Source organism: Panicum virgatum, chromosome 2K (assembly GCF_016808335.1).
Source record: "Panicum virgatum strain AP13 chromosome 2K, P.virgatum_v5, whole genome shotgun sequence".
NCBI classification, from domain to species: Eukaryota; Viridiplantae; Streptophyta; class Magnoliopsida; order Poales; family Poaceae; genus Panicum; species Panicum virgatum.
The window spans coordinates 39,541,789-39,684,210 of NC_053137.1; the positions used below are offsets into that span (position 1 = coordinate 39,541,789).

The window sequence follows — 142,422 nt, forward strand, 5'->3', positions numbered from 1 at the left end:
ATGGACAGAGGCATATGGTCCGTGATTTGGGACTGGCCAGATAAATCGAAGTGGCGGTTATTTGCTAACGGTGTTACACTGAACCAATCGGATGGATCTTTGGTCATGCCTGAGAATATGCAAGAAGTGGCCCACAATCTGGTCACAACAGTAGACGAGGCCAAACAAGGAACATTCCAGCCTCAAAGGGAGAATGATGAGCTGAAGGCGTTAAAGAATCCCAAACACCGTGGACGAGCCCACGGCATCGGCATGATCCCATAGAAAGTTGCTTGGACCAGAGATAGCTCATACAAGACTCATCGAAACAGCAAGGCAGAACATGATGAGAAAATCCGTGCCTTAGAAGAAGAGAGATGAACAAAAAAGTTGCATTGCTGGAATCTTAGACGGACGCAAGGGTCAATGAGCCAGTGCAGCCTTCTCTGAGCCAACAAAGGGCCATTGTTGGGTCGCAGCCGGATGTTGTGATAATCCTACACGACCAAATGGACGTATAGTACTATAGAAGCTCGGGTACGCGTAGCAATTCTGAAAGAATAAACAGTAATAAACAAATTAAATAAAACTGAATTTGAGAAAAATGGGAAAAACATTTTGGTACTGGTTGGTCTTTCCAACTGGTACCAAAGGGGTTGCTCGCTTGCGTCAGCGTGACAGCCTCTGAGATACCGGTTGATCTTTCCAACCAATACCTAAGGCGGCCTTGAGCACCAGATAAAATACCCGGTATCCTAGACCGACCCTCATGGTCTCGGTTTCGAGGTATCAGTTGAAAAACCGATACTTAAGGCCCATTTCAACCGGTGCCTATGGCCTTTTTTCTAGTAGTGCAAGATCATGATCGCCATGAAAAAGGGTGCAGAAATATGTTGCCTGAAATGTTTCAATACTGCTAAAAAAGCAAGGGTGGTGGTGATCGGAAATCAAGCAAACCAGAAAAAATCAAGCAAGCCTGAATATTGATTGAACTCCAGCATAATTGAGCAAATTAGGGGCACCTTAGAAAAGGTGTTCAATGGTTTCATCACTTGTACTCTGTTGCAGAATGCGCAGTGTAATCATCTAAGTGCATAGTTCGCCTTCTCAGCATGCCTCTAGTATTCAACATGTCTTTGTTCCGGTAGCCAAAAGAAGATTTTGTGTTTCAATTGACAGCAACTCTCTGTTACCCTTCATGAAAAAGTAATAAGCTTTCTTTGCTGAATAATGCATTACCCCAAATATTAGTCCAGGTGTCAATTTGATTAACATCAGGATCATGCATTGAACTTGTTCTGTAGAAACTGCATTTGTGTGGAAAGAGGAGGTGAAATAAGAGATGAATCCCCGCGAGTCGATATACTGCGTTGGACAGTGAGATATTAGCTGATTTTGCAAAGAACAATTCTGGATATGTTAACAATCCCATTCCATAAATCTTCCCATAAGGATACTACTTTTCCATCTCCGGGTGTAACAGCAGCAATGCATTTTACACAAGAAATCAAGAGAAAGGGATGCATTTACATTTTACACAAGGACTTTTGTTCTGAAGCGGCAAATTTTATACGTAAACTGGAAAGAGGATAGCGGATTGGGTTACATCTATGGTAACCAGCCTTGGTGCAGGCTGCACTTTTTCAAGCACAAAAGCAGAAGTCACTGGCTACTGGCTGGTATGCGAGAAAAGCTAAAGGTTTTGAGAGTTAAATTACAGACATACAAGATTTATTTTTAGTTTGATTTTTTTTCCTACGCTTCCTTATAGCAATACAGCAATGCTAATCATTCTTATTAGCAGAACGAGATCCTAAACTGAGGGACCGAAACTGGCGACCAGATGGGGGGTGAATGGGAGCCGATCAAAATTTCTTCCGAAATCGATCAGTCGGCCTATATCCCAAAATCACCGCAAGCACTTGAATCCTAGGATATGAGAGAGTAGCTATGGACTAGCTATCTCCTAGTGAAAAGCCCTAGGTAGCTGCGCGGAAGCAGAAGAGCCAACATGATGCAAATCGCAGAACTGAACTGCAGAGACCGGTCAGACCGGTCTCTTCCAGACAGCCCGAGACCAAAGCTTCAAAAGGCAAATCTTGAGCAAACGAAGTCCAAATCCAGCGAAACTTGGAGGAAAGCTTCGTAACTACCCCGTGAACAAATCCCCAAAAGATCTCACCCAAAAAATTCACGGATCGAGAGAAATCGAGGAAGGACTGAAGAGGATTGGGGTTTTCTCAAGAACACAAAATCGCCAATTCGTGAGAACTCATGATTCCAGGGGGTTTGACACTAGGCTATATGTTTAGCAATCGTTCCAAAGAGTTCATCAAACCATGAAATCAAGGGTTGTTCTCCTCCAAACAAGAAACACATCAAAAGTGGAGAATTGAACCCAAAACGCAAGAGAGAAGGGGAGGACGAGATGCTCAGCACACACAAGTGAATTGCAAACAAATTTCATCCATTAATCTCAGAGGAATTCACCTATACAAAGGCTAGAACCATCCGCCCGCCATCCACCCACTAGATTGAAGAGAATAGTTATAATCTAAACTCTCTTTGCGTTGGAGTCCTTGGCCCTAACCTAGAACAGGGGCAGGTGGAAGGAAAAACCCAGAGAAAACAAAAGACTCAAGAGACTCAACCAGCCACGGGCTGGTGGGGGTATTTATACCCGGCTGCTGTGGCCAGACCGGTCAGACCGGTCGGGGCAGCAGCACCCTTCTGTACAGCCTCGATCGACGGCGGAGCTTCTTTCTTCGACTCGAAGTCTTTGATGCGATGCCGCCACGTCGACGAAGATTCGATCCGCGGTTTTGGAGGGTCCTCGAAACCCGGGTAAGTGGCCGGTTTTGAGAAAACCGCCAAAACCTCACGCGCGGGAAGATTCCCGCCTCCACGCCATGGCCCTAGACGCCGTTCCCGCCTCGTCCTTCTGACGGCCCTAGATGCCGCCCGACGCCCGTCACCTCCTCACCCGTAGCGAGGCCCTAGACGCCGTCGACGCCCGTCGCCTCCGTCAGTCCCGAGACCAATGCCCGTGCCTCCACGACTTGGCGTCTTCTACCGCCGTCCGCCTCCTTGGTTTTGTGGCGCAAACCAAGAAACCCGCCTTCCGTCGCCGCTTGCGCCCTCGATCCAAGAGTGGACGCCACAGCTACCGCCCGGTCCGAGCTCCGGTCCCGGCTGCCCTTCACCGCCGTCCACCGCACGGTCCATCGGCCACAGCACCTCCACGGCAGCTCCCAGTCGACACTCGACGCCCGTGTACCTGCAATCCAAAGACCAAGCGCACGATCACACCGCACGGTTGACAATTCACTCATCACAAGCAGGATAGAGTACTCTCGTTCCTCAATCTCCCCCTTGATGAGTGCATTGTCAACACACCACCTGAAAGCAGAGAAGTGATAAAAAGAGAAGCAAGAAAGCGAAGAACTCAAGCAAGTGACAAAAAACTCAGAAAGGCACGAACAGTCACTTACTCAAGCACAGATCGATTCCCTAAGACAAGGGCAACGGCTCGACGCAATCGATCAAAAGCCAAAATATGACTCCTCAAAGACAGAGGTAACGCTCGACGCAGTCATGCAAGAAGCAGAGGGAAAACGAGGAAAACCAGGAGCCAAGAACAAAGCAGAAACTCCCCAAGAAAAGTTTTTCCCTCTCACAAGTGCAACTCTCCCAAAATGATGCACTATCAAAACCCTGTGCACAACAAGTTTTTCAAAAATCAAACAAGTCTCCCCCTTGTTCGATCACTTCTCCCAAAATTCTCCCCCTTGTTGGCACATGCACACATCAGTTTAGGAGAAATAAAAGCATCGCCCATGATCTAGCACTAACAAGTAGGAAATGGAAAGCAGTGCTAATCAAACTCATACAGGTGAGCCAAAGCAGCCAAAACAAGTTGCCAACATTCATTTTTCAATCAAATTTATCTCAAGCAAATCTTAATGCCAGGGGTTGAAAGCTTGTCATGCTTCACTTAGCAACGAGACCAAGGCTATGCCAAAAGACAATCAGAAGCTTAAAGTACACGTTTCAGTCATGCACAGCCTTGCCCGGGTTCTCACAAGTGCAAAGTGAGCCGTCCCGAAAGCTCGATCAGTGCGACAAGCAATCCCACCTGGATATTTTCAATCCATTTTCCAGAACAGTTCAAGCAATTTTATCAAATTTAAATCATTTCAAATATGAATTGCTGAACAAAAGGCTACACTAGCATGAATAAGATAGCAAAACGCATCAACACGCCCTAACATGCTAGTAGCCAAGACAGGGTGATCATGTTTTCAGATTTTCAAATCAAAATAGCTTAACTCAGATGATGTCATATACACAGTGGAGCAAGCTATACATGATCAAGTTTATCAACTCACACTAGCAGGCACTAGAAGATCATAGCAATGTATACAAGAATGCTAGTGCAAGTGAGACAATGCAAAATACAGACATGTACAATGCATATGCACAATGCAACTACCAAACTAAGAAAAGCAAATAAAATCTACAAAGCTAACCAAAGAAAAGTCAGCAATCAAAAGGGGTAACACACCCCAAGCTCCCCTCGCAAGCGAGCAAAGGTGTCCTGCTCTAGCGGTTTGGTGAGGATATCTGCGGTTTGCCTCTCTGAAGGGACATGGATCAGGTCTATGTGTCCTCTCTCATGATTGTCTCGCAGGAAATGGAATCGGATGTCTATGTGCTTGGTTCTGGAGTGTAGGACAGGGTTCTTTGCAATGCTAATGGCTGACATGTTGTCTACAAGGATGGGAACCCTACCGAAACTCAAGCCATAATCCTGCAAGGTTTGTTTCATCCAAAGTATCTGGGAGCAGCAGCTAGCAGCGGCAACATACTCAGCTTCTGTGGAAGAAAGCGCTACGCTAGCCTACTTGCGAGAGGACCAAGACACCAAAGATGTACCGAGAAATTGACAAGTGCCGGATGTCGACTTGCGATCCAACCGACACCCACCGAAATCAGCATCAGAAAAGCCCACCAAAACCAGAGAAGAATCCGTAGAGTACCAAAGACCAAATTCAGGGGTGAATTTCAAATACCTGAAGATGCGTTTCACCACCTGCCTGTGGGAGGTGCGCGGCGAAGCCTGATACCGCGCGCAGAGGCAGACGCCGAACTGGATGTCCGGTCGCGTCGCCGTCAGGTACAGGAGAGCCGATCATGCTCCTGTACTCCTTCTGATCCACCGCCTCGCCGTCCAAGTCCTCATCAAGCGTCGTCGATGTGCTGATCGGAGTCGGCTGAGGAGACAGGTCGCTCATGTCGAACTTCCGCAGCAAGTCTCTAGTGTACTTGGCTTGATGGACAAAAGTGCCCTGAGGAGTTTGCTTGATCTGCAGCCCGAGGAAGAACTGCAACTCACCCATCATACTCATCTCGAACTCCCTGGACATCTGCTCAGAAAACTTGGAGACAAGAGCGTGAGAAGAGCCACCAAAGATAATATCATCCACGTATATCTGAGCTAATAGAAAGTCATTGCCAGATTGCATGAGGAACAACGTTTTATCCACACATCCCATTTTAAAGCCCTGAGCCAGAAAAAAGGTTTTCAATCTATCATACCAAGCTCTAGGTGCATGTTTCAAACCGTAAAGAGCTTTCTGAAGTTTATAAACACGGTTTGGAAACTTGGGATTTTCGAAACCATGAGATTGCTTCACATAAACCTCTTCTTCGATAAAACCATTCAAGAAGGTAGATTTAACATCCATTTGGAAAATCTTAAAACCCTTGGATGCAGCAAATGCAAGAAAGATTCGAATAGCTTCCAAACGAGCAACATGGTCAAAAGCCTCCTCAAAAACAATACCCTCTTTTTGGCAAAACCCCTGGGCAACAAGACGAGCCATGTTCCGAACAACCAAACCATCCTCACCCTGCTTGTTTTTAAAAAACCCACTTCGTTCCGATGGGATTACAAGCAGGTGGAGGCTCGACTAAAACCCAAACTTGGTTTCTTTCAAAATTTTCAAGTTCCTCATGCATGGCATTGACCCAATTAGAATCAGAAATAGCGTGTCCAATATCTTTGGGCTCAAAAGAGGCAACAAACGCTGAATGAGCAAAGCCAGCAATACTTGTTACCTTGGACCTGGTGACTCGCTCGTTGAGATCACCTAGCATCTGTTGAGGTGGATGACGACGCTGAATGTGTCGTGGTGCTTCCCGTGTCGAAGTCGCCTCCTCCTCAACCAAAACTGGTGTCTCCTCAGGTGCATCTGGTGAAGCCTGAGTCACCTCCTCGAACAGCCCCCAGGAAGTAGACGTAGTCGGGTCGGGGCCGTCGTCATCGGCCGAGCTCGTGGCAGAGATAGCTGGGTCCACAGCACGCGTGGTAGCCTCAGCGTCGCCCTCTGCAGCTTCTTCTTCCTCATCTTCAAAGATGGAGGTGCCGAGCTCATCATCTCCTGCAACTTCAAAGACAGAAGAATTGCACGGTGCAGTCTCGTCGAAAGTGACCTCACAAGTCTCTCTGACGATGTTAGTATCAATAATCAGCACACGATACGCTCTAGAGTGAGAAGTATAATCGAGAAAAATGCCGTTAGACGAGCGAGACTCAAATTTATCAAGATTTCCATCTTTCAGCACAAAGCACCGGCAACCAAAAACTCTGAGATGGTCAACACGGGGCTGGCGTCCAAACCGCAACTCATAAGAAGTCATGTGCATGAAAGCACGCAAGAAAATGCGGTTGGACACGTAACAAGCGGTGTTAACCGCATCAGCCCAGTATTTGCGAGGAGTCCTATGCTCATCGAGCATCGTCCTCGCCATCTCAACCAGCGTCTGATTCTTCCGCTCTACAACTCCATTCTGCTGTGGAGTGTAGGGAGAAGAATACTGGTGTTCAAGCCCTTGATCACTGCAAAAGGCGTCAAAACGAGCGTTTTTGAATTCTGTGCCATTATCACTGCGGATCGCTCTCATGGCCTGGGGTAGCTCGTTTTTCAACCTCAAGATCAAGTCTCGAACAAATTCGAAAGCCTCATCCTTAGTTCTCATGAAAAAGACCCAAGAATAGCGAGAAAAGTCGTCCACAATCACAAGAACGTACCACTTCCCACCAACAGACATCACCTGAGAAGGACCGACAGTGTCCATGTGTAGCAACTCTCCAGGGTGAGAGGTCATCACCTGATTAACAGGCGGATGTGAAGTGGCAATCATCTTCCCGTGGCGACACAGATGGCAAACAAGGTCCTTTTCAAACTTTAATTTGGGCAATTCTCGGATCAGGCCAAGTGAGCTCAGTCTCGACAACAAGTCAAAGCTCAAATGTCCAAGTCTCCTATGCCACTTCCACAGATCAGAAGAGGGACCAGCCATCAAGCAATGAGAAGGGCCAAGAGGAGTTCCAGAGAAGTCAACCAAGAAAACTCGATCGCGAGGTGTAATCCGGCAAACCAAATCTCCCCTGGAATCCAAAACACGCGAGCAACCCTCCTTGAAGCGAACCTCAAACCCCTCATCAAGAAGTTGTGGAACAGAGAGCAAATTAAAGCCAAGATTCGAAACCAAAGCAACTTCTCTCAGGGTAAAGCGATCAGAAACTCGAACAGCGCCAAGTCCACGTACCTTTCCTCTTCCATTGTCCCCGAACACAATGTATTCCTTTGAGCGCATCGGGGTGAGGCTGGAGAACCATTTGTCATTTCCGGTCATGTGGCGCGAATAACCGGAATCCATGATCCACCTGTTCTCCAAGCCTCCGACCTGCACATCAGTAGTGAGACAAAGGGTGAGCAAATGTCTCAACACTGGGGTTAGCAAAGTGAGAAGCAAACCAGTGTTGAGCCATTTGCTCTACAGAAGGGTTAGAAAAACCAGTCAAAGTGTATCCCCCGTCCCGTCTACCGCGTGACTGACGAACACCACCGCGAGGAAAGCGTGGAGCCTCAAAACCTCGGTCCCGTGGTCCATAGCCGTACTAAAAATGACCAGGAGCACGGCCGGCAAAGCAACCACCCGCTGGAGCACGGTAACCACCACCGTCTCCCTGACCTCCACCTACACGGCGCGCCCTAGCATCTCGCCTATCACCATGCCGAGAAGGACCATGCACCCGAGCAGAGTACATGTCCGCGTTCCGTCTCTCCTGCTCTCTCCTCACAGCCCGCTTCCTCCTGAAGCAAAACTCCTCCAGGTGACCTTCCCTGTCACAGAACTCATAGTGGTACCTCACCTCACGCTTGGGAGGTGGAGGCCTAGCCTGCGGACGGGGAGGAGCAGCCCTCTTCTTCTGGGCAACCTGGGCTGTGGCAGCAGGGAGCGTGTCGAGGGGATTCCTCAATGCATTGGGCTTTGGAACCCAAACCTGCTTCTGCGGAGGTGCTTTCGGTGGTTCTTTAAGCACACCATCCGCGGGGTCAACAAGCGAATGCTGCGTGCTCGTGCTAGCAGTGTTTCTAGCAGCCTTGCCAATCTTACCATACAAACTGTCAAAGTCTAACTTCGTGTATGTGTAACCGACCCCAAACCCATCATCATGCTTGAACTGCTTAATCATCATGCCCAACTGCAGCTCACTGCTAGAAACCCAACTCAGAATCGCCCTAAGGTTGTTCTCATTCTCCAAGTTGGCTTTCTCTACCGCAAGATTATCCAAATCAGAGATCAAACCAGGGCAAATAGAGCAATCAATAGGTGGGCTAGACTCTACGACCTTAGTCTTTCCAAAAGACTTGATCAAAGCGTTCTTCTCCTCTAGCTCCGACCTAAGCGTGGGACAAAGCTTACAAGCGCCAAGCAAAGCAGGCCTAGATCTAAGCTCCTCTAGTTCACAAACAACAGTAGCAAACTTGGACTGCAAAGAAGCTAGATCAGACTTGAAGATAGGACACTCATCACATTCAAGTACATCACTAACAATGGGAGCGTCCTTGACAAGTTCAAGCTCATGCATGGCCTTGGCTAGCTCGTGAGACATGTCAGCAAGCGAAATCTTAACAACATCTAAGTTCGCGACGTTCTCATCATGCTTGGCACGGAGAGCAACAAGCACTCATGTGAGATATGCAGCCAGTGCACTCATCCTCACTAGATTTCTCCCTAGCACAAGCCAGCTCAGCCCTAAGCTTTCTACGCTCTCTAGCTGCTTTCTTAAGCAGCATCTTCTGGTTCTCGAGAGCGGTGTACAACTCCCTAACCTCTGTATTAAGCAGGTCGATCGTGGAGTTTACCTCTGAATCGCTCTCAGATTCAGGAGAAGAGCCGGAGTGCGTCGGTGTAGCATGTCCACCCGAAGACGCACGAGCACCATCGGCTTCGCCCGCCATGGTGCAGAAGCTCTTGCGCCGACCGGCCGCCAAGCAAAGGCCGATGAAGCCGGTGGCTTCCTTGTCCCACTTCTTCTTCTTCTTGTCGTCATCGTCGGAGGTCGGTGAAGAAGAGCGGTCGGTGTTGGAGCTCTTCTCGAGGTCGCTGAGCTGCGCCAGGAAGGCCTTCTCCCACTTCTTGGCCTTGTACTGGAAGCGCTTCTTGAGCGATTCCTTGTCGAAGCGTCCTCCCCAGTCATGACTGCGGTGCTTGTGGCGCCGACGCTCCTTGTTGGAGCCTCCCTCGTCTCGGTCGCGGTGGCGGTAGTAGTCGAAGGAGTTATTCTGGCCACCGCCGGACTTCTTGTGGCAATCGGCGATGAAGTGGTTCAGATCGCCGCAGTTGTAGCACCCGGGGTTCTTCTTCCTCTGCCTATTGTGGTAGATGCGCTGGAACTTGCTGATGAGGAGGCACAAGTCGTCGTCGCCAGGCGTCTCCAGCTGCTCATCTGAAACAAAAGGCAAAGAGGCAAAAGAAAAGCCAAGAGCAGAGTTAGCATTAGAGCTCGATCCACCTGGGCCAGTCACAAGAGCGACATTCTTGGAAGGAGGGGCACCATTGAGCTTGTCTCGTGTCTGGTTATCCACCTCCGTGGCCTTGAGCTTGCTGAAAAGCTCGTTTACGATTAGAATCTCATAGCCTGCAGACTCAATGATCGTGTTCACCTTGAGATCCCACACAGAGCAGTCAAGTGCATAGAGCAACTTGAAAGCCTTCTCGTGCTCTATGTACTCAAGGGCACCAGCAGATCTGTTCGCATTGACCGTGTTCACAATCGACTAAAAACGACTGAACATCAGGTCAATGCTCTCACCCGGCTCCTGTGTGAAGTTCTCGTACTCACGCCGGTGAGTCTCGAACAGTCTGGCCTTCACCTGAGGTGTACCCTCGTGGTAGTTCTCAAGGCACGTCCAAATTTTGTGGGCTTCCTGAAAACCCTGGACGCGTGAGAACTCCGCACGAGAAACACCAGCGAACAAGGCATTGACGGCCTTGGCATTAGCCTCGTGCTGGGTCACCTGGAGAGGTGTGGTCGGAACAGCAAGCACCTCGTAAAGCTGGTTCGTGGTAATCTCCCAGACATCGGCTCCCATGCTCTGCAGTAAGGCTCTCATGCGAACCTTCCAGTAGGCATAGTCCTCGCCGGAAAACACCGGGATCTTACCAAGACTCGCCATGGTCGCCGAGTGGTTTTTGAACCGGTTAAGGTACTGAAAACCTCAACCGAGCTTTGATACCAATTGAGGGACCGAAACCGGCGACCAGAGGGGGGGGTGAATGGGAGCCGATCAAAATTTCTTCCGAAATCGATCAGTCGGCCTATATCCCAAAATCACCCCAAGCACTTGAATCCTAGGATATGAGAGAGTAGCTATGGACTAGCTATCTCCTAGTGAAAAGCCCTAGGTAGCTGCGCGGAAGCAAAAGAGCCAACACGATGCAAATCGCAGAACTGAACTGCAGAGACCGGTCAGACCGGTTTCACAGACCGGTCAGACTGGTCGGGCAAGAGATTCAAAAAATCCAGACTGATCAGACCGGTTTCAGAGACCAGTCAGACCGGTCTCTTCCAGACAGCCCGAGACCAAAGCTTCAAAAGGCAAATCTTGAGCAAACGAAGTCCAAATCCAGCGAAACTTGGAGGAAAGCTTCGTAACTACCCCGTGAACAAATCCCCAAAAGATCTCACCCAAAAGATTCACGGATCGAGAGAAATCGAGGAAAGATCGAAGAGGATTGGTGTTTTCTCGAGAACACAAAATCGCCAATTCGTGAGAACTCATGATTCCAGGGGGTTTGGCACTAGGCTATATATTTAGGAATCGTTCCAAAGAGTTCATCAAACCACGAAATCAAGGGTTGTTCACCTCCAAACAAGAAACACACCAAAAGTGGAGAATTGAACCCAAAACGCAAGAGAGAAGGGGAGGACGAGATGCTCAGCACACACAAGTGAATTGCAAACAAATTTCATCCATTAATCTCAGAGAAATTCACCTATACAAAGGCAAGAGCCATCCGCCCGTCATCCACCCACTAGATTGAAGAGAACAGCTATAATCTAAACTCTCTTTGCGTTGGAGTCCTTGGCCCTAACCTAGAACAGGGGCAGGGGGAAGGAAAAACCCAGAGAAAACAAAAGACTCAAGAGACTCAACCAGCCACGGGCTGGTGGGGGGTATTTATACCCGGCTGCTGCGGCCAGACCAGTTAGACCGGTCCAGGAGACCGGTCAGACCGGTCGGGGCAGCAACACCCTGCTGTACAGCCTCGATCGACGGCGGAGCTTCTTTCTTCGACTCGAAGTCTTTGATGCGATGCCGCCACGTCGACGAAGATCCGGTCCGCGGTTTTGGAGGGTCCGCAAAACCCTGGTAAGTGGCCGGTTTTGAGAAAACCGCCAAAACCTCACGCGCGGGAAGATTCCCGCCTCCACGCCGTGGCCCTAGACGCCGTTCCCGCCTCGGCCTTCTGACAGCCCTAGATGCCGCCCGACGCCCGTCACCTCCTCGCCCGCAGCGAGGCCCTAGACGCCGTCGACGCCCGTCGCCTCCGTCAGTCCCGAGACCGACGCCCGTGCCTCCATGACTTGGCGTCTTCTACCGCCGTCCGCCTCCTTGGTTTTGTGGCGCAAACCAAGAAATCCGCCTTCCGTCGCCGCTTGCGCCCTCGATCCAGGAGTGGACGCCACAGCTGCCGCCCGATCCGAGCTCCGGTCCCGGCTGCCCTTCACCGCCGTCCACCGCACGGTCCATCGGCCATAGCACCTCCACGGCAGCTCCCCGTCGACACTCGACGCCCGTGTACCTGCAATCCAAAGACCAAGTGCACGATCACACCGCACGGTTGACAATTCACTCATCACAAACAGGATATAGTACTCTCATTCCTCATAAACAAATCTCTGATAGGTAGCACCACCATGTAGATCAAACCAACATATCTCATTTTCTCTGATGCTGTTTCGCAATGTTCAAGCTCCATCGCAGCTACGCGCGATGCGATGTGGGCGTGGTTGACTGCAAGGCAGAGGACTGCCTGTGGTGGTGGCCTGGCGTCATGCGAAAGAAGGCATGCCAGTTGATAATGAATTCCCAATGCAGCTCATTCCGAAGAGACATGCGGCGTCAGGCATGCTAGTTGAGATTGACAACAACTACAGCTAAATTGAGTGCTTGGAGGACTGGAATGGCGGCAACAGAATATATGAACGTAACGTGTATACGATAACAACCAAGAAGGCAAATAAAGGAGCGCACACGAGTGATCGCAAGATGTAGTAGCTAGCTAGTGCAGGCTGAAACCCACACAGGGCAAATAAGCATACAAAAGACGTGTGGTTTTTGTATTTTTCGAGTACCGAATTAAAGCGAGCTGGTAGGATCATTTAAATTAACACGAGGAGGGAGCGAGGGAAATACAACCATCAACATTAACACCGAAGACGTACCGCATCCTGCCATGTCCCCATGCATGCTGCACACTACTAAAAAATGGCCTTTAGCTTTAGTCCCTACATTTTGCGCCATGCAGGACTTAACTCAGAACCTCTTGCCTCCCACACAAATTCCTTACCATCTCCCTACGCATCACATGTGACTCTATACAAGGCGCATTCATTTTGTACTAACCTGTAAAGAACCCTTTGGTCCGGGTTGATGGCTCCACCCGGGACCAAAGGGTCTTTTGTCCCGGGTGGGTGGTGGTACCACCCGGGACTAAAAGTTTGGGTCTTTTTGTTCTGGTTGGAGCCACCAACTGGGACCGAAGGGTCTTTGATCCCGGTTGGTGGCTCCAACCGGAATAAAAGCCCCCTGCACTCTCCGCCTGCCCGGCTAGCCATTGGACCCGGGATAAAAGCCTCCATTGGTCCCGGGTCCAACGACAGCCGGGACAAATGTGAGAATCAAATGCCTGTTTTGTAGTAGTGGCAATTTCGCAATCTTATTGTCATTCATTCCATTGTTTTGAAACAAAAATGAAAAACAGCATATATGTCCTCATTGTGTAAACTGCTACAACGCAAGATTACACTGGGAGTTCAAATCAGAAGGAAAAACATAACGATAAACTGTGGTGATGAGCTGCTTGTTGTAACGCCTTGAATATTACTAATTTGTATCAAAAGTAATTAAATTGTTATGTAAAAAGTAGCGCACATGTTAAGGCCATCAAGGTAACATGCAAAATTTATGGATCAGCTCACACACATACCACTAAAATTTTTCTATTCAAGTTCTATTTAGCATCTCGCTATTTTATTCAGAAAAAGAACAATAAATTAAAACCTGTTGGAAGAATAATCGGATCCTGTCCAAGCACAGCCCTTCAGAGAAACAGTCTTTGGGTTTTACCAATAACCTCTTCCTGAACTGCTGCATGTTTCTCAAGAGGGCGACTGCCCCTCTGTTGTTTAGGCTTGCGTAGCGTGAGCTGTTCTTCATTCAAGGGCGCATCCCCTCGCCGAGAATGAGTACGGAACCATGGTGGCATACTGTCCGAGGCACTTACGCTATGGAATATGTTTTCCCAAGGCCGCTCAATCCGAAGCCAGTGACAGGCTCGATTGATCATCACCAAGCACGTCACGTTGACTGAATTTCAGTGTGATAATGGCAGGAAAGTAAATGATAAGTAGAGGAGATGATGAGGACAAAATGAGCATGCATATGCACGCAATAGCTGGAATATAACGTGGGGGAGTGAGACGCGTGTTTATATTGCACAGTACTACTACTCCTTCCGTTCCAAAATATAAGTCGTTTTGACTTTTCTAGATTCATATATTTTACTATAGATCTAGACATACGTTATAACTATATGTATAACAAATACTATAAATCTAAAAAAACCAAAACAACCTACATTTTGAAATAGAGGGAGTAATAGATATATCATTTTATTTTTATTGATTATATTATATTATTGGTTTGTGATGAAAGTGATATGACTTAGAAGTAGGTACACTAGTCGTCAGAGTTACAAATTTTTTCCTTAAAGCTTAGAGCATAACATGCACGTTTCACACATGACCGAAGTAGACGATATAGTTTATAGCAGTTTCAATAATGACAGGACACTCACGAGCTCTAGGCAGAGTTCAATATGAATTTGAATTCATAGCCTATTCTTCACCATATTAATAAACAAGAAATGCATTCAATAACATACAGTTCGTGAATAATGTTGCCGAGGAAGGCCTTCTAAATTTTTTATTTTCTTGTATCAAGTCACACCACGATCACCAATAATAACAAGTCTCTTGCATTGTACCTTGGTGATTTGAACTCATCATCAGAAGGTTAACTAAAATCAAACATCACTCCTTTTTTTTAGATTCTACTCATGGATCAGATGAAGATCTTGGAAACATATATCAAGACCGAATTAAAAGAGAACTGCATATACACTAGCTAGTAAGTTCTCGTAATTTTTGTTATTCTATTTTGAGATGAAAGTGAGATAGGTAACATAAACTACGAGAACTGCATATACACTAGCTAGTAAAAGTTTGGAAGAACTTTATTTTGAACTTTATTAAAACGGGACATATTATTGCAAGTTATTTGGTGGAATGTGTTTGCCTGATGCAACTCATTCCAAATCAGGGCAGCAAAATTTTGCTTAGTGGTGGAAAGAAAATAGGTAAAAGAAATAATGAGTGGAAGATCTGCACCGGATCGCAAGAGCTGGAGTGTGTGGAGTGAGCCGGTTAGTATTTATATAGCACAGAGGTGAAACATGGCATTCATTTTTTTGGCTTTTATTTTTTTTTATATTTTTTATTACACTTTGCTTAATTGTTTGGTTTGTTGGTTGGTTGGTTTCTTTATGGGGTTGTTTGTTTATTTTGGTGACATAAATAAAATCAACTACTTGCCTATCTTTTATGTTAAGACGCACCACGAGGACAAGATGCACCACCTGTGCAATTTCTGTTTATCCATACTGATAGTATAACATCCAAAATAAAATTTTATTGAGTTTGAAAAATTCTTTTTTTTAAAAAAACTATATGCTTTTGCTAAAAAAAAGAGAAAAGTTTTTCCATTTCTTCTCTCTTTTCCTTCTTGTTGGCCCAGCCTAGCTCTTCTTTCCTCTCTCTGCTAGGCCGGCCCAACCCTCTTCCTCCTCTCTCTCTCCTTTCTCCCTCTGGCAGCACACCTGGCCCAGCTCGCCACCCCGGCCCATTCTAGCCCCCCTCTCCTCTCCTCCACTTGCCGCTAGGCGAGGCCCACTGGACAAGGTCATCCCCTACCTCTGGCACCTCACCTCCCCGCTCCACTGCACACCGCCGACCGGCCGTTGCCCGCTCGCCTCCCTCTGCACTCGCCATCAAGGCTTAGTGGAGAGCCGCCGCACCCACTCACCTCCCCTTCCTAGTAACGGCCGCTACCACCATGCGCCTTGATGGCCACGAGCTCCGCCCTCTCCTCTCCCTACTGGCTTCTCTGCTCCCTCGTTGCCCTATAAATGGCGCACCCGAGCCCTTGATCGCTCTTTTCCCTGATCCCGCACCTCACACCCCCTCTGCTCTGCAGCACAGTGCCGCCGCCATTTCGAGCTCGACGCCACTGTCGTCGATCTCCCTCTCCGCCGGCTCTCCACGCCAAGACACCGCTGGAGCTTCGCGGCGCGATAGGGGTCGTCTCCAACCCTTTTCCCCCTTCTCCCATGTTCGCACGCACACGGGGTTGCCTGCCGGAGCAACCGCGCTGCCTCCCGCCATCGAGCACCCCTCTCCGGACATCTTCTCGCCTCCCCGACCCCTCCATCATCTTTCTTGTGTGATCTCCTCTCTCTCTTTCTCTCCCATCCAGAATCTACCATTTTTTCTCGAATGCATAGAATCTACCATTTTGCATGCTAACCCTTGAATCTAGCTTTTAATTACATTCCAGCCCTCAGTTTCTTCAAGTCTAGCCGCTGGAAGTTCTGTTTCTTCACTAATAAGCCCATGGAAACCTTATTTTAGTCGTATCTTCCTCGTTTTAACTCTGTTTTCAGTGATTCTTGCGCTCACACGATCCTTGTAATGTGTACAACATCTTTATCATCATATATTTCTCTGTTTGTGCTATTTGTTGTGTTTTTCTTATTTGTTGTATGTTTTTGCTTGCGTGATCGTGTAGATAATGCGTCGTTTGAGGGTAATCAAGAGCAACTATACGAGAAAGAGAATCAACAGTTTGGCAAGGAAGGAAAGTGGACTTATCCCTCTGCATAATCTATTTTGATCCCAATAATATCATGAAAATCCACTTTACTTTATTGTTGTATTGCATAAATTTGATGGGTCACCTAATAAGGATTTACCTAGTCTTTTACTCATGAAACCTTGAACACCGGGTTTAATCTTGTTGGGTAGACATGCTTAGTTGCTTTATATTGGGATTGTAATATAATGAACTTTTGAGAATGATAAACATGCTTTATTTATGTTGTTAAACTTGGATAATTACAAGATCATATGACTTTACTTAGAACATGGAAAACCACCCAGGAAAATAGTACAACCACAAGAACCATATGGCTCCGGTCTTGGCTAATTAATTAGAGACTCTAGTTTGAAGCCATCTTAACGAAAACGCAAGAGGGGCTGTGGTACATGGGGTATAACCCGGTCCTCTTGGGAAGTGGGCTTTGCTAAGACATTATGCCCATTAGGGAGGTTTAAGCTCTACTACTGCTCCGGAAACCTTAGCGGACTACTTCTTACAAGGGAATCTTTGTAAAGGACTTGTAGCGTTTCTATGCAATTACACCTCGAAAGTGTGGTATTGTGCCTGATCAGCACAACATGGTTGGGTTCAAAGTTCTTTTAAACTTTTACGCGACTTGTGATGAAAGTGTACAACCTCTACAGAGTGTAAAACTGATATATCAGCCGTGCTCACGGTCACGAGCGGCCTGGACCCTCACATGATAATTGAACTTGGAGAATAATTTAAACCGTGGTTTCTATATGATGATGTATCTTTATGCTTAAGTGGGTTGGTATAAACTTATATCTAGTTAATAGGTGCTTGCTAATAAAATATGACCAACTAAAAATACTAACTGCTATAAACCTCAACCTTTCCTTGTTGGCCTTACATCTTCCCCCACTTTTTGAGTACCAACTATAAGTGTACTCACCCTTGCCTAATTGCTGCTCAGAAGACAACATCGAAGTGGACAACTACGACGACTTTGAGGAGTTCTAGGCGTGCGTTCACCAGTCAACTGCCTGTGGAGGAAGCCGCTGCTGCAGTACTCGTTTAAGGTATCGGTGAAACGATTAAAGACCTTCGTGTCTATTTATGGGAGTGTCATAAAGTTATTTACTCTCTCTTGCTTACGTTTGGACACTATTTTGATATATTCACTTATAACGTCTATCATATGTGTGCAAACTTGATCCTGGCGCGCATATGAGATGCATTCGGTTTTGTTCTGAAAACCTGGTGTGACAGATAGCAAGCTTCCGTTTTTTTAAAAGAGTTAGAGAATTGCAGCCAGTCTCTGGGCTGGTGAGCAGGGTGAGTTGCCGAATTGATCCCAACTAGAGGTAATAAATGTCTAAAATTTAACTTATAAATTTAAGATCAGGACTCAATAAAGATTAGGCTCATATTTTATATAATTTTGAGCAACGATGATTAAGATTTGAGTTGGATTATAAAGGGAATAGTAGGGTCATAATCCGTAATGATCCCAAATCCCAACTACTCCCTCCGTTCCAAATTATAAGACATCACAAGAATCTTGGAGAGTCAAAGCAATCTAAAGTTTGACCAAGATTATAGGGAGAAATATAAAGATTTATGATATCAAATTGATGTACTATGAAAATAAAACTAATAAAGAATCTAATGGTATTTAGTTTATATAATAAATATTATTATTTTATTATATAAATTTGGTCAAACATATAAAACTTTGACTCTCCAATATTGTTGGAATGTCTTATAATTTGGAACGGAGGGAATAGTGGGCTAAAATTGTTGTCATCCAAGTGACCCGGGTCTGGCACATGTTTCCTCAACTTTTGCTCAGAAAAACAAAAACATGCTTCTTCTACGGATCTTGAAGCTTAGTGATTACTTCTATATATGTGGCTTTATTTTTTTCGTAGTTCCAAGTGGAAGCTGAAAAAAAAAACATGGCACTACTTAGTTGTACAATTCATCGTACAGCAACGACTTGCAAATATCAAGATTAATTCATACATTAGTAGTTTCAAGAGAAATATGCTGTTTCATTACTACCCTTTTCTGCGAGAGATGGAGGAGTATATATAACGTTACATGTTATTACGTTCTTGATAGTATATGCGGCCCAAACATATCTCTGTTCATGGGAAGTGATCAATTGACCTGCCATTCACCTAGAGATTAGTTTAGTGCTTTGGTGATAAAAGATCTGACGAGGCATAGATGCACACGCATACAATAAGTGAGCTAAAGATTGGTATACTCATCAACAGGGGGCACGTCTAGTTTTTACTTATCTGCTCATGGGAAGGGCTGCTCTCCCAGACCTTTGGGCCCTCTTGTATCCAAAATGGCATGCGCATTTCAAATCCAATTTACCATATCCAAAATGGCATTTTTATGTAAACATCAAAGCAGAGCTTGTTGCGTGCGCATGGCCAAGTAATTTACAGTAGCTTTATTTGACTACATCAACTAGATCTCAAGAGAGGGTTGTTGTCACTTTTGAGTATCTGCAGTGGTGTGGACCTGCTGTTACATACCTCTCAAAGTCTCCATGGCGACCCAAAAACCAGTGGGCCGAAACGACTACCATGCCCGCGCACCACACACGCGAGGCCGGACGGTTTATTATAACTGAATATCCAGAAGTTTAAATCCATGACAATGTCATATTTTACTACTTAGAATGTTTATTTGACTCCTCGTTAAAAGGTGAATTTTGAGCCTTTTTTTTAAGGAACATGAGGGGGCAAACGCCTACTGATTATATATATTATTAAGTTAAGTACACAAGCTAGTTCATTAACCCATTGGAGGAAAAGTGCATACAGCATATAAAAAATTCCCACACATGTATAAATAATTGTGCTGTCCTATCCACTATTAATAATACCATACTGACGTGCAACACCAGTCGTCCCAGCCAGCATTTCTGTCCACATTCTGTAAATACGAAATAATCGCTACCAATTGAGACTTGAACACAGAAAAAATCTCAATGATACTCTAAAATTGCCGTGCAAGTTACGTACAGCGGAACATATATAAAGCTAACATGCAAAATTCATGGAGTCAATTCAATTAAGATGTTTCTGTTGAGTTCGATTTGGTCCCTAGCTTTGGTAGAAGCAAAACAATCAAATATCTAGGGCACAATTGTTGAAGAGCTCATCCAATGGGGGCCCATCAGTGTAACATTATTCATTGTCAGAACAGTCTCCATAGCCAAGTAATCTAGAGCAGATCTGATAATGAATCTGATTTGTTATCGAGGATCAGCAAAAAAACACAGCAGCAGCAGCAGCAGCAGCAGCAGAATGCAATCTCAGATAGACCCTCAACTTTGCAATGTCGCCGCGACTAGAGCAATCCCATTCAAAGATTCCAGGTAGCTGGACGCACTGTGATGCCAGAGTCACTGCTTGTTTCAGCTTTGGTAGCGTCTGGGCAACTAAGCCTGATGCACTATGCTGATAACGATAAGACCTATTGTCTCGTGCAAACCTAAGCACGGTAACATAGCATCTGAGATGTACTACGCGACCATACTGAGCATAGGCTACTGTGCCGAACCACAGTTGGAATCATGGTAGCAGAATACATTTGCCTGACACCACTCATTCTAATAGTGGTGGATCGGAAGAAAAGTGGTAAAGGAGCATGGACCGGACTGTGAGATCAGAAGTCTGTGAAGTGAGGTTCTTTATATAGCTACTACTGGTAGGACTTATTTTATGCCAAAGTATTAAGACCGCACCTAACCAAGTTGGTAGTTTTCTTTGGAATAAATTCACAACAGAAAATCTTGCACATGGCCATAGTATTTTTGACATATTTTTAGCACGTTTTAAGACTGAAATTTTCGAACCATAAAACAGGACATCACGCACGTTATGATCTATGGGCGGATTTTTTTTTTTGTTTTAAATCTCTGGGAGAACATATAAACATGTTGCACATGAAAAGTAGTAATCCACAGCAACTGCTACTAAAGTATGGGGCGGTTAATGGTACATTCACTGTGCATCACACTAGCAGATCTGCATTACTCTAAGACCAGCCTAGACTAGTGGGCCAAAATCGCTGCAAGGCTGCACGTCTACTACAACCCATCGATGTCTCGATCGAGCCGCTCTATTTTTTTTCAGGGCAAGCCGCTCTAGTTCTGAATGATTAGAAAAAAAAATATTGAAACCGCCCTAGTCTAGTGCTTAACGAATAGCCAAACGTGATTATAAAACTGTCAATAATTATCTAACTTATGGCTATTACAATTATTTATCATGTGTTGTATCGACACGGTTGGGAAACACTTTGGCCCGTTGACCCTGCGATCCCGACTGATCAACTTCTAACCCAAAGAAATACTTTGTACTGTCGGCCATTTGATATGAATACCGACTGTTTCACTTTTAACAATAGTTAATATCTTAACCGTTGGCTATTTATATTATCCCTGACTATTCGCTGGCCATTGTACTTCACAGTTGGCAAAGGTTAGGTTTCTAGTAGGGCACTGCACATCAACTGTGATGATGGCGCTGGTCCTACACTTGAACATCCCGCTCCAAAATCTGCGTATGGCCCAGCTCCTCAGGGCAGCTCCAGTGCTTGTTCGACGAATCATGAAAGCCACCTCAATTGAACAAAGGCTTGATTCGCTGTCTTCGTCATCAACATCGAATCATGGGTCCTAGCAGCAAATAAAAAATGCTCTCTCCTCCTATCTTTTATCCTCACGCTCGGGTGGAAACTACACCGGTCATATGCATGACATACTATTTTATTCAGCTAGGTGGGGGTGGAGGAAGCTGAATTCGGTACGTCTGCAAACTTTGATTTTAGTTTTGACAACAACAGTTCGACAGCTACTATGTTGACAGTTTGATCGGAGTCGACCATCCTTCATTTTTGAAGCACGCAGGAGCTGGCCTCACGTGAAGCAAGATCATATACATATAGCATCTCTCTTACACTTTTATCCTCGCTTCATGTAAAAGGGTTAACCTGAAGGTGGTACTAAATAACCACACTGCAACTACTGGGCCATATGTACTAACTACTACTAAGGGATATTGGACTGGGATATTATATTCACCCTACCTTAAGGGCTGACACCCTCGGCAGCTCACCACATACGCAGCAGACTCCAAGAACCAACCTTTGGTACATGGCCGTGCTGAAAGTCTAGGCACACGCACATGCACACATGCAGTGAGAGTTCATGCTCCGATACCATCTATAACACCCCACTTCAAAATCCGCTTGTGGCCCAGCTCCTCAAGTGGAGTGAACTCGCGTACGTATAACACCTCCCACATTCGTCATCGCTTCATGTAAAAGATTAATCTGGAGGTGTTATATTTGGAACAAAAAGGATTATAAGCTGGCCCTCACCCCCTCAACTTCCAAGGTGGTACTAATCCACCACACTACAATCACTGGGCCACATTTGACAACTACTACTAAAGGATATTGGGCTGGGGTATTATAGCACTGAATGTCGATCTTGTCAGCAGTCCCTGTGCGACTGAGAAGAATCGAACGCACCATGTCTATAATCGAAACGTGTCCTGCTGCTCCGTGAAAACCTAAGCTCGGCATCACAAGATCAACATTGCTTAGATGGGTGATGATCGATGCGCATGAGATATAGTTCTTCTCGTGAGATTTCACACGTGCACTGAACACCAGCTCATTAAGAATGAGCAATATATGGTGGACTTTCAAAAATCACAAAGGAATTGAATCTGAGCCGCTGGATAAAGAGTGTCGTAGCACACCATTGTGCAGAGCGAAGGGAGTATAATGAGAGAATTTTCATCCCTATGACACCTAGCAGACACAGTTATCAAGTTTTCAGCGGTCTTTGATAACTGGGCAATAAAAACTGTGCAGATTGCCTAATGAGGTACAAGAGGACCAATCGTAGTCGTAGCTATAATAATGACTACAGTAGTAAATTGAAATTATAAACTGCATTATTGGAGTTCACTTACTTTCAAAGTGCATATATATTACAGGACACCGTTCTTCTAAAATTGGTACGGTTGAAGTTTTGAATCACCTCTTCTTAGAATATGGCTTTGCAGCTGATTGCAGGTCCGCACTACAGCTTAATAGCCAAGCACGCGAGGAACCTTTCCAATTGCTGGAGGAATTTAGATCATGCCTGAGGGTGCCTTTGTTCATGAAGATTTATAATCTTGATGAGGTGGAGTATTTGGATCACGAGAGATAATTTTTTTTCAAGTAAAAAATATCAACAGGTTGTATTGAAGTTTTCAAGTTTGAATTTGCAATTTTTATCCATCGGGCAAAGAAAAAAATGCACGGCCTTTGTTCTTAAATACTACTTCCATCCCAAAATATAACAACTTTTGATTTGGTCAAACTCAAATATTTTCATCTTTGAACAATAATTCTTCAAAAATAATTACTTTTAAATAAAAAATGTTACATGTTGTAATAGTTGGTTTCATTATTAATAAACTGATAACACTTTTAAATAAAAGATTTGACACGGAGAAAACCTAAAAATAACTATATTCTGGGACAGAGGTAGTATATGATATCATTGATTTTTTTTCTCAAATTTACCCAAAAATTTCTACTTACTGAATTGGCTGAGTAAAGTAAAATAAGTAAAAGTACTAATATTAGGAAAGAGCTAAATACATACTCCCTAATTGCTCATAAAATTGGTTCGCATGATTGGCATGGGAGTACACTTATATCTGTAATTTCTCATCTGAGAGCAGCAAGTTAGTAAATGGATGCAGATGGGTCCTAGATGGGGGTCACTGGGACAGGCATGGAGTGCATGCTCTTTGGGCCTGTATCTCGTGCTGCTTTTACGAGTAGTATGTAGTCTGAAAGTAGTGAATAATTCACAAATGAAAAATAGATCAAACAAAAGCAACCCAGACTGACGTATTCCGATCCTAAATACCTATAACTCGGGAAAAATGTCTCCCAGCATTTATTTGAATTAATTTTTCTTGGATAGTTTTCGTTTCCTGTCAATTGTCATCGCTTGCAACCAAAGCTACAATTAGTATTCCGCTGAAACCCACAAGCAACGATGACAGTCCAAAACGGGCTCCCGCGTTACTTTGCACGCAACAAACTCACAGATCAAAGCAATATGGCGAAAGTACAGCCAAACAAACCTCTCAATCTCTCATCATGTGGCCATCACCACACAGAGAAGGATAGAACAGAATGTGCCAGATTAAAAGAGCAAGATCAGACGAACACCAAGATCGATCGACACAAATTAAAAAGTTGATCCGAGGTGTGAAGGGGACGGAAGCGATGATGCTTGGCAAGAGCTCCATGGACCCCTGGTTCTAGTCCCCCCTGTGCGCTGGCGGCCATGGTCGGCTACCACCTGCTCCTCCTCCACCGGATCCTCCGGCGCCCGCACACCACCGTGATTGGCTACGAGAACCACAACAAGCTCGCCTGGGTCCAGCGCATGGCGCAGACGACGGAACCGGAGGAGGCCGCGCTGGCGCTGAGCGGCATCTCCGACGGCGTCTCGGCGTCGATCACACTGGCCTCGCTCCTCGGCGCGTGGGTGAGCAGCAGCGCGCCCGCGGCGGTCACGTCCGGCGGCGGCGGCGGCGAAGTACGCCTGGCTCCTGGCCTGCTTCCTCGCGTCCTTCACCTGCTTCGTGCAGCCCGCGGGGGTGCTATACGTGCACGCCAGCTTCCTGATCAGCGTGCTGGGCTCTGATGCACCGGCGAGCCACTTGCAGCACGCGGCGCTCTGGGGCGGCGGCTTCTGGGTCGCGGGGCTCCGGTCGCTCTACCTCGCCACGGCACTGCTCGTGTGGGTTGTCTTCGGGACGTGCTCACCATCGCCGTGCTTTACCTGCTGGACAGCCGCGCCAACGCGGCTACTATACGCATAGCGGCCTGTGCCCACGCGATGTCTGGGCCGTTCGCCAGTAAGGCGGTTCATACACGGAATGGTTTTTTTTTTTTTGCGACTATACACGGAATGGTTATTACCTAGGATTAATAACTTCTGTAATGAGGAACGGAAATGCTTCAATTCTGATGTCCGATGGAATAAAAAAATATCGGACGCTCGCATCCCCTTCCTTTTTCCTGACTGCACCGTCCGTTTAACTGCACCCCCGCATCCCAAGGCTCCAGGCGGCCGGTGTGCGGTGTGCCTCGTCGAGCCCGACCACCCTCTAGAGCTTAGCGTGGGTGCTGCCCATCACTTGCTGCCGCCGCCGTGAGCCGGTCGTTCCTGCCGCCCCCTGCTTCTTCCTCCTTCACCTCCCCTTCCTCGACCCACTCCGAGCCGGCAGGGCATGATGAGGTTGGCGCGGGGGGGGGGGGGGGGGGGGGGGCGGCGGCTTGCCGGCAAGGACATGACGGGCAGCTCTATGTGGCTGCTGGGTGGGATGCACGTGCCGCCGGAGGAGCTCTGAACGGCGGTCATGGCGGGGGCAGCTCTGGGAGGTTGAAGAGGAGCGAAGGCGGTGGCGAATCACCGGGTAATCATGTTGCAATAGGTACCTTATGATATTGCAATAGAAATTTTGGAACGTTACAAAAGTAGATCTTGTTGTTGCGATGCTGCACATGTTTCACACGAATGTTGTAAGTTTTCATCGAGAGTTACAATATTACGTGCAACATGAAACAGATGTTGCGATGGTTTTTTTCTCTCATCAATGATGGATGGATAATAAAAGTTTTCAACATGCTTTTCATGTTGCCAATGCTGATTTTTGATATTGCATATGTTGAGTTTTAATGTTGTCGAAACTATTTTTGAATGTTGCACGGACCGTCTGACGGGAGATATTTCCATCGGATGTTCGGTGCTAGCAACCCCAATGAGGAATAGCGTTCAGATGTGTCCCCACTACTGCTGATATGTGAACTGGATGGGCTGTGCAATGGGCCTTATATGGAAAGTGGGCCTTACATTATATTCTATTCGCATATATGGTTTTCTCGATCTTATTGAATCGATTGATATCATCGTTCTTTACTGTCTCACGTGAGTCTTGGGGCGGAGGCGCCATTGCTAAGGTTGGTAATTGTTCACCCCACATGCATTCAAATTGTTTTTTTTTCAATTCTGAATTTCTATTACATTTGGGTATTGACTGGAAGATAGCTGGATTGTCGAGGGGAGCGAGGTGGGAGGGTGAGTTGGGGGCGAGAGACGCATAGAAGGTTGCCTTAGATGCGTTCATAGATTGCTAGTGCGATGCTTCTTTTAGAGGAATTCGAATCGGGCAAGCAAAAGAGTTGCAGATGACTGGGATTTGGTGGGATTGTCGAGGACAGGGAGAAGGGGGGACACCGAAGATTGATGCGGTCACCAAAGATTAATCGGATTTTGTTTTGTACAGTTGTGTAAGGATCACCGGGGTGTCCGATCCTAGAGGGGGAGGGGGTGAATAGGGTCGCTAACCGCTTTCTATCCTAGGGCTCAATCTATTTGCATGAGATAAACCTAATACGTCCTACACATGCTAGTTATGACTAAGGTTTATCTATATTACTCTCTACTTACCCCTAAAAGACTTGCAATCTATAGCCAATCCTAATCAAACTAACTAGGAAAGTAAAGACACGCAAGATAAAGTAAATGCGGAAACGTAATATGGTAAGTAAAGAGGTAAGTGCAAGAGGGATGCAAACTCCCGAGTAGACACGGTCATGTAACGTGGTTCGGCACAAACGCCTACGTCCATGGGACACCGAGGCTCTTCCGATCACCGTCTTGCACTACGCCACCAAGGCGATGCCGGCAAGCAAAGGCAAGTGCCCACAAGACACCGAGTCTCGTGCACCGCCACCGTCTCTCTCGGTCACCCGGCCGAAATCCACTACGGAGCTTCTCCACCAAGGAGGAGGTCTCCTCTTCCCCCACACAAAGTGTCGTTTCCACTCCACACCAAGTCGGAGGGTCACACGACGGATCACAAGTTGCTTGCCGCAGCAAGACTTCTCTCAAGGGAGCTCTCGCAAGAACTAATCCCTATTACAAGCACTAAGCACTCTCACAAGTGTGCTTAAGCCTATATGATGTACAATGAAGCACTAAGGTGGTTGGAGATGATCTTTGGCTCTTGTATACTTCCTTGGTCACCAGCACTTTCAAATGAGCCGTGGGGTGGCATATATATAGCCCACACACCCCAAATTAGCCGTTGGAAAAAGGCTGACAAAAAGCGCCATCACCGGTTAAACCGATGCTCCCGTTTTTGTCATCACCGGTTTAACCGGTGAGTGCATTTTCCAACTAGCCGTTATACTTCAACGGCTACCTCAATCGACCGACGTAATCAACCGATGCAGCGTCGGTTTAACCGGTGAGTGTAGTTGCTGAAAAACTAACTCTCTGGATAACTGCACCGACGTTCACCAATATCTAGTGTCGGTTCATCCGGTGTACAGATTTTGCCTCAGCTGCTGAGTTCATTGCACCGACGTATTCAACTTTCCTGGCGTCGGTTCAACCGGTGTTACCAAAACTTCCATACGTGCTCCAAGTCAATGCACCGACATATGTAATTTTCTTAGCGTCGGTTGAACCGGTGATACTAAAATATCTTTGTCTTGATTGTTTTGACTTGGTTTCTTCACAGTCTCTTCAATCTTCGAATCCTTTGGACCGAAGAGGTTTCAGGGCGCTGCCCTGAGACCCGCGAGGGGCAGCTCCCCCTCGACCCTCGTCTGCTAATCGAGTAGCGGAACCCCAGTAGGGGCGGCCCTTCGGGTCTAGCTACGCATATCTTCTCTTTGTCATCACTTGAACCTAAAAGCCTGAGAATGGTCATCTTAACAATCATATTAGTCCAAGTGTTGTGTTGTCTATGTCAATCACCAAAACATTATATTGAAATATGACATGAGAGGCCATTTTCGCTACACGTTGTACTTGGCATTTTTTATGTAAGCTTATGTTGTCTGTAGTTCTATTTCGTTGCTGGACAAATAATTCGGAATCAGTTTGCAGTGGTTGTAAATCAATGGTTAAATCTGGGCGAATTAAAGAGGGATTGGTTCGTCCATTGATTTTGATGGTATATTTTATTTTCATGATGTTAGTTAAGAGAACAGATAGATCACTATTTGGTTGTGTGAGCAACCTTGATCCAACTGAACGTGAAATAGTAGTTGCTGCTTCAGAATGAAACTCACCTCGGTTGGTCGGACTTCGACAACGCAATGGTGTCTCATTTTGTTCGGGGATTCATAACAAAACACAAGAAGATGGACATATGAACCCGCGGAATGCAAGAGTCAAGCTGATTCCCACGGAAGATATTACCTATGTACAACATTGAAAACTATATGGTACAACTGTTGGCTCAGCTGGGTTATCATGTATTCTCTATGACTGTGATCGTCTTCAAACTTGGCAATGGCACCTTGGATGCATCCCTCCTAAACATTGATCTGGGCATGGACATAAGTGTGTCTCTCCTCGATGTCAAAGTCATTGCTGGTGACACTCACCTAGGTGGGTCGGACTTCGACAATGCATGATGTCTCATTTTGTTCGGGGATTCATAAGGAAACACAAGAAGATGGACATAAGAATCTGCGGAATGCAACAGTGAAGCTGATTCCCATGAAAGATATTACCTATGTACAACATCGAAAACTATATGGTACAACTATTGGCTCAGCTGGGTTATCATGTATTCTCTATGACTGTGCTCATCTTCGACCTTGGCGATGACACCTTGGATGCGTCCCTCCTAAACATTCATCCGGGCATGGACATAGGTGTGGCTCTCCTCGATGTCAAAGCCATTGCTGGTGACACTCACCTCGGCGGGTCAGACTTCAAAAATGCAATGGTGTCTCATTTTGTTCGGGGATTCATAAGGAAACACAAGAAGATGGACATAAGCGCAATGGTGTCTCATTTTGTTCGGGGATTCATAACGCAACACAAGAAGATGGGCATAAAAACCCACAAAATGCAAGAGTGAAGCTGATTCCTTCTTCCTCCTCCCCCTCCATCGTCGTCGTCACTGCTCACTCAATCTCCGGTCATTCTCTTCAGTAGTATGCCGCCCGACTCGCTGTTCCTGTCCACCTAGACTTCGAATTTGCAGAAGGTAGTTCTACCTTTCTCGGATGGATGGAAATGCAATAGTCGCACCAAGAAACAAACACGATCAGAAATACAGTCCAACCATAGTGGGGAAAGAAAAGAACTGTGAGAAGAAGTTCCTCACCATTGTGTCGTCCTATCGCCGCGGTGCAGATCCAACACCCACCGCACACGGCCCTCTTCCTCATTCACCTCGTTCATCATCATCATCATCATCTAATGAATCATTGAAATTTTAGGTCAACTAATCCACTCTCGTTCCCGCTGGTTTTCCCATTTTTTAACCCATTTTTCTGATTTTCCCCGTGAATGCGGTTTATGGTGGGTTTAGACGGTAAACGGTGTCGGTCGGGGCAGGATTTTCCCGTCCCAACCCCGCCCAAGTTCACGGCTGATCGTCCTTGGCAACTCCACTGAAATCATCAAATCATCTAGTAATGATTCACCAGATGACGAGGATGATGATGATTTGAGTTTGGAAATTGCTTAAGATCTGGTCTGCTATTTCTTCAGTTCGCCTCTTTATCCATGGAGAACACTCATCTCAATCTGAAAAAATGTACGATCACATCAGTTTTCTAATCCTTAACGAAAATGAGAAAACACACGTCAAGGGTTGAAAATGGGACGGGAAAATCTTGTCCCGACCGTAAACCACTATCACGGTAAAACCGAAAAAAATGAGAAAAAAGGGAAAATCGGTGAGAACTAGAGCAGAATCAGTTGGGGTGTTTTCCAATAAATGTCCATCTCAACGGGGAAAAAATGAGAAAGGAGCTGCTGTTGGCTTGGGGAAATGAATGAGGACGGCCAGTACACCGAGGACGGCCAGAAAAGAGGGGAGGACAATGACTAAGGAGTGTCATCTCGCCGTAGAACTGACAAGTAGACGAAGGTCCATGTGCGCCTCGGTCACCTGCGCATGCTGGCCCCCGAGCACGATGATGGTAATGAGGAAGACGGTGAAGGAGAGCGGCGGGGTGGAGCGGAGGCGGTGTGTGTAGGAGCGGAGGAGGAGCACCGCGAAGAGTGCTAGTGTGCATCTGATCACAACCACAGTGTACTGGTGTGCAATGTGCATCTGAATGTACTGGCTTGAAGTCTTGTTAAAAATAGAGCTATTATTATTAAATTAGTTGCATGTGTATCAAATTCGAGATCATAGCATCGAATTCGGTTCGAGAACACCGAATATGAGGGTAACACTGATCCAGCCCAATTCGCACATGCATATCGAATTCGAGATCGTAGCATCGAATTCGGTTTGAGAACACCGAATACGAGGGGAACACTGATCTAGCCGAATTCGCACATAACAACCGAATTCAATTTTATATACCTAATTCAATTATTATTAACTGAATGCAGTTAATGTATGAAAACCTCAAAATTTTCATGAACATTGAATTCTATTCGCGAAGACCAAATTCAAGTTAACAAATCCGAATTCCAGGAAATAGAGTGAACCAGCCAGCCAAGAGCACAAGACAAATATAAATAAGATTCCACTTGACCAGATCCAAGTCGAAGTCCAAGTTCAAGTTCAAGAATCCACAAATTGGATGTAACGCACCACCACACAGTTCAAGTTCGCCATTTACACCACAGGATCCACAAATTGCGAGATTGTTGCGAGATAACAAGCAGGCAGAAGTTCATAATATTTATATATACATAAAGGGAGCTACATACAAACTACAATATTCATAGTTTATGGCAGCCCCCTCATAACTTCCGCCACCATGAAGATGGCGTAGACGTATCTGGCGATGCTCGGCACGAGTGGCGCGTTCACCGGAGGCCTCCCAAGGCGGCCGAGGGTCTCATTCATCGAGTCGAACGAGTCCCTCAGGACGCCGATTGTCCAGGTGTCGCCTGGGCCGAAGGGGTGGGAATTGAAGACGTCCTCCACCGCTGCATGGGCCGGAGCAGGGGCCGGAGCAAAAGCCGGTGCAGGGGCTGGCGCAGGGGTCAGAGCCAGAGCAGGGGCCGGTGCAGGGGCCGGAGCAGGGGCGGCGCCGGAGGTGATGGAGGACAAAAGCGACGGTGACTAGGGGAGGAGGGAGAGGAAGACGGCGACGAGGACGATGAGTCCGCTGCTTGAACGAAGCGTCGGAGGTGGTGAGAGCGGCGGGAGGGAGAGCCACCCGACATCGCGGCGTGCGGCGGCGGCTGCGCGCGCGAGAGCAGTTTTGTGATCTGAGGCGCGAGAGCAACCGTGGCGAGTGGAGAAGCGGCAATATTTATAGGGCCGGTGGAATGCGAAAGGGCCGGCGGAATTCGAACGGGGGTGCGGTTGCGGAGAGGGCAACGGGCGGCGGTTGCGATTCCCGAGGGAAAAAGATAGGTGACAGGCGGTATTTGGAGCCCGTCACCTGTAACCATTTGAAGGTGACGTGGGCAACGGGCGGCGGATGCGATTCCCGAGAGAGAAAGATAGGTGACGGGCGGTATGTGGAGCCTGCCACCTGTAATCATTTTAAGGTGACATGAGCTCTTTATCATAAGTGATGGACCACTATGACGTCCGTCACCTGCAAACGTTGCCCATCACATGTAACCATTTCAAGGTGACGTGAGCTCTTTATCATAAGTGATGGACTACAACGATGTCCGTCACCTGTAAACGTTGCCCGTCACCTGTTGATCTTAACCTAGTATTTCCCCTCGATCAGCCGTAGCTCAGGCAGGCAGCCGCCGCTCGTTGCGGCGCAGAGGCGACGATTTTTGGCGGCGACGCATTTGGGCGATTTGGGGGTCGTGCAAGGTTAGTGCTCCAAATTATCCCCCCTTGATCTCCCCATTCCCTCCTCCTCGATCACCTCGACCTCGATGTTCAATTAACTGTTAAAAAATCTTGTGTTTTATGAGTAGATAGATCATAGAAGTTGGATGAGTCTTTCTAGCCATTGTTGTCCGTAGTACTTGAGGGGGGTTGAAGTCTTTCATACAGATTGCCAGGGCCGACATGGAAGCAAGGTCTGAAACAACAATGTATTGTTCATGCCTCGATTGCTGAAATGATAAGAAATACTCTAATTTTGAAGTGGTTTATGTGCATTTGATCGTTCGTGAATTTGTACCAAATTACACTTGTTGGAATAAGCACGGAGAGGAAGGGCCTAAGGAAAGGGGGGAATGGGTTGCCGATACCCAAGAAGCAGGATGCAGGGATGATGATCAAGATGGGCAAGGCAACTGTGATCAAGAAGGGTGCAGGGAAGACATCAATGAGGAGTGCATTCTAGAGTTCAGTGACGACCAGTTTGATGCCTTGGTCGACAATGTTGAGGAGATGATCCATGTGTCAGGGGAGAAGATGAGATGACTGAAGCTGAGCTGTGTAAATATAAGCAATTTGTTGAAGATTCCAAAAAACCTCTTTATCCCCATTGTGAGAAGTACTTGAGGGTAACCGGGGATCTGAAGCTTCTGCAACTAAAGGCTGCTCATGGTTGGACAGACAAGAGTTTCAAAGCATTGCTTCTTCTCCTGAAGGATTTGCTACCAGAGAGGAACTTGCTATTGGATACTGTGTATGAGGCCAAGCAGATTGTGTGTCCCGTGGGATTGAAAATTGAAAAAATTCATGCATGCTGGAATAATTGTGTCTTGTTTCGTGGAGAGAATAAAGATCTGGACAATTGCCCTAAATGTGGAATGTCGAGGTACAAGCGTCAAAAGGATGGTGGTTATGATGGAGAGGACATCATGGATGAGAGGAAGAAGAAGGGGACTCCTAGGAAAGTTGCATGGTACTTTCCTTAGGTTTCCAGACTGCAGCGGATGTTTGCAAACAAGGAGACAAAGTTGTTGCGTTGGCATGAGGAGGGCCGTAATAAAGACGGAATGCTACGTCACCCTGCAGATTGTGCTCAATGGCGACATTTTGATAACACCAATGGCTGGTTCGGTGATGATCCTAGGAATATCATGTTTGCTCTGAGCACAGATGGAATGAATCCATATGGAAACATGAGTACATCACATAGCATGTGGCCTGTTCTATTGTTAATCATGAATCTCCCCCCATGGCTTTGCAATAAACGCAAGTATATCATACTGTCAACATTGGTCTCTAGACTGAAACAACCCGGTGATAGAATTGATGTGTTTCTCCAGCCTCTCATCGAAGATTTTTAGCTCCTTTGGGATGGTGTGGAGGTTAGGGATGCTGTCGTCAATAAGCACTTCACTTTGTATGCTATGCTGATGACCACCATCAGTGACAATCCGGCTCATCGTAATTTGTCCGGGCAGAGCAAAAGGAAGGGTCAAGATTGCTCCCACTGCTTGTCAGAGACATGTTCCTTGAGGCTGAAGAACTCGAACAAATTTGCATATATGGGCCACAGACGATGGCTTCCGAAGAGTCACCCATGCCGAAGCATGGACAAACAGTTTGATGGTACAGGGGAGACAAGAGATCCTCCACCACATTTCTCAGGGAGTGATGCGTACAAGCAGGTTATGGATGTCAGAACAGTTCTCAGCAAACGGAAACATGGAGTTGATCATGAAGGTGATGATGATGGTCATGATGAAGGGATCTGGAATAAGAAATCCATGCTATGGGAGTTAGAGTATTGGCACATCTTAGCAGTCCGACATTCAATTGATAACATGCATTTAAAGAAAAACATTTGTGAGAGCCTTGTCGGCACAATCATGAACACAAAGGGTAAAGGAAAGGACCATGAGAATACCAGAGCTGATCTTGAAGAGATGGGCATTCGTCCTGAGCTTTATGTCGAAGAAGCGGAAAATGGAAAAGCCCTTCCTGTAGCCGCCACCACAATGTCCAGAAAGGAGAAGAAAGAATTATGTCAATTCTTACATAGTGTAAAATTTCTCTCAGGATATAGTTCCAACTTTGCCAGGCTAGTCAGCATGAAAGAACTGAAGTTGAATTTCGCCATGATGAAGTCTCATGACTGTCACGTGCTTATGACGTCAGTACTGCCTGTAGCAATCAGGAATGTGCTCTCTGTGAAGGTTCGTGAGACAGTCATGAGCCTCTGCTTCTTCTTCAAAACCATAGAGCAAAAGGTCATTGATGATAAGTTGCTGACAGCTCTAGACAGACGGTTACATGAGACACTTTGTCTAATAGAGGCCTTCTTCCCTCCGACATTTTTTGATACTATGGTCCACCTCACGGTTCACCTTGTATAGGAGATACACTACATTGGCCTCTCTTACCTCCAACAGATGTTTCCTTATGAGAGATACATGGGTATCCTGAAGTCATTCATAAATAATCAGAAATATCCGAAGGGAAACATCATCAGCCGATACAGGACCAAGGAGGCTGTTGAGTGGTCGATGACTTACTTGGATCCAGATAACCCAATTGGAGTGCCTCATTCAAGACACGAAGGGAGGTTGGATGGGGTTGGGACTCTGGGCAAGAAGTCTATGAATCCAGAACGGAAAATGTATGATCAAGCCCATTTTCTTATCCTAGAACACATGGAGCTGGTGGAGCCATATGTACTCAAGCACAAACAGTTTATCATGCAGCAAAATCCTGGGAGAGGTGAAGGTTGGGTTGCCAAAAAGCACATGAAAGAGTTCAACAATTGGTTCAAAGACCATGTGACAGCAAGCAATTACCGAATGGTGACATTAAGAAACCAACTGCATGCCCCATATTCACTGTGATGACATATCAGGCCTATGATATCAATGGATACACATTTTACACAGTACAGCAGGACAAGAAGAGCATATATCAGAACAGTGGGGTCCACATTGATGCTTATGATAACAATATGCAAAAGGCCCCATACTATGGTCAAATAGAGGAGATATGGGAGCTCAACTACCTGGAATTCAAGGTTGCCCTATTCAAATGTCAATGGGTTCAAGGGTCATAGGGAGTGACACGTGACAAGAATGGGTTTGTCAGCATTGATCTTCGCAATGTTGGGTACAAAATAGAACCCTTTGTTTTGGCAAAAGATGTGCTGCAAGTGTTTTATGTGCCTGATACAGTTAGGATGACGCGGCATATTGTCCTTTCTGGCAAGAGAAGGATCGTTGGAGTGCATAATGTGGTGGATGAGGAGGAGTTTAATCAATTTGATGAAATCCCTCCTTTTGCAACTTGTGAGCTCCCACGCCAAAATGCCAATGACAAGACCACGTACCTGCAGACCGACCACAACGAAAAAATCTGTGTGAGGTCAAATTCAGGCCGTGGGCGTGGGCGTGGACGTGAACGTGGATGTGGACGTAAAGAAACCTAGTGTAACATGGTTAAATTCTGAATTTTGATGTAATGTACATTACTTATTGTCTGAATTTTGATGTAATATGACTAAATTTACTTTCTAGAAGTGTAAGTGCAACTGTAATGTACAGCAGTCTGAATTTGCTTTCTGGAAGTGTAAGTGCAACTGCAAATTCTGAATTTTGATGTCCCAATTCTGCAAATTCTGAATTCTGATGTCCCAATTCTGAATTTTGATGTCCCAATTCTGCAAATTCTGGAAGTGTAGGTGGAAGTGTAAGTGCAACTGCAAATTCTGAATTCTTTTTGGAAGTTGAAGTGCAAACTGCAATGTACATCACTCTAAATTGCTTTCTGTAAGTTCAAGTACAAGAGCATTACCCGCCACCTATCAATCATAAGTGACGGGCGACATCTGTGTGGCCCGTCACCCATGCGTGAAAGGTGACGGGTCCGAAACATAGCCCATCACCTAAGACATAGTTGACGGGCCACACTGGAAACAATCTTCAGGTGCTGCAATGTAAAGCTAATAGAAAGGTGACGAGCTACATTCCATGCCCGTCACCTGGGTCATGTTCCAACTGGACTTAAAAGCCATCCCCCTTAGCCGTAGTTCTTTATGGCTCTCATTTCAAACCATAGGTCGCGCCCACCTCTTCACCTCCTCCGGTAGCGCCGCTCTCTTCGCCGCTGCACAGGCCCACCTCCTCGCCTCCTCTGGTCCTCGCGCCGCCCTCTTCGCCGTCGCGCCTCCTCGTCGCGGCCCCCGACGCCCGCCCGCCCTCGCCGAGGAGCCGACCGCAGGCAAGATCCAAAGCTGGGCACACCGTCGCCCAGGCAAAATCTAGAGCCCAGCCGCCGCCAGTAGGTAAGATCCAGAGCTGGGCACGCCGCCGCCAGTGGGCAAGATCTAGAGCCCAGCCGCCACCAGTGGGCAAGATCTAGAGCCGGTCACGCCGTCGCGCCCGTCGTCGTCTTCAGGCAATATTGTTCTTGCTGTCATATATTTGCTTCGATTTGCTGTCTATTTTTGCTGTCCGAAACATCAGTCTGAATTGCTTGGATTAGCTGTCTATTTTTTGCAATTAGAGGCAAATGATGATATGGGAATAGTGAATACTTATTGCCACCTTTGCCATACAAAATTGAGAGATTGAGAGATTCATACTTGCCATGAACAGGTCAGCCTCAAACGGCATGAAATAGATGCCATGTACACTCGCTGGTGTGTGAGATCTGTTTCTGTCCTTTGAGGCTGAGCTCTTCATGGATTTTGGAGAGTGAATCAGTCATTGCCACCTCTGCCAAATAAAATTGAGAGATTGAGTTGTTGCCATGAACAGGTCAACTTCGAAAGGCATGAAGCATATGGCATGTGCACTTATTGGAGTACTGTGGCATGTGCTTCTGCCTTTCGAGGCTGAGGTCTTCATGGATAGTTAGTTAATCCAAACATATCTCTCCCACTTCTAATGCCTTTCTATATTATATTTTTGATAGTTGACATGCCAGTGCTGCTGATCTTTTATGTCTAAGGTCATTTTTTATGTATTATTGGATCATTTTCATTTTATTGAATCTTTCTGCAAATGATGATGTGGTAGATTTGCTGCCTATTTAATTGGATCATCATGGTTTATTTTGCTGCCTATTTTTGCAGGATCGGTGGAAGCAGCCATGTCAGAAACTGGATCCTCCGATTCAAATGCACTTCTTCAACCCGAAGTGTCTGCACAAACAGGTACATGTAGCACCTCCCAGCGTAGGAAGCCAAGATCACAAACCAAGTGGCCTAGTGATATCATCAAAGTCGCAGGCTTCGATAGTGAGGGGTTCCCAACAAATGATGATGGAATGAAATGCTGGCGACTGATCTGTGGATTAACCGCACGGCAAAGGGTTGGAATCAATGTCCACTTTGAGGATTTGGCTGAGCCCACGCGGCAGGGCTTGTTCGATATCATGAAGCAATACTTGCAGTTTTCTGAGGGCACATCTGAGGCAGAGCTGAATCGTGTCAGAGGGGCGGCATGCAAGTCAATCGCCAAGCTCCACAGGAGCTTCAAGTCCAAACTAGTACGAAATTATGTCAATGAAGGTAAAGAGCCCTTCGAGCTGCACAAGCACTTGGATCGCCAAGACTGGGAGTTGTTCGTGGAGACTGCCACCTCGGAGCAGTTCAAAGAGAAGAGTGAGCTCTTCAAGAACCTTTGTGCTAGGATCACGGACAACCACCGCCTCGGTCTAGAGGGCTATGCTGGCAAAGAGAAGGGGAAGTGGAGCAAAGAGGACAAGGCAATGGAGGAGGCGGGGTCAAAGAACCCTTGGAAATAGTATCCTGGGCGATCAAAGCCATATTTAAGGGACATGGCTGGTCCAACACCATCCACAGGGGAAATCACCTGGAGTAGCGACGGTACCAAGAGGCTGGCCGACCGGGTGATCGAGCTGAAGGATCATGAGAGTGGTGTAAGAGAACATGACATCCTCTCCACTGCCATTGATACGCCAGAGCACACCGGTAGCGTGCGTGGAGTCTGCAGTTCAAGGGGTTGGAAGGAAGCCTTCGGCAAAGAACATGAAGGCTTGTGGAAGAAAAAGAAACGGTCATCTGCTGTGGATCCCGACCGCCTGAAACAGGAGATAAAGGATGACATATTTGCTACACTCAGGGCAGCATGGATTGATGTTAAAGTAGCATTCTTAGCTGCGGCCCGTGTCAAGAGCACTTGCGCCTCCAAGAAGGTGGAGCAGCGAGTACCAGAAGAAGAAGAAGCAGCAGCTGCCTTGCCTAACCCCCTCCCCCGGTTAGCGCAATGCGCCGAACCCAGTACCCCTCTCCCCCAGCATTGGTCCTATATTTGATGAGTTGGACACAATTAAAAGGCTCAATAATGTTCCAACCCCCTGCAGCATTATAACTGGAAGTTACTCAACTTTGTTGAGTGAGCTAGCACAGGGGGTTGTGCAACCCGGGGACAAGGAATGCCACATGGTGCCAGTGTAGGATGGGTATGTCATGGTCAAGATTGATTTTGTCCACGAAAATGCCAAGGATGATGCTCTGCCCATCCCGCTGCCAGAAGCCGAGATTTTTACTTTGGGGGATGCCCGTACCATGCGGATCCAATGGAAGAAAAGTGGTATTCTCATCCCCCCCCATTGGTCGGTTGTCAACTAGTGGTGCCCAAAAGCAGCCACTCACCCCAACACCTGATCCTGAATATGTGAAGAAGGATGCCGTGGCATGCGACGACCCTCCCCCCGCACCAAAGAAAAAGAGACCAGCCACCCCAAAGAAAAAGGGAAGGGGTAAGGCAGAACCCAAGGAACCAACACAGAAAGCAACGGAATCAAAGAGTAAGGCGGCACCCAAGGAACCAGCTGCAAAGAATGTATGGACTTCTGCTCACTCCGAGTTTGTGATGGGCAAGCCAATGTTGTCAGAGCTGGATCTGGCCACTGTAAGGGTGAATACCAAGGGACTCCACAAGCACTACATGACCCATGCCAACGATGATAATACGTCAATAGTGGGTCAATTCAAGGCTGGGGACTTGCACAGTGGGCCTGGATTTTCTCCATTTCTTGGTCTGATCTGTACGACGTCTTCAACCTCGATGCCTTGGACATCTCCCTCATCCGTTGCTTGACACTGTGAGTATATATAGCACAAAAGATTGTTCATTGTCATTCTTAATTACTTCGTAATGCTAAACCCTATGTCAACTTCCTGAAAACTAATGTATTTGTATGTATGCAATTGGCCAGAGAATCAAAGAACCATCAGCTTGGTGTTGCATTAATTGACCCCCAGCATTTCTCTGCCAGCGTGATCAATTCGGATCCGCAGCACGTATAGTCTGCCATCTCAATGGTCTTGAAGTCTTCACCAGGTTGTGTGCTTGCCACACACCACACAGGCTCCCACTATTTCCTAGTTGTCATCTGTCCGAAGTGGGAAATAGTGTGGTACATGGACTCCTTAAGACCACGCGGCGACGATGGCATCACAATGGAATAACGAGACTTCACCAGCATCAAGGCGGTTATTGATAGGTATATCTCTGAGTTACCACATTTGCAATCTTCTCGTTTGGAGCCTGTCACCTATTTAATTTGCAGCTAATGACATCCATAACGCCTAATGCAGTGCTTTCTCAACCTTTCGAGCTGAGCACTGTCTTCCAAAAACCAAGTTGATGCACCTGACCGATTTTGCGGTATATCTCTGACCTCCTGCATACTAAGTTTTCAAGATTTCACTAAATAATATATTTGTTCTAACAGTATATATCATCTTGAGCAGTGCATGCAGCAAGGACCTGGAAATGTATGCGGGTTCTATGTTGCATACAACATGATCCGCCTTGCTTCAAGTTTTAAAAACCTTAAAGGAGCAAAAGTAAGCCTTTGTCAAATATATCTCTGACCGCTTGCTGCATCAACATAGCTCGGTGAGGCGGGGCAGAGCGGGATTCGGCTCTGCTGCGCAGTTAGGGGAAGTGCGAAGCGCAGGGAAGGCTCACAGGCCAATTAAAGGGGAAGACCGTGATCCTCGACGCAGGCGAGCCCCGGTGATCTCGGCGGAACTCTGCGCGGGGAAAACGGATCGCGGCAACTGATTGCGCGTTCCCGGCTCTGACTCGATCCGGCTCGTGTGGGGGAAACTTCTAGAAGAGACAGGCGCTCGGAGGGCTGGGCAGTGGACCTCGGGCACGCGCGGAGCGGAGCGGTACCACAGGGCAGCGGGCAGCGGGCCTCGGCGCGAAACAGAGACGCGGCGTCACGGCGAGGATCTTGGGCGGAGGAAGAGGAAGGTTCTGGCCAGTGGGGCCAGGAGGTCAGCGGCGGGAGGCGACGCGCGGGGCGAGTCGCTGGGCTGGGCGAGTGGGGTGACGCGGCGCAGGCCGGGATGGGCCGGCTCGGGCTGCTGCGCGAGCGGGGGTGCGGGGCTGGGCGCGTGGGCGCTGGGCTGGGCCGAGCGAACTGGGCCGTGGGGAAAGTGGGCCGGGGGAGAGGGTTGGACTGGGCTGAGGTGGGTTTGGGTTTTGCTGGGTTTGGGTTTGGGCTGGGTTAAGGGTTTGGGTTTTCTTTTCCCTACGCTTCTCCTTTCTAAATCTAATTCAAACAAAGTTTGAATTCAAATTTGAATTTGAATTCAAACCACACTCAAATAAAATTATGCACCAGCATGAATGCAACAAAAATTTAAACCTATGATAAATTTTAATTAATTAGGAACAAAAATTAGATTAAATGCCAACTAAACACAGTAAACCTTAGAAAATTTAACTAAAGCCAATTAATTTATTAATAAAATGCTGAAATTTAAATTAGGGTGTTACAGACCCTACCCCCTTAAAGAAATCTCGTCCCCGAGATTTAGCTGGGCTGGCTAGCAAAGAGATCTGGATATGTCTTCTTCAACTCAACTTCTCGCTCCCATGTAGCCTCAGCTTCACTGTGATGACTCCACTGTACTCTGCACATCTTGATGCGCTTGTTCCGAGTGACCCTCTCTGATGTTTCCAGAATCTTCACCGGATGCTCAGTATATGTCAGATCCTCCTGGACATCGACTCCATCCAGGGGTGCCTGCTCCTCGGGTACTCGCAGACACCTCTTCAGCTGAGATATATGGAAAACATCATGAACTCCTGAGAGACTGAGAGGTAACTCCAGGCGATAAGCAACTTCGCCTTTCAGCTCTAGCACCTTGAATGGCCCCACATACCGAGGTGCTAACTTCCCTTTGACATTAAATCTGCGGATTCCTCTCATCGGAGACACCTTCAGGTACACATAATCACCGACACTGAAAGTCAGGTCTCTCCGTTTGCCATCAGCATAGCTCTTCTGTCTGCTCTGTGCAATCCTCAGATTTTCTCGCACAGCCTGAACCATCTGCTCTGCATCATCTATGATCTCAGGACCGAAGAGCTGCTTCTCACCAATCTGATCCCAATAGAGAGGAGTCCTGCACTTTCTGCCATACAATGCCTCGAAGGGTGACTTCTTTAGACTGGCCTGATAGCTGTTGTTATATGAGAACTCGGCAAATGACAGGCACTTATCCCAACTAGCACCATACTGAATAGCACAAGCTCTCAGCATGTCCTCCAACACTTGGTTGGTTCTCTCTGTCTGCCCATCTGTCTGAGGGTGATAAGCCGTACTGAAACGCAGCTTCGTATCCAACGAATCATGGAGCTGCTCCCAGAACCGAGAAGTGAACTGAGACCCTCTGTCAGATATAATCTTCTTGGGCACACCATGCAAGCAGACAATCCGAGAGATGTACAACTCTGCAAGTCTAGCACCGGAGTAAGTAGTGTTCACTGGAATGAAGTGAGCAACCTTCGTCAATCGATCCACTACTACCCAAATGGAGTTGTACCCTTTCTGAGTACGAGGCAATCCAACAATGAAGTCCATAGTGATTTCCTCCCATTTCCACTCTGGAATCTTCAAAGGCTGTAACAGACCCGCTGGCCTCTGATGCTCAGCCTTGACACGCTGACAGGTGTCACAAATAGCCACGTACTCTGCCATTGAACGCTTCATCCCGTACCACCAGAAACGTTCCTTCAGATCATAGTACATCTTCGTGCTGCTCGGATGAATAGAGTAAGCTGTATCATGGGCCTCACTCAGAATCAACTTCCGGAGATCATGCACATCTGGCACACAGATCCGGTTCTTGTACCACAGGGTACCCTGATCATCCTCTCTGAAATGAGGAGCCTTGCCCTTCTTAAGCAACTCACGAATCTCCTGCAGCTTCTCATCATCTTTCTGATGCTGCCTGATCTCTGCCTCTAGAGTCGGTACTGCCTCAAATGCTGCACTGGAGGTATGATGCAAGAAGCCCAGACTCAGCTGCTCGAACTCCTCGCATAACTCTGGAGGCATCTGGAAAGCCACGGCCATGTTGACATAACTTCTCCTGCTCAGAGCATCTGCTACAACATTGGCCTTGCCCGGATAATAGTGAATCTCCAGATCATAGTCCTTGACTAACTCTAGCCATCTTCTCTGCCGCATGTTCAGCTCATTCTGCGTGAAAATATACTTGAGGCTCTTGTGATCAGTGTAGATATCACACCGCTGCCCATACAAGTAATGCCTCCAAATCTTCAGAGCATGCACAACTGCGGCTAACTCAAGATCATGAGTAGGATAATTCAGCTCATGCCGACGTAACTGCCGTGAAGCATAAGCTATCACTCTGCCCTCCTGCATCAGAACACACCCAAGACCATCCTTCGAAGCATCACAATACACCGTGAACCTCTTCGTCTGGTCTGGCAGAGTCAGGACTGGCGCCGTAGTCAACTTCTTCTTCAGCTCATCAAAGGCCATCTGACGCTCATCAGTCCATACAAAAGCCACATTCTTCTCCAGCAAAGAAGTCAAAGGCTTCGCGATCTTGGAGAAATTCTCAATGAACCTCCGATAATATCCAGCTAAGCCCAAGAAAGATCTGACTTCCTTCACTGTCTGCGGTGTCTCCCACTCGAGCACATCCTTCACCTTGCTCGGATCAACAGCAATGCCTCCCTGAGAGATAACATGACCGAGGAATGGAACCTCGTCAATCCAGAACTCGCACTTGCTGAACTTGGCATACAGCTGATGCTCCCTCAATCTCTGCAATACGAGTCTCAGATGCTCCTCATGCTCTTCTTCTGTCTTGGAAAAGATCAGAATATCATCAATGAAAATCACCACAAAGACATCCAGATAATCCATGAAAACCATGTTCATCAGATGCATGAAGTAAGCCGGGGCATTAGTCAAGCCGAAGGACATGACTGTATACTCATATAGCCCGTACTTGCAGGTGAATGCCGTCTTCGGAATATCCCCAGGACGGATCCTCAGCTGAAAATAACCCGAACGAAGATCAATCTTCGAGAATATACGAGCACCTCGAAGCAGATCGAAGAGATCCTCAATACGGGGCAGTGGATGCTTGTTCTTGATAGTGACTGCATTCAGCTCACGATAATCCACACACATCCTCTTCGAGCCATCCTTCTTATCTACCAGCAATAATGGAAAAGCCCAAGGAGAGAAGCTGCGACGGATATAGCCCTTGGCTAGCAACTCATCAATAGTCTTCTTGACTTCTTCATGCTCTATAGGTGCCATACGGTAGGGCCGCTTTGCAATAGGAGCTGTGCCAGGCAAGAGATCAATACAAAACTCAATGGCGCGTTCAGGCGGCATACCTGGCAGATCATCCGGAAAGACATCCGGGAATTCAGACACCACGCGAATACCGTCCGTGGGTCTAGCCTCCATCTGATGAAGAAATCCAGAAGGCTCTACTGCACTGATAACAACCTCTTGGCCGCTGGAAGCTGATAGCAAGACTGTCCTCTGAGCACAATCTATCCGAACTCCCCATTTGGCCAGAGTCTCCATTCCCAGAATGACATCAATGCCCTTGGTGTCTAGCACCATCAGATCAGTACAGAACTCTACTCCCCTCAAAGAAACACTGACTCTCGGGCAGTAAGTGTGAGACCTCAACTGTCCTCCCGGTGAAGATACTAACAGGCACCTCTTTAATGTGCTAGTATGAATACCATGATGCTCGACAAAAGACTGAGTAATGAAGGAATGCGTAGCACCAGTATCAAAAAGCACTGTAGCTGGATATGAATTAACCATGAACGTACCAATAACCACGTTGGGAGCCTCGGCCGCTGACTCGGCCGTCACGTGGTTCACCCTGCCCTGTGCTGGCGCCCTGGGCTGAGCTGGGCGCCCCTGCTGTCCCGCCTACGCCTTCCGGGGGCAAGCGTTGGCGTAGTGCCCCAGCTGGCCGCAGTGAAAGCAGGTGCGAGGAGGTCCCTGAGCCTGCTGTCCGGTAGGAGCTGCCGGACGTGGAGCCTGTGGTGCCGGTGGAGCTGGTGGAGCACGAGCCGGAGGTGCTGGTAACCTCGGGCCCTGACCTGCCTGCTGCTGTCGAGGCGGGTACTGCTGCGGTGGCCTCTGCTGGTACTGCTGAGGAGGCCGGTACTGCTGCTGGTACGGCTGAGGCTGCTGGAGTCGTGGACGAGTGTTGCTGCCGGAAGCAACGGGGACAACCTTCCTCTTCTTGTCCTCCATCTCCAAGTGCTTACGCTCAGTGTTGAGCGCACTGTCAACCAGATGGTTGAAGTCGTCGAAGCGGAGGTTGAGCAGCGCGTACTGGAGGTAGTCCTCAAGACCCTCCATGAAGTGCTCCTGCTTCTTGCGGTCATCCGCAACCTCGGCAGGGGCGTAGCGTGCCAGCTGAAGAAAACGATCACGATACTCCGTGACCGACATAGTCCCCTGAATTGACAAAGACAGATAGATATCGGAAGATTAACTCAAGATTCATAAGGATAGAACAAGGGGCATTAGCTCAAAAGAAACCGCTGAATGATTATATTTAAGATTACCTGCTTCAGTGCAAGGAACTCCTTCTGCTTCATCTTCATAACGCCCGCGGGGACGTTGTGGCTGCGGAAGCGCTCCCTGAACTGGAGCCAGGTGAGAGCCTCGCGGTCGTGAACTGGGTGGGACTCCCACCAGTCCAAAGCTGCCCCTCGCAGCTGTCCTGCTGCGTACAAGACGCGCTCACGATCATCGCACTGGGCGATGTCCAGCTGACGCTCCACTGCACGGAGCCAGTCGTCAGCCTGAAGGGGGTCGGACGTGTGAGAGAACGTCGGCGGGTGACCCCTCAGGAACTCAGCACGCCTGTCGCGAGGCTGCGGCGGTGGAGGAGGCGGAGGCTGAGTGTGAGCGTGCTGAAGAGCCTGAACGGTGTTGTTCAGGGTAGCCATCATCTGCATCTGGAGCTGGAAGTACTGCTCCGGAGTCAAAGGCGGAGGCATCGGGATCCCGGTACCCTGGTTGTTCTGACCCTGCTGCTGGCCAGAACCGGAACCGGTGCTCCTGGTGTTCACCATCTGATTTGAACAAAAGATTTCACGAGTAAGGATATTGCAGGAATAAATTCAGATGGATATGATAACTCTTTGCGGAAAAAGACTCAGCCATGATAAAGTGGACAGGATAGAGTTGACTGTTTTACCCCCAACGATCTAACTCATTTTATTAATTAGTTAACTTTAACATCAGAGTGATTTTCTTTGAACAAATTTAAACTGCTAAGCTATGCAATCAGTCAAAAATCCAAATCAAACATGTAGCATAATAACAAGCAGACAATTTTCACGACTTAGCCGAGTTTAGCAAAAGACTCGACTAACACAACGCGTCGCAGAACGTGCTATCGTATTATTATAAAAAGGTCACCTAGCTATGCTCATGGTGGTCAGATGACTGATTCAGGCCAAAATCTACGAAACTATTCTTCAGAGAGAGAAATCAAGGCAAGAAGGGTAAAAAGTCAAAGAAGTCAAGGGGTATAATAGTAAAATAGTTTCAGCAGACAAGGATTGGTGAGAAGAAGTCCTAAAACTCGACCAGTTCTATCTAGGCTTCATCCTACAGTCGATATGGCTCTGATACCACTCTGTAACACCCGGTTTATAAAAGAACATAAATCGAGCAATCATATACGTGCCAGGATCAAGTCACACGTATATACAACAGAATGAACAGTATATCATAGCACATATCACGTAAAAAGACATAATAAAGCGAATACGAATGTTATTTATTACAATAATGACAAAATGTCTGATACAGCGGAAGCGAAGTACAAAATACGATAAAAGCTCTCCGAAGCTGAAGCAGGGCACCACAGGGACGTCGACTGGGAGACGAAGCACCTAGAAGTCCTCGTAGTCCTGGTAGCGCTGGACGAACTCCCTCGTGTCGGCAGGAACTGAGCAGCAGTAGCGTAGCCAAGAGGAAAAAAGTAGAGAAGAGGCAAGAGTGAGTACACAACTTGTACTCAACAAGTATAACACAAACTATGAGGCTCTAGGCTGGCTGACTCAACTGCATTAGCTTTTAAGTGTTGGCAAAATTTTATTAAAGCTATTTACTATGAGTTGATGAATTACCATTGACCCAGTTACATAGTAATTAATCAGAATTAATTATACTACTACTGAGAACCAAACCACGACCAAGCCACCAAGGTAACCCCGAGAAGCACCTCCCTCGTCGGAAGGAGATAACTTCACTAATCAAAAGGAGGATCTGGGCCGCTCATAACCGTGAGCACGGCTAGTATACCAGTTTTACACTCTGCAGAGATTGCACATCTTTACCCACAAGTCGTGAGCTACGCCAGCTGTTCATCACACTTCCTTAGGTGAGATGACTAGCGACTCACTACGAGGCCTTTAAAAAGAATCTCGTTGGTAAGGCGTAACCGCGAGAGTTAGGTCGGCGACGATGGGGCCCACCTCCGGGGGTACAAGCACAGGAGCGCAATCCAAGCACAGACCAAGCCGGAGGAGCAGGGACCATTGAAGCTTACTACTCTTGCCCCGCAGGTAAGTTACTCCAAACCAAAAAGATCTAATTATTACGCCAAGTCTATCCCATTCTAGCCTTGTGGTAGCGCTGTTGTCCCAGGTTGTCGCTCTATGAACCGGTCCTTATGGAGAGTGGCCAACCAAGCACTAAGCACCGTGCTGGCCCCCTAAACCATGTTTCTACAAAAGCCAATTTTAATGAGACGTGAGCCACTCAAGCCACACAGAGTGCCACTCTCAGAATTAAATTCAAGTAAACCATTAATCAAATTAATTAAAAAGGACCAGAGTGTGTTATAGCGCAGCAACCTAGCACAACTAACCAAAATGCAACCCAAAGGTAAATATAAAGGATATAAACTGGCTAGGAAAGTCCTTATAGGCATACAGTATTAAAATGCAGTATGAAATTGTAATTAAAAGTGATAGGTTGTTCATGTTATACTTGCCTTCCTCGTACTGCTCCTGCTGCTGCTCAAAGTGCTCCGAAGACGGCTGCTCCGGGTACTGGTACTGGGGCTCCTCAGGTAGCTCAGCGTCTACTCACGAACACATGGCCAAAACAATGCACGAAAATAAGCATACAAGCAAACATTAACAAAAAACTAAGAAACAGTACATCAATACATAAAAACAGCACACTAAACTACTCTAAAACTATTCTACGCATTACAACGATCGCGTGGACATAAAGAATGCTAAAAACGGAGCTAAAACGCATATTCTAGGCTAAAAACTAGGTTCAGGGGCTTATTTGTAAGAAAACTAAAGTTCCAGGGGGTTTTCTACAAAAACCGAGGACTAAAACGCAATTAACGACTAAATCTGAGGGCTAGCGTGCAAAAGGCCAGGTGCTAGACGGCGGGTTCAAAATCTAAAAAGATCAGGGGTCTAAGTGTTAAAAGGAAGGGCATACTTGAAAATATATTTCAACTGAGATGGACTGCGGGTTTATTTAGAATAAACCCAGGGTCTCTTTAGCAAAAGGGCGCGGGCGAACCGGTACGCACGATCCTGGGACGTCGGATCGCGATCGCGCGGCTCGGGTTGGACGGCAACTTGATCTAATCAGGGCCGTTGCCTGTGGATCCGGCGGTCCAGGGCAAAGGGGCGCGGGGGCGGCGGCGGGACGCGCCGGCGACGTGCTCCTGCGGTGGCGGGCGGCCGGAGGTGGCCAATCTCGGCCTCCCCGGGGGAGATTTGAGCAGGGCTGGGGTCTAGAAGCCTCTAGGCGACACGCGCGATCCTCCCAAGGGGTTAGCGGTGTTCGGGGGGGTCCGGAACGACGGGTGCTAAGGCGGCGGCGGGCCTGCTCGGCGGAGCTCGCCGGCGAGGTGAGTTTCGGGCGGTTCTGGTGCGGAATCCCGGCCGCAAAAGACTCGGGGAGCGCCTGCGAAGCGAAGGCAAGCCAGTGCGGGCCTTGCGCGGGGCTGCGGAGCGCTGCAGCGAGTCCGCCACGGCGAACTGCGGCGCCAGCGGCGGCGGAGCGGCGACGTTCGCCGTTCCAGCCTCCGCGGTGGTCTACTAGCCCTAGGACCTAGCGCAACAGGGAGAGGAAACAGGGCTAGTGCTCACCGTGCAAGGTTCAGGCGGAGATGTGGCGCAGAGGGGGTCGGCGACGAGGCCCGAGCGGCGGCGCTCGGACGGAGTCGGAGACGGATCGAGGCAAGGGGCCTCCGGACTTCTGGGCAGCGCGGGTCGGTGTGGGGTGTGCCTGCGAGGTTGTAAGGTGAGTCAGGGCGGGCCAAAAGTCACCGGCGGCGACTAATTCCGGTGAAACGCTCACCTGTGGCGGCGGAGCTCGGTGAGGCGGGGCAGAGCGGGATTCGGCTCTGCTGCGCAGTTAGGGGAAGTGCGAAGCGCAGGGAAGGCTCACGGGCCAATTAAAGGGGAAGACCGTGATCCTCGACGCAGGCGAGCCCCGGTGATCTCGGCGGAACTCTGCGCGGGGAAAACGGATCGCGGCAACTGATTGCGCGTTCCCGGCTCTGACTCGATCCGGCTCGTGTGGGGGAAACTTCTAGAAGAGACAGGCGCTCGGAGGGCTGGGCAGTGGACCTCGGGCGCGCGCGGAGCGGAGCGGTACCACAGGGCAGCGGGCAGCGGGCCTCGGCACGAAACAGAGACGCGGCGTCACGGCGAGGATCTTGGGCGGAGGAAGAGGAAGGTTCTGGCCAGTGGGGCCAGGAGGTCAGCGGCGGGAGGCGACGCGCGGGGCGAGTCGCTGGGCTGGGCGAGTGGGGTGACGCGGCGCAGGCCGGGATGGGCCGGCTCGGGCTGCTGCGCGAGCGGGGGTGCGGGGCTGGGCGCGTGGGCGCTGGGCTGGGCCGAGCGAACTGGGCCGCGGGGAAAGTGGGCCGGGGGAGAGGGTTGGACTGGGCTGAGGTGGGTTTGGGGTTTGCTGGGTTTGGGTTTGGGCTGGGTTAAGGGTTTGGGTTTTCTTTTCCCTACGCTTCTCCTTTCTAAATCTAATTCAAACAAAGTTTGAATTCAAATTTGAATTTGAATTCAAACCACACTCAAATAAAATTATGCACCAGCATGAATGCAACAAAAATTTAAACCTATGATAAATTTTAATTAATTAGGAACAAAAATTAGATTAAATGCCAACTAAACACAGTAAACCTTAGAAAATTTAACTAAAGCCAATTAATTTATTAATAAAATGCTGAAATTTAAATTAGGGTGTTACACATCAACATATATATATTTGTCGTACAAGCACTCATCATTTGACTGTCACTTTTTGCTAGGACGTGCGGGGTCATCTGGACAAGCAATTGGACAACAAGCAGCTCTTGGCTATTAGAGAAAAGCTTGCCTCCTTCTTGCTTGTAGATGTCATAATCGATAAAGGTGACTTCCACTGTCGCAGTTGAACTGATAATTGTATATGTGTATTGTTAATTCTTTCATGGACATACTCTCGATTCATGTGATTATTGTATATGTGTACTATTAATTTGTAGTGCAGAGATACAATATATAGTTTGTCATGTACAGTTGGTGGTTGTTTCTTATGTAAGCTTTGTGAGATATCAATTGAGTTCTATTCTATGTGTTTGTTGGATCAACAAGAAGGGTGCCAAATCCTAGCTGTGCTCTAGGATGCAGCCAGGCAGCAAATATGAGCTTGCAGGGGTCAGGTTCTAAGGTGACAGGCAACAACCAAACCCGTCCCTTCTGTATACTCACCAGGTGACGGCGCAGTAAAGCACAACCCGTCACTTATCTAGAATCGTAGGTGACGGGTGTCGTGAGCTAACCGTCACATGTGTTGGACAAAGGTGAAGGTCGTAGACCCCATACGAGGGGCCTGGTCACCGAGAAAGGTGACGGTGCTAAACTGAAGCCCGTCATCTTCTAAATACAGATAAGTGACGGGTTTTGTTATAGGCCCGTCACCTGGAGTAGACAAAGGTGATGGTCGAAGACCTCACACGGGGGGCCTGGTCACCAAGAAAGGTGACGGTTGTCTACTGATATCTGTCACCTTTCTATCACATAGGTGACGAGCAAATGCCCGTCACCCTACTGTTCTAAACAGTGACGATGTAGGAGTGACGGGCGCGATGCCCGTCACCATAGGGTGATGACGCCCGTCACTATAGGCCTTTTCCTATATAGTGTCATGATATAATAACTCAACCACGAGTCTTCTGTGGTACCTGAAGAACATGTCCTATATATTTAAGGTAAAACTAAGTAAAACACTAGCAAAAACATAAGTAAAAGACAAGACTTGCCAGCACTGACCTCATAAATCCCATACATGTCATTCGTCCCATAATGTATCATATGTAGCATCGAACGAAATCCACAATCATAGGTGTTGTTCTGCTCTTGGACTGGCACGGCTGCAGCAACCCATTTACAAACACCAGAGATGCCAAACTTTTCAGTCGAGCATTTATGCATATTTGCAATCACTTTAACCTCTGCAGGGTTCATTTTATCCCCAGGCAGTGAATCCAGACAATTAAAACAACATTTTTCAAGATCCGCCACAACAAGAGAGAAGTGACTTGCATGGTATACATGGGCAAATATCTGCAAAAAACAATAAGAAAATGATCATGCCATCCAATGAACCTATTAAAATAACAAAATAGAAAAAAAAACAACCTGCTTGACATGCTTTAATGTTTTTAGGTGAAGATTCTAATGTTTAGTAGTATTTCCATCAACCAAATCCCCAACACATTCTTGTTTTAGATAAACTCGGTCATGACGTTGCATGTTCCATGTGGAACATAGTGCATGAATTATGACCGACACCATCTCACCCCCGGGCATGAAGGCATTAACAAAATCAGCTTCAGTTATTCTGTGATCGTTGATGTCCACGACATCGCGATAGTCACATGAACCAATCTTGGACAGCACATGCTTCTCGTACAGTTTATCCAATTGATCTTGTTTAAACCCTTCAGTGAATTCCTTCAGTTCAGTCAAGCATTCTGCCGCTCTTGACTTAATACGAGCATTTGGAGCAAGTCGCTCAACATCAACAAGTAAACCTTGCACTTTATGAGCTAATGGGAGGCCAATCACCACAAGCGCAGGCACACCTCCAGAAGTGTAGTCCACAGATGATGTCGCTACAGAATGTAGGGACTCCATGTCCCTTGAGGACTCAATATAATACCTTGAACTTTCATCGTAGCAAGTATTCTCAATCTCTTTTAGGTGAAACTTGTCATATGCAACCTTGCAACCTCTGCAGTTCCAAGCTTCAGCAATCATCATCATCAAAAAATCAATATCATATTGATTTATTCTAGGGCATTTTTTCTGCCCTCCTTATCATCCTTATCTCAGGAAGCTTCATCTTCATGTTGTCAACAACATATGTCTGCCAATCAGAATATACAGTTCAAACATAGCTCTAATATAAATTAAAAAAAAGCACAATGAAGAAAAGTAGAGTTGGATGCTTACCAGGAGCATTATGGTACATCTAGGGACAACCCTTGACTTTTTTTCTGGTGGATGCATCGCAAGAGTCTTCAATGTTTTGTGGTAAGCACTGACAGACGACCTAAAATGTTCATAAACTGCAGTGCACCAGTCAAAGTCCTAAATGATGGTCATGTCTTTAGTATACATGACTGCATTTGTATTGATATTTTTGGTAGTGCTAGGCATCAGAATTGTGATAATTAGTAGAAGAAAAAAACATTTGACACTTTCTCCTTATTGACTCTTTTCTCTTTTTTTTTGTCCATTAACCACATTATTTTCTGAACTGTCACTGGAACACCAGGTTCCAAACCAAGTTCAGTGCGCAATACAGCATATTCCTTAGTATGCTTATGAGGATTGCATTCCAGCGGGCGCTTGTCGCCATGCGGTAGATTTAGTAGCTAAAATATGATTTCAGTTGTGATGTACAAAATCGCATCTTTCCATACGTGTATTGCAATTCTCTCCTCTTCGAGAACTACTTTTTTGACAAATGACCCAGTAGCTTGTCGTTGAGAAATCATTCCAGTCCTTAGTTCCAAAAAAGGCTCCAAAATCGAGCCTCCTCACCTCCGCACGATCTTCATCATCAAGTAATTCCACTGCAGACATCATCGCCTCTTCAGGTTTACAACCAAATTCAAGATCAAGATTATCAAATTCCTCATCCTCATCCTCATCCTCATCCTCATCCTCATCTGATGGCCCCACATGAAAATTGGAGTGTTGACTCTTCATCCAGGGGAGTTCTTTGTCTCTAGTTCCCTATAAGAAAAACAACGGTGAATTAATGGCAAGATTTAAGTACATAGTTAATGCTTATAAATTGTAAGAGCTAAGCCTGCTAAAGCAAAGATGCCTAAAAAGGATAGAAGTTTATATATTAGTAAAATAAACCATTGTGTCCATGATTTATCCTGTCATATCTAGTGCCCCAGCAATGAACTCATATAGTTAAATATGAATGATTCTCAGAGAGGTATGTAAGCTACTATGTTATGAAATGTGTGTTCTATTCCTGAAGCTAACCAAGAAGCCACGAAACTGTTTGCCTGAAACAATATCCTAGAAGCATCCACGACCAATAGAACTGGTCAGCATCTGGCACAATTGTAGCTACATCAGTGTCTGGTACCATGAAAATCACTAGCCAAAAACAATTTTTTGGACGATTCTTTGAATTGGGACACTGAATGGTAGTACCTAGGTAAATATAGAGAATGTTCAGCACCATTTATTGCCGAATGAAGCATACCTCATGAAATGAGAAAGAAACATGTGATGCCTGCGACCCCCCCCCCATTTGGATTTGGAGTTCTTCCTGTGGGGTCCTTGGTTGTCATTTGTCTAGTAAAAACATGCAACAAGATTAGTGTTCCTACTGCATATTATTGATCAGTTTTCTAGTGCATTATGATTTTCTTAACCTGTTTAAATATATGTATGATGGTAGGAATAGAAGGTGTAAGGAAAAAATCATGACATGCCAAACATGACCCATGCACCATATTTGTTTAGCTTGATGTGTTGTTCTACATCAACACATGGGGAGTGGACACTCCTATATTTAAAAGAACATTCCATTCTATAAAGTTTTCATTCCAGTACTGTGTGTTCAGGCACATCAATTTCAAGAATCTATATACATAAGTATCTATATACATATACATTTGTCTTTATTGTGCTACTAACTATCATAGTAAAATCTATGTCCATGTGTCCTTATCTGGAGTCAAACACAATGGTTAATCTTTTTGCCCTTACTGAGATTGCAATACTTTTAAGTGCCTTTTGCAGCAATTGGAACATCAATCTCAAACAATAAAGTGCGGTAGTTAATGTTTTCTTTGATGGACATTGAGAGCATACCTCATTAGATGATTCAGCATTGCGTGACCAGGGCTCATCATCTTGATGTGCCATCCTATTTTAAAATCAAAATCAAGTGTTCCATCAAATTTAAATTAAAACCCAAACTTGGACGGGAAGTGGGTATGCAGAAAAAAAAAGGAGCGAACCTCGGGCTCTACCGCCATCGATTCGAGCTCTGCAGCCGCCCTAATCACCGAGTTAAAATCGCTCTATACCGCAAGTCTAATTACCTCGAGCTGAGACGTACATATGCATACTCTAGCGTTCGCGGGTTACCATAGCCACTATTAGCTCTAGTAAGGCCTTTTATATCACGCTAACATGATAGTACTGTTCAAATCGCGTGACTAGCACTAGTTGATCCGATTAAAAGAAAAGCTCATTGGCCTAACCATGAGTCAATGCAGGTCTGAAAGTTCACAAGCACACCCCTGGTGACACAATATGTGAATCAATGGCCACTAACGAAAACCAATTCCATTATTGCCTAATAGCAATACCGTCAGGAACCATGATAAGACATATTCAGAGCCTTGCAAGAAAATGGAGCAAACCTCCACATTCCATGCAAGATCACTGAGGATCCACCAAACTACTTATTGCACTTCGCAAACAAATCTGATCTAGAAGCAGTAGAGGCAAAAATGGCAATAAGAACACCTTCGTACACATTAGCATTGACAAAATGGACTCCCTTTTACAAATACCACAGCACCCCTAGGCGAAATCAAATCCATGTGGAAATCGATGGAATACCGCCCGAAATTTGCAGTTTTGCGATGCTGAAGCCACTACTTTCTTCATTCTGTGAGGTCATTGGCTGCAAATACAACGAAAGGATACAGAGAACCCAGGTGACAGTATATGCCTCATCAACACACGCTATACCAACTACAGGCATAATTGCACTCCCGATAACAAACCCAGGAACCGACATCCTAGATATAAAGCAAGTATCAATAAAATCAACACTGATTCCAAACAAGTTAATTGGATGATGAGAAGACAATAGAGGAACACACCAGACAGGGGTACCCTCCAAGCGTGGTACACACTGGTATGTTGTTAATTCCCTTCATAGTCATCATATTATCATTAAAAAATGTAACAACAATCATTCGCCAACTCAGAACTGACTTTTACGTACATCATGACAAGCTGTTGAGAATGGAGTTGACATTGAAATGCTGCTTGATCACTACATGTAGCAAAATCGCAGTAAGAAAGCATCAATCTGACTTTAAAAACATGAAATTGCATGAGCACTCAACATTAACGCTGCACTCTACTCCATGTAAAACCAATTTTCTCAGATGAGGATGAATGGAACGGTATTGAACAAGAAGACAAGAACAAAACCTTAAGCGGCACGGATGACATGGATTACGACTGTAAGTACAGACCCCCTGGCCCCCATCCCCTCTTTGTAATATTTCATTCAAATGGTATCAAAACGTAGGCTTGTTAACTTATTAGCAATCTGCATCATACTAATTGTCAGGTTACTACTGGACTGTGGACACAAACTCATCATCAGACAGCAAAGAACTATGGGACAGGGAACCATATTGCTGGAAACGCGGAAGGGATTAATATGCCAAAAAGGAGGACAGTAGGACCATATCCATGTTTGCTACTATTATATTCGAGTGAATGATTCATTCGATCATGAAGTCTCAAACTATGATGTGATCAACTATGTAGTCGCATATAGTTTGCTATAGTACTGTGTTCGAACTATATTATTTGTGCTCGTGTTTGAATTATGTTGTCTTAGTTTGTCTATGAAATATGGTGTTTGCGAACTTCATCAGTAGCTTTGCTATTCAGCATAAATAAGGTGTATCATAAAATATCATGTCCCCTATTGTAGTGTGCAGTAATATAAAAGAAGTTAACTCACATGTATGGGGTACGACAGTTGAAGTGCATAAAAAACAACAGGACATATGAATGTAAAGCGGAAATTTATCCAGACACAAAATTTAGATTATGAATCTTTTTTGGTCCAATGATTTGCAACCTACAAACATATCAAAATGGATTGGGTCTCATCGTTTATGTAATACATCTATATGCACAAAAACATATAACCCACCGCTTGAAGATACTCCCACCGTATCCTAATTACATGACGTTTAGGACATGAGTTAGCATACCAAGGAGTGATTAATTAGGGGTAATTTTTCCATGTTTGCCCATATTAAATTTGGTGTCGGGTGCACCCTAAGCATAAAACACACGTTGCTTGATTGGTCACGGAAGCTGGTCCCGAGGCGCGAGGTCGCCGGTTCGAGTACTGGTGGCCTCAATTTATTTTGTTTATCATCATGTTTTTGCATGGGCGTGCATGCGTGTTGCTTTCGTTTGGACGGGACGTGATGGCACGCGCTAGGTGGGAGTCCAAGTTTCGCTCGTTTTTGTTGGTTTTGCTCGCTGGCTGCCGCGCGTGTTTCGCTCGTTTTCGTTGGTTTTGTGCACATTTTTTGCCACTGCGCGTTGGCTGTCGCTCAAACAAATTTTTCGGTGCGTTTTTATCCCGGTGCTCTGCCTTCTTTCCTTGACTATTTAACCATGCAGCTCTCGTCCAGCCATAGCCCTCATCCAGAATCAGAACCGTGTGAACCAAGCACACTTGCTAGAATGGCTGGGCTCGACCAGAATGCTCCACTAAAGGAAGAAGCCTATGCTCCTGGTAATGACTAATGACTTCAACTCTCATTTGTCTGTTTTTTTGTGTCAACTCTCATATTCCATGCTTCCTTTGGACAAAATTTGATCTGGAACTTACCTCTAGATGAGTTTGGCGCGGTTGATTTCGACTTTGTTCAAAACATGACTAGTATGTAATAGTATCTCAGTTTGTATTTGTTCCAACTCTCATGTTCCATGATTTCTAATGAAACCGTACCACTTGCCAGCTCCTTCATATCCAGCACTCGTGCAAATCAAATGGAAGACAACTCCCGACATTCTAGCTTGGAACTCAACCAGCCGGATGACAACGGCAATATAGGCTTGGACCTGAACCAGCCTATTATGGTGGATGATAACGACAATGGTGGGTATATTTCGATCTCATCCACAACATATTATTTAGCTTTGTTGGCTTCCTAATTTTACACACATCTTGTACTCCCTCTGTATCCTAATTACATGACGTTTAGGACATGAGTACGATTACCAAGGGGTGATTTTGCACACATCTTGTACTCCCTCCATATCCTAGAACTTGTTGTTGCTATGAACACTAAGCATTATTTTTTTAACAGAACCTGTTGAACAGCCCCATCGAAGGAAAGAGATGACACAACACCTCCGCAAACAAGTGTACCAGTCTTTGTTGGCTAGAAGCAACAATGGTAAACTAGGCAAGAAGGACATTTGATTTTGATTTTAAAATAGGATGGCACATCAAGATGATGAGCCCTGGTCACGCAATGCTGAATCATCTAATGAGGTATGCTCTCAATGTCCATCAAAGAAAACATTAACTACCGCACTTTATTGTTTGAGATTGATGTTCCAATTGCTGCAAAAGGCACTTAAAAGTATTGCAATCTCAGTAAGGGCAAAAAGATTAACCATTGTGTTTGACTCCAGATAAGGGCACATGGACATAGATTTTACTATGATAGTTAGTAGCACAATAAAGACAAATGTATATGTATATAGATTCTTATGTATATAGATTCTTGAAATTGATGTGCCTGAACACAGTACTGGAATGAGAACTTTATAGAATGGAATGTTCTTTTAAATATAGGAGTGTCCACTCCCCATGTGTTGATGTAGAACAACACATCAAGCTAAACAAATATGGTGCAAGGGTCATGTTAGGCATGTCATGAGTTTTTCCTTACGCCTTCTATTCCTACCATCATACATATATTTAAACAGGTTAAGAAAATCATAATGTACTAGAAAACTGATCAATAATATGCAGTAGGAACACTAATCTTGTTGCATGTTTTTACTAGACAAATGACAACCAAGGACCCCACAGGAAGAACTCCAAATCCCAAGGGGGTCGCAGGCATCACAGGTTTCTTTCTCATTTCATGAGGTATGCTTCATTCGGCAATAAATGATGCTAAACATTCTCTATATTTACCTAGGCACTACCATTCAGTGTCCCAATTCAAAGAATCGTCCGAAAATTGTTTTTGGCTAGTGATTTTCATGGTACCAAACACTGATGTAGCTACAATTGTGCCAGATGCTGACCAGTTCTTATTGGTCGTGGATGCTTCTAGGATATTGTTTCAGGCAAACAGTTTCGTGATTCTTGGTTAGCTTTAGGAATAGAACACACATTTCATAATATACTAGCTTACATAGCTCTCTGAGAATCATTCATATTTAACTATATGAGTTCATTGCTGGGGCACTAGATATGACAGGATAAATCATGGCACACAATGGTTGCTTTTACTAATATATAAACTTCTATCCTTTTTAGGCATCTTTGCTTAAGCAGGCTTAGCTCTTACAATTTATAAGCATTAACTATGTACTTAATTCTTGCCATTAATTCATCGTTGTTTTTTTATAGGGAACTAGAGACAAAGGACTCCCCCGGATGAAGAGTCAACAATCCAATTTTCTTGTGGGGCCATCAGATGAGGATGAGGATGAGGGATTTGATAATCTTAATCTTGAATTTGTTTGTAAACCTGAAGAGGTGATGATGTCTGCAGTGGAATTACTTGATGATGAAGATCGTGAGGAGGTGAGGAGGCTTGGTTTTGGAGCCTTTTTGGAACTAAGGATGGGAATGATTTCTCAACGACCAGCTACTGATTTGTTTGTCAGAAAAGTAGTTCTCGAAGAGGAGAGAATTGCAATACACGTACGGAAAGATGCGATTTTGTACATCACAGCTGAAATCATATTTTAGCTACTGAATCTACCGTGTGGCGACAAGCGCCCGCTGGAATGCAATCCTCATAAGCATACTAAGGAATATGTTGTATTGCGCACTGAACTTGGTTTGGAACCTAGTGTTCCAGTGACAGTTCAGAAAATAATGTGGTTAATGGACAAAAAAATGAGAAAAGAGTCAATAAGGAGAAAGAGTCAAATGTTTTTTTATTCTACTAATTACCTCAATTCTGATGCCTAGCACTGCCAAAAATATCAATACAAATGCAGTCATGTATACTAAAGACATGACCATCATTGAGGACTTTGGCTGGTGCACTGCAGTTTATGAACATTTTAGGTCGTCTGTCAGTGCTTACCACAAAACATTGAAGACTCTTGCGATGCATCCACCAGAAAAAAAAAAGTCAAGGGTTGTCCCAGGATGTACCATAATGCTCCTGGTAAGCATCCAACTCTACTTTTCACTACCAAATAAAATGGCTAATGCGACCGGATTTTATTGCGACACCCTGAATTTTGTTGCGATATATAGGTTTAGCGCAACGACAGTTGTATTTTGTTGCCTTAGAGTGACTTGTTGCCACCAAAATTTTAGCGTTGCAATTAAAATTGTAATCGTTGCAACAAGGTGAGGTATTTACGACCAAATAATAAATGTTGCATTTAGGGTGAGGATATAGCAACGTTGCTTGGATTCGTTGCTATTTGTGATGATGTCACAATCAAAATGAATCGTTGCTATTAGTATTCCCTATTGTTGCGATAGAATTCCTGTTATGGCAACGCTAATCTTTATTGTTGCAAAAGGGAGCATAGATATTGCGACACAAACCAGGTTGTTGGGAATGGAAGGTTACATGCAGAGGCGCTGCAATATGGTAATTGTATTGCAACGATTTAATGGTCGTTGCAGCTGAGCTAAGAGATATGGCAACGAACCTAAGGGTCGTTGCAACAAGGATTAGATATTGCAACAAAATTAAGAATCGTTGCACCATGGCTAGGATACAGCAACGACCAAAGGAATTGGCCCACACAAACCTAAGGCTACCACTACTATAAACATGATATGAAAACGAATAAAGTACGAATGGTCAACCCGTGCAACTAGCAATATTTACGAAGAATAATAGTTCCATCATTTAAACATATCAATTTGATCTACCCCTAATTTTCTATGTTTGAAAATATTTGATTCAATTTGAAAAAAAAATCTGATTTCAAAAGTCTGTGTTGTCATTCCTACTTGCCCCAAATAACAAAAATTGTTGCTAACAAAATTCTCTCGGTCGGCAAGTTAATATGTACCAAGCTTGTGTATATCATTCCCTGATGTTACGAAAGGCAATAAGAAAATCCGCTCACTAAGTTTTCATAGTTCATATATCATCATATGTAAGGAAAACTCCCCTAGTGCAACTGCGTACAAGATCAGTATGTCCCATCTTATACTATCCAATCTTTATGTTCAGCTATGGAAAATGAAAAATGAACTCATTGACGCTGCATCAGTCTTTAAATTACAGGTTCTGTCAGACATCAAAAAGGAAAAATAACTCATTACAGTTACATTGAATTCAAGAGAAGATGGTTAGTGTGACCAAATTACTTGGACAGATAATTATAAGTATTGAAAGCAGGGAAATGTTCTTGCTGAAGAGTAGGAGTTCGTTGTTCAGCCAGGCCTTATGGGCGCCGTTCTCTCATCAAGGAATAAGCTAGCTTTCAATTCAGGTCTCGAAGCCTCCTTCCATTTTACTCCCTCTTTCATAATGCTATTTTCTGGGTACATGACATTACGACACCTTTGCATAGCACCCTATCCACAAAAATGAAATCAGATGAATTTTATTGTTGATTTAGTTCAAATGAGAACAGCTAAAACGGTAGGCAGAGTACACACTCTGTAAGCTTTAACTGAGAGTCATGAGTCAACATTAAAAACTGAATAGTAAACCCATCAATTTACTAAACTCTCTTTTGCACCCACATCTGAAAAACAAAGACCTCATCCATGCTAGTAACTTATTTGCAAGTACTAAACTGATCGAAAAGAACTCAGCTGTTAATATGGCTTTCTAAAGTTCACCGGTTGATGAACTAAACAAATCAGTAAAGTGGCTTATCGATTTAATAGTGCAAGTGCATACTGAAAAGAGGAGCTAAACAATAGCCTCGGGATCACATAGTCACCTTAAAAAATCAACAACCAAAGCACCGGAAGCACATTATTGTCACAGTACACACAATAGTTAACCAGATACAGACCTACAAAGCTCCAAGATCAAAGAAAATTCCTTGGGATCACAGAATCATCTTAAACAAATCAACACTCAAGCAAAACAATCATATCATAGTCCACGGTTCACACACCAATTTAATAGATTTAGACCTACAAGCAGCAAGGTCACAGAATCGAAAATTCCTTCTCTCCTTCAAGCCTCGTTGCACAGCAGCGCAGATGCAATCCCCTTCCTTTATCTCCTTCCCTTGAAGCCCTTATTGAACAGCAGCAGCAGTGACCGAGCCCCCTTTCCTTCTCACGAAATGCAGCTCCTTCCCCTCCTCCCGAACACAAGCTCCTCCTCCTCCTCCTCCTCCTCCTCCTCCAAGATCTTAGCGGCGGAAGACAGAAGACGCTCTAGAGTTTTTGGGTCGTGGTGGTAGGGTTTGGGACGTCCTTGCCATGGCTTGCTGGATTGGATTCATGGCTGGTGTTTGGGAGCCGGAGAAGGGCTGGTGCAGAGGGGCAAGGATTGGGGCGGGTGGACGATTTTGAGCCGTCAGGGTTGGGGACGGGTGGATTTGGATGCCGCTGTGGGAGGAATCTGCGGGATGAAGGGGCTGCCATGGGAGGATTGGACGAGGACTCGGCGGGAGCTGGAAGGGGCGATGAAATTTGGCACAGGAAGTCGGCGGGGATTGGATTTCGCGCAGAGAGTAGGCGGCGGGAACCGTGAGGGTTTGGCGAAGCGGTAGAGCCGTAGAGGGAAGAAGCGCGAAGTGGCTGTGGTAGAACTTTTTTAACCAATTGGCTGAACGACGTCACCACGGATTACGAGCGATCCGCGTGCAACGAGTTGGGCCAATCCTATCGCGCCACGTGGGTTAGCCGAAGAACACGAATGATTCATTTTCTCTTTTTAATCTGGAATCAAAACTTGTAATTGGTATTTCTTCCTCAAAAACTTCGAATTTGATTATTCTTTTTCCTAAACTTTTATAAAATCACATTTTTCCATTCAAGGACTTTTTTGTATTTAAAGTGCTATTCTTTGGATCTTTTTTGTATAGCTTATTTTTTTTACAGTTAGATGGATAATAGAAAATTATTTGTCAGCATAACAATTGCTAATGTAACTTTATATTTTCGATTACTAGAGTAAATATAAGGTTGTGTCCAAATTTGAGATTCAAACGCGTTAAGAAATCTTACAAGGTATGTAAACTTCAATATATGACTAGAGTTATATGAAACTAGTTGAGTGATTAATCAATTTGTGAACAACATATGAGCATACTTTATCAAATCTGTTTGAAACTTTAATCATAAGTTTATGGACCTAAAATTCATTATCCTATCAAATTATAGAATTTTTTTATCAAAATTTGATATTATTATAATTATTATACGATAATTTTGAGATAGAAGGTTGAATTATCCCTACTAAAATAATTAAATTCTTCGTTATCTCTGGATAGGAGCCATAACAAAACATAAGATACAAAATATGAATTATATTTAATTATTGAATCCTATTTGAGGTACACATAGTTCAATTTGCAATTACTTTCTCTAAACATGCAAAAATTCGTTTAAACTATCGAAAATAGTAAGTCAGTTAAGAAAAATCACATCCATATAAAACAAATTATTTTAAGTTTATTATGTATTAAAATATATTTTACACATACAAGATAAATATTTTTATAATTTACTTCACAAGGTTTCCTTAAATAAAAAATACTAAATGTGGAAAATGAAAAAATAAGGTGCAAAAAGGACTTGAACACACAACCTCAAACACTAGGTTCCACTACCTTACCACCACACCATGAAGTCTATTGTGATTAAATATAAAATTCAAATTATTTTATAATAGATTCCTACATTAAATGACTTACGTACCCCTTGCCGTGTGGCAAATGAACAATTAGTTGAGTGGCGTTTCCACGGATTGATGCGCCACTCAATATTTTTTTGTCAAGTTCAAGCGTTTTGTTATAGGTATTCTATAGTGGCGGTTAGCGTGCCAGGACAATGCCGTGTGGCAAATGAACAATTAGTTGAGTGGCGTTTCCACGGATTGATGCGCCACTCAATATTTTTTGTCAAGTTCAAGTGTTTTGTTATAGGTATTCTATAGTGGCGGTTAGCGTGCCAGGACAAAAAAGGGAAAAAAGTGCTAATTCGAGGATTTGAACCCAGGTCTCAGCATTTAGACTTGCATGCCTTACCACTGCACTACAACTTCAAGGATATAGCAATAGTTGCAACTGGTGTTGTGATATCCTCTAAGGATATAGCAACGACACGTCCTAGTGGCATTGTGATATCCTCTAAGGATATAGCGACGACTTGAAATGGCATTGTGATAACCTCTAAGGATATAGCAACGACACTTCCTGGCGATGAGATATCCGCTAAGAGTATAGCGACGACCTCATCCGGCGTTGTGATATCCTCTAATGATATAGCAACGGTGACAAATCATTGCAACATCTTACAAGGATATTGCAACATCATATGACTTATTGCCGCACCTGGATATCATTGCAATATATGTTATAGCAACTGAAATCTTCCATTGCAATAGTGCTTGATTGCATCTAAACTACGTGGTTGTAAAAACAACTATAGCAACCCTTGCTCTGCTAAGCGCAACGACCATGGTTGTTGCATCAACAACATATTGCCATGCAAAACGTCATTGCAATATGCGTACATTATCCCAACCAAACACAATCTGATGCGATAGACTATTGCAACTCACTTATATGCAACGCCCAGATTCTTTTCCCAACGACTCCTAAATTGTTGCATTTCCTGCATATTGCAACGAAAATGGGCTTATTGCAACGATTTTGGGGCGTTGCCTAAAGTACATTTTCTAGTAGTGTTTCTTCATTGTGTTGTTTTTTAATTTATATTAGAGCTATGTCTGAACTGTATATTCTAATTGGCAGACATATGTTGTTGACAACATGAAGATGAAGCTGCCTGAGATAAGGATGATAAGGAGGGCAGCAAAAAATGAACTAGAATAAATCAATATGATATTGATTTTTTGATGATGATGATTGCTGGAGCTAGGAACCGTAGAGGTTGCAAGGTTGCATATGACAAGTTTCACCTGAAAGAGGTTGAGAATACTTGCTACGATGAAACTTCAAGGTATTATATTGAGTCCTCAAGGGACATGGAGTCCCTACATTCTGTAGCGACATCATCTGTGGACTACACTTCTGGAGGTGTACCTGCGCTTGCGGTGATTGGCCTCCCATTAGCTCATAAAGTGCAAGGGCTACTTGTTGATGTTGAGCGACTTACTCCAAATGCTCGTATTAAGTCAAGAGCGGCAGAATGCTTGACTGAACTGAAGGAATTCACTGAAGGGTTTAAACAAGATCAAGTGGATAAACTGTACGAGAAGCATGTGTTGTCCAAGATTAGTTCATGTGACTATCACGATGTCTCGTGGACATCAACGATCACAGAATAACTGAAGCTGATTTTGTTAATGCCTTCATGCCCAGGGGCGAGATGGTGTTGGTCATAATTCATGCACTATGTTCCACATGGAACATGCAACATCATGACCGAGTTTATCTAAAACAAGAATGTGTTAGGGATTTGGTTGATGGAAATACTACTAAACATTAGGACCTTCAGCTAAAAACATTAAAGCATGTAAAGCAGGTTGTTTTTTTCTGTTTTGTTATTTTAATAGGTTCATTGGATGGCATGATCATTTTCTTGTTCTTTTTTGTAGATATTTGCCCCTGTATACCATGCAAGTTACTTCTCTCTTGTTGTGGTGGATCTTGAAAAATGTTGTTTTAGTTGTCTGGACTCACTGCCTGGGGATAAAAAGAGCCCTGCAGAGGTTAAAGTGATTGCAAATATGCATAAATACTCGACTGAAAAGTTTGGCATCTCTGGTGTTTGTAAACGGATTGCTGCAACCATAGCAGATATCAAATGGGTTAAGTTTTAGTTCTTGTTTATTCAAAGATCTCGAATAGAAATGTTGTAAGCATATCTAGTCGCTTCTTTACCCATACGTTTAATTGACTTCTGCACTGCAGGAATGATGGTTTTGCGTCCTGCTTGTATGCTTTCTTATTTGATGGAATCAATTTTCGCAATCATGTCTTCACATCTATGAATTCAATTTTGCCGCAGCAGTGTCCACATGTACGTTTTTGTAAACTATATTATTAATCTTTCTCATTTTCGATTTGATTATGTTTATTTATCCATTTTTGCATACTATTGATGTGTAGGGCATGGCACAGGTCTCTGTAACTTATGATGCTAGGGCACTTGTGTTTTGTCTGCTTCTCGACAGGTCTCTGTCAGCCTAAGTGATCTACTAGGACTTGTCTTCGTTAGTACTACATGATGTCTTATGTGTTATAGCCTTTGCGGATATATACTTATGTATTCCGAGGTGTACTCTTTTTTTTCCTCCTTTGTTGTATTTGAAATGTTTTTCTGTGACTACATGACATACTATTCTATTATTTTTACAGACCAGCCCTATGATATATAAAGTGTCCCTCTTCTTGTCATTTACCAAATTTCGTAATTATATTAAAATATGTTCCTAGCAGATTATCATGGGAAAAAATATGTGTTGTATCTTTTATGGTTGTTACATATTTTTCCGTGGCAACTGTTTCTTTCTATGTCACTTGCACTTGAGTTCATATGGGGGTTCCTTTTCACTCCCCTCGTGTTTGCGTTGCTGAGGCAATAGAATAATTTTACATACTAACGCCATCTGCATCTTTGGAACCCTTCAGAATTTCGCTAAATAATTTTCCTATCAAGGATGCCTGCGTACAAGTTCCCTATCTCCTTGTTTGCACGTGTGTTTCATTACATGGATCCTAAGTAGAGACAATGGTACCACTATTTTTAATAATTTCCTATATCATAATATATAATATAGTAACAGAGGGTCACAAGCAATTCCGAACATTATGTGGCATATCAGCACATTGGCCTTCCACATCAATAATGTCCTTTTTGAGATGTCAGTTCTAGTTCATAGCAACATGGTTACGCATTACAAGTGTGGTTAGTTTTAGTGCATCCTCAAAGCCTTTGTAATTGGTGCTTCTTCATCTAATGGATCTACAATGGCCCGCTTCTTTGCAATGGATTTTTTTGCCGACATATTTAGTGCATGCAGCAAGGAAGGAATTCATGGATGTATTAGGTGGTCTGCCACCAGCACAAGCTCGGATTGGCAGCTCAGATGGTATGATGCTGTTATTGTCATGGCCTCTGCTTTCCACATCACCACTGACCTTGGAATTACTTCTATTGTCTTTTCTGATTCACCTTGGCCTAGAGCTCTCATGGCTGCTGAGAAAACTTCATTGCCCAGGGAGGATTTGATGTTTGTCAACTATAAAACCCTTTGCAACAGTAGTTTCTTTCTCATTTTATCTGTGTCTGCAAACAACGAACCTGACTTGCTTCTACAATCATTTCTAGAGAACTCCTTTGAAGCAACCTTTGTCCATCTGTTCATTATATTGCCAGGTGGAATCTCAGTCTGGTCTAGTGAAACGAGTACCTGTTTTCAACTTGATCATATCAGATATGGAACTCTCCAAAAATGTTACACATACATCATGTTTTAGGTGTATTTTAAAAATAGTTAATATGTCTTTTTTTAAACATTACCTTAAGAGCGTGCCGGCACAGCATCCCCATATGCTCAAATAGCCCACAGCTGCAATGAATTATGCTGCCAACATCGTAGTAAACTATGTATTGCTGACTATCCTCTTTATTAATGTCTATTGAGTGCTCTACAACGAATCTATTCTCATTGCTTCGATTTATTATAGCAAAATCCATTGATTTGTAGAGTAGGTAACAAAATCTCTCATACAAAGCCCGGGTGTAGATCATCTGTGCATGTCTTTCAATAGGTACACCCAACCGTAGCTTATTTGTTATCGGTTACAAACATACATGCTCGTTCAGTTTGAGATAAAAAAATGTTAACCAATGTTGCGATAGTGATGAAGACTTTCTGCATACCTGCTTTGTTATGTGAATTTGCTTGTCTTTGTCGTCTATTCTTGTTGACTGTAGTTCATTGAACTTGGCAGCAAACTGGTGCATTGGGGCTTCACGCTGTATCATTTGTTTTAGCATGTGGTTGGCGCTCTCGCTTCTTTGCGTGCTTGTCATTCCTGCGCAAAATACATCCACGGAATATGGCTTTGCCCACATCCGTCTATAATAGAAGAGTCTCTTCATGTACTCATTGTCTTGTAATTTGTATTTCTCCGTTAGGCTTGACCACTTTCATTCAAATTCATCCTTGCAGGTCTCATCCGTGATTAGCTTGTTGAATTCTTTCTTGAAGCCACTGTATTTCGAGTATACATTGCCTAGCTTTTGCTTTGCCTTTTTAAGGACATGTCATCTACACCAACAGTGACGTGTGTGCTTCAGAGTCGTGCGTATGGCTTTTGCCATGGCTGAAGATTGGTCTGTGATAACACAAAGAACATGACCAAATCTTAAATTAGAGAATGGATAACAAAGTATTTATGTTTTTCAACTACTCTAGCATGAGAATATATTGACATCTCAGTATCTTCTTCATTTTACAACACAAAGAAACAGTTTACAGATTATGTACCTGTTAATATTGTTCTCGGAGCTTTCCCGCCCATAATAGCTACAAATGTGCTAAAGGCCCACTCGAAATTCGATGCACATTCTGTAGTTAACAGAACTCCTCCAAATATCACTGATTGGAAATGATTATTAACTTCTATAAACAATCCAAAAGGTAGTTTATAAAGGTTTGTTCAGTATGTGGTGTCGAAAGTTATTGCATCTCCGAAATGTTCATAGTCCTGTTTATTTTCCCTGTGCACCATATCATAGACTCTAACCTGCCTTCTGAGTCCACTCTGAATTTGACTGACATATCTGGGTCTGCATCATTCATCTCCTGCAGAAGATCAAGTGTTTTGCCCAAATCATTTATCATATTTTCCTGTGACAACTTGGTACATACATCTGTTTCTTTCCTTAATGGTGCTGCTTGGGCACTATCTGCAACTCCAAGAATTGAACATACTCGTCCAATGCTGACATTGTTATTTCTCAGTTTCCTTATGAAGTCCTTTGTTATGGCATCTATTTGGTTGTGAGAATTCCACTGCTTATTTTCAGCATAATTGTCTGACAGATCGTGGTTATGGTCCTTAACAAATCTGCTAATGTACCAGCCATGATCTTGAGTTCGTAACAACCTTATCATTGTTGGGCATCCTCTGCGGCAAGTTTTTGTGGTTGCTGAAGTGTTTTGCCCCTGCATTTTACAACATAATTGTTATTTATTCCATAATCCATAGATGGTTTGTGGTATTTACCATGGCATTTCTTTTTTACCACCTGACATGAGCACACCAGGTCTTGTCTCATCCTGTAGTTGTTAGAATTTGTCCTGCTTCTTCCGTACCGAATGCCGAATCCGATCTCCCATGAGTATAGGTTGTAGTAATCCTTAGCCTCCTCACAGCTGTTAAAGGTTGTTCCTACAGCAGGTTCGAAAACTAGTTTGTTTGTGCTCGATTCTGCTGCTCGCAAAGCTTTGCTTACAGCACTTTCTTCCCAGGGTGCGATTCTTGCATGTGGTCCGCTAATGGCGTGGCTCCTACATACGTTACATTTATCAATGAGCTCATTTCTTTCCATTTTTCAATTATTAAGATATAAACGCGAAATTTCCTTACCTTTTCATGGAGGAACTTGATGTCACTAGGACGGGGTGTTCTGCAAATTGGTGCTCGCGTGAGCACGGATGAAGATCCCTGCTACATGTAATGCGATATTTCTTCCGATTCTCCCGCGGATCCTCCGTCCCGCATGATTTCAATATGCACTTTCTCGACCTGCCTCGATTAAATCTCATATAACTCGACGCAGTTTTCGCATATGTATATGTAGATTGATGGGATCTTCTCACCTTTTTTATTCGTCGATAGATTCTGCCGATTATCCAACAGCTTCCGCTTCTATCTTCTCCAGCCCGATTTTGCGATCAAGCCGTCGGATCCTGATTCCACAGTTCTTCCCCTTTTTCAATAGAGGTTCCTTGATGTTCTTTCTGCCTCTCCAAGCCATCGCACATTCTAGAACAAAGAAGTCGAGTCTACCACCGCGTTCCCATTGGGACGGAACTGTATGTCGGACTTTTTAAGCATCCGCTCAGGATTTCTTTTGGATTACCACCTCCCATTTCGATAACCAGTCATCGATGTCACACGAATCACAAGAATATTTGGGGCTGGACAGCTAACTCCGTGCTGCCGCACCACCACCAGTTCACTCCGGGAAACAAAGGGGTCGCCCCTGACGACCACGAGACCGATCATCATCGCAAGTTCATGAGCTGAGAAGATTGTCGCAGCAGAAAATGTGTGAAGTTCAATAAGATCGCTTTACTGAAAGAGTTGATTAATTACCATTTGTTTAATACTAGCCATATATGTTGTGCGTTGCTAGGGTCGATATTATTTGAATGTATTGTAGTGGTACAATGGCAGATAGATATGATTAAGTAAAAATGTGATCCGAACAATTGCCACCGCCTACTCCTGCACTGTTCTGTCTCACCTTGTTGCTCTGTGCACAACTATGTCATAGCTCCTTTGTAAGACCACCCAATATTATTTATAAGTTTTTTGTTAATATTTGATAAGGATCGGAGTACCATATAAACCTTAGTTTGGTATGGCATGAGCCGGATCTGACCATATATGAGATGTACACACAGCCGTGGTATGCCCTATGTCTTTAATGTCTTGACGACACAAAGTATATCTTATTTTATCGAAAAGTAGACTAATTTATTTGCATCACAGCTATGAAGTAAATTATTTTATAAGCTTAATTTGTTTTGCTCATAATTTATGCTTATTTTAACTCATGTAACTTAGCATTAATAATGCATATAATTCTAAATCTATCCCAATTTCTTATGCACTCTGTCTCTACCTGATCGACGGGCCGCTACCGGTCTGCTGCACAGCGCAGAGACACCTCCCCTCTCTTTCTCCGCTCTTTCTTCTGCTGAAGAAACAAAGCGGCAGCAGCTCCTTCTCCTCCCTGTTGTCATCGAACAGGTGCGTTGGTGATCTGGATTTGAGTACCAGCGCACGCACATCGGCCTACGTACACAAGAATCATGCACGGCAGGCACGGTTCAAGCATCTGGATTTGGATCCGGTCTGTTCTTTTTGCATCACGCGCCTGTTCGGGATTCGGTCAGTGTCATGCCCAACGGCGTCTTGAGCTTGGAGGATTCCCGACGGACACGTACGCCTTGTCCTGATGATATCCGGCTAGGAGCACAAGCTTCGGATCGCAACGGCATCAATGTCCGCACGAACAAGGAGATGGAGCGCGGTACGAGGTCAGGGGCGGAGCTAGGCATTCTTATTGTTGTCAGTTGACACCGATGTGCAAAGAGGCGATACCGGTGGCTCCGGTGGCTAGCTCCACCCTTGTACGAGGTGGAGTCGGGGGCATATAGGAAGAGGAGCGCGTTCAGACCCACATGTAGACGCTAGTTCCAGAGATCAGCTGGAATTGCCATTCTTGTTGCTACTGCATACTGCGTCACTTTTTTTTTTTTGAACGGAAACGGTGTAACCCTTTTTGAACGGAAACCTGAAGGTGGTTTGCATTATTACATACACAAATCAGTACAAGTACTGTAGCGGGTACACAAACTTGCACATGCCTGATACTGCCAGAGAGTTTAGGACGGGTGAAAAGCTGTAATTTGTGGCAACTGGCAAGTGAGCAGCGCTATAATACGCCATCAAGGCGTGCATGCACATTCAGGTTTTGTGCATAAACATGTCAGGACAGAGTTACCAGAAATCTTAAATAAGGCGTTGAAACATGAAGAGGTTTGTTTAGTTGTAATGATCTCATCATCAAATTGTCATGTAATCCCTGCAACTTTATGAAGTGCTGCAGAGAAATACAACTTACATCACAGAAAGATGTGCAGGCTCGCTCTGAAGATCCATCCAGTAGAATTAACAAAAAAAAAAACCTTCAGCTCCATGAATCCACAGAGTTGGGCTTGCTCCTCGAAGGTAACAACTAGATCACGTGCATGATATGAATCGGTGTTTTCGCGTCATACTCTCCTTGCAACCAGATAACAACACCTGACTGATAATGCAAAGTGTACCTCAGCTGATGGGAGTACCTTTACGTATTGGGTAAAGTCCATTTTTGAACATCGAACTATTGACTGCGTCCGGATTTGACAATGCAACTAATAAACCAAACATCCGCAGCCACCCAGGCCAGCTCTCAACACCATTCATAATTGGTCATCGGACGGTTTTGTTGAATGGTTTTGTGATGTGGATGCCACGTGATGATGGGCCCACTATCAGCCCTCCTCTCTCTTTCTTCTATCCTCTCCTCTCTCTCTCTCTTTCTTGCTCCTGCTGCTCCGCCGGGCAAGATTGAGCTCCACTGTGGGCCAACACTGCTGGGCCAGTGAGTTGCAGCTCCACCGCAAGGCAGCGCCACTGGTCGGCCCACCACCGCACCGGCTCCGGGCCAAATTCACCACTTTTTTGTTGCTCTCCCCACTCCTGCACTCCTCCAAGCACCTCACCCCAAGCTCCTCCTCGAGCTCCGTCTCCCACGCCCGGCCCGCACACGCCTCGCGCCTCGCCCCGCAGCGGAGTCACTCTGGCGAGATCCAGCTCCCCTTCAAAGCGCCCCGCGCGGGGCACGCCTAGGCCACCGCCACACCGGTTCTGGGTCCCTCATCTTCACCTCCAGCGCCAGCACATGCTCCAGCTCCACCACATCCCCACTCACCACCAACACACTCCCAGTGGCAACAACCGCTCCTCCGCCACCTCACCAAGCCGCTGTTGTCCTCCTGCTCTGTCACCACACCCGCCGCCCCGCCGTGGGCTACCCTTAGGCCGTACGACCGCCTCCGTGGGCCATCACCGGTTGACCTAGTGAGCTCGCACTCCGACACGGGATAGCGCCGCCAACTGGGAGAGCTGGAGCTCCGCTGCGGGCTCGCACCACTCGAGCTCCGCCGCGGGCCAGTGCTACCGGCTGAGCGAGCTGGAGAGGCGCGCGGGGGAAGGTGGCGGCAGGCGCAAGCTGAGAGGAGTGGGATCGGAGAGAAGAGAGAGTGACCGAAGAGGGGAAAGAGAGAGGAGAAAGGAGGGCTGACATGTGGACACCACAACCATACGGCATCCACGTCACCAAAACATCCAAGAAAACTGTTGAATGGTCATACGAACAGTTTTGAGAGTTAAGTGATTGCAGATGTCTTGTTTTAGAGTTGCAATGTCAAATCCAAACTCAATCAATAGTTCGATGGCCAAAAATAAACTTTACTCAATGAAAAACGATATAGTCATAAATATACGTGCACCACGCCACGCGTCCGTCCGAAGACATCAGACACCTAGCATTACCGATTCGATACGTAAAGGTCCATTTGTTTCCATGCAACACCCCGTTTTTTCTAAGGAAAGCCCTAGTATATTTTTTTTGGGAAATTGTTGTGCAGAAAGTGGTTTTGTGTGGAGCACACCGTGAAGGCTGATTTTGTCTCCAATATATTGTGACTTTGCAATTTTGTCTCCAACACACCAAGCTGAGTATCATTTTTAACTGAGCGAAGGTGTAAAAGACCATTTTACCAGGGCCACCTGTCATTTTCTTTTCTTCTCCCGCTGCTCCCTGCCTTCCGCCGCCACCTCCCCTCCCTCTTCCCCTCCGACCCGTCCCGCCGCCGCTCTTCTCCTCCAATCATGCAGCGACCGGCACGCAAGGAAGCCAGCACAGGGGAGCAGCAGTGGTCAGCTCACGCGATCCACGACCAGCACAGGGGAGCGGTGGCTGCCGCCACGAGGAAGCCAGCGTGGAGGAACAGCGGCGGTCGGCGCACTGGGGCCAGCGTGGTGGAACAGCGGCGGTCGGCGCACTGGGGACCGGCAGCCGCCACGAGGGCCCAGGTGCTGGGTAGCAGTAGCAGCTGCGAGGGAGCCAGCGTGCCTGGTATTTGGTTCGTTCCAGGACTGCCGTGCTTGGCTCGCCTGTTTATGCGTGAGACGACTAGAGCATGAAATTTGAACAGAGCATGTGTATAAACCAATTTAACCTTCTCGGCTCAACATTACCATTACTCAATCATGTGTCTTTCAGAACTACAAAAATGCAATGAGCAGCACTGTGGCGAACATTTCCAATAAGTTAAAGGGCGTCTCATTTCAAACTCCTCGACCTCTTGTTTTTCGATCTCGACTTTGGTTTCTTCTCACCACCAGCTCTCCCTGTTGCTTTCCGCTTCCGCTTCAACGCTGTCTCATCTTCGTCCCCAACCATCAGATGCTCATAGTCGTCCAGGCTTGCAAACGGAGATCGGCCACTCTTTACACCATTTTTCCGTTTGTCCAGTGCCATCTTTTTCTTTGCATGGGAGCTACTACCATTACCAGCATCAACCATCTCCTCATCGCTAGAGTTGCCATCTGAATCACCCTCAGCCTCAAGGGCTTCAGCATCCATACCTGTAAAACTATCAATGTCGTCATCATCATTTTCTGATCCATCCATAGAAGCGCTATCTGAAATGTCATCCAACTCAACATCACTGTCATCTCTAAGTAAATCCTTTTCCTCATCAAATGCATTGGAGTCAAGGTCATCATAGTCATATTCTCCATCCTCAGCATCATCAGCATTATCAGCTAAGAGCTCCCCAGTATCTTCATCAAGAACTGAACCCTTCTTTGCCTTAGGCTTAATAGGGCCAGACTTGTTCATATAGAAACGGTGGAAAACAATATCTTCAGGAGGTACTTCATTCTCTGCCAAATCCAGAAGCTCTTCTCCGATGAGACGATGATTCATGTCAAGCTGCAGGAAAAGACAGCTCAGCAATGGATCAAAAAAAGTGTATTTGGCAGTGTTCGGCATTTATACAAAAAGGCAGTGATCAGATACATGCCCAGCACCCAATTAAGAAACAAATTGTACCAAATGCATTATTATGTCGTACTGAGGACACATGACTGCTCTTTCTTTTGGAGAATATCAGGAGGGGAAGGGATACTTCCTTGACATTTTGCAAATGAAATGATCCCTGATGAAACTTTGGCCGCTATTTTCTACTAGAATGTATTTAGAAATCCAATACACACGCATGAAAATATGAAATTATTTATTAAGACAAGTCTACAGATTATAGACATATTTTCAACATTTGAAACTTAATATTTTAAGCCAAAGTTTCATAAGTTTGAGTATATCTTTTCCAAAGTGTCTAATGAGTGTGTTCTTTGATGCTTGGCTGGGGCCTCCAAGCTCAAAGAGCTCCTTGATAGGTCGCTGGCCCCAGCCAATTAGGCTCTGATGGGCTCTGGTCATGTTTTTGCCACTACTGTAATAGTCTGTAAAGTGGTGTGAGTTGTAGAGTGCAGGGGTGGTCTAATCCCTGTACTCTTTCCTTTTTTCCCCTATCTTAAATGAAATGATGAGCAGTTCTCCTGCTCTGTTCGAGAAAAAAGTGCTACTGGAGGGAATAATAGACAGGTCATCTACAAATTCGGACCCAACACAGACAATATTCAGAGTAAACAAAGTGAATCCAAGTAACAAAGGCCAACCTTTTTAGCTGGGGCAATTTGTGATCCACCATGCCATCTTCCTTCAGCGATGCGGTTACCTTTTGGTTTCTTTTCCATGAATTTGTCAAGGAAGGCAGGAAGTGATAGGTCTGTGAGTGGATCACCACTATAAACAATATTATTGCCAGATAGCAATGTTCTGGCCATAGTAGAAACTGAAGGGTGCACATGTGAAGCCAATACTGTTAGCTCCCACCAACTGACACGATCTGCATTGCTGACAAAGCAAAAGGTACATATGATCAACTAACTCTTTGCAGTTATAAAGAACATCAAGAAAAACAACAGCATACACTAACAAACAGACCAAATTCAAAGAATAGAAAACATCCATCCAATAACGGAAACCAATATTACCCATATATTTTCAGGGGCATATGTGCGAGTAACAAATAAACATATTTCAAGCCTAGCAAAGAACTAATATGAACCATACAAAATAAATGAGATTTAGACAATACCAGTAAGAAGGCTCTCTGTGTCGTGGATCATATAATGCATGTAGTCTCGACGCCTCAACTGATGCATTGTTTTCACCATTTTCATCCCTTTCTATCAATTCCATCTGTTTTACACTATCAGAACCATCAGCAGCATCAATGTTGCATTTCTCATGAGAAGCTGATTTGTCAGTATGTTTATCTAGCGCTGCCGAGGCAACAGAAGAGTCCTCAGGACTCTCTACAATATCTTCAAAGTGCTCATCACCATCATCAACAGATTCGTTCTGGAGCACAATCGCCCTGAAGATTTAAACTAAAATTATATCATCATGAAAGATAATGACATGTTTTGAATAACAACTAATGACATACCATAATGGCGACTTTGCCTTAAGGACCTCTGACAGAATGAACAGACATCCACAAGCATATTGAGGAGGCCGTTGAAGAGCCACCTGCCCAGAGAAATTGCATCAGTAATAATTGTATAATCATAAATAGCATAGGCAAAATTTGTTGGTAGTCTACTGTTCCAATGACACCTAGATATCTTTTGCTGGGCGCTACCAGAATAACTGTTGGTTTCTCAATTGTATGTAACACCAGTGATGGAGGAGGGCACTGCTTCGACTGACAACTGAGTCCAACAGTTTGGGAATGGGACCCAGGTGGAGAGAATCGAGTCTATAAATTGCAAAGAGAAGAACGAGCAAGGCATGAAAATGATCTGAAACTACTATTCCTGTTCATCTTCATCATCTGCCAAATTCATCACATCATGGCACCTCGCGCCAGCAGCCACAGGAGTTGTATGATTGTATCCTGTCCGGTTTGGCTCGCATATTGGCAAATGATTCTGGTCTGTGGCCTTGGAGAAGGTAATTCTTTAAAGCACCTGCCACCTGTTATCCTACCTTTTGGATTGGATTTGATGTGGAGAGCATTAGGTAGCAACCTTATCATCCTCAATCGCAGAGCACCACCATACCAGATTGTGGTTCTAGTTGTAGAGGTGAACTAAGGTTCTGAGAATTGACTACTAGAATAGGCTGGTTTGTTTCTGTTACAGATTTTGTGCGCAGAATGCCAAATCAGAAGCTAAAACAAACACCGAGCAGTGGACGAAAGGGCTATATAAATAGCAGAAATACAAAAACAATCCATTTCAAAGTATAAAATGTATCATTTGTAAAAAAAAATGCCATAAGACCATGAAGCAAGCAGAGCACAAATTGGGTTCTTGCAGGAGTGTCCATGTGTATATTCAGGGCTATAGCGCAGGGAAGTGGAACAAGTAGAGATGCAAGTGGGTACCCATTGGTGTTTTGGGGTTTCTCATTTTAGTTCATTTTCTCTCCCAAAATAATTACGTAGCATGGCATTCTAGTTCATTTTATCAAGTTTTGGGTCGACCCAATGACCCAAAAAGAGTGGGACTTGCATCCCTAGGAACAAGAATAGAACTTCCCCCATCCACATCACCTATATATGAATTCCCCATAAATTTGCAGGTTAAAATTCCACATTGCCCTCAGTAATTGGTGATGATGAAGATGTTGATCAGAGAATCAAAGCAACGTGGATGCGATGGCACTAAGCATGTCACATCCTTTGTGACAACAAAAAAAGGTGCCACAAAAGCTAAGAGGTGAGTTCTATAGACTATAGTAAAGCGATTATATCTGGTATTGAGCATACTAGTATGGCGCAAAATGTAATCGTACTAAATGGTGGCACATCTAGTAGTTACATATAATGCAATGGATATGTTGTAGTGAATGTGCATACAAGCCAGGATTCAATTCAATATGATGGTATAAATTATCAAACGTGGCGCTGACAAGATAGGGTTGCGATGGCACCAAACAAATAAAAGGCTATCCAATACTGATTGCGGTGCTTTGGGCATTCAGCGGGGGAGGCACCAATGTAGAGAAACTTTAGGGCATGATCATGATGACAAGGTAACAATACAAGGAGAGACAGGGTCCACCATTCCAAGGTCAGAGAAAGCAATAGCGCGAGACTTGAAGGAACGAGTATCCAAATTTAGCTTTGGACAGGAGCATGTGGAAATTAAAATTTACATGCTTGAACTATGACCTAGAAAATCAATCACCTTTTACCTTTATTATCATTAGTTTTATTTTAGTTACATTACACCACTACATCTATACCTATGTTCTTTATTATTGCTCTTTGTGTGTTTCATCTCTGCCCTACCTCAACTTGCTTGGGGCCAAAAGACTCTGTTGTGTTGTTGTAGGATGCAGAAAATTACCAGCATGCAACTGCTAATCGGGAAAGACAGCCATTGTGCCATCTAAATAGGAATGCCACCGCAGAACAGCCCATGTTTGCAAATGAAAGTTCTAGTTTTGCAATCATATAATCAAGCAATACTAGAAATAACATTCAATGCCTCCTTACTTCCTTAGTATACTAAGGATTAGTTGTTTCACTCATTATCAGTCCATGTTATCTAGTCGTCCGACTAATCGCGATTAGTCGCGATTAGTCGGGCTTATCGGTCCGGTGACCCCGATAAGGGACACCGAGTAGGTCTGGGCGACTAGTTTTCTAGTCGCCCGACTAGTCGTCGACTAGTCGCGATTAGTCGCACGATCAGGTTGGAAAACGATCAGACTTGAGATTATTTTGTGGGCTGTTTGAGTTGTGGGCCTCGGCCGGTGATGGGCTGGCAAGGTGGCCCATTAGGTTTTTGGTATATAGAGGCTGAGAGACAGGAATATGGACTATGGGACAGAAATACAGAGTTCTGGACAGTTCACAAATCATCTCTCACAAATAAGTGAAAAATCGACCATTATTGTTGCCTTCATACTTGCTTTTTATTAAGTAATATGTAGTACATATATCATATCGGTCCTGGGACACATAGGACGACTAGGCAGACGACTAGGACCGACTAAGCTCGACTAATCGGCCTGATCGACGACTAATCACGACTAGTTGTCTGATCGGTCCCATGGCGACTAGGTTCGACTAGACGATTTGAAAACATGGTTATCAGTAATTACAGATGCATCATGAAGATTAGCTATCACTTTAGAAAACAACAGACCTGCAGGAGCCGCTTCGAAAATGCAGATACTCTCTTCAACATTACATCATTCTTCATTGCTTTCACCAACAGCCCAAGAAATAACTCTGGCTGAAATATGTAAGGCATAATGGATCAGATAAACTATTGAGACACTTGACAATGTATATGGATGCAGAGTTCAAAGCTACTTTCTCCTTAGTTATACTAAGACAGGTAAAGGGCACCTTTGGATAATCAAACATAATTGTGAACCAGCCAATTTAACTTCGTAATAAAGAGCCAGCTTGGTTGGGTTCTAATGTTTCCAGCCAAAATCAAGGCATGCCTAGAAACTTTGGCTGTAAATTAGTTCATTTCTAAGAAATTGAAGCATCAATGTTTGTAGCCAAAACCATGGCAAGTAACTAGAAACTTCTCAAAGCTCACAAGGGAAAAAAGTATCGGTTGCCATATTTTGGCACTAAACCAAGTGAATACCTAAATTCCTTTCCCTAGAATTTGGGATGCCTTGATTTTGGCAAGCTGTGATTTTGGCTTGCCATGGTTTTGGCTGGGCAAAAATTCGAATCCAACCAAGCAGGCTCAAAATAAATCAAGAATACTTCAGAATGCAGATAAGAAAGGAAAATAAAATGAGCAGGGAAGTAAAACCTTTGAAGAAGAAACAGCAGAAGGACTTAAGAGCTTTGCATACAGTGCACGATAGAAACGATCACTTGCTATCTGATTTTTTGTAGATATTTGGAATAAAAGCATCAACGCCTGAACTCCAACATTGAAATTCTCAGCATGAACCTATATGAAACCAAAATGATTAGGTCAGGAAAGCTTTATGTGTCATAAATATACAAACTGAGTCCGGTACTTCATATCATTATCTAGAGAGCTCACCAATCTGAAAAGAATAGGTGTCTGAACTTCCACTATATCATCAACTTCCGAGCTCGCAACATATGGTAATGCCCTATTTACACCCTGCATATTATGTAAAGATTAGTAAAGGAATGCAGGCATAAATCAAACACCAGTTTAAGCAAAAATAAGCCAAGTGTATGAGCAAAGTTTTAACTCATGAGATATAATAAGACACAAATTAAGTGGTCAGTAGAGCGTAATACATACAGTCAAAAGTGCAGAGAGGATTCTGGAGTCCATCTCCAAATCTGATCCTGCTGTTGAACTCTCTTCATTGTTTCCATGGGATTTGGAGTCCTTACCCTTGTTATTTCCTCCCTCTATTTTTCCATTTTCTACATTTTTCTTGCTGTATTTTCTGCTTGTATCTCCTTTAGTATCATTAGAGCTCATGAGTACCTAACATAATTGTGCAATGGAACAATAAAAACTGAGTTTTGTATCCTTTATGCCAAACATTGGCATTTGTACGAGTAACAAGATATCAAAATGAGAAAAAACTAAAAGCAGAAAAAGAAAGGAAAGACTGTGGATTCCAGAAAAAAAAAAATCTTGACAAAAAAAATAGCACATGTTTTTCGCATACTTCAGTAGTTAGCAAAATAGTACATGAAAAAGAGATGTGACCAAAAAGCAAGAAAAAAAGGATGACAAGATCAAACACAAAAAGCAAATTACATACGGGGAAAAGCATCTCCACATGTACTTGCGGCCACGTGACTTATCTCAACCATTCATTCATCTCACAAGATATCCATCCAACTGTTGAATTCCTCATCTACCCATGATTCCCTCACCTACCCATGATTCATCTCACCGTTGATTTCAAGATGAATGATCCGGATAGATCATGTGGTCACAAGCATATGTGAAAAATCCATGTTCAATTAGATACGCCAACCAGGAAGAACAGCTATAATAACTACTGAATCACATCAAAATGTTGGTTGGAAATGTGCCTAGCGCCGAAATAAAGCACAACCACAGGCTTAAAGATTAGTCTATCAGTATATCACTACCCCCACCACACCAGAGTGACACTTTTTACTAGCACATTCCCCTCTCCAAAAGATGGTGGCCTGTCATCTATCCGCAAAGCTGATGTGCCACAGCATCACCCCGCATGTGCACTGGGTTCAGGGCCTCATTCTCCGGTTATCCAGGATTGTACATTAAGGTCAACCCACCATATTTTCAATTCATACAGTAAGTATAAAAACAATTAGATAAAACTGAAATGCATCCAAACCTTGAACAGTGCAATGTAGACATCTACCAGCCGCTTTGCAATTTTAGGCCCATCTCCCTTGTGTGTAAGAAGAATCTGGCTCAGAAAATTGACCTGTACAAAATACAACCAATTAAAAGGCTATGTAAACCATATTTTTAATAATTACATAGTACTTTTGGTAGACAATTCAGCAAAATCCTATGACATTTTGAAACAATACTGAAAATGCTATTTACAATTACATACAGCCTGGTACTTGGCCCTAAGCCCAACATGCGGTCTGAAGAGAAAAGAATCCACCTCATCTATCACAACCATCTGCAAGTAACAGTTTAATGAGGCCAAAAAGAACATGAATTTTGTGTGACTAGCTTTGTGTGCAACATTTTGCATAATTAACTATCTTGACTAAAAGCATCAATCCTTGCCAATAATAGAATCCCCACAGCATTTACCTTCATATTAGGATGAGCAGCCAGTAGACATGTTAACAGATATGCAGCACTCGATGCTGCTCTTCTTTCAGGATCTCCAAGCTGCAGTAGATAAATTGCATGAGAAGCAAGAATGTGTTGCTCATAGTAAGACTCAATATTGCTCATATATCATCTAATGCATTTTGCTTTCCAATCTAAATCATGTCTGTTCTACATATATTGAATTAATATGAGACCGAAAACTACACAACCCACCTTGTTAACAAGAACTGTAAGTAACCGACGTTCCTGCTCTGATTTACTTTTCAAAAGGATGAAAACCGTCTGCAATAAAGAAAATAGGAATAGTCCAAACCACATTCATATCATTACATAAACTATGAAGGGGGAAAATGAAAAGATTAGAGTGCTTGTGTCATGATGCATGCTACCGTAACTCTGCAGAACACAAGATTGATGTGGCACTGGGTCCACGCATTATCATGTTTGCTCCTTAGGTAGATTAGTAAGTTTGAGATGGCAAGGGATTGCCATTGCTATCTTCTGGGTATGGTTTGTTCATATTAGATTATATCTCCTAGATGCTTAAGAGTCAAGTAAACCTCTCTATATAAAGAGAGATGATGCATCAGGAGTCAAGTAAACCTCTCTAAATAACAAGTGTCCCCATTATTGCTCCTAATGTTGTTCGGGCAGACTGTTGCCCCCAGCTAACCATCCCATGGTGTGATACTTGTAGCGAAAATCAACATGAGTCCCAAAAAATTCCACTCAACTCCAGATGGTCCCCAAAAGATGCTGATAGAATATGCAATTAAAATTTATATAACGAAGAAGTCTATTGGATGTTATATTTACCAGAAACTATTGAAAATGCAAATACAATTTCTGTTGGAAATGGCTATCTCCACCAATAGTATACATAATACATGTTCAATGAAAAATGGAGTTCGAAGTTTTGTAGGCTTGCAATAGTTCTGATAGGTGTACAAATGGAGCCTAGTGTGCACGTGCCAGTTTAAAGATTAGGATGTTAGCTTGTTCTATCTCTAAATTGAGTTCTTAGAGAGACATTAAGGCTCATTTTGATTAATTGAGAAGGAATAAAAGAATTCCCTTTCTCTCTTATATCTGTCACCCGCACCAACACACCCCCATGGTCCTACAACTTCCAATAGCAGGCTATCCCCATTATTTACCACATACATATCTTGACAACATCATGTCCATCCATGTCAAGAAAAATAAGATGAAGTCTGAGAACAGAAGAAAATTTCACTACAAGATTGAATGCGATGCAAGATTTGTCTTACAAACCAAATCTAACTACCTTAAATTCATAAAATGGAAGGTAAGACACTGTCCATTGCACTTTTCAATTCCTGTTATGGAACTTCTGAAAATGTGTTTCTGTTTTCCCATAACTATTATCTTGTGGTCAACACTTCCAAGTTTGCCAACTGATTACAGGAAACAATTGTACATGCCCCGCAAGTTGCCCAATCAACTTGTTATTCAGTAAGCTGAATAAATTTACCCTAAGACAATGTACAGTGTTAAAGTCAGTTTTCACAAAGTTACACAAGTTTAACTGACCTTCATTGCTTTGTCCTTGAGATTTGGCAGCATATCTTTAACCGCATCCTCCAGTGACATAACAAACTTTTCATATCTGCAATAGTATCAATCTGAGATTATAGTTGAAACATAGCACGATCGTGATAATCATAAAAAAAAGATTATTTTATCTTGATTAATTCAAGTTCATGCACATGAATGTTAATATAACATACAATATTTGGTTTCTCCAAGGTCACAGACTCACAGCATTTTTTAACCAATCAATTTAAATATTTGGTTGTGCAAGAAACACTAATAAGTATTATGTAATGATGACACAATCACTCTAATCTTTTCATTTTCCCCTCACACACACAACCATATTTTTCCTACAAATATTTTACAAGCAGAATGAATTGATAAACTACGGATTTCTTTCTGTTATATGTATATGTATGCAGTTGTTATTTCTTTGCATATGTAGACCACATACACTCTTTGTACATTGGACACTTACGTCTAGAGTGACAACACAGCATGCACATGAAATGTAGGATAGCTCTAAGGTTAGTTCAGCGAGAAATACCTCTGTTTCAAACAGTCCTCCCAATGCCAGAAGAGCAGAAGTGAGTAGCCATCTTTTGTTTCAGGTAAAATATCTAGCGGGCGCTGGATAAGACTTTTCAACTTACGATCAGGCAATAACCTATCAAGCAAAAGAACAAATAACTAAGAAGACACCAAAATTAAAAAAAAACTAAAAGAGTAAGTAAGAAAACTTGACGTTTAAGAGCAAACAGTGAGAAATTGTCAATTATAACACAGCTATTGACAATAGCTCGGTCCACTTATTCACATGCGGCCTAGTTTATGTAGATTATCTTTATGCATAGCAGTCTGAAAACATAGGGAAAATAGTACAGAGCAACTACAAATTCACAACTTTTTCCTTTCTTATATATGTAGGCTAATCTTGTAACCTATCAGTAACTTCTTCCCCACTTTCCTGTATATAATTCAATCCAATTGAAATAAAGTGGACAAAAAAATTAGAAGTGCCAGATTAATGCACATTACAAAGTAAATAAAAGTTAGTATTTATGCATGTTACAAAGTAAATAAAAGTTAGTGTAGTTTTCAGCATATGCTTACATTAACACTTCCCTTTGAATTTACTATACTAACAACACTAGAAGCTTTATTGAAATGTACCAAATTAAGGGATAAATGAATCCAGCAAACAAAGAGGCTTACTAAAGTACTAAACAACAAAGCCTTTACATCCAAATAAAGCTGTCCTATTGCAAAAACCTTTCTGGGAACAGGCACTACCGCTCCAATTTCGCACCATTCTCACAAAATTACTCGCACACATTTAGCTTGGTACATGGACCAAGATTAACAGGCATCATAGGGCGGGCCAATCATATAATTAAAGGTGAAAACTCAATCTGGTTCCAGCCTGACATATCCAAAATCTAAATAACTACAACGGCAGTAGATTGCTGCAGGCTAGAATTTCAGTCCTTCATTTTTCTACTATGCAAGCTCTGAGCATAACATGCGTGTAATAATAAAATTGAACAGAAATCAGAGAAAGGAAAACTCCTGCCAAATGAGGGGAGGAGAAATGGATGGTGCAAGATACCCTAGTCTAACTAAAATTTCAGGGACAAACAAATTACTTTTAACTTTTTATTTCAGGGACAAACAAATTACTACGCTGCAGTCGAAAGATATATAAATTACAATTTTTGCATTCCAAATGCTGTTAGGGTTTTTTGGAAGATATGCAGGAATGCAGAACTTCAATGAAATGGTACAGTAAAATAACCATGAATAAGAATGGTAATTAACCTTAATTCATTGTTTGCATCAACAGGCCCGTTTCCCATAAATCTAAGATACTCACAAGGATTAATTCAATTTGGTGATAATCTCCACAAAACTTCAACAAGAAAAAGAAGCTATAAAAGAATACTACGAACACCATGAGGGATTGGTTTAAAATACTATAAGGAACAAATAAAATTATGAGTAACAGCAAAAATGCAATAAAATTTCAGGAGACACCAGAAGATGCTAACCTCACAAGGAATAACTCTTTCAATGCATCGAAGCCTGTGAACGCATACCTCTTACCAACTTTCGATGTTACCATACCTATTGTGATATTTTTCCCAAAATAAAAAGATGAGAAAGTGGAGAAAATAAGATTTTCAAAACTATCATGGTCCGAATACCTAGGTAGACTCAAGAAAACAATTACTATGATTGGTTCCAAACAGGAATCTTGCTTATCCAAAACATTTCAGCAAATCTAGTTCATTTTTTTTCTAGTCTGGAAGGCTACCTACAATTAGTTCAGCATGCATTGCAGTGGTTCTGGAAAACTAGCAATTGACACTGATTATCGTCAACAGTATGGTCACCTGTATTCCTGTTACTGCCTAATCACCTTGAACTATAGCATTTCAGTAGAGCGACTCACCAAGGAGGGAATCAAGCGCCCTCATGTTTGCAATTGGATTGTCCTCGACGAGACATGTAAACGCAGACACCTTGTCAGCTGATGTGCCAGATTTTGCTGATATCTCCAGGAGCTTCAGGTCACCATGCCCCCGCCTCACTGTGTCATACTCTCTCGCATACTGAGCCATTAGCTTCTCCGCCAGCTCCCGTTTCCGCTCCACCATCCCCTGCATCTCCTGAAGCCCTACAGCTGGCGGTACCTGCTTACGGCCGCCCAGGACCCTCGCCTCTAGCTCGCCAGCATCAGCGTACCACTGTCCTGAGAGTGCCGCCGCCTTCATCAGCGGGTAATTCGTGGTGGCAGCACCAGGTTTGGTGGCAGTAAGGGGACCATGTAGCTCGAGAGGGTGAGGCTTCTTGGCAGGCTTAGGGTTTTGATGGGGGTTTGCTGTGTTTTCAGGGGTTTGCTGGGGTTGTTCCGAAGGTGGTTTTGGAGGTTTTTTCATGGGGCCGGACTTGCGGAAGTCGGAGTCATCGAAGCCGCCGGAGGAGCCGCCGGCACCGGGCAGGAAGCCAAGGGTGGAGGCGAATGTGGCGACGTCAGACTTGATCGCGTCTAGGTCCTCCCCGCCACCTCCTCCCGCCGAGGGCTTCTTTGATTTCTTGGTGCGCTTCGATTTGGGGTTCGGCTCAGCCATGGGTAGATGCGGCGGGTGCGCGGGTGCAGGGGCTAGAGCGGCGGGAGCGCAGCTGCGGGAGCTACAGCAAGGGTTCCTCTGTCGCGAAATCACCGTTTGGTGGGGATTTTTCTCGCCCCAGCACCGGCAAGAGGGGAGAGCAGGCCTACGGCGCAGGCGGCAGCGAGAGGGAGCTCAGGCCGGTGGCGCGGAACCGGCGGAGGCGGCCGGGATCTCGGCGCGGCACCAGCAAGCAGGCAGCACAGCACCGGCGAGAGGGAGCTCGGGCCTACAGGCTAGGCGCGGCACCGGCAGCAAGGAGGTGAGAACGGGCGGGCGGCGGCGGGACGGCGGTGGCGCGCGCATACAGAGAAGGGTGCTAATGGGCTGGATGGGCTAGGGTTAGATGATAAAGTAACCTTGTGGGCTGGCTTTCAATGCTGACATTAGAATCTGATCATGGGCCGGGTCGGATCGGCTCAAAGAAAAATCATGTATGCTTTCCTTCTTCCGTCCAAATCCCCACTCGACCAAACCCGACCACCGGGGGCTCCTATACATCTCGTGGAAGATGATTAAGCAAATCATCTATAAAATCCACTAAAATCCATTTAACGAAAAAATATTGAACCAAATATTTCTAAAATGTTGAACCAACATTTAGAAAATATTGAACCGGCATTTTGAAAATCTTGAATCAATACTTTGGAAATGTTGAATCAACATTTTCTCCTCGTCTTCTCCGGCACCGGCGGCCGACGACGGGCGGCGGCGGCACAGCAGCAGGGCAACGCAGGCAGCGGCACGGAGAGCAGCAGGGCGCGCGGGTGGCGGTGGAGCATCTGGGCACAGGCGGTGGCGGCGGCACGGGGCGGGGCGAGCAGCACTTGGCCACCGGCGGCGGCCCGTGGGTGACGGCGACGGCGGCGCACAGGGGCCGAGAGGACGCGTGCGGGTGGCGGTGGTGCGGGTGGGCACGGGCGGCGGCGGTGGTGTGGGGTGGGGCAAGCAGCGCCGGGCCGGCGGCGAGGGCCTCGGGTGACGGCGGCGGCGGCGCACAGGGGCAGGAGAAGGGCGTGCGGGTGCTTGGTTAGGGTTGAGGGAAGAGATGGATGGATGTGATTGGTTGCACGAATCTCAAACACTGGAAGATGGGTAAGAAAAAAACTTTCGGAAAATATATAGGATCCACGCCCGACCACCAGGCTGCATTCTTCAGCCCGAGCCCACGTGGTTGCGATGCGTCAGGTCGAGTTAAACCTGAAATTTTGTATATAATAATTTTTGGGTCGAGTTGTTTTTTTTTTCAAGTAAAAAAATCGTCTATGCCCAGCTCAATTTTTGTTGTGGGTCCAAAGTTTCAAACCGAACCCGGTCCATATATTGATCAGGTAGGGTCGGGTTAGGTTTTTTCAGACAGGCCGGATTGGGTTCGTTGGATCAAGCAGGGATGAGGAAGGAGACGAGTTGGGCTGGCCCAGCCTCACCGCCTTAACAGATAGAAGAGGGGCAATACGGTCCAATACGCAAATACGTCACCCGCCAGTGGGCTTGGGTCCGTAGCAAACATAGATCAGGGCATGGATGCGAAGTATCCAGAATTGTAATGGCAAGTTTCCAATAAGATGAATAGTAATAGCATTCTTTAAAGATTGGAAAATTGGGATGGCAGAAATCCCTTACGCTAATAACAATTTGCTTTTTTTCCTCTTACCACACAAGCAACTTAGCACAAAAGCAGGAAAACAACTTTCACTTCGCTTATCTCATAAGTGGTTCGAGCTTCGCATTCCTAATAAGCCAAAGGGATCCCTAAGTGAAAATAATCGGGATTGTCAACACCTAGCTTATGTCTTATGATCTTATCAAAACAAAATTTCTCCATAAAAGAACTTATCAGAAAAGCTTGCCTCTCAAATAAGTGAGTTTTCAGAAAAACAAAACTAAAGCGGGCTTGTTTCCTGTTTGCTCAATCTCTTTTTTTTTTCCTTTACTTTGTAGTTACTTTATGGTTGTTATCGTTCCATATCGGATGCTGCCGATTGTCAAGTCCCAATTTTGCCCGTCAATTTATCTAGAAATAAAGAAAAATAAAGTAGAGCTTCTCTTACATACGTACTAGTTTATGATAATATTTTCCCATATGTCCTCAGAATTTTATAGATATGGAGGGAATTGAACATATTTAAGGAGAAAACACGCTCAAGGTGGCAAGAAGTACAACTCTAACCAATCACTTGTGCCACCTCAACATCATATGGATCAAAGGGCCCATAGAATCACTAAAACCGACATAAAACTGCATAGGATACCGACCATGGATAAGGACCACCTGCCAGCCAACCTTACGAAAGGTGGTTGTCCTGGTTCAGAGCTCCTGGTGATTTTCTATTACTAATGATGGTTGTGCATGTCTCCACCTGTTTTACCCTCCAGAACCGATATGTACAAGACTATAAATAAGAGGGAGAGGTCTGCATTTAGAACACACACCAGTAAGCTCATTCTCTTATTCTCTTTTCTCTATTGCAATTAGTCCTTAAGCTTGTAGAGTTTAGGCTGAAGTAGATCTTCTTTGGGTTCTCAAGTTCACTAGGAGTCGGGTATATGGTTGTGGTACTTTTCTCTCTTTGTAATACTTTAATATTTTCAATAGATTTATCTTCTTTATCTTTGCTTATGCGTGGTTCATATACTGCTCTATAAGATGTATGTCTCTTAGTTTATATTTGTACCGTATACCTTCCATGATTAGACAAATAAATATAGTACCACGGCATCGGTCCGGAATTATATATGTTTGTTGTAGTAAAATGTCTATGATTCAGAGGCTCCATGTGGGTTACTAGAGTATCACTTATCAAGGCCTAAGTTGATTAAGTGTTGCAACGTGGGTCTACCCCATGGTTTATAGAGGTATGCAGCAGGTGGTGGTGATAGTTACATCCGTCCTCCGTAATTCACCGCACTCATAAAGTATTGTAATTTGTAAGGATCACCGGGGTGTCCGACCTAGAGGGGGAGGGGTGAATAGGGTTGCTAATTCGCTTTCTAACCTAGGGCTCAAATTACTTGCATAAGATAAACCTAACACGTCCTACACATGCTAGTTATGACTAAAATTTATCTATACTACTCTCTACTTACCCCAAAAGACTTGCAACCTATAGCCAATCCTAATCAAACTAACTAGGAAAGTGAAGGCACGTAAGATAGAGTAAATGCGGAAACGTAATACGTTAAGTAAAGAGGTAAGGGCAAGAGGGATGCAAACTCCCGAGTAGACACGGTCATGTAACGTGGTTCGGCTCAAACGCCTACGTCCACGGGACACCGAGGCTCTTCCGATCACCGTCTTGCACTAGGCCACCAAGGCGCACCGGCAAGCAAAGTCAAGTGCCCACAAGACACCGAGTCTCGTGCACCGCCACCGTCTCTCTCGGTCACCCGGCCGAAATCCACTACGGAGCTTCTCCACCAAGGAGGGGGTCTCCTCTTCCCCCATACAAAGTGTCGGCATCGCTCCACACCAAGTCGGAGGGTCGTCGACGGGAATGCTTTGCTTGCCTCAGCAAGACTTCTCTTAAGCTAGCTCTCTCAAGAACTAAGCCTATACAAGTGCTCTTTCAAAGCTTCTCACAAGCTAGATATGACACTAAGCTTTGCTAGGATGGTTGGAGATGATGATTTGCTTGGGCAACACTTCCTTCGACCTTTTTGGCGTCCAACAATATGCAGCAACCGGCCTTGGGGGTATATATAGCCCACACACCCCAAAAGAGCCGTTGGGAAAGGCTGACAGAATTCCTGAACGCCGGTTGATCCGACGCTCCAGTTTTGTCATCACCGGTTCAACCGGTGAATGCTTTTTTCCAGCTACTAGCCGTTACTGCTCCAACAGCTACTTGATCAATTGTACCGACGCTCTTGAAATCATCGTCGGTTTAACCGGTGAGTGCAAGCTCAGAAACCCTCGAAAAATGGAGTCTCTGGACAACTGCACCGACGCTCAATTTGAGCATCGCCGGTCTAACCGGTGCTGAACCCTAGCCTTAGCTTCTGGATTCGTTGCACCGATGATACATCTTTTCCCATCGTCGGTTCATCCGGTGCACTCTGTTGACTTGGTCTCTACTGAGCCCATTCCACCGGTGAGTGTAATTTGCCTCACGTCGGTTTAACCGGTGAGTGCAAATTACCTCTGTCTTGGTCCTTTCGACCTGATTTCTTCGGGGTTTTGTATCTTTTCATCTCTTGGACCTATAAGCCTGATAATGATCATCTTAACACATATATTAGTCCAAGTGTTGTGTGTCATCAATTGCCAAAACATTATATTAAAATATGGCATGAGAGGCCATTTTTGCTACATAATTGGCTGGTGGCTCGTCCGCTAATTACATTCTGGTCTCTCGGTAGTGCATGATAGCCTAGAGCGGTAGCCCTTTGTGCCGATGTCAAGGTAGTTGAGCATGAGGACGAGTAGCCATGGTTGAAGATGCCATGTGTAGAGTAGCCGTTGTTGATGTAGCTGTCGAGATTGCCAAAAAAGAGGGAGCCGTTCATGAAGCCGTGGGCGCACCATGGTGGGCGCCAAAGGTGGTGGCGCATAAGAGAAAGCGTCGTAGACAAAGATGATGACACGTCTAGGCAGCCGTTGAGGAGGAAGATCGATGCTGAGGATGAGGTCAAGGCCTCCATGCCGACAACGCCTCAAGGACGAAGGCACACACTAGTGTTGCCAATGCCTGACGTGCAAGGCAGAGGGCACAACTAGTCACACCATTGTTTGTGGTAACTACATATTCTAATTATATGATTATATATATAGGTGTATATTGTGTATAATATAAACTATGCGCGTTTAGATTAGAAATCCATAAGTCCCTAGTTTAGGTCTCTTCTGCTTTCCTACCTACCTAATTCTTCTTGTTTGAGCTTGAATTATCTTGTATGTCGCACTACCTACACTTCACACTATACTTATCCCTATTTGTACACTGGATATCGAATTGAGATACAACCATAAACTTAGTGATTATTTAACTGCTGCCTTTCCTACGAAAAAATAAATATGATACCTAAATACTTATAGGTAAAATACTATGATGATATATCCCCGCGCTTGCGTATTTATCCATGACCGTAAGAATTATACCAACATCGGAGCAGGGTAATAGTGAGAGAGAGAGGAAGATGAGAAGGGAGAGATAAAGAAGAGTTTCATGAAATAACAGTCTCTTTTAATCTAAAATTTAGTACTACTAGGTTTATGACGTGTGTTGCAATGGGACCAACAAAACTTTGGAGATGCTTGGTCTCATTAAAGAATTCTCGCCAACCCTAAATGAAGACGATGGTTTGTGTCTATATATTTCCCATGCAATGTTTTTAATTGAATTCTTCATATTGACCAAGAATAACATAATCAAAATTCTCTTTTTCAATCTTTTTTGTCGAAAGGTGCTTCGTGAAACGACGTTGAACTCATTGTCTTTCATTGAATCTTAATTGGTTACATGTTATATGGTGTACATGCACACTTTTATTGCTATGCTCGCATGAATAAGATGAATTACAAGTTTTCCTAAGAGGGTTTCTCACCTCTACATCTTGCTACTCAATTCATTGATATACATTGCAATGCACATAGATTCCATGATACATCTAAGAGCTAGCCTTCTCTGCTCTAACATTTCATCTTCATTACCCGCAGAAAAGAATTAAGATTAAGAACTAGGAATGGATTAAACGGAGAACTTTCCCAAAGATAGAAGGGCCATAAGCTAATGTGACTTACTGTAAGGAATCGGGTGCTCTAGCCTAAGAGGGGGAGGGGGTGAATTAGGCACTCTAAAAACTTAGACCTATGTCTCCAACTAGATTGCACAAAACTTAAACTAAAACAAGCTATCTAGATGTGCAACTATGGTTGTTTTAGTGTGAAACCCCTATCCCAAAAGAGTTTAGCAACCTATAGCCTTTCCTATTCAAGAAACTACTCTATGAAAGTAAAGGCATACAAATTGTTAGTATGAAATGCGGAAGCTTAATGAGCGGGATAGGAGATAACAAACTCTTGACGCGGGTGTTTATCCCGTGGTTCGGTTAGCCACAAAGGCACACTTACATCCACGTTGTTGTAGCACTCACTAAGAGTATTGCTACTCGGCCACCAAGTCTCTTCCGTGAACACAATCACGGTCACCTTGGCCCCGGGTTCCACTAAGGAGCTTCTCCACAAAGGATGAGGGTCTCCACGTCCCCCGCACAAAGATGTCGTCGCCGCTCCACACCAAGTCGGAGGGTCGATGACGTTGCCGGCGAGCTTCACGCTCCAAGGTGCCGGCGCACCAAGCTCTTGTTTTGGTTCACTAGAGAACCACAGCACAAAGGCTCAAGGCCTTGCAATCACACTCACTAAGAGCTAACCTTTACGCAACACTCTCAAAGTGTGCTAAGGGCTAAGGATATGATCTTGATGCTTTTGTATGGCTTGGAGATGTTCTTGGGTGTGTGTGGGATGTCCAGCAACTCCAGCAATCTCCAAATGGCCGGGGTGAGGCGTATAAATAGGCCACCAAGTCTTGTAGCCGTTGCTCCAACGGTCAGCAGAAAATCTGCGTATCACCGGAAGAACCGATGCCTCTGGCAGGGGTAGCGTCGGTTCATCCGGCCACTCATCACTAAAATCACTTGAAATGACATAAATGGTGTCATGTTCCTTACACTTACCAACCTCAAAACTAAGTAATACTAATATGCTCTGGCTTTCGCAAATATGGGAGCGTCAACATGCATCCTAAGGGAGCTGAACTCAAGAGCGACGCATCCAAGTTAGTTATCACGTTGGACCCAAAGCTGTTGATCTCGCCACCAGATTTTTCCTGCCGCTTTGACGATCTTGGACTCCATAGCGGGCTTACAGGGCGCTTCCTGTGGAAGAAATATAGTTGTTTAGAATGGCAGGGCGCTTCCTGTGGAAGAAATATAGTTGATTGGAAAGGCAATAATGTGTTGAAAGTGCTTTCAATGTGTATCTCAGGACATTCACAGAGTTTATTTATATCATCGCCTGCATTCCAGTTGACAGGAGTACTTGAGAAGATTCATATTTTGGAACCTGACAACTTGCAAGTGACATTCTGATTGCTGGTCCCATCCACTTGTTGTTCTTATGTGATCCTGCTGCCACTTCCACATGATTAGAAATTGAAATAGAAATCCATTAATTTTCGGTGATGAAGTGAGGTAAGAGTGATTTGAAAAAAAAATCCAATGCAACAAATTCAGACTAATATATAAATCGCTTCTGATGATCCTAGATGCCTTACCGGTTAATAATTCTGGTAAAAAACAATGCATTTTCCATGTTCAAGAACGTAACCGAGAAGTTCAGTGAATGTAGCTCAAAAGGATAAGGAAACAAGTACAACTTTGAGCCTAACAATTACTTCTGCATAACCGTATCACGTGGCTTCAATAGATTAAGTGGATAAGAAGACTGAAATTACCGGTAAGTGGCAGGCTGATGTTGCACAAATGCCTAGTAGATGGGCCCGTGGTGTCTGAAATCTCAATCTCACGTCCATTCCCTTGCTTAGAGGTTGTCGATCAATCCCTAACATGTTAAGGAAGCTGTTTGGTTTGACCAGCGAGTTAAGCAGATTTCACGAGTGGAGAAAAAAAAGGCATAATGGTTTCAAGATGTCAAACCTCAACTCGAAATTTCTCGTATATGGGATGTCTAGTAGGAGCCTTGACGCAGTAAGATTGTTTTCAACCTCTGTTACCGCATCATTGTGAAACATGCTAGTGTTCTGTCAATTTTAATAAGGTGAGTGAGACCTACGTGGTGGTAGGTTGCATAAATACTCCATCGATGCTTCAGACTTCAAAAGGTCTACACCATGTTCTTCATATTCATCAGGAATTAAGGATTTGAGTCGCATGATTGCATAGATGTACATGAGAGCAATACTTCTGAAAGTAGATTAGATGCAGCACACTTTTTGAGTGTGAACTTTGTTGGTGTCTCCTATTTACTTTTGTAAACTTTTTGAGTGTGTTTGCAGACGGAGATACTGCAGTTTAATGTAATGAGTTGGTTGTAGCCTCTTGAAGGTCAAGGTCGGGACGCTTTTTTCCCATCATCTAAAAAAAGATGCAGCACACTTGATCATCAAGCGACCCATGTAAGTACCCCTCCTCTTACAGACCCATACGCCCTGTTCGGTTGGGCATAAGTGGCTGGGCTGGAGCCCGACTCTTGCCGCCCGCACAAGACTCCAGCAGTTTAAGATCAACCATTTATGCCCAGCCAAACGAGCTGATAATCAGTCCCACCAACACCACATAATATAGCTCAAAGGACAGAAGACCAATCAAATCAAAAATTTAGATGGACCAAACCAAAATTTAGATAGAAATCTTACATGCTTTAAAAATTTATAGGAAAAAAACCTTAAAGCTCATTGGGTCCAAATTAGAGATCTAAATTCAATATTTTAAAAGAAAGATTAGATTCAACATTTTCAAAAATATAGATTAATATTTTGAAAATAACAGATTCAACATTTTTTAGAAACACAAATCAACATTTGGAACAAAATACTAACATCATTATTTTTCACAACTTGTTTCAGTATTTTGAAAAATGGATTCAACATTTTCCAAAATGCAGATCAACAGTTTTTTTTTGAAATAGATTATTCCAACTTCTCTGGCAACGATGGTGATGCGCAGGGACGGGCGGAACAGTGCCGGCGGCGGCGCACCCGCGGGGCGCGGAGCAGTAGGCTGCGGCGAGGAGCAGCACGCGACGGCATACCGGTGCAGCAAGTGGAGCGGCGGCCGGCCGATACCAGAAAATGGAGGAGGCGGCGGCAACCGTTGAAGGAAGAAGGCGGACCACGAACTTGCACTCGTCTCAAACACCGGTAGCTACATAAAAAAAACTACCGGAAGCCAGATAGGTTTTCTGCATACAATGGGGCCTCTTGGCCGAATCAAATGCGACAGAAATATCTTCTAGCTGAGCCCACGTGGCCCAAAAGGCCCAAACGTCTACCGAAATCTCATTTCCGACACGAGCGGCGGATCCGCGCGGGTCGCGTCGACGGAGATGGGTGGCGCCGTCGTGGCCGTGCTCGCCGCCTCCGCCACACGCCACAGCCGTTCCCCGCTAGCCTCCTTGCTCTACAGGGTGGCGCGTGGGCTCCACGACGCTTCAGCGGCCGCAGCAGCAGCGGAGGAGGACAAGGCGGGGGCGGGGAGCCGCCGCCGGCGGCGGAGGAGGAGCAGCAGCAGCCTTCTTCTTGGACCGGATTTCCCCGACACCTGGGACCCTCCAACGCGTTCTGCAGCGCGAGCGCCGCCTCCGCGGGACGCCGGAGGTGAGCGGGAATTATTGTTTTGGTAAATCTCGGGGTTGAAGGCGGGGAATCGAGCGTTGAGACTTGAGAGTGCCACCTTTCCTATGAAAGAAGGGATTATTTAATTACTCTAGATGTTGCTGTAATTAAATGGGTATAAGTTGGTGGAGCTTAACGCTTGTGATTCATCAAGTTAGCTTGTGGCATGAGATCAGTTCCTGTTATTCATGCATAATCAATGCTCAGATCCTATAGTATCTCAGTGTAGAAAACTATCCTGTTGCTGACGGTTGTAGCGTCGATGGACGAAAATGCAACATGAAATAAAACGCGAGTTGGGGTTCTTTAGTAGCTCCTGTGCTAGATAGAATTAGAAGTTTGTAGGGTGTTGATTTAAGCACCAGTACAAGTGGAAGGTTCAGAGGGAAATGCAAGTTCTAATTGATGCAAACTGGAAATCGATTTAGTGAACTATTGTTGCTTGGTAGCTGCTCTCGGTAATATATGTTTGGTATACATCTGTATGGAAGTTTCAAGTCAACAACTTTGATTCTTGGCGATATCGTTGATATCATCTATTTTATTATTGTTCAGCATCTTATGCTGAAAATCTGGTGCATTGAACTATCATTTCTGTCTTTTGTAGCTGCTTATGGTTACACTGCAACCATTATCGATGGCAAGTCTATTGCAGAGGACATAAGGTTAAATATTGCTGAAGAAGTCCGTCAAATGAAAAACACAGTCGGACATGTGCCTGGTCTAGCTGTCGTATTGGTTGGTGATAGAAGAGATTCTGAATCTTATGTGCGATACAAAACAAAAGGTTGTGTGGAAGTTGGAATTAAATCATTGCTGGCAAAGTTGCCTGGAAACTGTACAGAAGATGAAGTGATGGATTCAGTGTCAAGATTTAATGAAGATCCTTCTGTTCATGGCATCCTAGTACAGCTACCTCTACCACAGGTACCATGTTGTACTGTTGACGCTTTCAAAAGGCATGATCATTGGTTTAGTTCATATATCAATATCACGTGAAAAAAAAATCCGTTTGCGCCCGATAGAGAAAACTATTAGTTTCCATTTTATGTATCTGTCTGATCAAGGTTCATCTTAATTTACAACAAGCATTGCTACATTATGCTTGAATTGAACATAACACATTGTTGGTGCTATGACACATTGTATTATTTGTGCTAATTTGTATCAATCAGCATATGGATGAGGAAAGGATTTTGAGCGCCATCAGCCTAGAGAAGGATGTTGATGGTTTCCATCCCTTGAATGTTGGAAATCTTGCTCTCAGAAGCCGAAAACCTCTGTTTTTGCCCTGTGCTGCAAAGGCGTGCATTGAGTTGTTGCTCCAATCTGGGATTGAACTCATGGGAAAACATGTAACTGTGATCGGAAGAAGCAAAGTTGTTGGATTGCCCACTTCCTTACTTATACAGGTTAAGTTTTCACAATTGATGCACATCTATTATTTTTACGCACTTTTTACCATACGAGAACAATATATTGACATTACTTTTTTCCAGAGGCATCATGCCACTGTCAGTGTTATCCATGCCTTCACAACAAATCCAGAGGCGATTACCCGAGAATCTGACATTGTGATATCAGCTGCTGGAGTGGCCAATCTTGTAAGTGGAACTTGGTTAAAGCAAGGTGCAGTTGTGATTGATGTGGGGACAAATCCAATCGAGGTAAAGACTGTAGTTTTCTACTGTACTTTCTATCAATAAGGTTGATATGTTTTTTTTTTCTGTGTTGTGCCTAATATTATTTGTCCATCATCACCAGTTTATTTTCTAGTTAATGATATCTGAATTAATGGTGTACATGATTCTCATGTTGAGTGCTTCTAAAGTCCAGTAAATGCTGTTATGATCTAATGTTTATATTTTTGTAAAAGGAACAGTGTGTAGTCCAGGGTTGAAGTTACTCCTTTAGCAAAACACGAATCGTCGTCATTCATTCATGGCATGTTAACCTGGTTGTCAACTGTAAACTTAAAATGTCTCCTTTTTTTGCATACAAAGTTTCTGTAAGCATCACTAGTTCACCAGCACTTAGCGAATTGGAGCCATGATTTTGAATCTTTTTTTCGTGTTATAGCATCTAGCCAACAGGAATTCTGATATCTTTTATTTTTTCAGGATCCTACCAGTGATTATGGTTATCGCCTAACTGGTGATGTCTGCTTTGAAGAAGCAGTGAAGGTGGCTTCTGCTATAACTCCAGTTCCTGGCGGAGTTGGACCAGTGACAATTGCGATGCTTCTTGGCAACACACTTGATTCAGCTAAACGGGTTTACTGCCTAAGTAACTGAACCCCCTGAACTGTACTTTTGCCACACTTACCCTTTGTAAATTAGTTGTCTTTTCTTTTCTTTGCTCTCTGTTTTAGTTGTATGAGGGCTGGGATGTACCATATTTTTCTCAATAAATATTGTATGCTTAGCAGTGTGCACTAAATAAATATATTTGTCTGGAGACAAAGCAATTAACAAAAGCAAGAAATTAACTTTATGACAAGGTTCCTCTTACTTTTGCTTCAGTCAGAAACAGGCATGACAACCATATTGGTTTTCATGCCTCATCTAGCATTATCAAACGATTAAGCACAATGCTTAGCCACCAAATAGATAACATATTTCAGTAGCAGATGATTTATCAAAGATTAATATGGGCACTCGCTTCCATTTCAACAGAGTCCGTGTAGTTTGAATTGTACATTTGCAACACAGTAAACATCATACTGCCAAAAAAAAACATCCTGATCAGCATCACTTATTCCCTTTTACATGAAACATTGGATAATTTGGGTGCACAGCTATTGTGATGACATGTTCCATGAAGAATTATCTCACTGCTTGATGCAGTTGCAGCAAGGCATTATCTTCAGACTAGTTCAATTTTCTGCTCTGCCACCCAAGATTGTTTCGGCTCCAGTTGTACTGTTTCAATCTACATGGCACAGTTGATCATATCATCAGCCAAATTCACACAATTATCAACGTTACTTCCCCATGATTTCAATCAGGAAACGCCAGCAAAAGTTGATTCTAGTCGTGCTCGTGCAATTGTTGTAGTACCTTTGCGTTTTCCACACAGACAAAATCTTTGTAACAGGCCTCCATCTGCTGGTGAGGATTCCACAACACTGCATCTGACCAACTGCATTTCAAGATAACAACTTTAACAATGTGGACTTTACAATGTCAAAACATAATCCTTCAATTCACAGATATCCACCTACCTTGAATTTGATATGGCAATTTTGTCACCCAATCCATTGTCCAGGATGAGCTGACTCGGTGCACCAAGGTAGATGCAGTCAACAAATCCTGGAAAAGTCACCCCCTCCCTGTATGGTATTGAGTGGCTCAAAAACTTATGTTCAGCAGCATACACCATACTTACTGCCTCAATGAGTGCATCCAGTGCAAATATCTAATAGGTGATGCAACAGCTGTGAACATCTCTTATACAAAAGTGAGAATAAATGCAAATATTGCTTTCTGCTCCCACAGATTTACATACAGTGATATAGATGCAAATACGAGAAGACAGGAAACCTAGTGTTTTGTGAATACTGGGGCATAGATGGGTAAATCCAATTAGGCAGCACAAGAAACCAGAGTCTAATATAATTTATTTTTTCACACATAAGAGGGTGAGTGTGGTGAAGTCCTCATAACTATTGACCAAAATTCAAACTGACCTCTCTTCTTTGCCCTCCAAAGGATTTTTCGGGTCAGGATCTTTATTGAGAGTCTTACAACCTTTCAGACCTTTCACAGAAACGCCAGCTATGGAAGCCTGTAAACCAAATGTGTGAACAGCAAATACATGGAATCATTGTTCTTAAGGCGGTATAGTATCCTGTGGCACCTTGAGTATGCCTTATCACTTTGGCGACAAAGGCATCACTAGATCCTAGTGGCACCTTAGGTATGACTTGTCTCCTAGGCATCGCCTACGATGCCTTAAGAAGAAGGCATGGTATTTCAGAAAAGGAAAATAAAAGTGGTTCCAAGAAAACTGCAACTTACACGGAAGTAAGTGTGGAGTGCTGAGTTGAATGAGAAAGGCTTGTCATCCATATTTGTTATTTTTAGAGTTGTTGACAAGCTTGTAGAGTGCAGGGAAACCTTCAAATATTTCAAAAGAAAAAACAAATACTCAAACCCATGTGCTGCAAAGGGCAAAGCTGCAACTTCTGCTGTGAAGAGTTATCAGTGTGGGCATAAAGCATCAAGCCACACATTACTGTAGCAGAGTTTAACCTTGTACAATGCTTGGAAGCTAAAATCCCACATAGAACGGCTATAAGAGTCATCTTTAAGTTCCAAAGTTACAGCCGGATCTCCTTCGGTGACTTCTGAATCTGCGATGGACCAATTCACATTCCGTGCAAACCCATGCTGTCAAAAGTAAAATTTGCCTAGGTAAATACAAAGAGTAAATTGGACACATGTATCACTATTGTGCAGCAGATTATAAAATGTGGTAAACATTATGCTACATAACTGCAACATTGTATTTGGTATAACAAAAACATGGATAGTGGCTACTATGATACTTTCTCCAACCTAGTAGAAGTGAAGAAATTCCTGCAAAAATTTTAAGGGAGTTAAATACACCAGCGGCCCTCGAACTTGTCCCTAAGTGCTACTTAGGTCCACGAACTCGCAAAATCGAAATCTGGCACCCTGAACTTTTTAATTTGTGTCACTTAGGTCCATAACCCTTCAAGGGGCATGAATATATGCAAAAAAGCCCTTGAGTTTTTTCATCTTCTATATCTACGTCCTCCTCGTCACTTTCACCTCTCTCCTCCCTGCTCCCTCCTCTGTGCCGGCACACCCCTCCTCGCGGTGGAGGTCATGGCATGGCGGAGCTCGTGGTGGCGGCGTGCCGCACCCTCCTTCCTCCCTCCTCCTCCACCTCCTCCTCCCTCCTCGCTCTGCCACACCGAGCTCGTCCCACCATCTCCCTCCTCGTGCGCGCTACTCCACACCCCGCACGCGGTCACGGCCGCGAGCCCCGCGGGGGCTTGGGCCCGCCTCGCCGACGCCTCGGCCTCGCTCCCGTTCGCGGCGCCCGCGGCGCGGCTCCGAGCATATCCGGGCGGCGGGGGAGGACCGGTGGCGAGCAGGGCCGGCGCCGCGGCACGCCGCCCTTGGCACGCCGCTGTTGCGGCCTCTGGATCCTCGCGCCGCCGCCGACCCGAGCCCGCCGCAGCCCCAAGATCCTCACGCTGCCGCGGACAAGAGCCCGTCGCCGTGCGCTGCAGCAGACTCGCCCCGCCGCAGCGACCCCGAGCTCCTCGCGCTGCTGCTGTCCGAAGCCACCGCGGTCCCGAGCTCCTCGCGCCGCCATGGCCTGGAGCTCCTCGCGTCGCCTCGGACTAGCACCCGGCCGCGCGACCCCGAGCTGCTCCCGCCGCCGCGGATCCGCGCCGCCGTCGACACACATCCGCCGCCGCGGCCCCGAGCTCCTCGCGCTGCTGCGGTCCGAAGCCGCCGCGGCCCCGAGCTCCTCGCGCCGCCACGGACTAGCACCCGGCCGCGCGATCCCGAGCTGCTCCCGTCGCCGCGGATCCGCGCTGTCGTGCGCCGCCGTCGACGCACATCCTCCGCCGCGGCCCCGAGCTCCTCGCGCTGCTGCGGTCCGGAGCCCCCGCGGCCTCAAGCTCCTCGCACCGCCATGGACCCGAGCCCGGCGTTGTGTGCCACCGTAGATCCATGCCCGCCGCCGTGGCCCCAAGCTCGCGCAGCCACGGACCCGCACCGCCGTCCCCTGCTCCTCCGCCGCCGCCACGAGCCCTGCACTTGCGGCTGCGAGCCCCTGCACCGCCGGATGTGGCCACGGCCACCGGAGCTCGCGAGGAGGGTCCGGCCACCTGCCGCTGCAGTAACTCGCCGCCGCTAGGGCCAAGCCGAGGCGGAGGAGATAGGGCGGGAAGCAGGGGCGCTAGCGTGGAGCCGCCGCGTGCTCCGCCCGCTCCTCCCTCCCGCGGCGGAGAGGGCCAGAGATGGGGCACAGCGTGGACGGCGTTGTCGCTCCCAGGCGCCGCCGCCGGCGAGGGAGCAGGGAGGGGGGGGTGCGGCGGCTCGCTGCCGGGGCAGGGAGGGCGGCGCCTCGAGCAGGGGCCGGGGTCTGGGAGGGAGAAGAAGGGAGGAGGGGAGTGAGGGGGTGAAGGTAGAAGATAGTAACTTTGGAGGGTTCTTTTTGCATATGTGCATGCCACGTGGCGCCATGTGAAGGGGTATGGACCAAAGTGGCACAACTTAATAAGTTCAGGGTGCTAGATTTTGATTTTGCGAGTTCGTGGACCTAAGTGGCACATCAGGACAAGTTCGAGGGCCGCTGGTGTATTTAACTCATTTTAAAGCTAACTTGGGGTCCATTGGTCGATTTGCCAAGACATGTTTAATATTTGAATGTGACATCAGCAAAAATTTACAATTAATCTTTTTGGGACCAAAGATCCATAGGGTAATGTTTTTTTTGTCATATTTACTTTCTTTGCCGGTCCACATGGTTACAACAGAAAAAATGGTTTCACAAACCTGCTGCATGGGACCTGGGCCAAACTGGGGGAAACAATGTGGAATTCCGCCACTGCTTTCAAAAAGGTATATAGTTAGCATGCCTACCGGATAAACACCTGATGTTCTACGGCGTATGGTTTCATTCCAACCTTATGGGTTTCTGCCCATTGAACACTGCATCTGGTCGAACAAAGAGCAAGTTCTTGCCATTAGGGACTTTGAAAGATGTAACGCATGCTCCAAACAGATAGATCTCAGCCTCGCTTCATGCATGAAATGTTTACAATTAGTCGGCACTATAGCGAAAAGGAACTGAGAGTGAATGATAATATACATTTTAGTCACATGGAAAAGAGAAATTCAGGAAAAGTTTCTAAATGCAAATGCACCAAAGTCAGGTTGGAGGCTGCCAAACGTAGGGAAATCCTACCACAGGAATGCATCTTGTAAACACTATTTACAAATCATAATATCTAGTTAAAACACTGAAGAAAAGCATGCATAGTTAGTCAACTCTGGCTATCTGTCATATTTCTCCCAATCTAATGTTGTGACTCGTGCTGCATATGCAATGATGCAACCCAATGCTCCACTCGAGTACTCGACTCACCTAAAATCTCTAAAGACTCATCTTCTAAACTAAAACTACAGTCCCCTGACTTCCCCTCAAGAATTACATACAGAATGCACACCGAGATTGATCAACTAATGTTATCCCCCCCCCCCCCCCCCCCCCCCCAAACCAAAAAAAAAAAAAAAAACCCCTCACGCCCGGGCGTTGAGGCGCCTTTCCGCCTCCCCCCCCTCCCCCCCCAAAAAAATGAAATAGAAAAGAAATTACCTTCCATGCGGGGATTTGAGGTCGATTTTCGGCAGTCCGCCATTGCCCTCCGACACCGCCACGCCGGGCGCGTAGACCTTCTGCCCCACGCTGGCCATGGCCACCACCCTAGAGCGCCTGAATTCAAGAATCGAAGCCGAAGCAGGCGACCAGAATCGTCAGTTCATACCGACGCATATGGATCGATTCAGACACGTGTAGCCGTCGTACCTGAACCGCCGAGGTGAATTGGAAGAGGAGGAGGAGACGAAGGAGAGTGAAGGGAGGGTGGAGGCGCAGGAAGCCGCCATTTGTCTGGCCCCAAAGCTGGAGATGCGATGCCTGTGCGTGCGCCCCTTCCTCGGAGCAGCTGAGACTCCGGTGGTGTTTTTGCCTAGTTTAAGAGTGGCAAGGGCAACAGGATCTTCTACGGAGAGCGCCGTGTGCGTCATTCGTGTTTAGTGCCTAATCAAAGCCTTTGTCGGACAACCAGCCATCAGTATTTTTTTTCACATCAAATCAGCACCAGCCACCAGCCACAGCCAGTTGAACTTTTCATACTTTAAATATCCACAATAAAAATTTTCAAGATCCAAAGTGGAAACAAAAATCCTTTACTACAAATTTTTTTTTCAATCACTTCACATGTAGCTAGGTGCTTACTGCTTAGAGGGAGGAAGAAGTGTTTATTCCTTTGTTTTATGTGTTTCTTAAGGTGGGAAGGCCCCATCTCGCAGGGCTCTATAGTTTACATCGTTGTATTAAATAACAAAATTTGGTTTAAATATCTATTCTTATTCCAAAACGAAACATAAATGACTCATGTAAATACTCAGTAAATTCTAACTCCACCACCTTCATGAATTCTTGGAAGCTAAGCTTTATAGCGCCGGACAGATAAATTTTCAAATGCCAAACTGGTCTACTCTATTGCCCATACATTTATCTGCCAATATCTCTTGAGTACACTTGCAAGAACAGTTTCCAACGCAAGCACAAAAAGGACTAAGGAGGCCACAGACCGTTGCCACACAAACCGATCCAAGCTGTTTCGTGAGAGACACTTTTTTTATTTTTGAAAGAACATCTGAGGCACTTTGTGGCCTCGAGGATGGTACAAAACGCAGCTTGTCCCTTGCAAGCAATTTTATTCTGGGATATGATATTCCAATGCCCTTTTGAGCCGCTGAAACGTTCTTTGCCATGGAAGGAGGACATCTCAATGCATATACCTTTTCTATTGATCCTTTTTCTCTTGCTCTCTTCCATGTTCAATGATTCTTTTTCCACGGCAGATTTGACATCAGCCAAAACGAAAATTGAAACTATAATGAGATTCAACTAGTCGAGAATCGAGATAGCACAAATTTGACACTAACTAGAGTAACATTTTTTTTGTCATAATTTAGTTTTTGACACAGAGTAATTATACAGTAAACGCTACTAAATTCTTCACGCTTGTTGCCATCATCATGATACGAAACCAGAAAAGTGATGCAATTTCAGCATCAGGAATCATCGTTTCAGACACTCGCAAAATCCGTTACAATTTACAATCCTCTTCATCAAACCATCGTTTGCACAGTTCAACTTGCTGCCTGTTCCGTGCTTGATTTCCCGCCATCCTCCTCCGCGCTCTTACCGCCAGCGCCACCGCCGTTGCTCGCCGTCGCCGCCGGCGGTGCATGTTCCGCTACGCACTGGAATCGGCAGGCGCCGGGCCTCGGCTTCCGCGCCGCCTCCGTCTCGCTCCCGTTCTCCATCATCAGCGCGCGCAGGCACCGCCTCCGCCTCGCCGTCGGCCTCGCCGCCTCGCCGCCTCCTGCCGCAGCGCTCGTCTCCCGCGGCGGTCTTCTCACGGGCTCCTTTGCCTTATCTTCCTCCTTCGGCGGCGGCGTCGGCGTCGCCGCCTCGGGCTCCTCCCGCGCGTTCCTGATGTCCACGTGCACGCCGGGGCTGCCGGCGCTGAGCGTGCTCCCCTCCATCGACGAGTTGTTCACGCTCTGCACGTTGCTGTTCACGTTCGCCGCCACCCTCGGCGGCTCCGGCTCCGCGGCTCTTGGCGGCGGCGGCGCGTTGCCGAGCATCATGCTCGCGCCGACGTTGTGGCCGGCGAGCGTCACGACGCGGTACCCCTGGCCGCTCTCCGGCCTCGGCGCCGGCGTCTCGCGCGCGGCGAGGCTCTTGAGGCCGTCCTCGATCTCCCGCCGGTACGGCGCGCGCGCGCCGTCAAAGAGGCGCGACCGCGGGAAGCCGGAGATGGTGATCTTGGTATCGGTGCGGCGGTTGCCGTCGGCTCTGCCAGAGCTCTGTTCTTGGCGGCCGGCGGCTCGCCGGAGAGCGTCAGCTCGAGGTCGGCCATGGACGGCCTGCCCCCTCGCAGCTGCGACGAGTCTGAGCTTTGGACCGGGATCGTGCCCGACTCATCGGATGACTCGGCTTGAAGAGGGATATCTTCCACCACGGCGTGTGGCACCGACCGCTGCGGCGGAGGCCCTGCCGGAGTTGGTGGCGGCGGCGTCGTAGGTGCTCGAGGTCGAGGCGACGATGGCATTGGCTGCGACGGCGTCCGTGATTGCTGCCGCCACGATCCCACGTTGCTTCTGTAGGGAAGCCAGAAGCGGAATGGCTGCGGCTGCGGCGGCAACGACGACGGTGGCCGTTGGCCAGACATGACTTCTTCGGCGTCTATGTGGATGGCCTTGATGCTTGATGGAAATGAAACGATCGGAGGTGTTTGCGTTGCATTGGACATGAAGCTATGTCTCCATTATCCTCTGGTTGCTGATTGCTTGCAACAAGGTGCTGCTTTGAGCATGTCAAGAAAGGTAAGGAATTGGGCCTTTCCTTGGCTTGCAGTTCTGGAGAAAGGATGAACTGGTTGACTGTTAACTGGCTTGGACAGGGCATCTGATTGGGCCAGGTTTCACAATTGGTATCTAGCCATTTTACCATCGGCATTTGTCCCCAAATTTCAATTTACACGTTCTACAATATAAAATAATAATGCTTTAATAGTCATGCTCATGCTGATGATGAAGGTATACCGTGAGGTTAAAGCAACTAGAGTTGTCCTTCAGGCAGTTGACAGTCCAGTGTTCAGAAAGATCACAATGGAGTAAAAGACGACCAGAACCAATGAAGAGGGGTCGATTTTGAACTCAGCAGAAGTAAAATTTATTCATATCAGACATATATACTGTTGAACAATCAGTAGTACGTGTTCACAAAGAGCCATCTTACGCATATCATCTACAACAAAAAACTGAACACTAGGATGTCGCCCTAAACTAAACCTGTTCAAAATTGAGCATTCATTCATAGCGTTTATCTTACTACATTTGACTCCGTTAATCTAAGGGAGTTTCCATGCCGTCCCCTTCTTCTTCTCTGACGCCACCTTTCCTTAATGTCACCACACTCACTTCCTGGAGGACTTTCACTTGCACTGCCTATTTCCTCAGCATCTTGTTTGCCATCTGCATTGGATGAGATGCCTCGCAACCGAGCAGTTTCTGCTATCAGGTCGTTCACCAGCATCTCAGTTGTCCTTGAAGTGATCCCTCTCAAATACCATGAGATGGGTGGCGGGGGTAAAAGGGCAGGCTCAATAAGCTGATCTAGGGTAATGGCAGATGCAACTCTGCCCCTGCCACCAGTACAGGATTCATATTCTTCCAGACTGCATGGATGAAGAGGAAGGCATACTTCCTTGTCAACAAATATGGGTTCTATCCTCCAGCAACCCTCAAACTTTCTCATAAAACCTGTTCGTCCTTGTTTAAACTTAACCTGCAAAAGGTATTGCATGAAGACACAAATCAGGCAACATATAACATGTGTTGACCAAAGGGACTGGCAGGTTTCAAGGTTTTACAGTATGATTTTTTCTGTTCTGGTCAACAAAAACATGAACTGACAAGATGCCAGACCACCAGAGGAATTTCCAGATTGCTGCCTGCTCCACTTCAACCACTTGCCTCGACCCTTCGTCAAGCAAGACTTTTCTTGATATTACTTCCTGAAAAAGCGAAAAAAAATATCCCTGTCATGATACCTGCCTCTAGGGTGAGATCCTGGTTCCTTTCCTCTTATAAGAAATTCCTTGGCTTACTATTATTACCAATGAGAATATATTTTGTACAGCCCCCAGTTTTATGCAAGAAATAGTATGCCTGGCCCTCATTTTTTTATGCGATACCCTCAGAATCATATTTTATGTGACACTATTAAAAGTTCCATTCCCTATTCAGTATTACAGAACAACCTAGCACATTGCAAGAGCGCTGAATATCACACTATCTCACTAATTCAAACCGACAAAAGAATTGTTTTGCCCTACCACTCAAGTGAGATACTGCTAAGTTAAAACTGGAAAGACCTCCAAGAAATATACAATGAATGAACATCATCTGAAAGTTTGGGGTTAATGCTTTATCAACAAAATACAGCACGGAACTATTACATTCCACACCATTAAAAAGCCATTGACGGATCAGTTCTCCTTTGTAAGCTCAGGGGCCCATATCGATAACAGAAATGACATCATGCATTCTTCTGTAGCCTGAACTATCCAACCGGACTCCGGCTATGTGGATTGCTTTCTTCATGGAAGTACCAAGATTTGGCTCCCAACATGGCAACATGCAAGTACCAAGAAAACAGAGCTAATGTATTTTCTAATCTACCCTAAACAGTCAGACGAACATTCCAGCTTAGTCAATCTTCAAAGAGGTATAACCACACATGTACGTACCTTAATATTTTTGAACACCCTCTTGTTCTCTGGGTCAATTATGATGTTGTATACTGCATCCGGTGGTAATCCTGCTTTGAATCTTAGATTGAGGTTGCAAAGGGAGCCTTCTGGTACAGTCACCTGTAAATAAATTTGATCACGTAATGTTAAATGCTTAAATTATATGAACAATCTAGTAAGCACTATCGCAAACATTTTTTTTCCATCACTGGGATTTCGTACAAAAGGCTAACTTTTCCAGAATAGAAGGCAACTCTAATGCATCTTCATTTTTCAATGATGACATGAGTCGAGAGCATGTAAACAAATAAACAATCACTCTTGATGCTGAGAGACAAGTGTCCAAGTGCATCAACAAATTATCGTGGATACCTTGATTTCTGGCGGCTCGTCAGTCCAACTAGGATTGTTCTTCCAAGCTTGGAGCTGCCTGCCCAAGCTAACCTCAGCAGCAGCAGCAGTGCACGACTCTTTCCCCATCTCTGATGACATTTCAGCATTCATACCGCGGCCAGCAGCATCCTTCTTCAGGAAAGGCCCAAAATGCACCTATTGCAACACTCAACCAATGAACCAATTCACATCTGCCCAACCAGTTCCGTACATCTCGTTATTCATAAGAAACAAACCTTGAGAGAGTTCTGAATCTTATCAGGAATCTGCCAGAAGCTGTTGAATCCCAGCGCAGGCTTATGCGGCAAGCCATCCGCTGGGCGGCTGACGGCCGGTTCTTGCCTGCCACCTTCTCCCATCAAGAAACCCGATGCCCTGGAGCAAGTCACCGGAACATGAATGAATTGAAAAAAAAAACTGAGGCGTCGCAAGCAAACGGACGCAGCGGCTCGAGTCGCAAGCAGTAAAGAAAAGGAGAGCGAGAAGTTTTATAAAATTGATGGCGGGGTAAAAGGGGGGGAAGATCTAACCTCGGGGAGATGGAAGAACCGGAGCTCGTGTCTCAGGTGGCGATTGACTCGGGGGCCTTGAGGCGATGACAGAAGGGAGCAGCAGGGAGTGACCAAGCGGAGATGGAGGCCGCGAGAAGCGACGGGGAAGGTTCCGTCGCCGTCTCGGCGAAGCTCGGCCAGTTTTCCACTGATGATGATGAAGCTGGTACCGTGTGTTTGGTTGTGGGACCAATGAATTGGTTTGGATCCAATCCGGATTTTGGGGACGGAGCCGATCCATTCATTGTTTGGTTGTACTTTTAATTTTGGGGACGAAGTGAACCCATTTTATGTTTGGTTGAAGGAATTGGGAATACGAGGGTCCCACTTGCTACTAATGGACTCCACCTGTCAACCTCTCACTTTTTTCTTTTTATTTTTATTTTTTTCTCTCCCTTATCTTCTTCCTCAGCCCGTGCGCCCGGCCCCCTCCGCCTTGCCCCGGCCTCCTCTGCCCGCCATGGAGTCCGCCCGCCTCGGCCTCCTCCGTCCGCCGTCGCCGAGGCCTGCCCCACCTCCTCCTCCTCCCGCCGCCGTGGCCCCGTGAGCTGCCCTGCTCGGGCCACCGTGGGCCGCCGCCGCCGCTCCCATCTCGCGGACCCCGCCGAGATCGGCCGCCATCCCGCAGGAGCCCCCGGCTGGATCTCTGCCTCTCGCAGCCGCCTTGATGGTCGGGGAGCCGACGGGGCGGCGGCGGAGGAGGACGGCTCGGAGCGGCGGCGCGGCGCTGGGCACAGCAGGGTCATGGAGATGGGGGGCGCCCGGGACGGCGTGGAGCAGCGCTCCGGCCGGGGACGACGCGGAGCGGTGGTGGCGGCGCCGGGCGGCGTCGGCCCTCGCGACGGGGAGGCGGCGGCGGCGGGGGTCGCGTGGAGGCGCCGGTTGGGGGGAGGCGAGCCGAGAATGGCGGGAGGGCCGGGGCGGGCGGGCGGACGGAGACTTCATGGGAAGAGCGCTCAGCGACGGGGTTGGCTCTGTCCGCCGGATTTCAACAGACGGAGGCGACCCGCATATAGACCGAATATTCCCATCTGGGTCCGCTCCAACCCGTGCTCCTCCCCATCCAAACATCCTAAAAATGGGTTCGACCCGTCCAGGTTGGATTTCTTCCACCAACCAAACACACGGGTAGAGTCTGATGGGCTTCGCTGATTCGTGTTGGGCCCCCACATAGAAGGCCGAGATTGGCTGCGGTATGTGACACAGCATTCAGAAAAGAGAAAATTTTCCCTCAAAAAAAAAAGAAAAGAGAATTTTTTTATAATGATGGGAAAAAAAGTACAATTCATCTAACAAAATCGTACGATGGTCAAAGTAGTATTTGGAAATACCTAGACTAAAATATCTGGTAGTATAAAAATATGGAACTGAATATTAAAAAGTGGGATCGAACACTAATTTAATCTAATTTTTGTAAATACCTACCATTGATGAACGACCCGAAAAAATTCAAGACAAAAAGTACCTATAAGTATCCAATTAGTACTTTACAATCATTGTAATAAAGCTCGAAAAGAAAATTACAACTACATAAGTACATATGAATGCTGATAGTACGTATATCAGTATATGTACTTTTGATGTACAAGTAGGAATCAAAGTTTATAAATTACAACAAAGAAAAGAAATCACTAGAATACATATAATTCTCTCCTGCTCAAAGGGCGCAATTCTTTCTTTTTCTTTTAATTGTTACTTTTGGTCACGGAGTCCGTCGAGGTACTCCGATTCCGATACCGAGAACAGCAGCGAGAGCCGAGAGCAGAGGCTCTCCGATGCCGGCGGGCAGGGTGGCAACTGGCAAGGCGCCCTCTCGGCAGGACCCATGCTTTTCCAGGCTACGCTGCTCCTCCACCGCAGGCAACTTAACTCTGTCAAAATCAACGGCTCTTTTCTCCCATCATGCGAGTACTGCATGAACTTCCATCCATGGCAAATATCTTCCAGTTGGTTTGCTACTTTGCTGTCTCACACAACCCCTGGGTTCGGCCCACTGCACTGCACGCTGAAGTGATATTCTCCACTGTGGTCGGTAATATGGTTGCCAATGCTTCGTTTGGCAGCGGCGGCTTCATGCGGACGTGACGGTATGTGTGATGACGATGCTTCATCATGTTCCGAAATCCGGCCATCTTCTGCCGGCACTTGAGGTTCCTTGCATTTCTTTTCAGGATGTAAACCTACTGAAAGTCCAAAGCTAACATGAGAAGCTAAAATTTAAAGGAGGGCCCAGTTTACTTTTAGTTTAATCATAACATCAGGGTTTCTATTAAAGTAAAACTCTGAAGCATACAATTATAAGTACTTCTGATGAAAAATTATCATTTTCATGTGACAAAACTTAGTTTCTTATGTTAGCTTAACAGCTTGACTACATGCATTATGGGACAACATCAGTTTTTTTTTAAATAAGGGGACAGCATCAATTTTGGACCATAGTAGTATAGTATAGGTTCTGCTATGCACAAACCTTAAACTTGATTCGTGCCCTATTCATGCCTATCTTCACGCGGTTGAATCTTCCTCTCTTTCATATGTGCCCATGGAACTTGTATAACTTTGACCAGTTACCATTCACAAATATCTATTTTCCCCCTAATTGTAAATATTTATATTTGTGGGAAAAGTAAATATATCTGCACACTTGTGATGCTATTATTTTCATAGCAGAGAAAACTGCTCTAAATCTTCTAAACCTTGAAACACGTCATATTCTTGGAAACTTCAAAACCACTTAAGTTGAGCACTAAATCAACATGCGAAGTTTCGAAAATTTTGAAGATAGTTATTAATTTGTCAGACTACACATGTAAGTTTGAAACTGCAAATTACATATTTCAAAAATATATTTAGAAAAACTTGCATTTCTAAGATAGTGAAGAGTATTTTGAACTGAAGGTGATCCCAATTTGCACATTAAGATGATTTCAAAATAAAAATCTAATCTTTCATTCAAATTTCAGATGATTAGATTTTCTGCACACCAAACCTGCTGTTTCATCATTGGACAATGGATGGTCGGCTATTGAGACATCTGATGAGGAGCCAGATACAAACACTGCACTTGAACTTGATGCAATGGAAGAAAAACGAGATGGAGAGGATGTGAATTGTTGTCCAGGGATTACTTGTACTATCTCTCCATTTGAGTTTGGCTACAAAAAGAATAAGAACATTGTAAACTCGTCTGCTATGATAATTTCAAGGAAATAAACTAAGGTGATACATTGAATTTACCTTGTTAATAAATTCAGGTTCTTCACTTTTCTGTTCATCCATATGATAAGCAAATGTCAATTTTTGCTTCATATTGTTTCGTGGATAATCAACTTCATCAACGTCTGATGCGCTTATTCCTTCTTTCTTGTCTCTGTTTGCAGGCTCCTCAGGAGTGATATCTGAAATAGCACTACTTGTTCCAACTTCCTCAACTTGCTGTGACCATTGATGGGATTGCCAACTTCCAATGCTTAGAGAACAGGACTGCACTACACAATTCTGGCACCCCAAAACCTCAATTTGGAGTTTTTTGTGGTTTGAAAGTGACTTGGGTAATGCTTTGAGTCCAACACATTGTGATAAATAAAGGTACTCCAGATTACTAAGTCTGTGAAAAGAACATGGCAAATATTCTACACTAGGACAGTGTGAGAGATTCAGAAACTGAAGAGAAGTAAGGTATTCAAAAGATTTTGGGAGTTTAAGATCAGAGCAGAATGAAAGGTTCAAGCCTTTCAAATATGCAAGCTGACCAAATGATTGGGGTAGTAGCTCAAGTTTAGAGCATTTTGACAGATTCAAGAACTGAAGTGAACAAATGTTGCCAAAAAAGTCAGGGAGCATTCGGAACTCAAAACCACTTAAGTTCAAATCCACAATGGAAGAAAAGCTAGAGAATGACTGCAATAGTTCTTCAGGCAATGTTGGAAGCTTAGAACACTCCGAAAGGTTCAAGAAACGAAGTTTCCTGAGATTTTCCAGAGATGCAGGAAACCTTCTAACTTCAGGGCAGCATGATAAATTTAAATATTGTAACTCATGCAGCAAATCTAGGTTATTCAATTGCTGAAGTTTCTGGCAACCTTGGAGATTCAAATACTTCAGCGTCTTTAAGTTACTAATGAAGGCTGGTAGCTCTGTTACTTCAGTTCCTGACAGATCCAATGTCTGCAGCTTATGAAAGCCACTAATTTGGGGAGGCAGATCTGTAATGGACAAAGTTGAAGCGTCGAGGTATCTCAGCTGTTTCAGCTGAAAAACGGGAGCAGGTAACTCCTTAACAGAACATCCACTGAGATCCAAAACACGCAAATATTTGTTCACTGAAAGAACTTCACTGACATGCTGCAATTCTGCACCACTTGTCTTGAAAATTAGAGACCTTGCCTTGGAAGGCCAAGCTTTGCTACCTATTGATTGCAAGCTAGAAGTGCACACTTGTGCATAACGGTAATCATAATTTCTATTGCAGCGTTCATTCTCAGCATCTAAGATCACAAGGATATCTTCACCAGCAACTGACCTAGCAAGATCGTGTGCCAAACTATCCATGCAGAGCATTTCATCAGAATTATTGGAAATTCCTGCATTAATCTGTAAATGAAAAGGAGGTTAATTAGCTAGCTTACTCAACCAAAACGCTAAATTGTCATGGTGCAATAACATTATGGTTGATGTTAGGGGAGAATAAAGAATTGGAGAATGAACTAACTCAAAAAGACAAAAATGCACAGTTTCTAATAATAGTTTATTTCAAATGTATTAATATCATGATAGTTTATTCAAATTATCAAAGTCAATGTTATAATGCGCATTTAATAAATTTGAGAAATGTTATTAAACAAAATCTTAAAACTAAATCAGATGGACATGATTTGGTCATCAACATAAGTCCTGAACGCAAATATTTTTTAGGTATTAGTTTGAAGCAAAGGAAAATGATACCTGGGTAAAGAACTTTATATATGTGATGTTGTTTGTCTATCTTATCTGTAAAAATATGAATGCTCATAGATATTTAGTGTATGTCCATCCCAACAGTGTTGGGTGAGGTCGGGTCGGCACAAGATTTGTTTTTTATTTTGGCAATTAGGCCCCTTCTCTGTTTGTGGGGTTTGAGTGTGTCGGGGAGTGTTTTTTAGTCTGTATGACTCCTCCTATCAATACAATGATACGCAGCTCTCCTGCGTGTTCGAGAAAAATAAACTTACTGTTTCCATATCCATTATCATTCATAACAAGACGTTAATATGTTAACCTTCTTCATGGAAATGTTTTACTAAAGCTTATTAAGATGGATGTTACCGTGTTTCTTGTAAATTATACAAGAGAAAACAAGAAATATAAGTATTAACCAAAGAACTTACCTGAGGCCTCTCTAGAACTTGAAGGAAATAAATATCTTTAAGTTCATCAATGTATTTCTCAGCAGTAACATCAAGCGGCAAGGTTCCATGTTTGGATTCAATCATGTCAAGTGCAATCCATTGCTGAATAAGTTTTTTCTTATCAATGACATATCCTTTAGGGAAGATTGAACAATATACAAAGCATAACCTTAGCTCATGGGGCATATTGTAGTATATTATCTTGAACGATGGAAATACTGGCAAAATTTTGTTTTCGGGGTAGTCTTCCTCTATCTTCCACATGTCGTCATCCTTTGCAGCTTTCCATATCTCACGCCTCTGTCTTTGAGCATTCACCACAGATCCAAGAAAGTTGGCTACCAATGGTATGCCTTTACATCTCCTCACAATTTCTTCTCCATATTCCCTGAAAAGTGGGTCACTATAACCTGTCATTGCCCTTTGACAGAATATACTTGAACAATCATCTTCTGACAAAACAGACAATTTGTGTGGTGGCACAGTGGACACCAGCTCAGCTACTTTACTGCTGTGAGTGGTCACTATGATCTTGCTTTCTGTCTTCCCTGTAAGCAACATCTGCTTCAGCTCATTCACTTCTTCATCTTTGCCCCACAAGCTATCCAACACTATTAAGCATCTATACCTATTAAGTATGTCTTGAACAGCATTCTTGATTGACTGCATCTGCATGCTTCCCTCAATCCTTTCTGTAGTTTGCAAAACTATATCTCTCCCAATTCTTTCAAGGTTGATATTGCCCATGGAAACATGAACCCATATCTTGAATCTGAATGTCTCTGTTCTTTTATCATTGAAAATATGTTGGGCAAGGTTTGTCTTCCCAAGACCCACTGGCCCAACTATGGAAATAATGGTAAGCTCTTTCACATTGATCTGCTTTAACATGCCCATAATACATTCCAATTCTTGATCCCTCCCAACAATTTTGATATCATTATTTCTGTATGATGTTGTCTGTCTCTCATCAAAATTTACCACTGAGTTAATATGTGAGATGAAATGATATTGGGTAGGTAAATGTTGTCTTGTTTGTAATAACTCCCTCTTGGATTTCATCTTATAAACCATGCTGACTTTTGAAAGCATCGGATTGGATAAAGAGCAGAGCAACGATCCCTGAAAACTCACCATCACATTACTCTGTAAGTTTGCAATCACTGTGCGGGAAGCAAAAGACAATGAAGAAGTATTGGTGCATTATTTAGAAACAGAGGCCCAAGGCCCAGGTGTATTAGAATTTAAAAAGGTAGGTCCTTTTATTATTTTTAGATTTAGATTGGTGATAAATGGATATTTAATACTACTATATTGCTGTAGTCCGCAGGTTATGAGTCAAATTCCCAGTTAGTCACATTGGAAATTCAACACAAACAAGCTACGCAAACATTGTTAGGCTATGCAATTGTTGCTATTCTGAAGCCAGGTCATAAACTTAGCAGTGATAGCTTGCCAAGGTTTAAACTACTACAGCAGGTCGATAAGTGAGGAGAAAAACAAAACAACCAACAAAATTCCTGTAGCCAAATGAGCATCAAACTGCTGTGATTGTAGTCCTTGACTAATGAAAATCTACAAAAGTGGGCTAAGAATTTGAGTTGTATGATTATAAATTGGTTTTTACCTAATACGAAAGGCCGGTTTTATAAATGCAGATTAACTGGAGCTATTATGAATCTACAACAAATATAACTGAGTTTCAGTCGGTATAATGTGAGGCATGCGTAGTTACTGGAGTAGCGTTTCTTAAATAGAAAGGACCAAATACAACTATATTCCAATCGCAATGTTGGAGCAGTATAACAAATAATACCGTATGTTGAAATCTAACTGCAGGACATTCTAAATAATAAGTCAAACTACAAAACTGCAGGAATGTTATTGCAACCTAAAGTGTCCCTATCGATGGTTAGGTGGCAAGTATCAATCGATTGTTTAATCTAAAAAAAAAGTATCAATCGATTGTGCTGGTGCATGCATTTGGATCCCAAAATCAAATGCAAATAATAAAAGGCTACTTCTGAAAAGGATAACTTTGTCTTCTTTACCCATAGAACTAGTTCATTGCATTTAGTTACAGCAGCAATTGCCTAATTAGTTAGGAAGGAAATGAAAATGGAAAATCGTTTCACCTTCTGAGCGCAGCTGCTTCCCTCATATTGCTCCTTGGACGAGTAGTACCCATCAACGATGTCCTCGATGTCGTAAGCCAGGCACTTGATCTGGCCGAGCCAGTGCCGCAGGTTCGCCCTCTCGCTCCCAAAGGAGTTGTTCTCCGCGTTCTTCAGCAGGCCCTCCAGGTACACCAGGGTGTCCTTGATGCTCTCGAGGTCGTCGTCGAAGCTGCAGCACAGCTTCACCTCGCCCTGCGCCACGCCGATGACCTCGTTGATCTTCCGGGCGACCTGGTTCACCGCCGCGGCCACGAGCATCTCGGGGCCAACCATGGCTGCACGTGGCCCCGTGGGCCGTGGGTGGAGGGAACGGGACGAGAATTGATGAGAGCAAGAGAAATTGATGAGTGAGGTGAGGAGCGGGAGCGCAGTACCGGAAGACAAATGACAGGTAGGAATTAGGATTGAGCTAAGCGATTGGCTTCTTGACTTTGACTTGTCCAAGTCTTCGGTGGGTAGGTCTCTTTTGTTTAGCAAAAAAAAAAAAATTGTAATGGCGTACGAAAGTGTACTTCCTTCGTCCTATGAAAAAAAATGCAATTCTAATGTTTGAAAAAAAAATCTCATAAAAGAGTGCATTAGTAGAAGTTGGACCTGACGAATTAAATGGCCAGATTTAATTTGCATATGAAAACTAACTTCTAGCCATCTTTTAGAAGGTCTGGTTAGTTGCATGAAGCCAACAAACTGGGGGTATGTGCGTCTTTTTCGTACCACCACTAATCTATTTGAAACAACTAGAATTACAATATTTATTTGATGGAGAAATAAGCTCATAAGTTACTTAAAACTATGAATGAAGGTCCCAATTCATACTTTCTTCGTCTTTCAATTTGAACGCATAGTATTTAGGGGGAAAAATTCAAATTATATATATGTTTAACGTATGGAGGAATTAATTCATAAGTTACTTAAAAACTCTAAATGATGATCCTAATTCTTACTTTCTTCATCTATCTATTTGAGCATATTTTATTTGGAAAAATTCAAATTATATACATGCATGTTTAATTACAAAAAAGTTCCATCAATAGATTTATATGAAAAAGAATTTTGGCATAGCAATTGATGTTATGTTGTGGGTGAAGTTTAAAGTAGAATTTTGATTTGAAGATTTTTTTCCCCTATAATTTTAGGCATGTGTTGACACGCTGTTGACGGCTGCTAAGTACTAAATTTAAGCCGTCAACTCCTGCATAAATATATAAAATATGAACATCAATCTAGTGGTAGGAGTTTATTACTAACCATTTTTACATATTGGTAAATAATTGTATGCAGGTGAAATAAGAGAAAACACACCTCAAGAGCATGGAAACACACTCCACAGTTCATGGCAAAAGGCGCAACAAATCAAAGCACGAGAATCGGGCTCAAATGGATCAAAAGAGACCCAACTACCAAAGCAAACCAGTTTAGAACAAAGTCTTACACATGTGTGTCGTGGTGTGCAAACCCACAGCTGGGTGGCGTAGTGCACCCGCCTAATCCCAGAGGGTGATTACTCGGGGGTTAGCTAGGACTAGTTCGATCTCGCTGGAAGAACACGATGAACACAACAGGTTTAGAGTGGTTCGGGCCGCCGGAGCGTAATACCCTACGTCCACTGTGTGTTGTATTGCTTGTGTTTCCTTAGTCTCGAGAGAGTCTAAGAGAGTGCGAGAGGGCCTGTGAGAGCTTGCCCGTGTGCAGCGAGCGCCTCCCTTTTATATCTCAAGGGAGGCGCATACATGGCCGTTGGGTCCCCGACAGGTGGGCCCAATCGATGTGGTATAAAATAACATACTGTTCATACATTATGGCGTTGCAGGCGAAGGAGATCTCATTCCTAGATTTCCTTGCTCTGCCCGCGGGAATCCTCCGTCCAGCATATCCACTCCCTGTCTTGTCGAAACGGCGCCAGGGTGTAGCTTGCGGCGATGCCTACAGCGTAGCTAAACGGGCCGTGTAGCTTGCGGCGTAGGCGGTATGATGGAAAAGTGACGTGCCGTCGTATCCATTTAATGCGGCAGACGGGCTCTGCGCGGAAGCGGCGCATGCGGCTGCACTGTGTACCTCGGTAATATGCGGTCTACAGTGAGACCTGACAAAGGCTGCCCCGCGTGCCGCGGCGGCAGAGCACGCCTCAACCACCCGCATTGAATGCGGTAGGTGGGCGAGTCTTCCAGCGGAAGACTCGTGCCCGCGCCCGCGCCTGCGGGACATGTGGCGACTCCGGACCCCCCCCGGCGGTATGTTGGTTCTACGCGCATGGGAGGTCCGGACGGACGCGGGAGGTCCTGGACCCCTATGGGGGGCCCGAGCCCTCGGCTGTTGGCTCGGAGCTTCCCCTCATCAAGGACACGTGGCGTCTCCGGACCCGTCCCAGAGCGGGGAGCGGGTCCGGGACCGTTGGCCTGGTGAGGTAAGAGCCTGACCCGTGGGGCCCGGCTGCTCCGCCCCTTATGGCGTAGTTACGGATGACTACGCGAGTCTTGGCTTGCTGCAGTAGGAGTGTGTATCCCTACTACAGGGTACCGACAGTGGCCCCCGGGCCCACCTCGGGAGAGATGACGAACCCGCAAGTGGGGCCACTACTGTGATTTGGCTCTACATAACTTAAAACCTCTAGCGTTAGACTATGCATACTACAGGAGTCTTGACCGGCTTTGACCATCCATCGGGTTTTTCTCTGCCTCATCACATGGCAACGGCTTACTGACTCGTGGTCCCCACATACAGTGGTACGCCTAGTCATGCGAGCGACGCTCGGCTTTGTTGCGGCCGGAGTAAACGGGATATTTACCACCAGCGCAGTTCCCGAAAAGCCTGGTCACGCCAGCGCTTTGCGCGCACGTCGGCTCAGCTTCCGCCTTGCTTCGCGCGCGGGCGACGGTTCGGATCCCGCCTTTTCACACCTTTGTTTGCTACCCGCCCTCCCTGACAAGCGGGCCTGGGCCCCCTTGTCATGGACTGGGCGGCTAACACCAGGCGTGAGCGTCACTTAGGTTCCAGCGACGGTTTCGGGGGGCGCCGGTTGGGTCAGGCTTCATAAAGGGATGAACCGCATACCGCAGTTACTTTTCCGCATTCGCCTTCTACCTTCCAGCCTTTGCGCCCCTTTGCCTTCGAGCCTCCTCAACCCCTGCTCTTCTGCACAGATTGCTCCTCGCCTCCATAGCGAAATGGCGTCCCTCGTTCGTCCCCGCCGTTTCCAGACTGAGGAGGAGCTGAACACGGTGCGCCACCTGATTGGGTGGAGTTCATAGGAGACTGCCTGGGGGATTTGAGCTGGCTCGGTTCCCCTCGGCGACCTGCGCGCTGGGGAATTTGTGTTGTTCGTCTCGCACATTTCCACCGGCTTGGGGCTGCTGATCTCCTCATTCTTTCTACTCCTGCTGGAAGATTTCGGCCTCCAGCTTCAACATCTCACGCTGCACTCCATCCTCCTGACGGCCATCTTCGTCCACCTGTGCGAGATGTTCGTGGGGGTGCGGCCCTGCGTCATCCTCTTCCGCCACTTCTTCGTCCTGGTGAAGTCCGGGAAGGGCAAAGACGAAGTGGGGGCGTACTACTTCCAGACGAGGAGCGACTTGCGGACGCCCTACATCCCCGGACTCACTGGCGGGAAGTGGGAGGATTGGCGCAAGGAGTGGGTGATCACCACCACCGAAGCCAACGAGCGCCTCGTCATGCCGACCGGGGGATCCGCCTCCGACCGCCAGTCCTGGAGGGCCAAGCCGTCCCTGCCGTCGGAGTTCGACTCCGTGCTGGGCAAGATCAGGACGCTGGCGGAGGGCGGTCTCACCTCGCTGCACGTGCTCGGGGACTTCCTAAAGCGCCGGATCGCCCCTCTGAAGAATCGGCCGCGTCCTGCCAAGAGCTTCACCGGGCCGCAAGACTGCAGCAGGACCCACCGCGGGGAGGACAGCGATCTGACCCAGGAAGCCCTGGAGGTCTTGGTGCGGGCGGTGACGGGGGAGATCTTCATCTCGGAGCACCTGATCCTTCCTCAGGGTGTCGTCCCCCTCAACGAGGACTCACGCCTGAGGACTGCGGTGCTGGCCACCCTGCCGACCCTCGACGACGGTGGGCTGACAGCACGCCAGACTGGAGGCGACCCTGACCGTAGGATCCGGATCCCTGGTGCGTCCGGGGAACATGCCGTGCCGAGCGCCGCGGGGTCCGGCCCTTCTGTCAAGGGCAAGCAGGCCGTGGCTGGTAGCACCGCCACGAGCGGTCCCAGCCAGGCCCGGAGCAGCTCCGGCGCATCGTCGGGGGAAGCGGGCCGGCGCAGGTTGCACCACGGCGACGGGACCCCAGTTATGGAGCCCACCGCAAAGCATCAGAGGACCGCTGAGGACGCGGGCCAGGGTAGCTCCCGGTCTCCCAGCTCTCGCGGGACCCCTGGAGAAGCCGCGCCGCCGCCACCACCGCCGGGAGATGTCTCCCCCCGGCAGCAACAGCAGCAGCAGCAGCCACGGGTTGCGCCTTCGCCGCCGCCACGGGAGCAGCAGCAGCAGCAGCCACGAGGTGCGCCTCCGCCGCCGCCACGGGAGCAGCAACAGCAGCGGCAGCAGCAGCAGCCACAAGGTGCGCCTCCGCTGCTGCCACGGGTGCAGCAGCAGTAGCAGAAGCAGTCGCCGAGCCTCCGTGGGCGCTGGAGACCCGGTGCTTCGGGGTAAGTATTCTTCCGTTCACTCCCCTTATTCTCGGTGCTTCGCTTTTTGCTGAAGGCTTCTTCTCTTTGTTTGCCAGGGCCTCTCGCCCAGGCAGCTCTTCCACCGCCGCTGGCTCATCAGCAGGGGTCCAGGCGACCGGGGCCTCGGCGGCGACGGCGGGAGCGACGGCGGGTGCGGGGAGCTCGGGTGCGGCGGCTTTCGCTAACCCGATGGCGCCCAACGCATTGATGGCGGATGCGCCAGCGTTAGGCACAGCAATGCCCGACGCGGCGGTGGCAGATGCGGCAGTGCCAGGCGCAACCACACCTGATGCGGTGGCCCCCGAGGCCCCAGCTACGGCGGCAGTCGCGCCGACACCGGGCGCAGCGACGGCGAGCACAGCGGCAGCGGGCGCAGCAACGGCGAGCACCTCGGCACCCGAGGTCCCGATGTCTGTGCCGGACGCCCCCACCCCCAGCTCCGAACCTGCAGTAGAGGAAGAGCTGGAGGTGGTCTCTGGTAGGCGGCTCCTGCAGGGTCCCCCGGGGGAGGATGCGGTTCCCCTTCCCCAGGTGCTGGTCCGGGTCCGGCGGGCGATTGAAGAGGCGACCTCCACCGCCTAGGCGGCATTCCGGCGGGAGTGGGCTGCTCTAGAGAGCGAGCATCTGCGCCTCAGTGACTGGCATGTCCGCCTGGAGGAGCGCACGAAGGCCGAAGCCTCCCGTGCCGCCGCCGCCCGGTCCGAGCTTGAGGCCGACCAAGAGTCCTACAGGAAAGGGCTCCGGAAGGTGTTCGACCGGGAGTTTGCGGTGGCGAGTCGGGAAAAAGCCCTGGTGCTGCGGGAGGAGGCGATTGCCAAGGAGGTGGCCAGCCTCGCGGCCCAGCGGTCCGAGTTCGAGTCCCGCAGCCAGGGACTCGAGGTCCGCAAGCTGGAGCTCGACAAGCTCTCCGAGTCCCTGCACCAATGGCGCCAGGAGCTGCAGGCGACCGCCAGCAAGCAGGCTGTTGCCGAGATGGAGCTCGAGGAGGATAGGAAGTCCCTCGCAAAGCGGGAATCCCACGCCACCAACATGGAGCTCCAGCTTGCGCGCTAGCGCGAGGCCCTCAAGTCCCTGAAGGAGTCGGCGGCGAAGAAGGAGGCCAAGCTCGAGGAGAGGACCCGCCAGGTGGAGGCGGCCCAGGCGGCACTGGACGCCCGGGTCCAGGAGGCGGTCTGGATGCTAGGCGAGCGAAGCGAGCTTAGCGCTGGTGCCACTTGGAATGAGTCCAATCCAAGTGGTAGAGCTGCCAGCTTCGATTGTTGACGCTCTCCCAGTGCTAAACTCGGCTTCAGACAGACTCCGGCGTCTGGAGCCGATCCTTGCTGGCCAGCTTGAAGCCGAGGGCCGCGAGCTGATCTGGATGGTGGCGGAGCACATTCTGACCTGCCTCCGGAGCCACGACCCAGCCGTCTCGCTAGGCCCCGTGGTCGATGGTCCAGTGGCGGAGATGGATGCCTCTGCTCGAGAAAGCGTGCGGGACGTCGTCGACTTCGTGGCTGCTTACTTCAAGCGGGAGCCTGCAGATCCCTGAGCTGGACCATCACAGCAGGCGATCTTTTATTTTTTGTGTTATGTAAAAAACATTGTACTTATTGAAACTTTAATAGAAGAAAATTTCAACTTAGCTGTTTGTCAGTTGCTCTGGTTTGCGGTATGCAGCACCCCGGTGCCCTGGCCCCCTGGTAGATAGGTTCAGTTGTTAGGACCTATCTGCCATCCGAGCCGCAGAAGACACTCCGGACCCCCGTATAAGGTTGAGCAAGCGTCCTTGGGCATAGGTGTAGCATAGATTGCAAGTCGAACGAGCGACTTATTCCCTGTGTAGTAGAAAGAACTACAGAGAGGAAAATCAAACTCGCTTGTATGGTAGCAGTGATACTGCAACTTAGCTGTTTGACGTATGCAGAATCGATCCTTGGTGTCTGGCTCAAAGCGAACGCTCCGGGCCCCCCCTGGGAGACAGGCTCAGTTGTTTTGAGTCTGTCTACCACTGAGACTGGACCTCGATCTGCATGAAGTCTTAAAGCGGATGCCGGGACCCCCTGGTAGGTAGGCTCAATGTTTTGAGGCTAGCTACCACCAGTCAAGGTCTAACCTGCATACCACTCAAAGCCAAAGCTTAGTAGGGGCCCGCGGGACTTATTCTGGACCGTCCCCAAGCTAGTACGAGGTCCGGGGCTCCGAATACGCAGGTCCAGGCAGCTCAATGCTTGTTACAGAGTGGTGGAGTGTGTAGGATTAGAGTACGGAACGAGGTTAAGGCGCTACACAGGGCTCCGGACCACTCCAGGAAACAAACACGACTTTACCGGACCCAGCTTCGACGTTCCGGACCCCTCCCTAGCAGTGGGTGAGGTTATTCTGTCGTACTCGATCCTTTGAGATATGGAGCTGGACCTGCCGTGTAGGACTTAGGAAGCCAGCCCTTGAGCTAGAATGAGGTCCGGGCCCCTAATTACCCAGCTCCGGGTACTAGAGCACTTGTTACAGGGTGGTGGAGTGTGTAGGCTTTGGGTACGGAACCGGCTAAGCAGCTACACAGGACTCCGGACCACCCCAGGAAACAAGCACCCCCTCTCTAGAGCAGGCCCTTAGGGGTCCAGACCCCTCTCCCAGCAGCAAGGGGGTCCGGACCTGTACAACAGTCCAGCAACTCAATGCAGATCTTAGCTGTAGCGACAAGAGTGGAAGTCCACGCGGGGGTTAGAAAGGTAAAAACTCGAGAATCGAAATGCGAAATAAGATTTGACACAAAGACAGAACTGGGGGCAAATCTTTCCTTTGCAACTTGATATACATGGCTTGCGCAATGGATGCCAGAGGCCGGGTTTATGAGGGCGGACCTCTACCGCTCTGGGCCGCGCGTTCTGCTAGCCGATGGTACGATGGATGCCAGAGGCCGGGTTTACGAGGATGGACCCCCACCGCTCTGGGCCGTACGCTAATTCTATCTTATTACAAAGGAAAAATTCATTTCCCTGCTCTGTCTAAGTGTAAAACTTACGCAGATGCTCTATATTTCATGGGTTGGGTAGCGGCACCCCATCTTCTGTGGCAAGGCGAACGCATCCGGGCCGGCATACTTCTGTAACCTTGAAGGGGCCCTCCCAGCTGGGGGAGAGTTTGTGGAACCCTGCTCGGTTCAGGATCCGCCTCAGGACGAGGTCACCAGCCCGGAGCTCCCTACTGTGCACGAACCGTTGATGATAGTGCCTGAACGCCTGATTGTAGCGTGCATTTCGGATTGCTGCTCGCCACCTTCGTTCGTCAACGAAGTCCACATCGTGACGCCGCTATTGTTCCTGCATGGATTCGTCAAAAGCCTGGACCCGTGGTGAGCCCAGGTGAATTTTCGGGGGAAGGCATGCTTCGGCCCTCTCCCTGGGAAATGCACCGCATGAGGATACCATTGGCGCCACGGCGGTAGAGATCCCCTTCTACCACCGCGTAGCGTTTAGCCAATCGTACTATGCGCTCAGCGGACGCATCATCATCAGAAAGGATATTGTCTTTCAGGTAGTCCCGGATCTCGGAGATCCATGCATCGGGAGCTCCCTGAGCAGGTGGGAGTGGCTCTATGAGGTCTCCAGGATCCTCGACAGAGCACACAACTCAGGGCAGGCACCACAGGTGGAATGCCACCGGGACCGCTAGCTTCGAGGTGCTAGCTTGATCCCCTTCACCCAATTCGGTAGGCTGGGCGGTAGGTCTCAGCAACCGTCTTTCGAAGATGCCTTCGGGCACGGATGCCTAGGTAGATGCTCTCATGGAGAGATCATCTGCTGCTGAGTTGAGTTCGCGGGGAACATGTTGCAGTTCCAAGGCGTCGAAGTCCTTCTCGAGCTTCCTCATGTGGATGAGGTATGCCGCGAGCTGGGGATTGTTGCAGCTGCAATCCCCTCGGACCTGCTTGATGATTAGCTGAGAATCTCCCTTCACCAGAAGCTGCCGGACCCCCAGAGACAGGGCTTGTGTCAGGCCAAAGATCAGAGCTTCGTACTCCGCCATGTTGTTGGTGGCCTTGAACTCAAGGTGCACCATGTACTTCAGCTGATCTCCGTTTGGGTCGATGAGGACCACACCAGCTCCAGCCCACTGCTTGCGGACGGACCCGTCGAAGAAGAGTGTCCAGTGGGGCTCGGTGAAGACTGGTGTCCTGACTTCCGGCTCCGGGGGTCCGGCGTTGAGGTCCGGAAAGAGTCCATTCTGCTATGAAATAAGCAAAGATTTGGCTCTTGACTGCATGGCGGGGCTGGAAGTCCAGCTGGAACTCAGCCAACTCTGCTGCCCACTTGGCGATGTTGCCCGTGGCATTGGAGTTGTGCAGGATCGCTCTTAACGGGTAAGAGGTCACTACGACAACTCTGTGTGCCTGAAAGTAGTGGCGCAGTTTCCTGGACGCAATAAGTATGGCATAGATAAGCTTATGCGTCTCAAGTTACCTGGCCTTTGCCTCGTGGAGGACTTCGCTAACATAGTAGACTGGCTTCTGGATGGTCCGGACCCTGGTGACACGGTCCGGCTCGCCCTTGTCCACCACGTCAGGTCCTTGGGCCCCCAGCGATTCTGGGTTCCCACTGGAACGAGGCTCCTCCGGACCCCCTTGTCCGGGGTCCAGACCTTCAGACAGAGGAGTTGCTGCCGGACCCCCATGTCCGGGGTCCGGCTCACCATCCTTGGCCGGGGAGACCCTGGTATCCTCCTGGCAAGCTTGCTCCGTCCTCTCGGCGACCAGCACCATGCTGACCACCTCTGCAGACGCAGAAGATACAAAAACAACGTCTCACCTGGCTCTGGAGCCACCAATATTGGCAATGAGGTGAGATGCTGCTTCAGCTCCTGGAAGGCTTGTTCAGCCTCTTCGGTCCAAGAGAATGGACCGGACCTCCTCAATAGCTTGAAGAAGGGGAGGGCCCTCTCAGCCAGCCTCGATATGAAGCGGCTAAGAGCGGCCAGAGATCCAGTAAGCTTCTGGACGTCCTTGATGCGGCCAGGAGGCCTCATCACCTCGATCGCCTTGATCTTGGCTGGGTTTGCCTCGATCCCTCGATGTGAGACCAGGAAACCCAACAGCTTCCGGTCGAAGACGAGGGACAGGTCCTCAACTAGTGTTGACCCTACCTTCGTCTTGACCACAATGTCATCAACATACACCTCAACAATATCTCTAATTAGATTACAGAAGGTTTTGTTCATAGCTCGTACAAACGTAGGTAAGGCATTCCGTAGACCATATGGCATGACAATATAGCAATAGAGTCCATCTACTGTTACAAAAGCAGTATGATTCCTATCCTCTCTAGACATTTGAATCTGGTGGAAACCAGAGTATGCATCTAGGAAAGACAAAAGGCCACACCCGGAGGTGGAGTCCACAATCTGATCGATACGTGGAAGAGGATAGGGGTCTCTAGGACATGCCTTGCTGAGGCTGGTGTAGTCGATGCACATCCGAAGCTTCCCGTTGGCCTTTGAGAAGACGACCGGGTTGGCCAACCACTCGGGGTGGTAGACCTCCTCGATAAAGCCAGCATGTAGCAGCTTGCGGACTTCTTCACGGATGAAGTTCTGGAGCTCCACGGACTGCTTCCGAGGCTTCTGGCGCACCGGCGTGGCGTCGGGGTAGATCCTCAGATGGTGCTCGATCACTTCCCTGGGGATCCCGGGCATCTGTGACGGTTCCCAGGCGAACACGTCCACATTTGCCCGGAGGAAAGTGATGAGCGCGTCTTCCTATTTCTCCTCCAGGTTTCCTGCGATGCGGGTGGTCCTGGAGGAGTCCGCTCCGATCTGCACCGTCTTCACGGGAACGTCGTCCGGATCAGACGGCTGAACCTTAGGTGCCTTTGCGGGCGCCTCGGGTTGCGAGGTGGATGGGTCCTCCTCGGAACGTGCCGCCTCTGCCGCCAGAGCATGCAGTCTCTCAACTACAGCGACGGCAGCGGTGCGGTCACCCCGCACGGTGAGGACACCGGCAGGGGAAGGCATCTTCAGGACCAAATACCCATAATGGGCAATGGCCAAGAAGCGGTAGAGAGCCGGCCTGCCAATGATGGCATTGAACGGGAGGTTCACCTCCGCAACATCGAACTGGACGCTCTCTGTGTGGAAGTTCTCCTCGGTCCCGAACGTGTCCGGCAGAGTGATGCTCCCCAGAGGGAACACCGGATGTGGGCCCACTCCGGAGAATGGGCGAGAGGGAGTCAGCTTGGACTCCGGGATCTGCAGCTGCTTGAATACTGCATAGCTGATGACGTTGAGGCCAGCCCCACCGTCTATCAGCACCTGATAGAGCCTGATGTTGGCTATGACATGGGCGGTGACTAGAGGTAGTACACCAGCCCCATCCATGTTCTCCGGGCAGTCAAATGGCCCGAAAGAGATGGTGGTGTTCATACACTTGTGGTGCGGCGCCGCCTTCGGGACCCCCGGCTTCACCGAAAGGACCTCTCAATGAAGGGTCTTCACGTCCCGCCGGGAGACAAGCTCCCATCTTCCACCGTACATTACGTACAGCTTCTTGCGGCGCTCCTCGTTGTCGGAGTTGTCGCGGCGGTAAACGCCCTTCAGCTCCCGAGCGGGGGATTGGTACCCCAGCTCCTTCTCCCCGGCAGCGGTCTCGCTGTCGGAGGCTTTCTCCTTGCCAGACCGCTGGCGAGGAGGGGGTGAGCCGTCCTTGGAGGACTGCTCACGCCGCCCACTGACCCGCTTCGCGAGTTTCTGGATCTCGCGGCAGTGTGCGGCGCTGTGGCGAGTGATGGGATGCACTGGGCATGAACCTCCGCTGCCACCTTGCGGTCGCGGGCGTTTGCCATGCGCATTCTGGCCCCCTGCCACTGCCGCAGCAGCTGGTGCCGTCACTACAGCGACTGGACCGCCGGGATGTGACTCCCCGCGACTCCGGTTCTTGTTCTTCTTTTTCTTGCCACCGTCCTGGGCGGTAGCCCTGGAGCCACCAGCCTTGGCGTCTCCGTCTTGGGGGGCTGAGTGCCATGCGCGGCCCTGGCACACTTGTCAGCCAGGGAGAAAAGCGTGGTAACGCTTTCCACCTCGTGCGTCGCCAATTTCTCGAGCATCTTCACATCACGTACCCCCTGGCGGAAAGCAGTGATAATAGATGTGTCAGAGATACGAGGAATGGTATCCCGTACCTTGGTGAAGCGCGAGATGAATGCCCGGAGCGTCTCTCCGGGTTTCTGCCTCACGGCGTGGAGGTGAGCCTCCACGCCATGCTGCTGGTACGCGCTGGCGAAGTTCGTAATGAACCTCGCACAGAGCTCCTCCTAGGACTGAATCGTCCCAGGAGTGAGGTTCATGAGCCAAGTCCAGGCTGGCCCAGTCAAGGCTACATGAAAGTAGCTCACCATGACGGTGTCGTTACCACCAGCTGCTGTGATGGCGGTAACGTACACCTGCAGGAATTCCGACGGGTTAGTGGTACCATCGTACTTCTCCGGCAGGTGCGGGCGAAACTTGGACGGCCATGCCACCGCGCGGAGGTGATCCGCCAGTGCAGCACAGCCCACCCCAGCCACCGGGGTGCCCGCCTGTATCCGGGCGTTTACCGGAGGCTTGGGCGCCGCTACATCCAAGTCGGCATTGAGGTTGCGGCCCTCAATGTTGAGGCGACGTTCTCGCGCCCTTTCCACAGAGATGCGGGCGTCCTCACCCGCACGCCTGCGGTTGACCTCCGCCCGCAGGTCTTCTATTTGTGCACCCCTCACGGTGGGGGAGCGCACGGACGCCGACGCACCGCCCTGGCGCCGGTGGTAGGGTACCACCGCATTGCCAGGCGGAGGTCGTTGCCCAGTCCTTGTAGAACTGGGGGAGGCCTGAGCCTGATGGAGGAGACGGTCAACGTCATCCCGCCACTGCCTCAGGGCGTCTGGCGAGGCTGCAGCAACCGGAGGGTTGCGAAGCAACTCCCTAGCTGCCGCCAGCGCTCCGCCGCTCGCAGCTTGTGAGGGGGCCCTTGACGGGCGCCCTGACTCTTGCCGACGTGCAACGCGCGCCGCCGCCGATGGTGGCTGCTCCACGGGCACGGTTGCCCCTGCCGCAGGAAGGTGAGAGGCGTGTGGCGTGGATGACGCCACACCCTCCGTCATCTCCACGTCGTCGTCGTGGTGGGAGTGCTCAACCACCCGAACCATGGATACGAGCAAGAGATGAACTAAGACCAGCTAAATGCTCCCTACCTGGCGCGCCAAATGTCATGGTGTGCAAACCCACAGCCGGGTGGCGTAGTGCACTCGCCTAAGCCCAGAGGGTGAGTACTCGGGGGTTAGTTAGAACTAGTTCGATCTCGCTAGAAGAACACGATGAACACAACAGGTTTAGAGTGGTTCGGGCCACCGGAGCGTAATACCCTACGTCCACTATGTGATGTATTGCTTGTGTTCCCTTAGTCTCGAGAGAGTCTGAGAGAGTGTGAGAGGGCCTGTGAGAGCTTGCCCGTGTGCAGCGAGCGCCTCCCTTTTATATCTCAAGGGAGGCACATACATGGCCATTGGGTCCCCGACAGGTGGGCCCAATCGATATGGTATAAAATAACGTACTGTTCATATATTTATGGCATTGCAGGCGAAGGAGATCTCATTCCTGGATTTCCTTGCTCTGCCCGCGGGAATCCTCCGTCCAGCATATCCACGCCATGTCTTGTCGAAACGGCGCCAGGGTGTAGCTTGCGGCGTTGCCTGCAGCGTAGCTGAACGGGACGTGTAGCTTGCGGCGTAGGCGGTATGATGGAAAAGTTCCGTGCCGTCGTATCCATTTAATGCGGCAGACGGGCTCTGCGCGGAAGCGGCGCATGCGGCTGCACTGTGTACCTCGGTAATATGCGGTCTACAGTGAGACCTGACAAAGACTGCCCCGCGTGCCGCGGCGGCAGAGCACGCCTCAACCACCCGCATTGAATGCGGTAGGTGGGCGAGTCTTCCAGCGGAAGACTCGCGCCCGCGCCCGCGCCTGCGGGACACGTGGTGACTCCGGACCCCCCCCGGCGCTATGTTGGTTCTACGCGCGTGGGAGGTCCGAACGGACGCGGGAGGTCCCGGACCCCTATGGGGGGCCCGAGCCCTCGGCTGTTGGCTCGGAGCTTCCCCTCCTCAAGGACACGTGGCATCTCTGGACCCGTCCCAGAGCGGGGAGCGGGTCCAGGACCGTTGGCCCGGTGAGGTAAGAGTCTGACCCGTGGGGCCCGGCTACTCCGCCCCTTATGGCGTAGTTACGGATGACTACGCGAGTCCTGCCTTGCTGCAGTAGGAGTGGGTATCCTTGCTACAGGATACCGACAATGTGTTTAGGACAAGGGACACCTGGACAGCCCAAGTACTAAAATTGAGGGCGGTTGGAGCCCCTGGCAGGCCGGCCGACCACCATGGTCGTCCGACCAAGCCCATGGGCCCCACCGCCTCAACTTTAACGCGTGGCAGCTCCTGACTGGCTCCCAAGGTCGGTTCCAAGAGGCATAGCTGCTTTCCTTGGCCGAAAGCACTATGTACCCCTCTATAAATATGAGGGAAGGGGCTCCAAATGAAGACATCCACCAAGTGCTCAACTTCAAGCCTTCTCTTGGTTTAGAGTAGCTTTGCATAGGTTAGAGGTAGAGATACTCAAGAGGGGCGCCGGTCTTTGGCGTTCTTCTTCAAATTGTACCTCTACGAGAGTGAGGGAGTAGTTCGAGAAAAGTGTCGGGGTGTCGGCACTCTGCCCCAACTTGTACCACTACAATAAATCTGGACTTCTGTGACGATTACCCGATGACAGAGCATATATCTGTCATAAATAGAGGCTATTTATGACGACTGTTCACATGATGACAACTGTTTATGACCAAACTGTGTCTCTGTCATAATCATCGTCACAGTATACTCTGAAGATTGAATGAAAAAAATTAGAAATGGCGTTTAATTTTGTGATTGAATGAAAAAATATAAAAAACAAACCAAAAAAAGTTGCTTCCAACCTGCACTACATGGGCCTTAGCTCACACAGGTGCTGCACCTTGAACCATTGTTTATATAGAAAAAAAACAGGGAAAAAGAGAGGGGGGGGGGGCGTTTCTTGTCCTTAGGTTCTAAGATGAGGCTATGGGATACCTCTACAGATGCTGGTACATTCTTCGGGTTTTAGTAAGTATTCGTGGTTCCTATCTCTAGTATTTTATTTGGTATAGTAGATGCTAGTAGTGCTTGTAGTTGAATAAGATCAGTTCTCTTACTTGCGGGTTCGTCGCTCTGTATTCGTACAGAGTGTTGTAGTTTGCTACGGAGATCCATACATAGTTAGACTACAGTAGTAACCAGTAGCGTAGACGTGGTGTCTAGGCTAGATATTATTCTTCGTTTGTCTTATATCTCACGGTTTGTTAGAGGCAGGTCGTAGGTGGTGACAGTCCTATTTGTTCTCCGTAATTCTCCATGTTCGGATATAGCGTAGAGCTGTTGGCCGGAGTCGACTGGCAGACCAGTTGTAATCTGGTGCTCGAAGCGAGTATGATGTCTGAGAGATCGACCTTTAACTCAGCTATAGTACTATTTTAGAAATTCTCTCTACTCTTCTACCTATCTTAGTGTGTCCTTGGACCGACTAGAATAGAAGAGAGTGCACACACATTCCCTGTGGATTCAATAACTCTTGGAATACTCTGAGGTGAAAGCTACAACAGTATCTGTGCGTTTGCAGATTTATTCGTGACGCTAAAATACCTAACATACACGAAGAAAGTAAACCACAATACATAATTCTTAGACTAATGATTAGTCAAAGAATATGACTCCTTAATTCAAAAATTAAAAAAATGTTTCATGCTTCCAATCAACATTCATTTACAAAGATGAATGGAGGTAGAATTTCCTTAGTTAACAAATACGAAAAACATTCTGTGAAAGATTATTTCAGAATACTTTCTTTGAAAGTATGCTAGGAGGTCCAGGCTAGGCTTAGGGTTTGAGTCTTGACGCGTGGAGTATTCTAACTCGATCGGGTGGGGTATGACGATTCCAACCTATTTTATTAAGAAGAAGTAACCGGCTTTCCGATCGAGAAAACCCCCAAATCCTAACCACGCCAGCGAGGGGGATTTTTTTACTCAGCCAGAAATTCGCCTCACGTAGAGTTCGAACCCCAGACATGTAGGATGCCGCCAGAGTGCTTCGATTTGTTGGTCTAGCATCCTTGGGCATGCGTGGAGTATTCGAAAGTGCCTCTAGAAATTTGTACATAGACCATTCATTGACTTCTTGCGGACTTGCGGTCCAGCAATGCTTACCTTATCAGCAACGTGTGGATGAGATTGATATTTCTTTACCTCTTTCGATAAAGAAATATATTTACTTTATGGTGTTATAGTTATTCAACCAAACACTAAATAGCTCATTTAGGCCTCGTTCGGCAGAGGTGGATCTGTCCCAACCTGAATGCTTCCAGGCCAAGGATCAAGTGAAAACCAGTTGGGTCGCTTAATCCGGCTGGATACGATCCACAGGGTCGGAGGCCTGTTTTGATGTTTTCCTTCCGAGCTATGGGAGGGGAGGACTGATTTCGAACCAGGCCGGATGGATCCAGCCGGAATGGCACCCGGGCCATTCCGGGGAAACCGAACGGGGCCTTAAAGTTAACATTTTGCACTAATTTGGCATTGTTAGAACACGTCTACTCCATTAGTACATGCATATTATCTTATCAATTCACAATCAAAGTGCTGCGTGTCATTGTAAAGTTTTCCTGACAAAATTCAAACTAAATATTTTCCAATAATCAGCTAATACAAATGTCCCTATTTTTCTTTCATTCATAATTATTGGAGGAGTTGCTTTCACAATTCCTCAATAATCTTATCCCAATCTAACTATCGCATTAGGAGGGTCTCAATTTCCCCTCTATTTTGGTAGAGTTGGGATAAATTATTGATTATCCCAATAATTATTAGAAAAGTAAAAGGTTGAAGGGATTTGCTGGAGCTCTATTTCTGTGTAAACTCCTCCAATATAATAGTTGGATTGAGGAACAGGGATATGCTGAATATGCTCTAACTATGCTTTTCTCAGTTCACATTAAAATATCTTTGCGTGTTTTACTTTTTTAAATTAAGGTTGCTCTGTTCATAACGTGCTAATTGACTAAAAAAAATCTGAGATGATACAATTCCGAAAGACTTAGGGCCTGTTTGGGGAAGCTTTTGGGAGCTTTTGGGATTGCAGGAAGCTCCAAAAGCAGCGAAAAGCTGCGGAAGCCTCATTTACACTACAAGCGAAGAAGCTGCTGAGGACCAGCTTCCCGAGCTTTTGCTCGGACCGACGCCACCCATCCCCTGCCCACATCTCCGCGCGGGCTCCCCTCCACGCCGGCCGCTCGACGCCCCTCCCCTCCCCTCCACGCCGGCCGCTCGACGCCCCTCCCCTCCCCTCCACGCCGGCCGCCGCAGCTCCTCCCCTCCGCGCCGGCCGCCGCTCCTCCCCTCCACGCCGGCGGCGCGCAGCTCCTCCCCTCCGTGCAGCCCGACGGCGCTCCTCCCCTCCGCGCGGCCCGACGACGCCGCCGCCCCTCCCCTCCACGCCGGCCGCCGCAGCTCCTCCCCTCCGCGCCGGCCGCCGCCCCTCCCCTCCACGCCGGCGGCGCGCAGCTCCTCCCCTCCGCATGGCCTGACGCCGCCGCCGCCCCTCCCCTCCATGCCGGCCGCCGTAGCTCCCCCCCTCCGCGCCAGCGGCGTGTAGCTCCTCCCCTCCGCGCGGCCCGACGGTGCCGCCGCCCCTCCCCTCCACGCCGCCCCTCCCCTTCACGCCGGCGGCGTGCAACTCCTCTCCTCCGCCGCCGCCCCTCCGCGTTGGCCCCTTCCCTGAGAAGAAATTGACCACGACAAGCTACGCCAAACAGAATGACAAGCTTCTCCGGAAAGCAGCTATTAGGACCGGCGGGTGGAGCTTCTGCAAATAGGAGCTTTTGGAAAAAGCTCTAGCTCCCCAAACAGGGCCTTAGAGCAGACTAAACATGGAAAAAATCGTCAGTGTCATTATAGAAAAAGAAACATGGCCTCATCGCTCTGATTAGTCAGAGAGCCGCCTGCTACTACTGGTCAGTCTTCTTGTCTCTCTTTCTTAAAAAAAAGAGTAAAATGCACTGTGGGTCCTTAAACTAGTTGAGCCGTTCTGTTCAGGTCCATGAATTTTGAAAATGCATTTTTAGGTCTAGGATCTATTTAAGTGAGTCACTTGAGGTCCAAAACGCCTCCGACTGCCTCTGACCATCTACGTGGACGGCCAACTCGGATCCAACATGGAATTAGATCCAACGTGGACTGCCTCTCTCTCTCTTCCTCCCCATCCCCTCCTCCGGCATCCTTCCCGTGCCGCCGCCCCTACTCTGCTCCCTCCCTCCTCCGCCGGCGGGGGCAGAGAGCACCGCGTGGCCGTCGACCTCGTGCGCCAGTGGCCCGAGCGCACGCCGCCGCCACTCCGCGAGCCCGCCGTGGCCCGAGCGCGTGCTACCTCAGCTCCGCGAGCTCGCGGCTCTCCAGCCGCGGCTCGCCTCGCCACGCCTCCACTGCGAGCGGCCGGAGCGCGCGCGCGAGCTGAGGGGGCGGAGGGGGAGGAGTGGCGCCGACGATGGGGGCGCCTCGCCTCGCCTCCGCTGCGCGACGGAGGGAGCAGGGGAGGGCGAATGCCGGCCGCCATGGCCTCGCGGAGGACAGGCTTGACGGCGGAGCTCGGCTGCGGCCGAGCGCGAGCAGGCGGGGCTCAGGCGGGCACTGCGAGGACGGCGGAGGAGGAAGGGGGCGGCGCGCGGTCTTCTAAGAGCTCTGCTCCGCTGCGCGAGGGAGGAGGAAGGGGGCGGCGCGCGGTCTTCTAGGAGCTCTGCTCCGCTGCGCGAGGGAGGGGCCGGCCACCCGCCATGGAAGCGAGGAAGGAGGGTCCGGCATTCGCGACGCTCCTGGAGCGGCCTCCGCGTCCACCACACGACGCCTCCGCGAGCCGCCTCCGCTCCGCGGCCTCCGCGCGCCGCCTCCGCCCGGATGCTGCAGGCCGCACCACCGCCCGCCGCGGAACTCGATCCGCCGGCGTCCGTGCCCGTGCGGATCCTCGCCGGGGAGGCCGGAGGAGGCGGTGGCCGTGGAGGCCGGAGTAGGCCACGGCGAGCGTGCGCGCGCGGGCCGAGCAGCGAGCAGCAGCGGCGTGCGAGCAGGGGGCGGAGCGCGCGGCGTGCGGGAGAGCTCCGACAGAGAGAGGGGCGGGGAGAAGCGGACGGAGAGAGGGGGGTCGGGACGCCGCCGGAGCTCGGGGTCGAGGAGGTCGCCGCGCGTCCGCCGCGGCTGCAGCCGCGCCCCGGCCCGCCCGCCGCCGCCCAAGCCCATGGCCGCCGAGAGGAAGCGCCGGGAGGGAGGGAGGAGGGAAGAGGGGGCTGCGCGCGCCGCCGTCGCCGCCATGGGCCTAGGCGCGCGTGCTGCCGCCGCTTGCCCTGCGCGCGAGCCGCCGCCGCTGGCCCTGCGCGCGTGCCGCCGCCGCGGGCAGCGCGCGCTCGCCGCCACCCCGCGCCCCTGCCGCCGGATGGGACGGGACGGCTCGCCGGCAGGGAGAGAGAGGAGACGAAGGGAGGGAGGGCCGGGCCCCTGCTCGCTGGAGAGAGAGGAGGCGCCGAGAGAGCAGGGGGCGCCGCCGGCTCGAGGGAGACGGAGGCGTGATGGAGGGGGAGGACGGGGAGAGAGAGGGGTGAACAATAAAAAGAAAATCCACGTCAGAGCCGACTTGGCGATCCACGTAGACGGTCAGAGCAAGTCAAGGGCGTTTTGGACCTCAATGGCTCACTTAAATAGATCCTGGATCTAGAAATGCATTTTCAAAGTTTATGAAACTAGTTTAAGGACCCACAGTGCATTATAAAAAAAGTCTTCTTGACTCTGCGTTCCTCCACCGAAACCACCATGCCGCACACCCACGCCGCCGCCGTCGTGGACCGGCTACTACGCCGGCTCGCCTTCGACGCTCGCCGACTAGAGCTGCCCCCCCATATAGACGATGGGCGCATGTGGGCCGAACTCTGTCGAGGTTGCAAGATGTGCGCTGGTTAGCCTGGAGGCCCGTTCCGAGGCGCAGGAGTGGATGGGGGCTATCAAGCAGGTCGCGTACGATGCTGAGGATCTGCTGGATGAATTTGAAGACCACAGCAGCACCAAAGCTCAGACGAGCGGCTGCATTGCTGAGGTTCTTAGTTCGATTGCCCTTGCCAATGCATTTTCTTTGATTCATTCTTTCCATCTGGGAATTTTTTTCCCATTTATATAGAGACAGATTTTGTATAAATTCTAGTGCGAATTACCTGGGGATGTTTGCTTCATTCCAAATCTTGTCATAGTAACTCAAGGCAGGTAAGTTTTGACCTTTTGACATTTTAGGTCACATGGAAACTTTATGGTTTGAGAGTGCATATCCGGTAAAATGCGCCGAATATTGCAAATGTGTGCAAAATTGTTGTGGAATTTTTTAAAGTTTCTTTGAAAGTACAACTGATAAGGGAGGCCATGTTCTGCACTGCCTCCACAAAGCTTTAAAAGAAAACTTTGTCGATACGAAATCTGTTTTTATTTTTATTGCTTGAGTTAACTCGAGCTTGATCTCATAAATGAAAGGGGACACAACATGGCCTCTCCTGTTTCTAATAATTTATCAGGAAAATTTTCGCAAAGTTTTCAAAATCGTTGCTCCGATATGATTTTCATGCATATACAGGTACAATACCTGGAGTTTCACCAGCTTTATAGATATCTACTGTTTGGTTTTCACTTTGCAGTCCAAATTCTTGTCAAACACTGTCAATTTTTCCATGAAGCACTTAAACCTTATTAAGCCAAGCATAATTGGCTTTCAGAGGATCTGGGTCAAGTATGCTCTATCCATACGAACCCTATCTGTATGCTAAGCATATTTTTTTTTTGAGAATCACACAGTACAACGAAGACGCCCACAACACGCACGCACACTCACACCCTATGAATACACGTACGCAAACCCTACCCCTATGAGCACCTCCGAAGAACTGAGCACCGGCAGATCTGAAGATTCCCGAAGTCACCACTGGCGCCTCGTCGTCGACGGGAACGTCGCTTACCACTTAACGTGTAACACCGGTAAATCCTAGGAAAATCCCAGGAAAAGATGCGAGCACCAGGATTTGAACCCTGGTGGGTAGCGTCCCACTGGACCGTCCTACCATTGGACTACAAGCCAATTCGCTGTATGCTAAGCATATTAACTTAATGACATGATCAATTTATCATCTGAACTTAAATTCAGGCTAATTTATTGCGCATTACTGCTGCAATTTGGCTCTATGCTAGTTATTACACTTAGTAGAACTAATCATCTTTGTGGTTGTTTGGAATAAATATACAGGCAGCACCATTATGTCGTGCATGTCCATTTCTCCTGCATAGTCCTAGCGCAAATAGAACGAAAGGAATCAGAAGAAGATTGGACTTTTCAGCAAAAGATTCCGTCATTTTCAGTCTAATGCAGTACTCTTGTCTTGATGCTGAGAAATTTGATAATAGAGTATTTGATACAGCTGCAATCGTTGGAAGGGGTAATGACAAAGCAAAGATAAAGGACATGCTCTTGCAAAGTAATGCAGACAAATTGTCAGTCATTCCTATTGTTGGCATGGTGGGGTTGGGGAAAACAACTCTTGCTAGATTGATTTTCCTTGATCAGGAAGAACGGTGGAATTTTGATTGTCGTATATGGATATGCTTAAATAGGAAACTAGACCTGAAAAAGGTTGCTAGTGATATAATCTTGGAATGTAATCATACAGAAGGAAATCTCCTAGATGTTCATACAGATTCTGAGATCGAGGGAAACTTTCAGTTGCTAAAGAATTCCTTGCAACAGGCACTTCATGGAAAACGATGTTTACTTGTCTTGGATGACCTTTCTAGCACAGATAAAAGCCAATTGGATGAATTGAAGGAAATGCTGAAGGCTACAAATGAGTGCATCAAGGTTTTAGTGACCACCTCAAGTAAAATAACTGCAGAGCTAGTGCACACCATTCCACCATACCAGTTGCGTCCTTTGTCTGAAGCTGACAGTTGGACAATATTTTCTCAGAAGGCTTCTGGGAATTGGGATGGTAATAGTGCACACCTTATGGAAGTTGGGAAGGAAATAGTGAAAAGGTGTGAGGGAATACCATTATTAACTCATTCTCTTAGTTCTGTTGTACAAAATCAAGTCACAAATGTGTGGTTAGCTGCAAGGGATGAAGAAATTAGGAAACTAGAAAGAAGACTTGCCACTAAAGTAGAATTGTTTTCACCATTATATCGAATATATTATGACTTCCCCTCGACAATTAAATTGTGCATTCTATATTTATCCATATTTCCTAAGGGATCTGCTATAGATAAGGAAAAACTTATTCGTCAATGGATTGCACTTGAGATTATTGGATCAAAACATGATTCCTTGCCTTCTTACGTGCATGGGGAGATGTGCATTCAAGACCTTTTGTCAACTTACTTTCTCCAAGTTGAGAATATGCACTCAGTATGTCGTTACATACTTGTTAGCTTGGTAATGTTTGGACTATGCCTTTAGGCATTTAACCAATAATAAATTAAACATCTATTGTATATTTAATTATTTAACTGCCAATTCCATTCTCCTGTATGTCTTTCACATTATAAAGATTTATTGAACAACAAATACATAATAGTTTGATTCCAATAACCTACTTTTGTATTTATAGAATATGTGGCCTATGATCCATTGTTAGGAGGTATAGTACTGTAGTTTCTCATATACATTAAGTGTCAAGCCGAAGGTAGGAACCGACGGACTGACACCCCCTCGCAGTTGTAGCGTCGGCGCAATGCGGATGCTGCGACTGGAGAGAACCGGCAAGAAACTCATGCGGATGGTAGCCCTTTGTGCTGATGTCGAGATAGCCGAGCTGAAGGAGCCATGGTCGAAGATGTCGTGCGTAGAGTAGCCGTGGTCGACGTAGAGCTGTCGAAGTTGCCGAAGACGAGGTAGCCGCACATGAAGCCGCGGGCGCACGAGGAGGCGCCATGGTGGTGGCGTAATGGAGAAGACGCCGGAGATGAAGATGGCGACGCGTCGAGGCAGTCGTAGAGGGAACGATGCCAAAGTCGATGCAGTCAGGCCATCGGGCGACACATGCCCGAGTTTGCCAGGCTCGGGAACGCATCGGGGACGATGGGCACGCACCGGTGTTGCCAATACCAGACGTGCAAGGGAGGATGCACAACCAGACGCCGTCGCCGAGGGGGACCAGTAGAGAAGGCTTCCATGGCAGTCGCAGGCGCAGAAGAAGGCGAGGTAGAAGGTGCCAACGCCTGCTGTTGCTGGAGTAGACGAAGTAGTCTGGGACGAGATGGCGACGCTGGCGACGTGGTTGTGCTAGACGAAGTGAGGAAGGGAACCCAGATTTTCCAGCACAAGGCCGAATGATCCGGATTGCGCGGCGGCGGTACTTGAAGGAGATGGCGAAGAACCCGTACAGCTTGACGAAGACCATGCGCAGGACGCGCAGCAATAAGTCAACGATGAGGTCGTGGACGTAGTCGGCGGCGGTGAGGATGCAACGGCGAAGGAGACCACGGGTGGCGCCGCGGCTGCCCGAAGAGGCGAAGCAGCGGCAGCCCTCCATACTCGGGGAAGAGGCGCGCAGTATGAGGACGTACGTCACGGGAGCCGGGTGGATCACGCACATCGGCTGATCAGACCGAGTAGCGTGAGGCGAGATGACGGTGGGCGAAGTCGGTGAAGGTGTCCCGATCGGTGAAGGCGACGACGAGCCGGCGAAGGTCGACGTGCGAACGAAGCGGCGAGGAGGGCAGTGCAGATGGGCGTCCCCTAGGGCACCGTCCATGTCACCATGTCGCATGTCGAAGACGAAGAAGAGGCCGGTGAAGTCGACGCCGATGTCGAAGTAGATGCGCGAGGTCGACGTGCGGTGGGCGACTCAATCTTGATCAGTGATCGAGTAAAAATCAGAGAAACTAACCAAAAATAAATCAGCAGCAGCAAATCTTCGCGTAGAGCCTCTGGGTGCGCATAGCACAAGCCTCCTCCCAACTCTTATCCTCTCCCCTGCTCATCATGGTCAACGACTGACCATAGCCACGGGGCGAGAGAGAGAAACAAAGGGTGAGAAAGAGGTGGCCAGGCGACGACGATGAGGGCGGGTGGCGCGCGTCCCTCCCGGCGACGGCAGGTAGCCGGAGGCGGTGGAGGATCCCCGCTAGGGACGGCAGCGGATCCGGAGCGTGGCGCACGTCCTGGCCGGCGACGACGGATCCCCCCGGGATGCGGAGGAAGCCGCCAGGGCAGAGGCGCGACCGGCGGCGGAGGGAGCCCGCGCGAGGCGCGCGGGACAGAGCCGCATGGGCGCTGCAGAGGAGGCCGCCGGGTGGACGGTGCAGCCGACGCGGGATCCAGACGGGAAGCCTGGCGTGAAGGCGACGGGTTGGAGCAGAGGTGCTGCACGGAATTCGTCGACGACGAGTTGAAGGCGCCACGCCGAGCCCCTGCTGCCACCACGGCAGCACAAGGTGGGTCACGGGCGCCGCCGGGAGACTGCGACTGCCACCACGGCAGCGCGGATCGGGTCGTCGGCGGATTCCATGCGGGTGACGAGGTACGTCGATCTGCTACTGCTTGACACTCTAAGGGCGGTGGATTAACTCGATCCGCCGTGATGGAGGGCGCTGCCCCCGGCGGAGGTCATGGGCGACCTCCCCGGGGGCGCGCTAGAAGGCCGGCGAGGGGGCGCCCTGGAGAGGCGCCGTGGGAAACAGGGGGAAGGCGGCGGCGCGAGAGGAGGGCAGGAGGGGCGCCGGCAGCGCTAGGGTTAGGGCAGCGGAAGATAGCCTAGGATCTCAAACCCTAATCTCGTGATACCATGTAGAAGGGATAGAATTGGTGTAATGGATTGATTAGCTTGAGGCCTCGGCCGGTATATATAAGAGTACAAGACTTGGGGTGCAAGGCAAGCCCACCGGATATGTATGGCAGTCCGGATACAATATCTAAACTACCAAATATACTCTAACATTAAGTTCATTATGAAACATATGTAGAACAACCTGCTATTAAATTTTAGGTAACAATAAAATGATACTTTGTGGAGACCACCAGAAATAGGATGAGAAGTAAGGAAATTGTGTGATCATGAACAGTCGGAAGTTTGAAACAAACACCATAGAAAATAATGCAACAACTATGAAGTCATATGATATGTTGCGGAGGGTCTAATAGCCAAATCAGCACTATGTGGTGTGTGTTTGTGTTTATAAGGGCTCTTACCCCATTTTTCTTCTTGATATAATGATATGCAGCTCCTACGTGTTCGAGAAAAACTCACATGACACCTAGCGCTTAAATTTATGAACGTGTTATTTATTTTCAGGTTTATGGCATGGATAACGGAATAGTTCCTACATCACTCTACATTCATAACTTCATCCACGAATTTACAAGATATGTTGCTTGCGATGATATTATAATTTTGGATGGCAGTGAAATGCAAAAGGGCAGTGGAAAAAGGCAAGCCTTCCAGTATGCACTGTTGACATGTTACAGAGGGCAATCAACACTTTCCCATTCACTGCTGACCAGGATAAGGGCACTACATCTCAGGAGCTCTGAGGCTATAACGATCCATAGAGAAGCATTTGAATTACTGAAGCACTTGCGTGTTTTGAATCTTAGCGGCTGTTACATTGGGGAATTACCAGCCTCTATTGGTCATTTAGAGCATCTAAAATATCTTGATGTTTCTGGCATACAGATTCAAACATTACCTTCCTCACTGAGTAGGTTGACAAATCTAGAGGTACTGGATCTATCAAAAACTTTTCTCAAGGAATTACCCTCTTTCATTGGTAATTTCCAAAATCTAAAATATTTAAACATGCACGGATGTAATAAACTTCAAAATCTGCCTTCATCCCTTGGTCATCTACAAAGACTGCAGCATATTCGGTTGTCATGCTGCAACATTGCTGCACTACCTGACTCCATCTGCAACCTTCATGATCTTCGAATTTTGGATATATCTAGATGCACTGAGCTTTTAAACTTACCTCCTTTATTTGGTAACTTAATGAACTTGGAGGATCTAAGACTATCTAGTTGTTTCAACCTTAAACAGTTACCATTATCATTTGGTAACCTTTATTTTCTTAGGTTCCTGAACCTATCAAGCTGCTATGAACTTCAGCTGTTACCTGAGTCTTTTATTAACCTCGAGAAATTAGAAGTTCTTATACTCCGGAGATGTTGCAGACTTCAAAATCTCCCTCCCTCCTTTGCAACAATTAAGTACCTTAGAATTTTGGATCTAGCTGGCTGTGAAGCAGTTCATGTAAGTACTGGGATGTTAACAACCAATCTGGAATATCTGAACCTACAACGGTGTCTAAATCTGCAGACTCAGCCATACTACTTTGAAAACTTCAATAAGTTGAAGTTTCTGAATCTCTCCCAGTGCCTCCCTACCACTGATTGCCTGAAATCTGTTAGTAACTTGTTCAACTTAGAATATCTAAACCTATCAGGAAATTTCATTGACATACATATTTCTTTCTCAAGGCTTCAGAAGCTGCACACATTGGACCTCACTGATTGTGCTCCAATACATCAGTCCTCTAATGTACATCAAATATGGCCAGATATAGTAGGCAAAATTACAGGGCTCAGATTTGTGCTGACAAAAGATCCAGTGTTAGTGGCCTCTACTCTGGAACCTATCAGGTGCTCTGTTGACTATGATGAACAATCACTCATAAATACTGATGAGCTTGTTATTACTGACACCACAGGGGATTCCAGAGGCCTTAGTATTGCTAAGAGGTTGAACCTGCAGAATCGACCGGAGCTTCGTTTCCTTAAGCTGGAGTGGGCTCTTAGTTCTCAGTCAGCTGCAGATGAATTAATTGAATATGTAAATGAAGAGGGAGTGCTGGAAAAACTCCAACCAAACGAGACTTTAGAGCAATTTGAGCTAGTAAGATATATGGGTTGTGCATTTCCTACATGGATGACGAACAAACTGATGACTTCACTCCCATACCTTGTCAATCTTTGTTTGTTTCACCTGCCTAACTGCACTGCTCTTCCTCCACTTGGGTGTCTAAGAAATTTGCGCTACTTGCATATCAAAGATATGCCCTATCTTATACATCTAGATATGGGTCTTTCTGGGGTGCCAGAATCCTTCAGGAAATTAACTCAGCTCAAATTGGAAACACTGAATTTAAAAGAGCTGCCAATACTGTTGTCTGACGACATGGAGAATCCCTCTTTCATGTTTCCCGCTCTTGAGGAATTATCCATTCTATCTTGCTCTAATCTTATCTTCAAACCATCTCTGCCAAAGTGTGCGAAATATGTAATAAAAGAAAGTAACATGGTTCTGCAATGTGGACAACCTTCAGGGCCATTGCCATCTCCATCACCAGCAAAAATTGAGATAAGTGGGTGCATAATACCTTCCGATTGGTTGCAGTGGTTTAAATCCATGCAGACTATTGAGAAGGTAGTAATAGATGGTGAAACACTTACATCTTTTATGCTCCTGGAGCGCATTCGAGAAAAAAAAATCTTTTAAGCTCCTGGAGATACAGGGCACTCAAGAACCATCTTGTAGTACGATTCCAAATGAAAGTGTAAGTTCATCTTATATGACAATGCCACGTGAATTGAGCACTTGTCCTCCTATTCATATCTATGTTTTCTTTTCTGTCCACGTTAAAAAACACTTGTCTCTTGTCAAATATAGGATGGTGCCCCTAAAGATACTGGTATTAACAGCTCAACAATAGTAAAACCATCTCCGAGGTGTAGCACTGCTTCCGAACACTCAGGTTAGCACAATAGCACATATTTTTTCCAC

At 46.7% G+C, this 142,422-nt stretch overlaps 6 protein-coding genes, 2 long non-coding RNA genes and 2 pseudogenes across 12 annotated transcripts; 3 read left to right on the plus strand and 7 right to left on the minus strand.

Annotated features, from left to right (window-relative positions):
- The first annotated feature begins 23,910 nt into the window (after positions 1 to 23,910).
- LOC120695283 lies at positions 23,911 to 24,451 on the plus strand (annotated as a pseudogene).
- A 40,791-nt stretch (positions 24,452 to 65,242) lies between these two features.
- LOC120676088 lies at positions 65,243 to 67,612 on the minus strand. Of its 3 annotated transcripts, none has more exons than XR_005675657.1 (3): positions 66,939 to 67,612; positions 65,966 to 66,786; positions 65,243 to 65,855 (listed from the first exon to the last, which is right to left on the minus strand). It is a non-coding gene; the product is annotated as an uncharacterized LOC120676088 (long non-coding RNA). The 3 variants fall into 3 exon arrangements; XR_005675659.1 differs by having other exon boundaries at positions 65,966 to 66,232; positions 66,329 to 67,612; XR_005675656.1 differs by having other exon boundaries at positions 65,966 to 67,612.
- A 95-nt stretch (positions 67,613 to 67,707) lies between these two features.
- Positions 67,708 to 68,464, minus strand: LOC120676095. Its single transcript, XR_005675663.1, has 3 exons — positions 68,277 to 68,464; positions 68,044 to 68,202; positions 67,708 to 67,964 (listed from the first exon to the last, which is right to left on the minus strand). It is a non-coding gene; the product is annotated as an uncharacterized LOC120676095 (long non-coding RNA).
- Positions 68,465 to 72,458: 3,994 nt separating this feature from the next.
- On the minus strand, positions 72,459 to 85,179 carry LOC120676099 (CCAAT/enhancer-binding protein zeta-like). The gene is made up of 16 exons (XM_039957326.1): positions 84,149 to 85,179; positions 83,745 to 83,820; positions 82,244 to 82,363; positions 81,694 to 81,769; positions 80,353 to 80,421; positions 80,116 to 80,196; positions 79,907 to 79,978; positions 79,679 to 79,771; positions 78,637 to 78,828; positions 78,406 to 78,489; positions 78,166 to 78,309; positions 77,533 to 77,622; positions 74,820 to 74,902; positions 74,466 to 74,747; positions 73,984 to 74,221; positions 72,459 to 73,234 (listed from the first exon to the last, which is right to left on the minus strand). Exons 1-16 carry the CDS (start codon positions 84,825 to 84,827, stop codon positions 72,581 to 72,583), a joined length of 3,033 nt encoding a protein of 1,010 aa, XP_039813260.1. The 5' UTR covers positions 84,828 to 85,179; the 3' UTR covers positions 72,459 to 72,580.
- Positions 85,180 to 93,855: 8,676 nt separating this feature from the next.
- Positions 93,856 to 96,712, plus strand: LOC120676111 (bifunctional protein FolD 2-like). Its single transcript, XM_039957335.1, has 5 exons — positions 93,856 to 94,201; positions 94,827 to 95,146; positions 95,395 to 95,631; positions 95,719 to 95,886; positions 96,340 to 96,712. Exons 1-5 carry the CDS (start codon positions 93,931 to 93,933, stop codon positions 96,511 to 96,513), a joined length of 1,170 nt encoding a protein of 389 aa, XP_039813269.1. The 5' UTR covers positions 93,856 to 93,930; the 3' UTR covers positions 96,514 to 96,712.
- A 124-nt stretch (positions 96,713 to 96,836) lies between these two features.
- Positions 96,837 to 102,030, minus strand: LOC120676120 (putative glucose-6-phosphate 1-epimerase). The gene is made up of 10 exons (XM_039957348.1): positions 101,795 to 102,030; positions 101,585 to 101,701; positions 100,893 to 101,006; positions 100,762 to 100,813; positions 98,473 to 98,610; positions 98,239 to 98,337; positions 97,908 to 98,005; positions 97,443 to 97,550; positions 97,279 to 97,360; positions 96,837 to 97,150 (listed from the first exon to the last, which is right to left on the minus strand). Exons 1-10 carry the CDS (start codon positions 102,013 to 102,015, stop codon positions 97,085 to 97,087), a joined length of 1,095 nt encoding a protein of 364 aa, XP_039813282.1. The 5' UTR covers positions 102,016 to 102,030; the 3' UTR covers positions 96,837 to 97,084.
- A 1,119-nt stretch (positions 102,031 to 103,149) lies between these two features.
- On the minus strand, positions 103,150 to 104,237 carry LOC120695284 (large proline-rich protein BAG6-like). Its single transcript, XM_039978569.1, has 2 exons — positions 103,872 to 104,237; positions 103,150 to 103,830 (listed from the first exon to the last, which is right to left on the minus strand). The coding sequence occupies exons 1-2, from the start codon at positions 104,235 to 104,237 to the stop codon at positions 103,150 to 103,152; spliced, it is 1,047 nt and encodes a 348-aa protein (XP_039834503.1).
- A 485-nt stretch (positions 104,238 to 104,722) lies between these two features.
- Positions 104,723 to 107,423, minus strand: LOC120676129. The gene is made up of 6 exons (XM_039957354.1): positions 107,246 to 107,423; positions 106,952 to 107,090; positions 106,695 to 106,871; positions 106,320 to 106,442; positions 105,441 to 105,584; positions 104,723 to 105,355 (listed from the first exon to the last, which is right to left on the minus strand). Exons 2-6 carry the CDS (start codon positions 107,072 to 107,074, stop codon positions 104,891 to 104,893), a joined length of 1,032 nt encoding a protein of 343 aa, XP_039813288.1. The 5' UTR covers positions 107,075 to 107,090; positions 107,246 to 107,423; the 3' UTR covers positions 104,723 to 104,890.
- A 1,287-nt stretch (positions 107,424 to 108,710) lies between these two features.
- Positions 108,711 to 115,235, minus strand: LOC120676136 (putative disease resistance protein RGA1). Of its 3 annotated transcripts, none has more exons than XM_039957375.1 (5): positions 114,789 to 115,235; positions 112,633 to 113,775; positions 110,504 to 111,859; positions 110,256 to 110,421; positions 108,711 to 109,446 (listed from the first exon to the last, which is right to left on the minus strand). In XM_039957375.1, the coding sequence occupies exons 1-5, from the start codon at positions 115,101 to 115,103 to the stop codon at positions 109,235 to 109,237; spliced, it is 3,192 nt and encodes a 1,063-aa protein (XP_039813309.1). In that variant the 5' UTR covers positions 115,104 to 115,235; the 3' UTR covers positions 108,711 to 109,234. The 3 variants fall into 3 exon arrangements, with proteins under 3 accessions (XP_039813309.1, XP_039813294.1, XP_039813302.1); XM_039957360.1 differs by having other exon boundaries at positions 110,251 to 110,421; positions 114,789 to 115,216; XM_039957368.1 differs by having other exon boundaries at positions 108,711 to 109,449; positions 114,789 to 115,215.
- Positions 115,236 to 134,410: 19,175 nt separating this feature from the next.
- Positions 134,411 to 142,422, plus strand: part of LOC120695285 — a 16,264-nt pseudogene continuing 8,252 nt past the window's right edge.

What these genes read in the sequence shown, in the direction of transcription:
- LOC120676099 (XM_039957326.1), bottom strand. Translation starts at nt 84,827, where the DNA reads ATGGCTGAGCCGAACCCCAAATCGAAGCGCACCAAGAAATCAAAGAAG. An exon ending in CTGCTGTTTCTTCTTCAAAG is followed by an intron (nt 77,623 to 78,165) that starts GTTTTACTTCCC and finishes TACATATTTCAG; the next exon opens with CCAGAGTTATTTCTTGGGCT. An exon ending in TTTCGAAGCGGCTCCTGCAG is followed by an intron (nt 74,903 to 77,532) that starts GTCTGTTGTTTT and finishes TTCTCTGGGCAG; the next exon opens with GTGGCTCTTCAACGGCCTCC.
- LOC120676111 (XM_039957335.1), top strand. Translation starts at nt 93,931, where the DNA reads ATGGGTGGCGCCGTCGTGGCCGTGCTCGCCGCCTCCGCCACACGCCAC. An exon ending in GCCTCCGCGGGACGCCGGAG is followed by an intron (nt 94,202 to 94,826) that starts GTGAGCGGGAAT and finishes TGTCTTTTGTAG; the next exon opens with CTGCTTATGGTTACACTGCA. An exon ending in TGGGGACAAATCCAATCGAG is followed by an intron (nt 95,887 to 96,339) that starts GTAAAGACTGTA and finishes TTATTTTTTCAG; the next exon opens with GATCCTACCAGTGATTATGG.
- LOC120676120 (XM_039957348.1), bottom strand. Translation starts at nt 102,015, where the DNA reads ATGACGCACACGGCGCTCTCCGTAGAAGATCCTGTTGCCCTTGCCACT. An exon ending in CACTCCACACTTACTTCCGT is followed by an intron (nt 98,006 to 98,238) that starts GTAAGTTGCAGT and finishes TTTGGTTTACAG; the next exon opens with GCTTCCATAGCTGGCGTTTC. An exon ending in ATTGCCATATCAAATTCAAG is followed by an intron (nt 97,361 to 97,442) that starts GTAGGTGGATAT and finishes CTTGAAATGCAG; the next exon opens with TTGGTCAGATGCAGTGTTGT.
- LOC120695284 (XM_039978569.1), bottom strand. Translation starts at nt 104,237, where the DNA reads ATGTCTGGCCAACGGCCACCGTCGTCGTTGCCGCCGCAGCCGCAGCCA. An exon ending in CGCCGGCCGCCAAGAACAGA is followed by an intron (nt 103,831 to 103,871) that starts GCTCTGGCAGAG and finishes ACCGATACCAAG; the next exon opens with ATCACCATCTCCGGCTTCCC.
- LOC120676129 (XM_039957354.1), bottom strand. Translation starts at nt 107,074, where the DNA reads ATGGGAGAAGGTGGCAGGCAAGAACCGGCCGTCAGCCGCCCAGCGGAT. An exon ending in AGATTCAGAACTCTCTCAAG is followed by an intron (nt 106,872 to 106,951) that starts GTTTGTTTCTTA and finishes GTGTTGCAATAG; the next exon opens with GTGCATTTTGGGCCTTTCCT. An exon ending in ACGAGCCGCCAGAAATCAAG is followed by an intron (nt 106,443 to 106,694) that starts GTATCCACGATA and finishes ATTTATTTACAG; the next exon opens with GTGACTGTACCAGAAGGCTC.
- LOC120676136 (XM_039957360.1), bottom strand. Translation starts at nt 115,103, where the DNA reads ATGGTTGGCCCCGAGATGCTCGTGGCCGCGGCGGTGAACCAGGTCGCC. An exon ending in GAAGCAGCTGCGCTCAGAAG is followed by an intron (nt 113,776 to 114,788) that starts GTGAAACGATTT and finishes GTGAGTTTTCAG; the next exon opens with GGATCGTTGCTCTGCTCTTT. An exon ending in AACCTGAATTTATTAACAAG is followed by an intron (nt 110,422 to 110,503) that starts GTAAATTCAATG and finishes TTCTTTTTGTAG; the next exon opens with CCAAACTCAAATGGAGAGAT.